The 123,456-nt window shown below is 40.8% G+C and overlaps 2 protein-coding genes across 2 annotated transcripts; both read right to left on the bottom strand.

Moving 5' to 3' along the window:
• Positions 1-13,683: 13,683 nt before the first annotated feature.
• GAD2 (glutamate decarboxylase 2) lies at positions 13,684-52,627 on the bottom strand (the record flags this gene model as incomplete). Its single annotated transcript, XM_082296854.1, has 16 exons — positions 13,684-13,857; positions 14,525-14,614; positions 16,212-16,319; positions 18,035-18,184; positions 19,859-19,937; positions 23,620-23,684; positions 24,797-24,913; positions 26,351-26,405; positions 29,518-29,597; positions 40,899-41,014; positions 44,808-44,920; positions 45,755-45,845; positions 50,680-50,913; positions 51,921-52,073; positions 52,226-52,285; positions 52,552-52,627. The coding sequence occupies 16 exons, from the start codon at positions 52,625-52,627 to the stop codon at positions 13,684-13,686; spliced, it is 1,761 nt and encodes a 586-aa protein (XP_082152980.1).
• A 3,063-nt stretch (positions 52,628-55,690) lies between these two features.
• Positions 55,691-114,093, bottom strand: LOC309580981 (myosin-IIIa-like; the record flags this gene model as incomplete). The annotated part of the gene is made up of 22 exons (XM_082295331.1): positions 55,691-55,796; positions 57,669-57,809; positions 59,566-59,606; positions 62,145-62,254; positions 72,175-72,313; positions 72,979-73,897; positions 78,436-78,487; positions 78,659-78,821; positions 79,444-79,555; positions 81,668-81,873; positions 89,851-89,939; positions 91,154-91,307; positions 98,078-98,225; positions 100,061-100,271; positions 101,260-101,386; positions 106,175-106,289; positions 108,257-108,459; positions 109,211-109,294; positions 109,377-109,481; positions 110,226-110,342; positions 112,681-112,780; positions 114,089-114,093. 22 exons carry the CDS (start codon positions 114,091-114,093, stop codon positions 55,691-55,693), a joined length of 3,447 nt encoding a protein of 1,148 aa, XP_082151457.1.
• Positions 114,094-123,456: the final 9,363 nt, after the last annotated feature.

The raw sequence follows: 123,456 nt of genomic DNA on the forward strand, positions 1-123,456 counted from the left end.
CAGGCTTAGTTTTTGTTAGAGTGGGATTGAGAGATAAAAAGGTCAGAAATCTCTCTTTGTTGTGTCCGCCAAAATTAACCCTCCTCCTGCACTTCAGCCGCTCCTTAGCAGCCAATTAATGCCTGAAATGTGAAAGCTTGACTTCATGCCCTGCTGTAATCTCTCTGACTCACTCTTCCCCAAACCAGTCCACGTACCTTTGCTTTGAGCTTTTCTTTTTTAAGCTTAATTATGTAAAATACCTTCTACAGAAAAGAAGATGTTTCTGGACAGAAAGTTAACTGCAAAGTACAACTAAGGTGTCTTTTATTAACAGCTTAGTAGGTTTAATTCCACATTGCTATTCATCTCTGTTGTGTGCGTCATTGATAAAAACATTATCTTTATAGACATATGGTGGTAAAATGTGGATGAAAACAAAGTATGATATAAGTATAAACATGAAAGAAAAAAAAGAAAATGAGGTAGTGAGAAGAGATATTCATGCCTTAAAAACATAAGAAAACAAGATGAGAGGAACAGTTTTATTTAATGAATTTTTATATAGTCATTATTAAAATGCTTAGATGAAAACATGACAGGAAAAAAATTGGGAATCACTGTAATCATATATAAAATAGTGTTTCATTGTACCAGCAGCTTTCTCCAGATAGCTAGCAATGAAGGGTGAAGTATATCCCAACTGCTACCAATGTATTATTAGTCTGCTTACAAATTTAACAATTTAATCACACAGTCCTGCATCAGCTTGTCTCTTTTAAAAATAATGACATCATAGATGAGAAAGAAACAAATAATTTCATGTTGCTAAATGATTCACCAGGGCAAAAACTCTAAGGTCTCCTGAACCCAGCAGAAATACAGAGAAATTACAAGAAATGTTAACAAAGAAATTCATCTTCTTAATGATGTCACATTTAGTGGCTCTCTTGCATGGGTACCAGTGTGTTAGGTAAATCCTTCAGGTCTTCTAGGCCAATGGAGCTCTGCATTATTTACATCTGGTGCTTACATCAGCTTTCTGTCCCTTCTCCTGTCAAATTCAGACTTCTATTAAGCATTCAAAGCTGGCACTCACTGAAGGCCTTCTTCTTGTGAGAAGAACCAGATCACAATTGTGTGATGTAGAAAACAACTACCTAGTCTGGAAACATCATCCTTTTCATGGAGAAAACCCCATGAAGCTTGGAAGGGCCAGCACGATACCTCTCATTTCCCTCTGCACACAAGTGCTGCAAACACATGGCAATTGCTACCATTTGTCTCAGTGCACAGTTCAAAAATGCTTTACAGTCTGTAGTTGTGAGGGGAGGACTCTTTTCTTCCATGGTAAAGACTGATCTCAGCATAATGTGATATTGCAGCATTTTGTATACAATATGAGCTTTTCTTCCTTCTACTCCTTCAGCCAAATTCTTAAAAAGAGTCAGTGGAAGATACCTGCAGAAAATTAGGTATTTCCCCCCCCCCACCCTTTTCCCAATTTAGAAGAAACAAATTACAGTAAGTTAAAAACACATGAACAAGTGGCAGTACCTGTGGGAGTGCCTGCTGCCCTCTCTCCTGTCTCCTGCCATCGTTGTGTCTGCACTGTGCATTTCAGTTCTTACCTCTGATCTCTTCTACTCACTGATAACGTTTTGAAATTAACCAGCAGCATTTGGTCATCTTTCTCTCACTTCTTTTCAGCCACAAAAAGCTGTGTCTGGTCCCCAGGATCTAAGTGGAGGGAATGCTGCATGGTCACAAGGTACTTCACTGTTTCACCAAATCCTCTGTGTGATGCAGGACAGCTGCCAGGCTGCCTCCACTTCTGCAAATACACCTCCAAGGAAATCACACAGCATGAGAAACAAATTTGTGATTTGATGAGACTGAAATGAGGGAATTTACACTGAGGAAAAGCCACATCCATTGCAGAGTACTCCAGACTCAACTTTAATCACTGTACAGTGGCTGATGGGTGGTCAGGTTTAAGCTGCTTCTTTTCCCCACACCAAATTGTCACAGGCAAAATGGTACAAAAAGACAGAGGTGACTCACTTTGCTGTATTCAGTGCACAAAAATGGTCCCATCAGGAGGCAGTGCAAGATCACCTCAATCTCCAGCTGCCTCGTGGCTGGCTGTGAAGGACTCTTTCCCAGGTGCTTGGCAAGTGTCTGGAGCAAAGGACATGAAGTGCAGTATGGAGGGAGAAAAGGGCCGAGTGGGCTCCAAATATAACTTGAATCAAACCAGCTTTGATTGATCTTCTAGCTATGCTGGACAGAATTGTGGTTGCAATCTCAACGTGTCTGGGATGTGTAATTTCTGCATTTCTGAGATGAAGATGGGGCATTAATTCTGGAATGAGTTTTTGTTGATAACCTTACCTGTGTAAAAAAAATAGTAAGTTTAATAGACTAAATAGTCCCCAGAGAAAGCACATTAGTTTAAACATAATTTGCTGGATCAAAAATTAAATTGTGGAGGGACACATATATAGTTTTTGTTTCCTCAATACAAGTTCATTCAAGTCAATTTGAATAGATTTTAAAAAAATTGTTCTCTTATCACTGAACTGAAAATCCATTATTCCTCATCTAAGTCTCTTAATTCTTTTTTTTTTCCCCCTCTTCATTTTTAAATGAAGTAGACAGGTTTTCTTATTTGGACTGTCAGAGCACAGTAGTTGTTACCCAGTTTATGGTGCCTCTTTTAATATATGATAGTCATGTCTACAAATTGAAATTTACCTCCAAAAATGTGTGCAGGCCAGGAACCCTTTCTTTAGTCCTGTAGTCATTTGTAATGGTTTGGCAGCACCTTACCTGTCTAGAAAGCAGACAAACACCCATCACTGGGCACCACCTGTCACAGGGCATGAGGACCTGGCAGGATGTTGCAAGGATGGGCAGTGGCTGTTTTCTCCCACTCCAGCTGACCTCAAAAGCAACTCCCTGTTTGGGCAACCCCTTGGCTGGGAGGTGTAGAGTGAACATGTGAACACTGCCCTGGGAAAGGTCCCTGAGAAATGGCTGTGACTGAAGAGATGCTTTCCAGCAGCAGTGACAATCCAGGTTTCTATCTGGCATTTGCCTGTCAGGCCCTGCTTAGGCTCTGGGCTCAGCTTATTTGTTAGGTGTCCCAAATGGCATTGAAACAGATGGACATTAGTTCAGGCAGCCAAGACATACTGTAAATCTTGTCACTCATAAACTCTGTCCAAGTCCCTTTGCAGTCAGTAGAAATTTTTCCATAGACTTGGGCAGGGCTGGATGACACTCGGCTTGTGTGAGTGGAGAGAGGTGAGATTTACAGCCACCTTCCTTCAACACGTATCTGTCAGTAGCTTGGGCTACAGGGGCATTTTATCACCTGTTCACAACTGGCCTGGGTTAATTTTCAAGGTGAGTCAGGGTGAGAGAGCATCCAAGATCACCCAGCTGGAAATATAAATTGGAGTCATCACCAGCAGGATCTGGCTTCTGTATTTCATCCAGGACTAGACCAGGACTGTGCTTTGATGTGCAGCATCAGTGCCTGTTCCTCTTCTCCAGACTCAAGGGAAATTGTTACCTCTGTCCTGCTACCTTGGTCCTACACCCATCCTTACCTTCTCCCTCCCAGTGCCCTGAAGCCAAAGCAGAAGACTGTCAACACCATACCCTGTTTTATCGACTTAAAATCTTGTAATACCTATGTAAACAAATTATTAATGTGGTCAGAATACATAGGCAAGACAAACTGACAAATCTGAAACAAATGCAGAAGACTGAGTTTGTTTCCCTACTCCGGGTTTTGAGGAGCCAAGATGAGCACCCAGGCTACTCCTCCACCAGAACTGCTGGGAGCAAATCCAAACTCACCTCCTTCTCTCTCTCTTCCTCTTATTACTTTGTTACATTCAAATTTCAGTCACAATCTGGATTACTGGTTCTGATCTGTTTCATGGTACTGAGATTTGAGACTTTTTAGGAAATTTCTGCTGTGTTTTGCAACAGTTAATGATTTAACCAACAGTTAATGATACAACCAACCCTATGGTTAAGGCAGAGCAGCAGCAGTCTGGGGAGCTGGCAGGTCAGCAGATCCCTGCCATTGCCAAAGGAGGGCAATAAATACAGTTCCTTACATCTGTTATAACACTGATTGCCTGAGATCTCTATAGATTTCTTGCTACAGTGGCTTTTCTAAAAATTAACTTCATGCTGATCCACAGCACTGACAGTCTTGAAAACTGTCACTGAAAGGCATTGCAGGTAGATCAACCCAGGGCACAGAAAGGCACAGAAAAATGCAGCAGGAGGGTGCCAAGGAGAGTCCCTGGTCCATGCCTTTGCTCAAAGCGGGATCATCTGTTTCTTGCTTTGTCTACCCTGTTCTGAAGACCTCCAACATCCCATGGTTTCCCAAGGTAGTCTGTTTAGACTTTATTACCTTCAACACTGAAAGCTGTTTCTAATAATGATTTGCATCTTTTCTGATGGAATCTGAAAAATATTTATTTTCTGAACCTTCATGACCACAGAGAAAAAAAAATATTCTCTAGCAATCTTCTAGATATTAGAGGAATTTCATCATAATTTTTGACATGGTTTTCAGGCAGACAGTTCAACTTCTACTATTTCCTTGAAGATTACATGGTTTTAGATTGCTAATAATTATTGCTCTCTTCTTAGTATCTTCCTGGAAGTGTGATGCCTAAAACTGAATATTATGTCCTCGTTGAGGCTGTACCAGTCCTCACTGTTGACTAGGCCTGAGGGATGACTCAGTCTGTGGTGCAAGTCATTTTCCCACTCATATATTCCAGACTGACTACATACTTCTTCTCTCTGATAAAACATTGTTCAGCAATAACCGAGACCCTTTTTTGAAAGGTTGTTACATAAAGCACCTCCAATCTATGACTGTGATTACTGGCAAGGTTTTGGTAGCGGAGGGGCTATAGGGGTGGCTTCTGTGAGAAGCTGCCAGAAGCTTCCCCATGTCCCACTGTAACAATGCCATCTGGCTCCAAGATAAACTCACCACTACCCAAGTCTGAGACCATCAGTGATGGTGGTAGAACTTCTGGGATAAGATATTTAAGAAGGGGAAAAACAGTGGCGGAGAGAGGAGTGAGAATATGTGAGAGCAACAACTCTGCGGACACCAAGGTCAGTGCAGAAGGGAGGGCAGGAGGTGATGCAGGAGCCAGAGCAGAGGTTCCCCTGCCCCGTGGTGAGACCATGGTGAGGCAGCTGTGGCCCTGCAGCCCATGGAGGTCCATGGGGGAGCAGATATTCCCCTGCAGCCTGTGGTGGACCCCATGCTGGAGGAGGTAGATGCACCTGAAAGAGGCTGTGACCCTGTGGGAAGCCAATGCTGGGTCAGGCTCCTGCCAGAACCTGTTGACTTCTGGAGAGAAGCCCACAATGGAGCAAGTTTGCTGGCAGGATTTATGACCCTGTGGGACACTCACCCTGAAGCAGGCTGTTCCTGAAGGACTGCACCCCATGGTAGGGACCCGCACTGGAGCAGTTCATGAAGAACTGTAGCGTGTGGGAAGGACTCAAATTGGAGAAGCTGGTGGAGGACTGTTTCCTGTGGGTGCAACCCCACACTAGAGCAGGGGAAGAGTGTGAGGAATTCTCCCCCTATGAGGAAGGAATGGCAGAGACAACATGTGATAAACTGACCGAAGTTCCACAACTCACTGTGCTACTGCAGGGACAAGGTAGAGCAAATCTGAAATGAAGTTAAACCCAGGAAGAAGGGAGGGAAGGGAGAAAGGTATTTTAAGATTTAGTTTCTATTTTATCGTTATCCTACACTGATTTGGCTGGTAATAATTAGGTAACTTTTTCAAGATGAGTCTGTTTTGCCAGTGATGGTAACTGGTGAGTGATCTCTCCCCATCCTTATGTCAACCCATGAGCCTTCTGTCAAGTTTTCTCTCCCCTGCCCAGCTGAGGAGGGGAGTGCTAGAGAGGCTTTGGTGGGCACCCAGTGTACAGCGAGGGTCAACTCCCCACAGTCCTGCTTGAAGTGACACCCTTCACTTGCGTTTACTGAAACTCAACATATTTTTTCATACTATTTTTCCAGGTTGACAAGATTGCTCTGAATTCAGCTGTTGCCTTTCCCCTGTTCTTCCCAGACTTCTGCACCTCCTTGCATCACACGATCAAGTCACTTGATAGACATAGTCTGTATTTCACAGTCTGAGTGATTAGTGAGGAGCTGGACAAAATCAGGTCTGGGACAGACTTATGCAGAGCTGTTCTCTGTGCCACCTACAGAAAACTCTCTGGATACATTTATCAACCAGTTTTGTGCCAACCCCACCACAGCTTCACTCAGATTACATGTCCACAGAAGGGATTAAGAGCATTTCTTGCCTCTATATGCACCAACGAGCACTTTATTGGAGTGCTGGTGTGGGTTCAGGTCTCATTTGATGAAATTAGATTTGGACCTGAGATGTCATGATGTTGTATTTGAAAGTCCCAACCACCAAAACACTGAATGAGAGAGGAGACCTTCTCTGTGAGCCTTTCTTGGTCTTCAGACTATTTTGTCTGCTGTTCCTCTTCTTGTAGCAGTCCTTCATGAGAGCCAACTTTAAGTTAGTTCATGTTCAGTGACTACGTAGTAATACGTAGCAGAGGATAATGGACAACACAGTCAGCTGCTGTGTCTTGGGGCCATGGTTTAGTGGTGGACTTGGCAGTGTTAAGTTAATGCTTGGACTAAATCATCTTAAAGGTCTTTTCCAATCAAAATGATTCTATGATTCCACGAGTACCAAGAGGGCTCTGTTACAGCCTGCAGAATGATGTCTTTGTGCATGACACCAGGGTATTTTTTTGTGTACCCGAGAGAGCAGTAGTAATTTTTAAAATTGCAACGTCCTCTGTCATGCAGAAGCCAAACTTGGTGCAGCATTGATGCTGTCTGCTTGGATTAGACCCCCTGGTGACCTATCCTGCCAAATGTGTCCAGTTTTCCATAGAAGTGGTTTAGTTGGTTCCCTCTAAATACAAGCCTGGGAGCAAGTGAGGCTGCCTGCAATGTGAGGAAAGAGGAGGCTTTCTGTGCAGGAGGTATGAAGACTAGTGATCAATAACAGCAATTTATTTAAGAGTTAAAAACTGCCATAAAATTGCTTCCAAGCTCTGTAATAAGTCAGTAATTTCAGCTGTGTTACAATTGAGGCATCTACAATCAGCTCCAATCACTGGAAGGCCTTTTGAGTTTGATTATTTTTATCTCTTCGTTCCTAATGACTGTAGCTAAACTAGCAGAAGAAAAGGAGAAAGTGATTGCAAATTGTCATTGGTAGAACACAAAGTCTTTCACCGTAGCAAATAAAGGGCAGGCTGTTTCAGAACCAACAGCAAAGTGGTTGAGATGATCCATGCATACCTCTTGGGTGCCAGTGTCATGTCAACAATACATGATTTGCTTGTAGATTTTTCTGCAACACCAGCTCATAAAAACATGAATTAAGAGAAATGGCGAGGGGAGAAATGAATCAACACAAACTGAACCATGATATGCACAAACAAGGCCCAAGGTGTGTGCCTGAACTGACAATTTTGACCACTACCCTCAATTGTACACATTTTGTACTTCACTTCAATGTGATTATTTCTTTCAACTACTGACATTTATTGAAGTTTTAGCAAATGTGAGATGTAAATGGACAGATGTCTGTTTGGTTAAGCAAGGAAAGCCCTTCTGTAGTAGTCAGCATTGAAACTGATTTGTATTGAAGTTAAAAGGACAGAGTCAGATATGGAGGCACTTGCACTATATCATAACCCTGCCATTTGTCTTTTGCTGTTGGATATGAATTCCTGAGGCAGTTTAATTGGTCTGTAGTCTTAAAGCAGGAAATAATTTTACTTTTATCCAAAGTTATTACAGAAAATAACACAACGATAAGCATGTCATCTAAAAATTTCTATTAAAGCATCTATTCAGAATTGTCATGAATCCCACTGAATAGTAGGATCTTACTTAAGGCGCTCTGCATTTAATTAATATCCTGCTCATCAGTATCAGTATTAATACAGTTTAATTCTCAGTCTCCCAAATTTAATACAGATAGACTTATCTGGAGCAGCAGCCCAAACTGTTGGTGCAAGAGTCAATAACCATAGGATAAGGGATGGGGATTCATAACACATCTCTATGTGTTCTGCTCCCAGAAGGGATGTAGGTGCCTGCTGCAGGAGGAAGGCGCACCATCCCACCTGCCCCACGAATAATCTCTGCAGGCACTGTGCAGAGCTGTTGTCCTTGTTTCTCTGAGCTTTCTGCAGCCAGGAGGGTTTATCATGCTGGTTAAACGTGCTGGTGGAAGTCATGCATCTGGGAACTTGTGAAAGGAAACAATGTACGTCCCAAAGTCAAGTTCATTCAAAGAGGAATCCAGAGAATTGCCTAAAAGCTTCATGTTTTATTTTCACAATTTCTCTTGGTCAGAAGGTAATATTGGTGAAAGAGAAAAATTATCATGTGAGACAAAGTCCTGAGAAAAGCTCTGTGCCCCAAGTCTTTTCCATGCTTTCCAATATGGAGCTGACAATGTTACAAGTTTTACTGCTACTAGGTTTGGGCTTCCACTGGCTGACAGTGCAATACAAACAGCAGTGGCTCATCTGCGTGGGGAAATTAGCTGGAACTGTTTGGCAGGGACTGCTGTGCAGTCACTTCCCGTGGTGGGCATTGCAAAGGAGCACCTGGGGAGCTCTGCTGGGCAGTCCTGATGTGTGCAGTCCCCGACCACACTGCCCCATCCCCCTTTATACACTGTCTTTAAAGAGCTGCAGGCTGCAGCTGACTGTTTTAACACAAGCCATTTCATTTCTCAGAGCAACAAAAACATGTTCACATCAAGTCCCAAACATCTGTTCTTCCAGAACCACTTTCATTACCGGAACAGAGGATGGGTAGGAAAACAGAAGTCCATCATGCAGGGAGTGTAGAAGTGGGAGAAAATGGAAATTTACTGACACAGGGCTATATAAAATAATAAAATTTTCCAGGGTAATGGGAAAAACTAAGTATACCTACTCTTATACTCTCTGTCCTGCTCGTTAGTTTAATGTTTGTATCTTTCTGTTGCTATATAATTAAAATCTTACATGGTTTTAATATGCAGTGCAGATCAGATGTCACTAACACACCAGACCCTGTTACTTGTAATGAAAAATCTAGTGTTTCAGAAACACTTCCTTTCTATGGAAGCTGAGGACTCCTTTACAAATTCCACATACTGCAGAGCAGTGCACTGAACTTGCCCTTCCTGATTATTGGTCACAGACCTACAGAAAATTATCCCTAGGGGATTACAGGTCACAGGCTAAAATGAGTACTCTAGAGGACTGGGGTTAAGCAATCTGGGCTAACATCATAGATATCTGAATGCCTTTGGAATTCTCAGCATCAGCCATCAGCTGGAGTGAGAACATGCACAGGGACAGCTGTTTCAGAGTAGTGGGAGAACGGGAGGTTTCCATCCTTGCTTGAATTGCAACTTTTCTGTTCCTGGAGAAAACAGCCTTCACTCTGTTCATGAAATGGGACTTTATAGAACAGGGTTTTTTTCATCTTCATTTGCAATGCAAGAATTTCAGCAGCAAGGCTTTTATTCTATTACAGAAAAGAGGTAGATATTCTTTTTCTTCTAATCTCAGACCCAATTTCTTTCTCCAAAGTACAGTGTAAAATCTATACACCTGCATCCTACACTGCTGTAATGAATAGTGCCATGACCTGCAGCTGTTCTGTCTTTTCAGTGAAGAGCAAAGTCAGGTCTGTAATTCTTCCAGCTGCAGCACTTGGCTTTCCCTTGATGGCTGAATTACTCCCTTTAGTTAGGTTGGCCAGGTAGAAACTTGATGGTTCAGACACTGTAGGACACAGACATTAGCACATTAAAGACAGAGTTTCGTGGCTTTGCATGGGGCTCTCTTTCTATCTAGAATGAGTTTCTTCTTGGCAGTTAGCCTGGCTAAGTCAGATAAAAGATACACATTTTCTTGAGATCTGTCTTGCTTTGTTCCTTCCTTAGCCATGCTGAAACATGAGTTCAGTACAACTAACTTGATATTTAAACCTGCCTTCCTTGGAGATGTAGGCCGTTGGGTAGGCGAGGGGTTCTCTCTGGGTCTTGCCTGGAGGCCATTTGCAGAACAAGCAGCATCCGCAAAGAGCCAAAATCATCAAGACCCAATGACCACATCAGCCATGTCCTCAGGTGGTCCATTTGGTGTTATCAGACCAACGACCCCACTGGGCTGAGAAATTCTTCAGCCTCTCATCTACCCCTCAGCCACTCTTGTGGCTGACAAATACAGTACTGGGGCTGGGGATTTGCAAAAGCTGCACAAGAGCCCACCTACATGTTTTTTTTTTCAGCAGTTATTAACTACTGGGTATTGAGGCAAGTCAATCACTTTTACAAGCCCAAGCTTCATGCACTCCTGTGTAAGGGTAGTGCTCAAAAAGGCTAAACCAGTGCTCCCTCTCCCAGTGCCAAATGGAGAGCTTCACTGGGGTAAGGACAGTAGCTTATCACCACAAATTCTCCCTCTCTGTATTCCCTTACAGATCTCCTAGCTGGGCTCTGTGCAGGTATTCAGCATAGGTGTTAACCTTAAATTCTGCTAGAGACTTAAATAAATGATACAAAAAAATCCCATTTTGGGCACGAGATCTCTGACTGCTGTGGCTTTAACAGCATGGTTTTGTTTTTCTGCTGCTGGTATTACACTGGGCAGCACTTCAGAGGCTGGAAGAGAAATAGAGCAGATTGGTGGCAGATTTTGAAGGGAGGTGGCCTTGGGCCAGGAGAGACATAAAGATTAAAATCTTAAGTTTTTGTATTGGTTGTTTTGTCTTTTTCATTTCATAGCCATTTTAAATTGTTGCCATTGTATAGTCTGTGCTGTCCTGGCAAGTGCCCTGACTGCTTTTACTACTGTGCTGAAGGCTGATTTGAGTCTATGGTAAATCTGGGGATAAGTACTTGTGAAATAAAAAGACAAAACAGAGCATCGAAAAATTGATGCTGTCTGAGGAGGAAAAAACAACTAAATCCATCTTGTAAAGGAATACCAGATGGCAGATTTGCCCTTGTATGCTGGTGCTGAGTACTGCCTCCAAAAAAGGTCTGGAGTACTGTCTCAGAAAAGGTCTAGTGGTGGAGTTTGTATTTTTATGTTACAGTAGTGAACAGAATGCATCTTGCAATGAAAAAATCCAGCAGGAGACATAAAAAGTTCCAATTAAACATTCTCTTTATTGGGGCCTTGCTCCAAAATGGCACAAGTGATAAACGCTTAGAGTGCTCATCAGTGCTGCTAATGAAAAGACCCAGAGTCGCATTTTACACTTTTATTTGGATTTAGATCAACACCACAGATAAGATACTTTGGTCAAACACAAGAACAGATTGCTATGCCGCTCCTTCCTGGCTGCAGTAAGTACAGTAATGTGTAAAAAAAAAAAAGAGCTGGTTCTCCTGGAACACTAAATGTAGATCTTGGATTGGCACATACATCTAATAAATACGCTGTTTGCACTTAGCAGTTTAAAACGTAATTGCACATGCAAGATGTAACCAGGCTACTGATCACCTTCATCATTGTCCCTGTCCTATTTTTACTTTATAAGTTCTTTGCTTGCCTTTTTCCCAGCAAGAAAATAGAGTATAATTTGCTGCTCTACTCAGTATTGCAGTGATTAGTGCTGATTTTGACACGTTTAGCAGAGGTCACATTGAGGCCTTCCTGATAGAACTGGTATCTCCTCTACAGCTTGGCTTGCAACACTATGCAGATAGCAATGGAAGTCCACTGAAGTGAAGTGAGGTGAGAGGCCTGCCCAGAAGCTGACGAGGAGAGGTTAACACCAAGCAAAGATACAGTAGAGGGACAGGCGTGAATGCAGTTCTTACACTATCAAGAGTCAATACTACCACCACACAAATAATGACATATCAATAATATATTGTACAAGCTTATACAGCAACACATGTTGATTTGCAACATTGTACAGTTTAAATCTAAAGTGCACAGCCTCAATCTGAGGTGACAAAACAGTACTATCAATATAATAAAGGCAACACAATTACAGACACTATTTATTTCCTCTTAGGTCATATCCTCATATTACATTGAATCAATACTCCATTTATCTATTTTAGATGAAATTAAAACCACATTGCACTTCTTTTTTTGTCTTCAAGTATTTTAGAGACAGCAAAACAATATTGCTTTACAAACACAAGTTGGCCATTTAGGCAATGTTAAAACCAAAACTTTAGTAGGGTTATAAGTAGACAGGTCTAAGCTGCAGAACTCTTACCAACACTTCCAGATGTTGCTAGGAGAAAGGATAAATTTCAGTTTCCATGCCAGAGACACCTCTAAAGCTAAGGAATGAAGCATCAAATAATTTCTGCAAGAGCTGTGCCCATGGTTGTGAGACTTTGTAGGGGCTGTTCTTTGGCAGATGTAGCCATATCTCAACTTTGTTGTAGACAAAGATGGAGTCCAGCACTGTGAGAATCCTTTGACAAAACAGTTTGTTAGATCCCATCCCTGCCACTCAGATTACAGCCACATTTAATTTAGGCCTTGTCTTGCAGACTTGTACATCTGTAAGAAGTCTTTACCTTCTTAATGTAACTGCAAGGTTTTCAATAGAGTTTGGGACTGCTCACAGCAGAAATAGTTTTGAGATAAGAATTTACTCAGACATGTGGCGTTTTTTTTTTTTTAATAGGTTTTTTAAACACGGAACACAGAAACCATCCAAATACAACCTTATTTCAGTCTTGGTTAGCACTGTATATTGATTGTGCGTCTGCTTAGAACACGTGGGAAACATAATTAGGAATAATAGCATCCTATTGTTGTACTGTAATTGATCTCATTAAGTGGTTGTAAGAGCTGCAGTCCTCTTGAGGTTTTCCAGTAACCAACCCTGGAGATGTACAATCCATATGACATGGAGAAAGAATGTATTATGTGGGCTTGTCTTTTAAAATAAGCAGTAATAAATATTTGAGGCACCTCCATCAAAAAGAAAAAGAATTCCAGTTAATTTTCAGCTTCTGTCCTTGCAGTTTTATAACCCATATAAAATAAAAATATATAGTTTACAAAATAGGATTTTTTATATATATATATATATATTTCCTTTTGTAAAACTATACTTATTTAAATACATTTGAAATGTTGCTATAGGTAAATTAGAAATTCTGTTCTAATACTACGAAAAAGGCAAAATCCTTTCACTTTTAAACATACAGCATGTATATTCTGCATCTCACCACCCCCTCCCACTTCCCCCAACTTGATTTTGTCATAATTTTGGGCAACTTTGGCATCATTCAGTCTGATTGCTTTTAATTTGAAGTAATTACTGCGTTAAAATTTGGGGTAAAATTTTAAGTATCTTCTGGTCTTCCTTATGTGTTTCAATGAAGCTTTTTGTGCAGCTATTTATTAAGGAGGCATTCTAAAACTCAGGAAAGGACTTTAAAGGAGCCATGTTTCTTGATTTTAAACTGTACTCTACTCCAACGCCACAATATAGAAATAGATTTACTTTGGAACAAACTACAAATACATTCGCACAGTTTGTGACAACTTAATTGTCTACTTAGAGGTCCAGGAACAGATTTTCACACCCAGTTATTATAAATCTTGTCCCAGGCGTTCTATTTCATCAATCAGGAAATCAATGTCTTGGTGAGTGGCCGCAGGGTTTGAGATGACCATCCGGAAGAAGTTCACTTTGTCTCCCAGGGGCTGATAGCTCACCATGGTCGTGCCATACTCCATCATCCTGGCTTTTATCACTGGTGCCACCTGCAGAGTAACAAAAAGCAGGGGATGATGATGATCATGATGACTATTATTACTGTCATTATTATCATCATTATTTTCATTATTATCATCATCCTCATTAGTATTAAAATAGGGTATACTTTCTTTTTTTATAGAAGACAGAGAGCTACAAGCAGCTGAAATGAAATTACATCCAATATTAATAAAAACATCAAGCCCCCACTAAGGAGTAAATGTCACATTGAAAAGGCATTCAATTTATCCCATTTCTTTGTCCTGCTCTTAAAATGACTGGGGAAATTTCCCTCTGCTACTTCCTCAATATTGCTGACAGGGACACAGTAGCTGTTTTTTGTATGTTCAAAACATGGCTACAATTGTTTTCATATGCCAGGGTGCTGTAGTATTGTTGAGCTTTTGCTGCCCTTGCTGGGTTTAGTGACTGCAGTTCACAGTAGCTTCAGTACATGAACATGTACATGAATACATGCTCTGGAGCTCAGGCAAAGCCAGGGAATGCCACACCTGGACACCAGTGCAAGGCAGCACCAGACTGACCTGCAGTAAAATAACCATAGAGGTTGCCAGAATCTCACCTTGCCCTATGCCCTGGGAGATTGTTTTGGGGATTGCCTGCCTGCAAGGGTTTCACTGCCTACTGCAGGATACCCTGGAGGACACTGCTCACCTTCATCAGGCGGCTCGTTCGCTCTTCGCTGTTCTCCATTCCACGCAAGCTGGGAGGTATGTACCAGAAGCAGACATTGGTGTGCTGAGGCTAAGCACAGGATAATAATAGTTTACGTTGTAAGAAATGCTCATAATATCTCAATTGCAATTAAGTTCATGCCTTCCCTCCCTCTCATACATCATCTTGTGACAGCAGTCAATGGTTTCATTGTTGTGGTCCACTGAGAGTCATCGTCATTATTAATGCAGAAAAGATAATTTTGAGCAATTTATTCCCAGGGCGTCAAATGCAGAAACACATCATCCAGCTGGGTAAATATATTTATGCCTTTCTGAAAGGCATCTAGATTTTTCAGCTCTTGTCCCCTCCAGGGGCTGAAGGGATCATGTGGCTAAGGCAAGGGTCTATTACAGATAATTTTGAGGTGAGGATTGTGTCATTTACTTTTATTACATGACAGAATAATATAGAATCTGATTCTGTAAACAGGAGCCACAGGTGGTGCATAAGACAGTCTAAGATTTTCTTACATTTAATGAAATTTATTACTTCTCAATTTGATTCAGCTAGCTGCTGTATTAATATGCATGCACCACAGCATCTTAGCTTGTTTGACATCTATGGGAGCACTAAGCAGAAAGGCATAAAGTACGAACTAGTTGACATTTTGTACGTTTTTCCCATCTCCCAACAGTTGCCTGCCTTGGTATGTTCCTCTTTGCTGGATGCTAAATGCATGTTACAGCAACTCCTCCTGCTGCCAGTTCCTTCACTCATCATCAGACCCAGTGAACCAAAGTCAGTGATGATGTGAGAGGTGGGGGAAATAAATTCCACAGTGGTATGTTGATATGAGCCTGTAATCTCTGAAGAAACATAGTGATGTTCATCCTTGCTCTCTTTTACAGAACACCAGCTAACTTTGTAACAGAGGTTTCTACCAGGCCCGTCCCCAACCCTGACAGCTGGAGAGGTTGCCCACAAAGCGATGGCCGAGCACAGCAGAGGTACAGCCAGCCAGCCCAGGCTGCACTGCCTTGCCCTGGGTACTGTGCTCCAGCTGAGCTCCTGGCATCCAGGGCTCCCATCTCAGCCAGACTCCCTCCACATAACGTGCCTAGCAATATTTGCACCCCAGACAGTGGTGCAACCTCTGTCCCACGAGCCAGCTGGGCTTCCAAGCACAACCAGCCCCTGCCCTGCTGACTCCACCCCATCACAGCAGGGACCTCAGTGGAGACAGTCCCTCCAGGTCATCCCAGTTCCCCTGCGACTGCCCACCTAAGAATGCTGATAGAACCGCTCTGCACATCTGTCCTTTCAGAACTGTGTGGGGCACTGTACCACTCACTCCTAACAGACCCTGCCTTATGAAACTGCAACTTGTTTTTATTATGTAAGAGCTGGTTCTAATTGTGCCTCTGTGGGTTGTGTTAGGCTGAGATACCAGTGTTTTGTTTCAGCAGGGTTAAACTGAGCAGACTGAACACTTATGCACAGCTGTCTCATCTCCCTTGTTCCCTGCATTCTATGAGGAAGAGAGGAACTGGCACAAAACCAGGTTTTGTTAAAAGGGTCCCTGCTTTCTGTCTCATGATGTTTGATTTGACCTGTTGGTAGCATCACAAGAGGTAATGAAGAAAACACAGTTGACCGACTGAGAAAAAGAAGTTGCACTACATACCTTTCCATCAAACACCATTTCATATCCTTCTCTGTTCTTTATTTTATTGTATAGGTATTCAGCAAGTTCCAAGCACTTATCAATTTGTGCTTCAAATCCTGTGGTTCCCTTTACGGAGAGATGAAGAAAAGAAGTTTTGTAAATATCTGTTCTATGAATTAAAAGGGCAAAATGACCATTCAATACTTGCCAACACATCAGCACAAGTCACTGCTCAGAAGTCTCTGTGAGATCAGCTAAAGATCTGATTCTGTGTGATGAAGGGCACTTTGATAAGCAGAGCTCATTTATCTCCAGCTCTTGACACTGACACTCCTATAGCCAACTCTGCAAAATAAGCATCAGGTACTTGCTTGGTTCTCAGGAATATTTTGCTGAGAACCTGAATGGCACCTCTGTGACAAAGGTAGATTTTGCAGAGAGGCAGGGGATGTTTTTGGATAGCTTGGACTGGCACAGAGGGGGGTTTCAGGAGGTGTTGAGTTCCAGACATGGGGAGTCTCCTGCTATTTTCAGAATAGGGGATTTTAATCTTCCAGGAATGATAGCTGGGACCTCTCCAAGAACAATTTTTTTTTTATTTTTAGTCAAGCACAGAATGGGTAGATTCACTTTTAGAGCCCAGTCTGATGCCTGTGAAAATGCACACTTTGTTTAGATACTACCCTGCCTCTGTAGTGTTCTTCTCTCTTCTTTTCTAACAGATACCATATAAACTCAGAAGCTGTGTTTTTAAGAGCTGCAGAAAAGCCTGCTTTTTCTTCTCTGGCAGAAGTCATAATCCTCTGTGTGACATCATAATTGTTCCTGCAATCACCAACTGTGATGCCTCAAACAAAGGATTCATCTTCAAGAGGGTGGAAGGGGAATAAACAGCTGCAATAGATAAACTCTTTAAGGAACACACATCATATTTTGTAATGTTAATATTACAAGCAGAGTGTGAGAAGAGAAAAAACAGTACAAGGCATATTGAAAAAACAGGCTTTAGGAGAAATGTCTCTGAGTAACAGATGCATGTCCCTGCTAAATCTGCTCTGGCAGTGCAGAACTGACTTAAAAGCCCATGTCATTATCCCTCTGGGTATAGACATTTCAAAACAGAGTAGAGGTAGCCCCAGGAGAAAGGCTTGGAGTAAAAGAGACGTGGCTAAAATTGCCTGCTACTCTGCAGACCCCAGCTATTGCATCCTCCTTTACAGACTCCCCCACCTCCTCAGAGGTTTAATGAAGCATGAGAATCTTTAAGGCTTTCTGGAAATGAAAACAGTGATGTCATCTCCTCTGAACCAACCTTAGGCAACCTGACATAATAGACTGGATAAATACGTGCAAGAACTTATTTAGCAATATAGAGAAAGTAATCTTTAGAGCTGGTGTTTACAGATTTCCCAGTGAAGAGTTTTTGATGAGTTTTGCTCTACTCCTCCGAAAGATTACTTCGTATCTACTGCATGCAATGAAACTGGGTATTCCAGTCTTGATTTGCCATGTGTAATTTCTGAATATAATTAAAACATCTTTTTATTTCCAGAAATCTTTGTAACAACATTCCTAGGTATATGATTTATGCCTGCAGTTACACAAGGCAAATGCTATGCAAAGCCATACAGTTCAAGTTTCAAAATCATGTGTGCTGCTTTGAAGCTCCATTTTTAAAAGTATAAAACCCTCAGAAAATAATAATGTTCTTTCTTTCCTGTTATATATGTGAAAATCAGGTCAGATATTTTTTAAATTTATGATTACAGAACCCCCTCTGCCGGAAGTGTATCTGGTGTGCATTATTTTAATACAAAGAAGTGTGCAGCAGGCTGTCCTACCTTTGCCCTCCACATCAGCCATAGCTTGAAGACATCAACGTGCCGTCCACACTGCAAAGCCTTGTCTCCCGTGTCGTAAGACAGGTCATAGTGCTTGTCTTGTTGAAAGAGGTAGGAAGCATGCATTTGATTGCAACTCTGCATCAGTCCCTTATGGACACAAAGACACAAACACAGTGATGTTGGCACAGATTTGACTACTGCTTTGAAGGTTGCTTTGGGTGAAAAACTACAAAACCCCAAATTCAGTTGAATATGTCCAAGTGCAAAAGGAAGATCAAAAAAAGAGACAAAATTAGACTTAGTTGCTCAATGGACTAATCCCTTTCAGTGCCCAAGATGCCTTGGTACCTGATCCAGCAATGTGTAAGCCACTCCCAGATCCAAATCATTTCTCATAAAAAGCTGGACATGGTGCTTCTTAGCATTCTTATGCTTAACTTCATTTTTGGATCTTGCCTTTTATTCTTTGTTCTGCTTCCTTTTCCTCCTTTTCTTTGAAGGTATCTTTTCTGAGTCAGACCAAGACAATTGGTGACTAATCTAAAGAATATCACAGCACTTTTCAATTGCTTTGGTCTCTAAAATTCTGATTTTTATTGTTTTCTTTCTTTGTAGGAACAGTTCTTTTCTGCAAAGCCCTCAGCTGCAGATTGGATGCTTAAGTGGTATAGAAAGCTTTGAAGAGACAGAAGAGCATATGGCCTTTAAACAGCCAGCTAGAGCTATTTCTGGGCTGCAACATACCATTCTAAGAGGCAGCTTTTTGGGAGGGACAGAAGCCAACAAGGTGAGGAAACCTGGCTCAAGAAAGCATGAGGTTTCCTTTTTAAAGTAAAATGCAGAGAGCCACATTCTGGCTCTAGTTAAGATCTCAACCAAGGTTATGGTATACCTTAGGGCTGTTGCCTAAAATGGCAATTTCCAATCCAAGAAGAATCATAACATGGCTGTTTATCATCAAGTCTAATCTTTATGTGTAACTCAAAACTGAGATAGCAAAATGAGAGGGGGAAAAAATTGACTTTCTCTTAATCTGAGCCATCTGTTCTCACTAGAAGTCAAGGATGGTACTGACTTCAGCCAGGCAGGATTTGTCTTGGGGAACTGACCCAGAGGGCAAATAAAAGCCAGTTTCTCTCTTCCTAAGTGCAATCACTTTGTATACAATCTGTTGTACAGCTGTTAGCAAAACAGCAACCAGCTTTTTGATAGCTGGTCTAAGTGGTGGCTGTACGGCAGCTGTCCCAGTAACTGATGGTTATATGAAAATTACAGGCTTGGAGGGTAACTCAAATTCTAGCGCTAAATGAAACATCTACTTTTTATTCCAAGTGCACTTAGTGCTCCATTTTTACTTCCATGTGCCCCCAAGTGGATATATAGTTCAAAGCTGGGCAGGAATATCATAAAAGTCTAGAAAGTGTAATGATGCCTTGATTCTGAACCAAATGTTGTGCTGTGTGTAAACCATGACATTCACCCCAAGAGGACCAGAGTTTGCCTGCAGTTACATCTTATGCTACACAGCAATTAGTGGGGTTACACAGTTATGCAACCACAACTTAACCATGGACATTTTGAATGGGAAGTCACAAAACTCTGTAGAGATATTGCCACTGATTGCCTCATTTCTGCTAGACCCCTGCTTTAATTCCTCTTGCAATCACGGCCTAAGCATGCAAATAGAGGTTTTTTCTCAGTTCCTGTTATAATCATCACATTAGCAAATATTAGCTATGACACAGTGATGAAGAAAATATCCAGGATTTTCAGAAGCAAAATGCCAGAAAGGAGCAGAGAAGCACGTATATTGTGACATACCTCTTCTCTTACTAGCAGGGCTGAACACTGCAGTGGGACGCCCATCATCTTGTGAGGGTTCCAGGTCACTGAGTTAGCCCTGGGACAGAAAACCACATGAAACTCAGACATTGTACTATGTGATGAAACCCCAGAGGCATTTAGAAATAGTTAGAATAATACTGAACATGTAGCAATACTCACTTTTTTCTTTTTCTGAGCAAGCAAAGCTGAAAATAATCATGGCTGATATTAGGAAAGCAATGCCTTCACAGGGGACTAATCCACTCCAGTTGGCTTTTGGATGACAATCCTGGCAATTTACCACAGGGTAATTGTTCTATCCACTAAATCTAATCAGTGTTAAACTTTCTGGGGAGTCATGTATACTTTACAAATACAGGGCAAACTTCCTAAAAACACCCACTTGACTGATGAACATCCTAAAATTGCACAGTCAATTAAAGACGCAGATAGGAAGCTGGCAACCTAGCAGGTCTCCCTCCCTCTGATTCCAGTTTCAGCAAGATTTTTGTAATTTGCTCACACAGGCATTTTTAAAAATTCCTTGAAATACTTCTGGGTATCACTAAGTCTCTGAGTAACCTGGAAAACCTGGCCCCAAGTAATTTTCCTTTTTGCTCTGATGGTGGCAAAATTTTGTAATTTTTGCTTGGCTACAGCAAGTCACACAGCTACCATAATATGCATGGAACTGACCCATCTTGCCAGAAAAGAGTCTGATCCTGCCTCCTTTCGGTACACATGTGTTGGAAAAACTGCTGTCAGTTTAGGTTTGGGGAACAAATAGAGAACTGACACAACACGGTCTAGAGAAGAGGCAGTTGGGACTGTGGTGAGGGCTGAATGGAAGATTGTCCAGTTGTTTATTTTAATTTTGTGTTATGCTTGACTGGTTGTTTTCTAATTAATATTGTTACATAAGATGAATTAGCCGATAAATGTATATATTTGCATCCTATTGGGCAAGCTGTCAAGGATGCATAGTGCTTGTGATTTCATCTAGTGCAGCAATTTGTATTTTTGGCATAAATCAGTCAACTGAGGCATGTGGAAACTTAAAGGACCCAGGACATACTTGCAGGTAACACTGATGTGAACAGAGGTGAGCATGTTAGAATCTAGCAGTGTTTTCCTTTGCAGGACTTGGAGACAGTGCTACAGGTTTATGCACCTCCTGCCAAATTGCTTCTACTCCTTTAAGGCAAGCAAATTCAAAATTCACATGGACATCGGGACTGTGCAAGTGCCTGATGCAAAATCTGTAGGGAACAGGCAACATCTGGCCACTTGGCTTGGCTTTTTGAGTATTTGGCAGCTTTTAATCAGCTCAGTCATCTGATTACAACACCAAAGCTAACGATTCCAAACATCCACTCAGGTCTATGAATTTCCCTTGATATGATACTTTTTAATTTCATTTGTGCCTATGCAAAATCAGACAGAAATTCTTTAAGAGACCTCTAAGTAACAATAATGGTATGCATTTTCTCAAGAAAAAGGATTACTTACTGACAACAGCCAGATGTGAATTATGGTCACTTATTTACCTAATTACATACCAATTGCACACAGAAAAATAATTAATTATGTAAAATAAAAATCAAACATTTTTCATTTGTTATCAGTTATTTTGGGCTTCTGTCTTCAGTATGTGTTTGAAGAAATTGCTGACCAAGACAAACAGCGAAGTAAAAAAATCTACAGGAATCCACAGATGTTTTCCAAAAGCATCTCATGTTTGCCCAAATAACAGAGCACCAAGAACCTATGTGATTTTTTGGCTGTGGGTCAAGGATAGGAAAAAAAGGAGTATTTTTCCTTTAGAGATTTCAAATGGATGACAGGAGAGATTCATGACTGGAAGAATTTGGTCCTGAGCCATCACTAAATACAGACTGATGCAATCACTGACCAGCCACAGCCCCCAGAAGGATGCCCAGACTCTCTATGGGAGCACTCACTCACTGCACACATGCTTTTCTCACCTGTAGCTGTCAACCCCTGCCTGAGCCTCTGGATGGGGGACACCAAACTGGAACTCCTGATGTTGGCCAGACCTATCTGCTCCATACTGGGGGCTTGTGCTTCCTTCAGGGTGCCTTCGAGCACCTTGATATCTGCCATGGAGGACTGGAGGGCATGGTAAGGACAGTCCTGCAACTTGTCCTGCCTGTGACAGGAGTATTTCTGCTGAACTGTTACCAGAAGGATGTGAGTACTCAGAACACAGTGTGCTGCAGTAAATGTTCCCTTTCCTAACAGCTTCAGTTCTCTTCTACTCAGACCTGTGATGACTCCATTATCTACCATGAAACAGAAAGGTCCATAAAAGGCCTGCTCTAAAGGTTCCCACACTTAAGATCTGGACAAACTGAAATGAGTTGCTGTGTGCAGTAAGCAAAGGAACAGCATTCAAAATAACAAATTTCCTTAATTCACTGCCAAATATATTGAGATCGTGCTTATCAAAGCACTCAATAAAATTCAGTGGAGTTCTGGATCTAAAGCATACTATGTGGAAAATGCTCCAAAGTAAATTTAACCTGAACTTATTCCAGCACAATTTGGGCAGCAATTTGGGAGGCAAACACTTTGTTTCATACTCTGCCATCACAGGCAACAAGGCAGATTCTGCTAACTTGCTGGATATTTGGATATATGTCCCTTTAATGTATGGTATGTAAGTCTGGAGTGCTGTAGGCAGTCTTAACTAAATCAAATTTATAAAATCGTTGGCTGCTTTCCAAATTTTGCATGAGAGATGCATGAGAAAAGAGCTGAATCATCAAGGTATCTTCCTAAACTCCAGGATCAGGATGAGGAAGTTGTTTGTAATTTTAATCGGCAAGGAACAGAAATTTGATTTAGTGACAAAGAAGGAGGAAGGGAGTAATGATTTACTCTCAAACATCATGAACTTCAGGAAATACAGAAATGAGAGTGACTCCAACTAGCCAAGTGTACCGCCTCTAGAAAGTGGACTAAATAGGTGACTGGGTAGAATTCAAAACAGGGAAAGCACCTATGAACTTTCTCAAAATACTTTCTGAGCTTCCCTCATTCATGGCTCACAGAAACCCTGAACAGTCTTTGTCTTCCCTTGAATGTAGATAAATCTTAACATCCTATGGAAAGGATTTCCACGGCTTAATGAAATGATTCTGAGTAACCAGCTGTTTTTAACTTTAAGCTCAGTCCTTCCAGCCTGGACTAGCATCACTTACGTTCATCTGCATTATTGGCAATATTTATGAGCTCAGGACTACAATCATGTATATATCCAGGCACAGATTTACTGAGAAGACATCAATAACACAGTCTGGAGAGGGCTATTCTCTCTGGAAGTGACAGAGCAGGACATGTCCTAACTGCAGGTCCATCCATGTTTTATACTTAAAACCTCGGCGTACAAGACCTACAAGATTCACTTCTTAGAGAAATGAAATTGCTAATTCATGTTGGATGCTGAAACAAAGAACACTGCAGAAACTACTCTGGACCTCTGAATGTATGGTGGAAGAACAGAGAAACAAGCACGGAATGTCTGCTGTTTATACTCCAAGACGAATTGCCACAATACTGTAGCACAAAGGCAATCAGCAATACTGCTGCAACTGGAAGGACAGTTTATGTGATTTCTCCCTACTGTATCTTGGAGATAACATTGATCCTTAATTTTTACAGGCATTGCTATGGTAATCATAAGTATGTTAAAATGCATTTAATGAATGTCTTTTATTGATACTAATAAATCATACCTTTCGATGCCATTTAACTTCCATTTGTGTTTCCTTGACATCAGGAGCCCACCACCCCATGCTCCCTGGAAGGCAAGACACATTTTCTTAATGAGAGCTCTGCTTTCCTCTATGATGACATCTATGCATTCCCATCAGTTTGGGACCCTTTTTATCTTGCTTATGTGGCACATTCCAAAATGACCAGGCAGATGGAGCCTGAGGCATGAGCTGTGCTAACAATTTTCTTCCAGTATCTTGGAAGCAGCGGTTAATAGCCCCTAATCCAGGTGCCCACCCTTACCATCTGCAAACCCCTCACTTGCCCCTCTGACACCAGCACATCAGGCTGCCCATGCTGTAATTAACTACTTGCAGAGCTGCTCCTGGGTCAGCTGCCTTTTCTCTTGTAGTGACTAAGTTATAATAACAAACCAGGTGGAGATCTCAGCTGCTCTGGGAGATTTACATCATATTTTGGACCCATTACTGCTTGCCCTCTACTCATTTGCTTTCCTCACAGAGATCTGGTACAAGCAGGCATTTCATGTGACTGAGAAGTATTTAAGGTAAATACAAATTGTTCCTTTGAATTATACTGATTTTGGCTGACACAGTAATGCAACATCAAGACTCCAAAATCTATGGGAAGTCAATTACCAAGCGTTTTTGGAGAAAGGACTTGCAAAAATGACATAGAAGATTTTTGAGGGCTGAAAGATGATCCTTCAGAAAGATTTCTTGGCAAGAGTCTGGATAAAGTTAAGTAGCCAATCTGATAAATTTCCCTAGCACTTGCATTAACCTGATCAGCAATTTGCAATACTTTATTCCAGACAAATGTAGCCTTTTCCTTATGTATTTATTTTGCAGCTGCTGCGGAAGCTGAGCCAGTACTCAGTACGCTTCTTATGTATTTCTTTACTAATGGCATTTTAAGATAAAGCTGAAAGCCAAAAGCACTCAAACTAGGTCATCTTAAATGCCCCAGTTGCTACAAGTACAACTACAGTCACAGCTCCCAAAATATCCCTCTGACCTGAGCCTTTCAGAGGAGTGGGAAGTCAGTACTTGGATGTTAAGACTTAATTTCAGGAACTAAATACAATGGGTTTTGTACAAGATTATACCCTTCAAAATGAATAAATTAATGCTAATACACCTTGTAATCCAGCCCTCCATGTGTGATCGAACTTACATCCACGTGCATCCAGATTTTGTATTTCTTGCAGATGTCTGCAATAGCTATGAGAGGATCAAATGCCCCATACACTGTTGTCCCAGCTGTGGCACTCACCAGAAAAGGAACAAATCCCTGCAAGAAAGCAGAGAGATGTTATACCTGTTCAGAGTACTGCAGCCCCCTCATCCTGCAGGAGCCTCAGCTCCCCTTGTGCTGCCCCCACAGTGACCCCACAAGCGTCTCCCAGGGGACATCCCTGCTATTTTACACTGGTTTTCTCAAAGTTTAGATGCCAGGGATATTATAGTTTCTACCTTAAGGTGGCAGCAAACTTCCAAACCAGCATTCTCCATTTATTAGGATGCATGAGACAGGTAAAGGCTCAACAGAACAATTCTCCTTCACACCACCTGCCTGAAACAAAAAAGTCTGCACTGCAGGATGTCACATAAACAAACCTCAACCAGGCACCATGGTGAGACAAGCATTTCTTCTGGACCATGCCCTGAGCTGCATTGCAATTACCCCAGTGAGTGTCTGGACATGCGGTGCCTGCCCCAGTTCTGTCAGTGGGAACACCTTGTCTGAGGGTGTCTCCTGGGGCAGTGGTCAGGGAAGGTGTGGGGCTTGCCTCCAGCCCCATCCCTCATGCAGAGCAGGGAGACAGCTCTTTGAAGGTAAAACCAGCAGCCTCCACAGAGAATCTCTTGGATTCCCTCTGCTAAATGCTGTGCCTCACAGTAGAGCGCTCACCAGCCATCACTTCTGCACTATGAGGTCTGGGGTCTGCGAGAATTTATACCAGCCTTTCATTTAAATTTCATTTGTAGTTACATTGATTTCATAAGGAGTACTTAGAGGTCAAGAGTAGCTACTTTTTTTTGCAGAACTGGGGGTTCAAACCATCAAAAAAGTCCAAACTTCCTTCTGCAACAGTCAGTAGATTTGAGTGGCACTCTAATGTCATTTTGCCTCATTTTTTATCCTGTATTGCTTTTCTTGGAAAAAAATGTGCTTTTAATGAAGATTTGTGCTATTAATCAGCTTTGACTGCTGTGTGTCTAGTGACTATAAATGTTGAAAAGTGCAGGGCTGAGTTCACTGTATACTTTAAACTGATGTTTTAATTCTAGCTTCTATTAGTGAACACATACAAAAGTGTGTGCATTTTTAGAGATATGTGGATTTTAGTTTACCTTCCACTGATTTGGTGAGTCTGTGAGAAGTATTTTCAATCCATTAGAATATAACAAATTCCCCAAAATGATTACACTGGTTTTGACAATATTCAGCTGAGAAACTGCATCATAGGCTGATAATATAAAAGAGGAGGATGTTATGCAGAAAAACATATAAAAAGAAAGCCAAATAGCTCATGGATATTATAAAGTAGCTCTAAACCTATTTTCTCAGCAACTCTTGCCTCAGTAATTGGCAGGCTACATTTCTGAGAAATAAATCAAACTTAATGGGCAAGGCTGTGTTGTTTTACCAAGGAAAGCAAACGACTGGCTTTACAATTCTTTGTGTTTTTTTCTTCTTTGGAAGCAGAAAAGCTGGTAAACTTACTTTTTGTTTGGCTTCAACAATTCTTCTTTCAAGGTCTGATGGGATCATTTTCCCTCTGGAGCAAGAGAGAGTGATATCAGTAACTTGATCTTGAAATCAACTTTTGCTGTTACTTCTTCATTTAATAGGAAACCCAGAAGGTGCAAAGTGACTTTTTTGCCCAAGAGTTATGCTGCATTGAAGAGCACAGAAAGACTTTGTCCATTAGTCTGAGTTGACTAATTATTTAGTCAACATATTTGCAACAATATGGTGATGGTAACTGAGAGAAAGTATCTCATGGACACCCCATTAAAGACTGATGCTGCGCCGTGGAGCCTCTTGGTCCTGTTTGTAGTTACAGTCCTGGGAATAAGCTTCAGGTTCCCAGGGAGAGGCTCAGTCCAGCCTCCCAGGAAGTTTGCTGGTTGCCAAACGCCATGGTCCTCTCTCAGCAGGCACAGAAAATGCCAGCCGAGCTGCATGGCCTTGAGCAGTGCAACTCAGCTGTGCTGTCAGCAGCTGTCTCTGCGTTCCCTTCCCAGGGATGAACTCGTTTCAAAGTGACTTTTCCATGGTTTAGTGAGTAACATGTTTGCATTTGCTTGAAGCAGGGTGTGAGAAGCTGCCGGTCTAGACTCGCTATATTCACTGTCAGGCTCTCAGACTGTATTTGCAACACTGCTGGTATGAACCACCTACTTCAGATTCAGACTCAGTTGTGTAAGGCTTGAAGGCTAATTTAGAAATCCTGTAAATTAACTAGGTGCAAGATAAAACAGTGCTGATACTGAATATCGAGACTAAGGTTTTCTTTGCTTTAGACACAAGCAAGTCTATAAAAGAAGAGGCAGTATGAATACCATCAATACAAACATGGTAGATTCCCATATTAGAGAACTAAAGTCTTCACTGCCTTTGAATATTGTACATTTAGACTGATATAAATTTTTAAAGACTTTTTCCGATTTTTTCTTTCACTAGGCCCTCACCTCCTGCTGCTATAAAAAAAGAACAACCTTTATTAAAGCTCAAAATGAAGTTACATGGAACCTAAAACACCCATTAGTTTTAGTTTCATTTTGCATAAAAACACTTGAACTGTTTTCATGGCATTTGGATGCATGTCCTTCCTTTTAATGATTAATTTATTGTAATAAGATGCTGCTGGCTTTTTAAGTTTTCATCCTTACATAGCTTACAATAAGATGGTAATAATTTCAGTAGAAATGGGTTTGTACTGCTGACTTTTTTGGCAAAATCTCTCCCACATATTCAAAACACTGAAATACTGAAAGAATAACTAAAAATAAAAAGCTCTACAAATCTAAAAATTGGCCCTGATTTTTCTTGCAGAAGTGCAAGGAATGTCTAAAGAGTATTCAGCTCCTTGTGAGTTCCTCCCAGAGGAACATGTACATGTTCAGAGAAAAGCAGTAGTAGTCTTATCCTCAAAAAGTGTTCCTGGGATTGTTAGACGAATAAAGAAAATAAAACCATGTCAAAGGAGGGCAATGGGTTCCTCCTCATCTAAACATAATTTTGATGTTGGTCTTTAATAGTTTCTGATTTAGTGAGCTGATGCATAGAAACATGCACAGAACTGGGCAGATGCTTTCACTGCCCAAATTCTATTACCAAAGAAAGTGATTATCCAGCCCCTGGTCACATCAAGTAGATGCAGGGATTTATGGCCAGGAGAGTCAGTACCCAAGCAGTGTCAAGGTTTACCAGCTAAACCAGGCAAACTTGGCAGGTGTGGGTCAGAATGGGTAAGAGCCACTAGGAAGTATGCTTGGTCATACTGAAAATGTCAAAAAGGTATCCAGGTGCTCCTTCACCCTTCCACAGGCCCACATCTTCACAGAGGGTCTTCTCAACCACACCAGCCTCCATCCTGTGCAAACAATTTGCTCTGTCCCTGTGGTGTCTGTGAGACACACAGCAATCCTGCTGTTTACTTCAGCGTGGGCAGGCTAACCATGGTCTTCACAGAAAATCATCACGCTGAATTCACACAAGAAGAAAAGGAAGACATGACTTTATTGATCCACATCCATCCTTAGTGAATAGAAACAACTGGGGATTTATTTTGATGTGTATTGGTTGTTTTGACGTCATTAAATCCCCTTCAAGGTGTGTTCAGTCTTTTGTTAATAAAGAGACAATAAGACCATAAGTCAATATGAGGCGCTGTGATTAGAACTGTAAATTGCTTACTTGATTCTTGTTTTTTAATGTGGGAGCAGGGCATTTTGATGAAAGACCTTCCATTTCTGCTAGAGACATAATTAATTCAACACCTTGTAACAATGAGGGACTCAAATAGCATTTTCTATTGAAAAGACTCTCAGAATCCATAAGAACTGTTCTATTATTTTTTGTCCCACAGAAGGTGTTTTCCCTAAAATTGAAAATTTTTATCAGAACATGTTGATTTTGTTAATATATTTTGCTTTCTCAAAATGGGTTTTCATAGAGAATCAGAACCTTTTTATTTGGCTGGGTTAAGCAAGAAGTTATCTACCACCCCTTTTTGGAGCCTGTGTGACCTGCAGATTAGCGGCCTCCTTTGCTGTTGGTTTCCAGGGACCATCATCCTCCTCAGCCTATGCTTCCCACAATGCTGCCAAAATCCTTCTCTTTACATCCTATCACAAACATGTCTGTATCAAGGGCACAGAGGGAAATGTAATCCAGCTGAGAGAGATGGGGGGCACGAAGTAACAGAATTACATTAGCAAATGCTCCTAAATATTTTATTCCTATGGAAGGCCCACTTCAGCTCATTTTAATGGATCAAAATATGAGAGTCTGATTTGACCAAAACAAGCTTCCTCCTGGTTTCTTAGCAGAAAATGTAAAGAATGATGTTAGTTTGATATCCTGTTTGATATCAAATGAAAGAAATGAAAGAAAAAAAAAAGAAAGAAAAAAGAATATCAGAAACCTCTGAGGAAAGGAACTTTTAAGATTTTTTATGAACTCCAAAAATGGACCCATAAAGAAGCTACTAACAGAGACAGTTCCTCAAGTGAGATAAATTAGTGTAGAGCTGCTGAAGATGGCAGTGTTATGACAAATTATACCAACTGCTGACCAGATCCTACATGTTGTCTCTGAGCTGAGCACCTGGTGATCCTCTCTTACGCACCACAAAAAGAGCTGTATTTGACATCTTTACTTACCTTTCATCACATCTAATCAAAATCACACTATCTGTACCAATACCCAAGGCTGCAGCTCCTTTCTTCACAGAAAAGTGACTCTGAAAAAATACATTTATTATTATTTATTGGTTTTATTATTTCTTATCTAATTTAATATAAAACACTACCCTCTTGCAAGCCTTTCAGCAAGAAGTCCCACAAGGCAGTAATTTCATTCAGAGCCCTTTTGGAAACTGATCACTGTAATTTGAGGCTTCAAAGCCAGTCACCACCATGAACTGGAGAAACAGCAATCACTCTAATCTGGGTTTACTCCTGGAATATTACATACGCAATTGTGGTCAATGCTGGACCCTGATGCATACCTGCAGCTTCTATTGCTTGTACATATTCAGCTATGAGCTTGAGTTACTGAAACAAAACAGTCTTCCCTAGAGAAGTCATTTAGTTTGTGATGTCCAGAGTCATGTGCTACAATGTATCTTCTGCCCAAATAATATACTGAGAGAAATTAAGATAGGAAGCCTAATTGTGATCTCATGCCAGTGAAAGCCAGTAATAACTCCTACTAATAAACAGAGATACTGAAATTTAAGATCAGAATAGAGCTATTATTATTATTATTATAGTAAGATTATTAGTTAATCTGTATGTACAAAATAAAATGTGGAAGTTACATACTGGAGTGCAAGTCGGCCTAATTTTCTCTCGCTCATAGGACTTAGCTCCCGAGTCAGTATTGATTTACAATTCTAAATTAAATCCCAGTGATTATGATAATGCAAAAGTTTTATATCAAATTATAGCCCCAAGAATCTGATTCTGTATTAACTCAAACCGAGCTGTTAACAATATTGTCCAAAGTAATTTTAACTACAGATTATTAAACATTAAAAAAATGGAAATTCTTTAGGTATACTACAGTACCATTAGCTTAGGATGTAACACTATAAAAAAGATCCAGAAGATAAAAATCTAGCAAGCCTTTTTAAGTGTCCAGAGTATTAAAGAAGAAAGGAAGACCTAGTTTGCAGAAGATCACAAAACAGAAAAGTAATCACTATTGCTTTGCCAAGGGGGTACTTGCAAGCAGCAGAGAGCTATAAGGAAAGAGACTGGCACAGCAGTGCCACAGAGTTACACACATGGGCTTCCCTTAAAGGCCATGAGGGCACAGATTCACCACATAAGAAAAGCCTCTATACATAATGAACACTTTGAAAATTACAGGCCAACTTAATGAAAGAGGAAGAAGAGTAGAAGAACTGCAACATGTATGTCCAACTTAAGAAGCAAAAAACCTCTGTATTTTAAAAATTGCTCAGGGAGGAGTTTTCATTGAGTCTTGACTGCTATGGTTAAGATTGCTATGGTTAAGAATTTCTAGTACAAATTCCTTTTTTAATGCACCTGTGTCTCACCATTTTGGCTGAAATTCTTGAAGTTTTCATGATGTCTGCTGACTTTTTCAATAGCCAGACATTTTGAAGAATTTTAGATTGCTCTTGAGTCATGTTTCACTGATGATATATGGACAATTTGAAAATACTTGCTCAAGTAAATATTTTTCATACTACATTTATTTTTTAAATGCACTAGGTTAGTACAGCTTTTCCCTGTGGGATATGGCTGTAGGGTACCAACAACGTGTATTGAGCAGCCACTGAACAAGTTGCCTAGATGTAAAATCAGTTTTTGAAGTCCTAGTACAGCAAACCACCCCAGTCCCAGAACTAAGCACACTCTGAAATGTAAGCATACACACAGTGGACTGACTCTCGCATAAACTGATGATAAATGAAATGCATATTCATCACTTAGATGAGCTACAGGGGATTTGTGCCTGTGTTTTAAGTGTTCTGCTGCCCTAGACTGGGTTCCTTGCAGCTAGCCTAACCAAGATGACACCATAAAGTAGGCTTCCTCTGTGTTCTGGGGGAAACAGGCATCTCCAAGCAAGGATTCATCCAGTGTAAAGGGTGCTGGTTTGGAGTGGGTGCTGAATGACCTCAGGAGAAGAACTTTCTACCCCTTCTCTCTGAACAAAGTCCTGTGATAGCTGCTGTGAGAATGGGAAGGGTACCACATCTGCAGCCACCAGCACTCCGGACACTGCAGGTGTTTAACACCCTGACGCTGTCCAGCCTATTAAAGCCACTGGTCACTGGTATGTTCATCTCAGAGTGGGAGTTTGCTCTGTTGTTTTTCTAGCTGGGAGTCACAAGGTGCTAGGAAGTACTTAGACTCTGAACATCACAGCTCAGCCATCACACTGACATTTTTCATGGCATGTTATTTACTTCACAAAACTGAATTTTTGACCACACGCACTTCCATGAGTTTCATCAGCTTCACTAAATTCAGTGGACTTTTCCCCAGCACAAATGCACTGTAGATGAATGCTTCGATCATGACCAATCCACAAACCTCTAAACATGGAAGATACAAAAGTCTGTTCCCAGCCCTGTGGGCCTCCCTGAGCCCTATGGGGCAGCAGTGCAACTTCGTGAGAGTGGGGAGAAAAAGAGGCCATGAAATGGCTATTGGCAGGAGGAGGTTTATAAAAAATTCTCAAGTTTAGAAAGTATCTTGGAACTTCGCAAAAATTCAAAACAGAGCAAAAATATTGCTAGCATGACAGTTCACTGATATGCTATATGACGATAGAATTGAATTCATATACTTTAAAAAATGTAACCTGTTTTTTGTTAATGTATTACACAAACTGATGTACACATACTGGGCAGTGTAAATATATAAATGCAGGTAGAGATTTAGGAATGAAGAGTCACAGATATATTTCACTGGGGTTTGAGTCAATGACATTACATTACAGTAGTTTTGCTCCCTACTCCACACTAGTTAAAAAAGATTTATTATTGCAATTTGTTTTTCTACTAGAAAACAGAACTATTCAAAGTGCCTTAAAGAGAAAAGACAGATTTAAATGATCTACTGTGAGGAAGAAAATTAAGCCCATGTGCTTAAAGGCATCTACTGGAATATGGCCAAGCTCAGCTGCCTTGCTAAGAAGTCTCATGGCACTGCTAAAAGAGCACTGGGGGAAAAAAAATCAATGTAGTGCTGATAGCTCAGTTGCCTGAAGGCTTTTTACAGACTGAAGGGAATTCAGTGGTCAGGAACCAAAACTGGTTTAGGGATAAACTGGGAAGAAATACAGAAGTCTGTGCACAGAAGGGCAAATGCAATTACAATTTCTAAACAAACTCTGAATATGAAATGGCTCAATCTGTGTATACAGTCACAGATATATGACTGCTGTTATGTTTTCATGTTTCAGGGCAACACCACAGGAATTAATCCAAGTGCTCAAGAGGCTCTGAAAGACCCAGGATGAAAGCAAAATAGAAAAAATACAGTTGTAGGAGCAAAGAAAACTTTCACAATGATAAATATTAAACTTTGGTTTAATATTCCCGTGATGGTGCTGAAAATTTGGTTGCCTGTGTAATACAATGGTAAACACAGAAAACTATAAAGGTCAAACAGATGAAAAGGTTTGCAGAAATAAACCTGATCAGACAGAACTATTTACAGATGATTTAACTGGGCTAACAAGGAAGGACATTAAATGTGACCTCTTTGCAAATACCAGGGCTACAGAATTTTCAGCCACACCAAGAAGACAGCTTAAACACCATCTTTCACAACACAGCTGTTTAAGAGTTACGTGGATCTGAAGTCTTATGCTGGGAGAACCAGGGAACAAAGGGAGGACAGGCACAGACTGCCTGATGCCAGTCCTGAAGGAAAAGCCAGACTTGAAGACGCTGGAAGGTCTGGAGTTTCACCACTGTCCTGGGCTTGCCAGAGAGAGGAGGATGCATAGGTGGGAATGGGCTGTCACTTCAGCTGCCTGGCTTCCTCCCTCCCTCTCTTCATGCACTGCAAAGGGTGCATGGAAGACTGCAAATACACCCAATTTTCCTATGGAAAGAAACGTGGTAAAACTTAGCGGTGAAGGAGAAGTTACGGATATTAGTGACTGAGAGCATATTAATGGCCAGAAAAAAAACCAACCTGGTGATTCTGAGCCAGGGGAATTTTCCCTTTATCTGTAATTTCAAATGCTGTTAGGTATAGGTTTGTTCCCCAGACAGCCATTTTTACATGGTTAGCTTTGTAAGGTAGAGACAGCGTAAATGCACTACAAGTGCAATAATGAATAGGCCCTCTGAAAAATGGAAGAATTAGAATAATTAAAAATGTTATGATCTGAAAAGCACGGCATTGTTATCTAAAGTGCTTCAATATACAGATGCTTCTATTTTTATAGCTTGCCTAATTACTTGCTCATCATCTGGCATGGTTGAAGCTGTCAGGAAAAACCATCCTAATGCCATGAGCCCCATAGGGCATGGCTGTTTTTTCAGATTGCTGTTTCTGCTAGCTTACATAAATCCAGAGTGACACGAGCTTTGTGGAGGTGGCTTATCAGTAACCAGTTCCCAAATGCTGAGCAAGCTAAGCTGTCCTGCAGTTGAGTTGAACCTCCCCCGAGGTCTGTCACTGGCAGCCTGGTGCCCAACAGATCTGGACCCCAGCCTCACCCCATCATCTATTCACCAGCAAAGAAGGTGAACACACTTTCCTCTTCACCTCTCCCGGGCTTTAAGCATTGTGGAATCCCTGGATGTGTAGGTTGGGCTATTTCTCTCTTAATAATCTAAAAATGTGTGGCTGGTCCAGGCTTGCTGTTTGGGCTCCCTCAAAAGCGGGGAAGAAAAGGTGCCTCCAGAAGGCACTACATCTCTAAGGCTTTGGCACCTGTTCTAAACTTAAGATGAGTTGTCTTCTGCCGATCTTCCTCTATTTATTGGCTGTAAAAAGTGTATAGACTCAGATTAAATGTTTACACTTAAGGTGATTAACGTTAAGCAACATGAATTCTATCTTTATCATCTAATTTCAAGCTACAGCTTCTCCTTCAATTACCTACAAGAAGAGCATAGTGTGTCCTATCCAAATTTTAAATTCACTGTAATGAGAACTATATTTGCTGTGGTTTCATTTACCTACTGCTATTCAGTTTTTAGAATTATTTGTTTGTAGCAGGAGAGAAATGAGGATATTAATGTTTCTGAACATACTAGTATATACATCTTTGGCATTTTTGAAACACACAACTTCATGCTGTTTTTCTAATCGGCAAGACTCATTCATTTTTTTTTCCAGTGCAGATAGTTTTGCAGTGTTTTATGTGGTAAGAAATGTTGCACTGAGTTCTGGAGGATACTGTGGCAGTGTAAAAGCAACAAGATATTGACCAGATGAAGGGTTAGACCCAAATGACGCACTTCTCCTTAAAGACAGACTGCCCTAGAGCACTACTTTGTGGAAAATGGTTTTACTTTGATTTGAACGGTGCTACTTGACTTAAGTTGTTCCCCAAATAAGACCAAATTTTCACTGTTTCTCCCTGGCTTCAAATACCAAAAAAAATATTTTCTAGTTATTATGCAATAAGTAATGCAAAGAAAAAAATATGTGAATCCATCAGTTTCATTTTAAGTTTCCTTAGGTGGAAACAAATCTAATTCCTACTTACTCTGTATGCTCAGAGTGTAACTTACAGCTTTGTAATCTATGCTACCAAATAGAAAACAGGACTTCCAGGCTCCTCAAATCTTTCTCTGGAAGCAGCACCACACACAACACCCATTGGACTGCTTCTTGCAGGGGGCAGTTCTGCAAAGTGTCTCTTAAATTGCAGGGACAGAGGGCAACTCTATGTATCATGGAAATGGTAGACTTGGTTCTACACAGAAACCAATCCAAAACTTTCCATAGCCTGTGTGAAATGGCCTAGCAAGCTACAGACATGGAACTCACTTTTAAATTTCCTTCTGCATCAACACTAAGAAGCTTCATGGTAGGTTTCTGAAACTGTTCAGATAAAAACTTCCCAAAGCCACTCTACTCCCACAGATACTGGAATAGTTTGACACATCCCCTGCAACTAATGGGACTTATCCACATGGGGAAAGCAGCATGCAAGAAGCTGAAGAGGTGATTTATTGCTAACTGCCTCCTCTGATCTAGCTTCTGTGTGGATGCTGAGAGCACTATTGCTGGGAGGGTGCTTCCCTACCTCCCCAGACAAGACATCTCTCCCTGTGCTCACCCAGAGGATGAGGTCCCTCCAAGTGTGTGTGTTCAGCTGTCTACAAAGCTGATACCTGGAGAGCAGGTGCCAGCTGGTACATGCCAGAGCTGCACTCCTAGTGAAGTCTCCAGCAGCAGCTACTTCAACACAAGAGCAGTGCAGATGGGGGGATGACAAGGGCAAGGAGAGCCTCTTCTATGTCCTCTGTGGTTTCTAACTGGGTGAAGAGGTCCCTTATTGTCCGATCGGACTCAATCACCTGCCAGTTCTTACTCTGCATTTCCTTTTCCAAATCTATGATAAGGAATAGCGTTGCTACTCCCTTGCTGAGCACCTGACAAAATGTTCCTTCTTAGGGGGCTTCTAGATGAGTGGGAAAGTAAGAAAGCTGTTGTGGACTACGTGAGAACAGTCTTGCTGGGTTGGAGAACAGAAAAGATGAAAACATTTCTAGATCTTTCCAATTTTAATTCTTTTTTCATTCTCTGAACTGTGGATTGAGCCCACACAGTCCCTAATTAATCATCAAGTCCACAGAAATTCTGCAAGTCTCTTTAAGCTATTTTCCTACTATCACTTAAAAGGCCAAAAAGCTGTTTTGTAACTTGAACCCTCTCTACAGCTAAACTTCTCCTCTGCACACTTTTTCTCCTCAGGGCAGCATGACTCTGCCCTTTTGCCTGCTAGGTGTAATCCCTGCTCCATACTATTCCCAGCTGCTACTGGATGCTCTTTAAGACAGTGCTGGTTGGGCAGGTCAAAATCACAACAGGGAATGGGTTAAAATTTAACAGGTCTTGCCTCACAGATAAATGGAACAACTAAAATATTCTGAGAAGGCAGCTATCCCTTTCAGCAGCTTTATCCATGCTGAAAAAGGGATGGACTCCTCTGAACAATTACAGCAGCCTAAAGCTGATATACTGGAACACAGGAGGAGGCCTTCACTTCAGATTTTTCATTGTGTTTGAAATGATAGACTGAAATAGGTTTTTACAACTGGCATCCATCACTATTTCCCCTCTGAATCAAGGTCTCTTGCATCATCTTGCATCACGTGCAGTCCAGAACAGCTGCCATGAAGGACATCACTGCTCCTGCACCAGTGCAAATGAAAGAAGACTGATGATATCCTGATGAACACAGAGGACTGAATTAAATCCTGAGTCCAAGTGCATCTCAGTGAAATTAAACCTGTGGAAGACTGACCCAAGTAGTTGCAGGGTACTTCACCATCACTGGTGAAACAGAATCAAACAGAAGCAGAGTGTGCTAAGTTGTGGCTTGGAGAAGATTTGCTGGCTGGGAACATGCACAGTTGGAACAGTCACATAACCCATTTTAGGCACCAAATGTAGGTTGCATATGTAAGGAGGCTCTTTATGGTCAGTGCACAGAAATAGGTGAATCCCTCCCAAAGGTGATTAAGAACATTTAAATTAAGGAATATTTAGGTTCCTAATTCGGATGCTCTGAGTTTCTGTCCAGAGGTGCTTCTCTTCACTGGTTGTGCAGAGAGCGAGGATCCTAATTTTGGAACATGATGCACTTCTAAATTAGGGAGTTAATTACTTAAAAGCTGTGAATTACTCCTCCCTTCCCTTCTCCCCCACTGGCAGCTGAACCTATCATGGCATCAGACTGAGTCCAGATTCTGACTACAGCAATAGTGGTGGCAACTGTGACACAACTTCATTCATTCATAGAGAAGGAAGCTCTAGACTGGTAGTAATGAAAATAGTCTCATTTGGGATGCTGAAATTCTTGGCTGAGAATTGCTGATATTGAAATCTCTGCATCTGACTGAAAATTTCAAAATCAAAATCTCTGAGTTTCTAAATATATACAGTTACTTTAAACTTTGTTTACTATCACACCATGTGTGCAGAACATGGGGAAATGATACTATGGATCTGCTGCTCCAGCTGGACCCCTACAAATTTATGGGGCCTGATCCCTACAAATCTATTGGGCCTGAATTCTTAAAGAGCTGGCTGAAGTCATCACAAAGCCTCTCGCACTGATTTTTGAGTGGTCTTGGGAATCCAGAGAGGTTGCAGCTGACTGGAAGCTGAGGAATGTCATCCCAGTTTCCAAGAAGGAGGACTGTGGAAACTACAGGTCTATTAGTTTCACTTCAGTACCTAGTAAATTCACAGAAAAGATTATTTTGGGAAGTACTGAAACACAACACCTGGAGGACAATGCAGTCATTGGTCACAGCCAGCATGGCTTCATGAGGAGAAAAGCCCTGCTTGTCAAACCTGATTTCCTTCTACAGGGTAGAAGGGTAACCCACCGAGCTGATCTAGGAAAGCCTAGGCTGTAACCTTTTTGGACTTCAGCAAAGTTTTTGATACGGCCTCTCACAGTGTCCTTCTGAACAAAGCATCTGGCTCACAGCTGGATAACCCTGTTACATGATGGGTGAGCAACTGATCAGGGGTCAGGCACTAAGAGTTACACTGAATGGGGTGACAGGGCTCCATCCTCTGCCCTGCACTCTTCAACAACTTCATTAATGACTTGGACCCAGGACTGGAAGGGATACTAGGTAAGTTTGCTGATGACACTAAACTGGGGAGTGCTATTGACTCCCTCGAGGGCAGAGAGGTCCTGCAGAGAGACCACAACCATTCAGAGAGCTGGGAAATCACCAACCATATAAAGATTGACAGGGACAAGCTCAGTATTCTGCACCTGGGATGGGGCAACCCTGGTTGTGTGTATAGACTGGGGACTGTAGGGAAGTGCCATGTAAAGGGACCTGGGGGTCCTGGTCCATGGCAGGTTGAACATGAGCCAGCAGTGCCCTGGCAGGCAGGAGGGCCAAGCGTGTCCTGGGGGGCATCAGGCACAGCATCACCAGCCGGGCAAGGGAGGGGATTGTCCCACTCTGCTCTGGGGTGCCCTCTCCTTGGATTTTATGTGCAGTTCTGGGTGCCAAAATACAAAAAAGACATTGAGCTGTTAGAGAGTGTCCAAAGAAGGCCCCCAAGGATGGTGAACGGTCTGGAGGGGAAGCTGTATGAGGAGTGGCCGAGGCCTCTTGGTTTGTCTGGAGAAGAGGAGACTGAGGCGAGACCTCACTGTAACCTTCAACAACCTCCTAAGGGGAGGCAGAGGGGCAGGTACCAAACTCTTCACTCTTGTGATCAGTGACAGGACACGAGGGAGAGCACGAAGCTGAGTGAAGGGAGGCTTAAGTTGGATATCTGGAAAAGGTTCTTCACCCAGAAAGTGGCTGAGCACTGCAACAGGCTCTCCAGGAAAATGGTCACAGCACCAAGCCTGACAGAGTTCAAGAAACTTTTGGACAATGCTCTCAGGCACATGGTGTGATTCTTGGGGTGTCCTGCCCAGGGTCAGGAGCTGGACTTGATGATCCTGATGGGTCCCTTCCAACTCAGAGTGTTCTATGATTCTAAGATTCTACTGTCTGCTTGTTCCATGGCCACTATCTTACAAGAGTATCCAATTGTGCAGAGAGAAACCTCAGTCAGGCTGAGGAGTCTAAAAGTAGGTACATCATCAGCATGATGTGATAATGAAACAAATGACATTTGCATATCTTAAGTGTCTGTTCAGGTCCTGCATGACACTTCCTATCTTAAAGAGGATTGTACTTCTAAGCCTCCGTAATTCCTGTAACAGCTTCTGCTGTTTTGAGGGTTAAACCATGATCCCATATCTTTTGGGTAACTAAGGGTTAAAGGATCCTGTCTTCACACACAGTGTAGTTTCTTAACTTCTCTACAAGATGGGAACATACTTTATAAAAACCTTGATTGAGGAAGGAACAAAACTACAATTTCAGGATGCTTTTAAAAGGTAATGGATTTCAGATGCTGTCCTATGAATTCTCTAGTATATATGATTTTTGAATGTTTAATTTGCTAAGGGAACTTCTTCTTCCCTGGCATGAAAACACAATTATTAAAGCTCATTTCATTATTTCAAGACTGATAGCACAATTTGGGTCATTGTTTAACACTCCATCACTATGAAAACTATGAAATTCTCTAATGATTAATAGGATTTGTTACTTTAAATAATCATGCTGAAACTTATTTGCCCGACTTAGGCTTGCCACTTCCATATGAATAATGTATCCCTAGCTGTGAATCCAGCTTTGGAAAGTTGCTACTCATCCATAGACTGTCCTCTTTAACTGCTATGGGGACAAATATTCTGCAACGTGGAGCCCACAGCTGTGTATCTCATCTCATCCCTTCCTGCTCCTATGAAAAGCATCCTCAGAGAGATTTCCTCCTGCACTTTTCTGATGAATTTTTAGGGTATTTTGTTCTTCATACTTGTATAGAATGGAAACACATTCTATGGTAAGTCTAAAAAGGCACCAGGAAGACATTGTTACCTAACATGGATAGTATCCTGCTGAGCTTCGGCCATGAATGAGTCCTTTCTGGCTGAGCCCACACAGCTGGAGAAAAATCTAGAAGTGGACAATGAAGCCTGAAAACAGCTCACAGCCCCTTCCGGGGATAACCCTTCCTCTTTCCTTTCCTCCTGCGCCCACATTCTCCACTTCAAGCTACAAGGAGTTTTAAATGGTCATAAAGCCAAAAACAACCCCTGTAACAGAGACTTCTGTATGGTACAAAGAGCAAAGAACTCTCTCATGAGGACTACTCCTGTTTCTCTTGTGCCCACCTCCCCTCGCCTCTGGCACTGCCAGGTCCTGGTGGTGTCTGTGATGAATCCCCATGTGCTGAAGCTTTTGCTAACAGGCAGAAACTCACAGTGAAGCCCAGCTGCCCAACAAATATTGCAGCTGCTCTGCTGTACACACACACAGCACTGCCATACCACTGTCTTCATGTATGTTATCACCTTCTCATTAAATAACAGCAGAATTGGTTTCAGATGGAAAGATTTTGACTCAAAAGGATTTTCTGCTGCCCCAGAGTGACCCAAACAGATGACATTCCTCGCAGAAAGTGCTGAAGCCCAATGATGAGCTGTCCTCGTTTGATGTGGTTCTTACCACTCACATCAACGCTTATAAGGACACAAGCGAGAGCAAAGAAATGGCAGTGGTTTGTAGAGACTGCTCCCCCTGGATTTCAGCCACAGAGAAGTGCAGAGGTCATCCATCTATATGTCAAAAAGCCAGACTCTTCCCATGCTTTTATTCCCAGTGAAGGAATAACAGAAATGAAGACAGTTGACAAACTGCTGTTCAGCTATTTTCTTCATCATAAATTCATACAAGCAGATGTAACAGATAGGAAAAAACAGAAACACATACATGTTCTGATGTGAAGGCAACCAGTCTGGGAATAGCTGCCATTCCTTTTTCTTTAACTTCTGGGAACATCTTGAAACGTGCAATCAACATAGCATACATGTTAGATATGGCACCACCTGGAGTCCACAGTAATATACTGTTACTTTTTCTATTCATTGTAATATCATTTCAGAACAAACAAGTCTTGCTATAGTTCTTCTAACTGTAATGCAAATGTCTCTGCCTCGTGGCAGAAACACAGATTCTTCTTCCTGATGCTCCTCACAGCTGGGCTGTGTAACAACAGGATCTACCACACACAAATAGCAACTTACGCAAAAAGTACCACTGCAGAAAATGACTGGGGCTTCCTTTCACCCTCACTCTAGCTACCATCCTTCCTTCAGCCCCCAGTCTTAGCTTTCCATACACCATCAACACATAATCTCCACTCTATTCCACCTCCTAAGCAGATGTCCCCACAAGGCAACTTCCTAAGGGATTTCCAAGTGCCACCTAATTTGTGCTCTCCTCTCCTAAATCAAGGTGGTGTTTCATTCCCCAGCTTTGAGCAAACCCACCCACTGAGACCCAACAGCCACTATCTTCTGGATAACTGGAGTGGGAGGAGGGAAGAGAAAGGGAAAAGGGTCATTCTAACAAATACTTTTCATTTCAATTGTCCTCTAATGGGAACAAGGGGAAAAGGTTAAATGTCCCTAACACTTGCCTTAAAACCACTGGCATACCTTGACTTAAAATAGCCATTTCAAGATGGATATTTTACCCAATTCAAGATGGGTATCAGATTGACAGCTCTGCAGTGGTCTGTTTTTCCTTTCTGAGATTTTTACAAACAGTCTCTGTGTCTACAGTGGAACAATGTTTGGCTTTACATTACTGCTGCATGAGCACTTTGGGAATATAATGCAGTACCTGAGGCAGAGGCTGAGAACTTCTACGTTTTTATGCACAAAAACACGCACACGGACAGACGTATACATGAAATCCATCAGGTTTATCCAGTGTGTATATATATATACACACGCAGAGATTGATTACATATTGATGTTTATGCACACATATTTATATAAAACAAAGGTTTTAAATGAACAGGTCAAAATGCTGCTTGCCACTAAGGTAGAGTTCAACTATTGCAACATTCATCCATCTAAAAATGGAGTGAAGAGCACAAGATGTGCACCTCCAGAGGATAGTTCAGCTCATCCTATGGCAGCTGTTTGTGGTAGGTGGGACTTGCCCTGCAGATGCAGCTGCCCCTCTCCCTCAAATATATGGGAGCTGGTGTAACTAGGCCAGGATAGACACCCAATGCTTGGACAGCCAAAGTGAGACAAGATAAAATCTACCTTTTGAGAAGATGAAGGAAGCACTCTTGGGTATCTGTGCTGGCAAATTTAACACTGTTTTGACTTTTTAAAGATTTGTTTTAATCTCACTGGAGATAAATATACTGTTCCACAGCCCACACAGGCTGTGCCCTTCATTTCTAATCAGTATCCTAGCTCTGCTCTTGCAGTGAGGTTGCCCTGCTCTGGGCTTTCCCTGACCTCACTGGCCCTCCTCTGAATCCAAAGGAAAACGCCACAGAAGAATGGTATTGCTGGCATATGGGTCAGTACAGATTGGGCTTTTTCTTCCCCTTTCAACTGTCTTGAGAGATATGAAAGTATTTCTACACCTCTATTCAGAAATGACAAAACAAGAAACGGAGAGATTAAGTGGAAATGCTCAGGTACCTGTCCCTAAAAAGTGCATGCAACATTGCAAAAATGCATGAAATCATGCAACTGCTGCTATTGATGATTTAGGTGACTGAACCAAGTTGAAGTAATTTGGCCTATTTTGTCCAAAGTCATTGGCTCAGCGTCAAAAGAATCAAGACTGAAATGTTAAGTTTCAATACCAGGCTTTCCTATTAGTATTTATTGCTCAGTAATTTAACCTCAAGTTTATTCATAAGCCTGCATTCTGCTATTAATTTTGTAGTTGTGTTCACATCTGCAGTTAATTGCAGGTAACAAAACACACCTACAGAATTTGGAGAAAATAATCAGGCTTTTATGCTTTACATGTATTGATACTGTATATTTCATTCCAGAGAATGCAGAGAGAAAGAACCTTTTCTTTGCAATAGTAAGGTCTTCAGCTAAAGCCATGACAGATCGGATTGAGAAGACACCACAGAAATTCTTTTGATTATTTCCTTAAAAAGCAGAACCTGCATACTGAGTATTGCTGCCTTGAGAGAGTAAATTAGAAAGATGCACTTTGCACAAACCAGAAATTGCAGAGAAAGAAAGAATCAGAGGGGGCGGCCCTGCAAATGCCAGCGCAGGTACATGCCTGCCAGAGAGCCTGTCTCCACGCAGGTTTCAGCTTGATGAAGTGAGCCCTGACACACCAGCAACACCCTGGCCCAGTGCCAGGCAGCGCCTTTTGCAGCCCCAGCAGAGCAAGCAGTTCCTCCTGAGGCATATACTTTTCCTGACTCACACTATCTCTACCTGAGTTTGCCAGACTCTGGCAGATCTGGCGTACACACTGAGCCTTTCACCCAGCCTGCTGCTGTGCCCAGCTCTGCCCTCCAGGGCTGGCTGGGCAGCATTACTATTGCTCTTCTCTCACCCTGCAGGCCCCTGACCAGCCCAGTGGGAAGGTGAGGAACCAAGACCAGCTGTACTGAGTCAGGTCAGGGTTAGTAACCAACCACTGTTCAGTTTCCAGAAGCTTCCACTTTGGTCCTGAGCTCTTGATACACATTTAGACACCTGGTGTGATGGAGGCCAAGGTTTCCAGGGGGATCTCTAAGCCACAGCAAAAGCTGTCAGAGCTTTTGCTCTCAGTACTTTTTGAGTAAGAACTCATCAAAAAGCAGTGTCAGTTCTTCTCATCTATTTCATCTGTGGAAAGGGCCAGAATAAAACTCCCCCACCACTTCCCATATGTGCATTCAGATATGAGAAGCTGAAGATGATCCTTGCCTGACCTTCATGGCTTCAAAGAGCTGAATGTCCTGGGCTGCTATCAGTGAAGCCTTTCCTCTACTCCACAGTGCACTCTTTCTCTCTCCATTAGGTCAACTAACTTCTCTTCCAGAAGGGCTCCTTCTGCAACAGTTAACAGTCTGTTCTCTTTTGACAAGCCATGATATTATACCCAATGTAAATTCTTTCAGTATTTTGCAATTTAGTGAGATAGACAGGCCAAAATTTTTGGGCAATGAAATAACAGAGTAAGAGAAGAAGTGACAAAGAGTATAAACCAAAAGACTAAGTGGAATGATTAAAAAATAAAAAAGTCTTAAGAATGTTTGTCAGTGATTTCTCTACACTAACTTTTTTGCCTTATTGACTTGCCCTGAAGGAACCAAGTTTCTAAGCCTTTAAGCACTCAGATTAACTAGCCACCCAAGTATCCCACTGAGCTAAACAGGTCAGCTTCACATGGAAAGCTAACAGCATGCTCTAATGCTGGCAGGGTCTTACTGACTCCACTAAAACTGCTGGAAGGGATGGTACGTCTTTCCCTGTTTGCTCCAATTTCCCCTGCGGTGATGGAGAGCTTTGTTGTGCTTCTTCCCTCCATTATTAATACAATAGTCTTTCTATTTCATGTAATCCATAAAAAGTGGGGGCAAAGCAAAACTGCAAGGCAAATGTCTCCTCTCATTATGTTTCCTATGTGCCAATACAGCTGCTCATCATGCAGTGCAATTTGCTCAAACAGACCCTCATAATCACATCCCTGAAATTCATAAACATGCAATACTTTATCTCAAAGAGGCCACTGGTGTTTACTAGCAAGCGTCCTCTCAAACATGCATATTTAATTACATTTACTCTTTAGCTACAGGGGATGTCATATACCACAGTCTGAAAAATAGAGAAAACTTGAAATGTCACGTACCAGGTGAAAATATCCCATCGCCACAGCCCCCTGGCCAGCCAACCATCTCTCTCATTTTCCTTAGTGTGACATATTCCAAAAGTACAAACACTGGAGCAATTTCATAGGTGAACCTGAAATGTAGTAATGTCCATATTTAATACTTTCATCTACAACACCAACACATCTTTTTCCAATATTACATTACATTATAGCCACAATATTCTTTATCTTATACTGGGTAGATTTCTGTTTCACAATACTTTCCACAGTCTTCCTTCTGATTTGACATCAAATGTCTAGAAGGAGAAATACAGAGAGCACTTGAGAATATATTTCCACCCACTCCAGTGAAAAAAATCTTGCCCACCTCTCCCAGGTTCAAGGCTTTGCCCTTTATCCAAGAGACCTGGGTAGAGGCAGCCCTTCGCCTAGCACAAACCCATGTGCATGTCCAGAGGCACATGTCAGCAGTCCTACTCATAACAACCAGACAGTGCGTGAAGCTAAGCAAGTACACAAAAATGCTTCCTAATCCCAAAGTGAAAAAACCCCACACTTTAAGTTCTGCGTCTCTTTCTTAGACAGAGCAATGGCTTTGCCTGCTCTGGTACGGACTGTACATAAGCCCTCTACATGAATGCAACTGTTCACTTAGCACGCCTTTCATTTTACATATTTATGCATGCAAAATGCTAAACTGTATATATTTTTTGTGTGCTTTTGGGAGGTAGCAAAATCAATATCTTATCAGTATGATGAAATTTTATAAAAGACAGCCTACAGGACAATGTTGAAAGTCTTTCTGTAAATAACTGTTGTAACAATTTAAAAAGCAGATAATTTTTTCCCCAGCAATTTTAACATACAATTATCCTTTCACTCAGATACAGCAACTAGTATTTTAGAGTATAACAGTGAAACTATATTAAATATCTATATATTAAATTAAAAAATCTTCTACTTACATATTAGTATTTGCTGCTGATGTCAGCCAGTCTGCCGCCAATCCAACCATGTCCAATCCAGTTGAAAGTTGATTAAAATATCTAGGGTGCCCTGCATAAGATGGAAAATGTTATCAAAAGGCTGATGATTCTGAATGAAACTATTCAGTGCTGAACAGTATATTTACCTCCATATTTCTATGGAGAAGGAAGCGCTTTCAAGGTATGAAACAAAGCAAACAGCAGTAAATATATTTCTTGAAAAAGGCAAGATAATTTCTCTTCTTTCTCATTCCAAACTCAGTAAAATCAGAGTAATTACACTCAACGCGGAATAATGAATTCCAACACTCCCTATTATCCTTTCAATATGCCTTGAAAATTAGCACATTGCTGCCTCACAAAAATAGCTGTTTGCTCCCGTTAGTGTGTCACATGTTGTCACGGGCTATGGTTTTGCCTGACTAGGTTTGAAAGGCATGCATGAGACGCCATCTGAAGAGCTTGCCAGGACATATAACATCAGTGATGAATGGCCAATGATTGTAACAGACGAGGCGAAATGAGAAAATGGAGTATTTTGGTGACTGCTTTGCACACGACTCAATGGCTGATGATTGTACAAAGATGGCAGGGAAGGTGGTGGTCCTTGTCATTTCTTCACTGTCAGAGTGCAATTACAAATATCCTGGCTACTTGCAATTGTGATTTTAATCAAATGCTATGAAAACCAGCACTGCTGCCCCAGCAGAATGATGCACAGGACTATATTCAGTGAGCTGATAGTCGATTCACTTGGTTAATCTAATTGGCCCCCATTTTTTTTTTCCTAAAATCCTCCTAGAGATTTTCCTTAAAAACATGCCTAGAGCCATTAAACACAGGAAGAATTAAAATTCCATTTTTACTAGTTACTTCCCACAAGTAAGTGGCATAATTACTGGTACAAATTATGGATGGTCCACAATTACTTAAATGCCATCCAACTCGAAGGCAGCCTCTGCTTGGAAAACACCTGTCCTGACCCTTAGACGATGTTCTGTTATTGCCATCAGAGAAAACAAAAGATAGAGCAAGATGATTGAGGAAATGCAGACCCAGCACTGAGAGAAAACTTATCTTCGGTCTCCTGTGGCCTCTTATCAGGCATAGACACATGGCTGGCAGAGCAGCGTGGGGAATTGCTCCCCAGCTCCCACCCTGCAGCACACAAAGGCAGAGTAATCAGGCTGAGCAGACAGACCAGAGCTGAGGATATGAGGCAGGGGACACACGTGCAAATTCCACCTCCCTCTGCCCTTAGCCTAAGACCAGCCCCATGCTATTGCTATCCAGCCTGATCGCATTTTGCACTGAGCTCCCCCCTCTCAGTGACAGAAACTCCCACCTTGCCCTTGTCTGTGCTGCCAAACGCAGGCAGCCAAAGCCCCTGAGCACCGACGAATGATGCTGAGATCCAGCAGAACAAAATGGATCTTGCTCCCTGCTCTTCACACTCTTGAGTGGGGTTGGTGGACCTGAGACACATGTGCACCCCGTCACCACCACAACAGCCTCAGCGATCCTGTTCCAGAGGCTCTGCCTGCAGAGAACTGCACCTCCCCTGACAGAGGGATTTTGAAAGAGATTTCCACATTTATACTTTAGGTTCCATATCACAGCTGGATCCCAAATTTCACCTGAAAGTAACAGAAAATTAGGAGCTAAAAGCCTTTAGTGGATCTGGGCTACAGGAAGGCTCAAAGAAGTTACAAAAACTCCTGTTTTGGAAATAAATCCACACTGAAAAGCTGGGGAATAGCAGAATTTGTGTCTGCAGCTGCAGTGTCTCAGCGGTTCTCTGTCAGCCACATACCCAGCCCTAGGCGACAGCCCTGTTGTCACTGCTTGTTGTTTCAAGCAAACCTCCCAGCACACCACCTACTTTGGGAGCCGCCGTAGGAACAGGGCCGGGCGCACGCGGGGGTCGGGCAGCCGTACCCTGGAGCGAGTGAGGTGGAGGGAGCAGTGCTGTGTCGAGAGATGTCAGGCCAGAGGGAGCAGGAGCTGCTGCTGCTGGGAGAGCCCCGAGCACCCACACCTGTGACACAGCCCTTCCACGTCGTGCCCTTCCCTTCCCTTCCGCAGCACGGCTGTAACGCAGAAGGGCAGGGAACGTACTGCCCCAACCTGACCCCTGCCCCAGCTGCAGGGGTTTGTCTGTCCATGTGACACTTCAATACGTGAGCGAGCTCTCTTCCGTTGGCTAGATGGCCATAGAAAACTGAGCCTTTGCTTAAAATACAGGCTCCACTGGCCAGGTAAGAAGAGCTTGTGAGAGGTGCTAAAAAATCACTACCCGGGTGCCTCTGCCTGAAATACACATCCTTTGTTGAGGTCGTTCCTGAACAAAGAGGTACTGGAAAAGAGACTGTGACAGGGTGAAGAATGCGGGGAGAGGTGAAAATAGATTATTACTTAATGGTTTGTTTAGCAATACACGGTGTATTCACAGACATCCCAGAGTAAACCAGGAAATGATGGCCAAGAACCAGGGCCAAGGCACAGGGACGCCCGGGGCTTGGCTTTCCCTACTGAGGGCGTGCCTTTGCCCCACACACCCTCTCAAACACACTCCCACCTGCACCGGTTTGAGGCACGGGCATGCCCAGCACGAACACACGGCCTCCGCAGCTGCCACAGGGAAGCGACGAGAAGGGCTGGGCACGGCCAGACACACGGATAAAGGCACGGCTGGCAGCACTGAGCCTGCAGCCTCGCTGCCTGCGCGGCCGGCATCAGGGACTGCCAGGGCACACGGCTGGGCCACAACCGGCTCTTCGGGCCCTTCCTGGAGTTTCTAAGCCATTTTTAAACGTTCCTATTTCAATTCCCCTGTTTAATTTCAGTTGTACAGTGCACAGTAACTGAATTTCACACCCATCTTTTCCTGCATTCGCAGTCACTGCCTTTTACGTTCTCTCAGCAGGAATTCCATCTCTGCTGGTAAGGGAGCAGAATGTGTGGCTTCCCCGGGCACCCCAGCGAACCGTGGCATGCAGGCAACACCTGAGAGCAACCCACACCTGCCCCTCGGCCGAAAAATCAGCCATCTGCCTCGTCGAATCCCTGGACCTGGGGATCCAGCTGTGAGACTAATCTATGCAATACAATTTATTTTTCAATCATCCTCCCGGACCCCTGCAGCCAAACGCCGCCCAGGAGGCGCCGTGTCCGACGGGCTCCTGCGGCAAGAGTGGAAGCAGACGCTGCCGCCAGAAACCTCACCATATTGTCCTTCCTCTGAGGGTCATTCCAGTGTTTTACTCTGAAGCACATGCAGAAGGGCTCCAGGTGTAAACCGCATGTATTTCGTAAACCCCCTCCCAGGCTGGGGCTGTCACCCCGGGGTGCTGAGGAGCAGCAGCAGCCAAGCGAGGCGGGTCTGCACCCTCTGGGTTGAACCCCGCCACGCCACCACATTTCACAAAAGCCCCCAGCACCCGTTTTCAGACTTCATAAACATTATTTTCATTAAAACAAATTTTAAAATGCCAAGATGGGAAAGCCGCCGATATTTACAGAGAGGAAGAGAAATGGTAATATTGTTCTAAAGGGTCTTTTCTGGATGCACAAAATTAAATAGGTCTATTATGTGAAAACAGGTTATATCAAAAAACTATTAATGAAAATCACCTAAGAAACCCTGGTTTTTTATTTCCCACTTTCTACATCATTCTGTGCAAACATGTTTCCTATGCTCTACCCAGACATATCACATAGATCACTGGAGTGATCGACTTTGCTCCTGTGGATATCATTTATCTAACTATTTATTCCAATATTTTGCAGACGTTTTGACAGCACCCGACCCATGCATCAAAACATGCGGATAGTCGGTCATTTCCACCTCTAAACGAGGAGGATTACACAGATCCCTCACAATCTTTACCAGGATCGGTCTGTTTTGTTCTCTTCTCAAAACCTGGGATTTTTTTGTTTTCCACTCAACCTCTAGTCACAAATCAGCCTTTTGTCTCTTTCAGTAATTGCTACACATTTATTTTTAAGCAATTTCTCAGTAATTCGAATTCCCTCCCACTAAGAGCTCCCCGGACTCCCTATTATTTCCCAATGACAGCGGTAATTGCGGCTCCGCTTTCTGCCTGCTCCGCCGCAGATTATTTAAGGCGGCCCCGGTGCGGAGTCGGGCGCTGCCCCACGCCTGGGCGAGCCCCATGCTGCCTCCCCCCACGAAGCCCGCAGCGGGGCACGACTAACGGGGAATCCCAGGCAGGCAGGAGTCAACCCACCCCTGCTTCCCCCAGTGAAAAACAACAAATGCCTGTTAAACCAAATCGGACTTCAGTTTTATTGCTTGAGTCTAAACTTGAAACAAAATCCTCAATATTCCTATGTACGGCTCTGCTAAATTCTCCAATTTTTATTTTATGTCCTGCAAGCGAAGTGAGAGACACTGCAAATGGCCGCTCAGAGCTCGCATTTACAGGCCGTTTACTGCGATTTTGGCTGTTAAATGAGCTGGTCCCTGCTGTCCCCCGTGCAGCGACTCCCGGCTACCCCGAGCTCCGCGCCCGCCGCAACCCTGCTCTGCAGGGAGCAAGAGGCCATGGCCAGGGCATCACACGTGAAATGCATGAAAAGGAACCGCAGAAAGTGGTGAAGGTGGTGCAAAGTCTGCTCAGTGGCACACCCGGCACATCCGACGCACAGAAGCATTAATTTTAAATCGGAAAGAGTGTGCGAGGCTGCACTGACAGCTACAGATATGGAGCTGCTGGAGTGGTTTATCATTTTGGAAAACGATTTCTGTCTCTGCTAGAAATTGCTAGGACCTGACAAAATACAGTTGCTGCTTCAATCTTTAACGTTTCAAGCTAAATTGAAATGACACCTTTAATCAATGGATGAGACCATACAGGGTAGAAAATGAGCATCGCTATTACCTGTTTTAATTGCATACTTCAGAGTTGTTCTGCAGTTCAATAAAATTTCTTCCAAGGTCTGTGGCTGGTCTGCCAGTTCCCAGTTATATTCCTGGAGCAGCTCATTTGGATAATGGAAATCAATAACTTTGGTTGATCTATCAAAACTTTTCACCACATACTGAAGTAAAATGTCCACAACATCTTGTAGGAAAGACATAGTAGTTATTTCTCCATTGCATGTCGGCAGAAGATCTGGGAATGGAGAAATTTAAAAGTCAACTTCTTTTTATGACCACATGCATAGATTTAAAACAAAGGCTTCTCCCATTTATGTTTAGGAAATCTTTATACAGTGTTCAATAAAAAGAGGTTTTGTTTTCATTTAACAAGCAAATTGGCAAGGTTTTATTTCAAGGAATGTCCTGAGAGATAACACGATTTTATATCCTATCTAAATTGGACAATTCTGTCCACAGTGTATTTCAGACCAATTTTTAAGACAATGAGAGCAGGGAAACTAGAAAAAAAGGGAAAACGAATCTTAGGAGAAATAAACACTGAGCAACAAATGCTACAAGCAGCACCCTAAAAACTGTCATTTGCCTTGCAATGAAATACCTTCGTGGTGACTCTCCTATGCAAGTGACTTGTTGATAATTTAATGTCCTTTTTTGAGGCAATGCTGCAGGAGCTCTCAGTGTGCACAAAGCTTTTGTTTAAGCACGATGGCTCAGTCAAAGCCAGACTGTAGTGGAAGACCCTAATCTGGGGTCCCGGGATGCCGAGCAAACGGGAGAGTTCCTGGCCAGCGCATGTCGGCAGGGAGCTGGGATTTACTCACTAGTGGAGACGCTACCTCCAAGGTCAGAAAAGTACAAAAATATCTCGAATTAAAGCAAATGAGTAAGAGAGCGCTCGATCTCCCTCCTCCCCTCCAACCTGAATTACATCGCAGGGTCTTCAAAGAGAAGGTCGCTGCTGTCAGTGCTCCTTAGAAAGAGAAAGATGCAGGCTCCAGCACGTGGGATTTTACCGCTTTCGGTTTTTCTTTTCGGGAATTTTAGTTGTTTGAGTGATTTTTCGCGGGTTTGAGCAATGCCCGGAGGGGGCCGGGGCTGAGGGCGTAGAGCTCCGCCGCGCACCGCTGGGTCCCCACGCCTCCGCGCAACGCGGGCAGAGGCGATTTCCCCACCGAACCGCTGGGTTTTTTTTTTTCTTGTTAGTTTTAGAGAAGCAGCGTGCCCCGGGAGCGCCGTTACCTGTTGAGTGCAGAAAGGCGTAATTCACGTCCGCTTTTTGACAACCGCAGGGTTTTTTGTCGCAGGTACAGGTCGGCTTCGGCTCCGCTACCCCCGGGGCTGCTGCCCTGGCGCCAGTTTCCACGGGCTTCTCGGCATCTCCGTAGAGCAGGGCTTGACAGCGACACGGACACACGGCCTCATTACCGGGCCATCGACCCTCGTCCCCCGCACCCCGCCCCCCCGGCCCGAGTCAGGTCCCGGGGCGCTCCGCGGGCGCGCAGCCGCGCCACCGCCGCGGGCTACCGGGGCCTCCCTGCCCTTACCGCAGAGTTTGTTTCCGATCCCTCCCGTGAACTTCTGGGCAACCTGACACCAAGCTCTGGCTGTAAGAGAAAATCGAGCGGAGGGTCCGTGGGGACGGGCGTGGGCTGGGGGTGTCTGGTCCGACCCCCGGCGCCGCTCCCCAGGAACCCCCCGCCCCGCAGAGCCCCGCCGCGCTGGCCCGGGCTCGAGCCGCCGTCGATCCCCGCCGCTCGCACCGCTTTGTCCCGCCGGTCGAGCAGCCACAAAGGGGGCTCCGGTGACCGGGCAGCGCCGTCACGGCGGCTCCGTCGGGCCGGTCCCGCCCGGCCGCTCGGCGTCCCCCTACCTGTGCCGGGGGTCTCGGCGGCCGCGGAGCCCTCCTCGGCTCCGAAGGGCCAGAAGCCGGAGCCGGGGCTTGCCATGGCGAAGGCGAACCGGCGGGGCTTGCGAGGAGCGGCGAGCTGCAGCCCAGGCGGCCTGAGCGAGTGTGCGTGAGTGTGAGTGTGCGGGTGTGTAAGTGCGCGCGGCTGCGCCAGGCGGCGGCAGGCGAAGGGGCGGGAGCGCCCCGGGCACGCGTGGGTGGGAGCGTCTCCTGTGGGTGCCCCTGGGGCGCGCTCCGCCGAGATGCCGCGGCCGCGCCCCGCAGGCGCTGCTGCCCGGGACGGGGCGGGCGGCCCCACGGGAAGAGGTGCCCGCTGAGGCGGCCAGCAGCGACGGCGTCGGCTGTTCTAAAAGGTGTCCGCACCCTGCATCGGAGGACCGAGGGGCGGCGGAGGGAGGGCGATAGCACTCGCGGCAGACCCGAGCTATAGGGGTTGCTTGCGCTGGGGCTGCAGCTGCCTTGAGGGGCGAAGGCGAGCGAGGTGGCCTGTGCCGTCTTCACCCCACCGACGGTCCGTGCGGCCGCAGCCCCGCGGGGCGGGAGGAGAGGGCCGAGCCTCCCGGTGCTGCCGAGAGCTGAGCGGAGTGGAATGGTAGTTTTCCAGGTCTTGGCGTGGGCGGCCGCGGTGGTCCAGCCTGGTACACTGACGAGAAGGTTGGGACTACGGGGAAGTGTCCTTCAGTCCTTTAAGATGCAAAGCGAGGGAAAATCCCCCCACCCCACCTCCCACTTTTGCACCAGGGCACCTCCGCACGTACGAGCAGGGCACTCCTGGGCGGCGGCGCCGACGCCGGGACAGCCCGTGGTGCCGGCGGCGAGCAGCGAGGCAGTCCCGAGGTGAGGAAGAGACAGAACCCCCGAGCCTCCGCCGTCTCATCGGCCCGGCCCGGCCCAGCCCACAATCACGGGCGGGCGCCCCGTCGGGCCGGGCCGTCGCGCAGAAGGCGCTGGTGGAAGGGCCCGCCGGGGGCTGGGCTCCCGCTGTCCCTCCTGCTCCCGTGCAGGCAGGGGGATCCTGGCTCCCACGGACGTGCGGGAGGAGCCTTGCGCGACGCCGCGGCTGCCCCCGCGTGTCCTCGGAGCTCCGGGGCACTCCCGGGGGCTTCCCGCAACATTCCGAGTTGGGGACCATGGTGGAGCCACCATCCTCGCTCCAGCCCCGAAGAGGCATAGGGCCCGGAGGCCAGACGGGAAAAGCACGGAAACAACTGTTCCCTTCACGACGTCGTTTCTGAAGGCAACCAAACCTCCCTTTTCCACCCAGCCGGGTGTCCGCGGGAGCACGGAGCCTTTCCCTGTCGCGGCTGCCTCTCCTCTGGCACCGGAGAGATTTCCAGCCCTGGCCTTGGAGGGAGGCAGGCGGGACCATACCAGGCCAGGATGTGGCTCTGCCGAGAGCGCTGGTCACGCAGGGCCCCCAGGCTCCTCGCAGCCAGGCCCTGCGGCTCCCGCGCTGTGTTCAGCCGGGGGCATCTCTGCTTTCTGCGGGCATCTGCATGGTTACCAGGAGTGTCCCGCCATGAGACATCACAGAAATGTCTCAATGCTTTAAAACACTGCCGTGGTGGGAAAGAAAAAGAAAACCAGTCTAGGCATCTCTTCTCGTGAAATTAGTCTGTTCTAGTTGCCGCATCACATTGGTTTGCACGTAGACAGTAACTCCAGCTTTCCACGGCCAGAGGCTGCTGTGAGCCCTTCCCTGCCTTGCTCACTCATGCCCCAGCTCATGTCGGTTCTGGGTGTAATTCAGACACAACCAACCGTATCACTGCTTTGTGCATTTTTATTTACTTTACCGTTTTAATAATACATGACAAAGCGACTTTAAAACGGATTTCAAATTTTTAACAATTTATAGCAAATTTTACGTTGCAGCACATTTTAATCTGGTGCACAGCTTTGTAACTAGTTACAGATCAGGAAGCAATGGTTATCTGTCTCTGGGGAAAAGGCCAAATGTGTGTGGGGAACAGACAAAACCCAGCCCCTGTGGCTGACTGCTGCCGCCAATTGTCACATTTAGGAGAGCTGAGGAATGGAGTAGGATCAGGCCTTTATGCTGGCATCGTGAAATTTGCCTTCTCTTGCTTTGCAGCTGGGAACATGCAATTATGAACCTGAAAAGAAGCGCTGCAATTATCTGTGTGGTTTCTCTGAAATAAGGTCTTTTGAAAAAGGAATCGGGGATATTTGAACACCGTGGCTATTGCTTTTATTTTCATTTAATTTCTAGTGGAACTGATTAAGAATGATCATTACATTTTGGCAGCTATCAACCAGAGAGTGTATTTCTATTCCTTTCTTGGTACCCCAGAGATTAAGATTCCTAAAAGTCTAATGCAAATGAGAACAAAGCAAACATGATTTAAAAGTTCATCACTTAGTCACAAAGCTCAGAGACAGAGGAGAGGGCTGGATGTACTTCCCATAAATGGACATCTCCAACATAAAGATTATACACACAATATTGACCTTTAAAACTGGCTACTAGGTTTACAGTAAAGTCAATAATGAAATAAACTGCCATAGTATGCTATCCAATTAATTGTATATGTTCATTTTAATTAGAGGGACACTTGCCACAAACAGGTTATCCCAAAATTTAGTCAGTGTAAACTAAAAGCAGAAATTCCCCCATGATGCTCTTGTAATTTTTTTCCCTGTAAAACAATTTATTAGAAACAATAACTAAGGTTTTCTGAAGGTGCATATGGGTATTTGAAAGCTTAACTAGGGAACTATAAAGTAAATTATTATTTTGATTGGATGAGACTGATGAAATGAAAAAAAAGAAATAAGCACTGAGGAAAGGAAACTAGATTTAAGCTGTTTAATGTCTAATAATTTTAGGATGTAGCAGTGGTACACAAAAGAAAGCTGATTTTTGTATTAGGGAAGGATATGATATGTGACTGACAGTGTCCCTTTGCAATGGTGTTGGGCTGTAAACCACAGTAATTCGTATTCACATGAACACACACGTAAACTTGAAACACTGAAGATTAAAAAAAAAAAAAAGGAAACACATGGTATAAAATGATTAAAAAAAAATATGCTAATAAAAGCCAAATGGCAGCAGGAACAGCAGCAGCAGCTAGAATGGCTAGATAAGGCGCCGGCGCTGTGAGGTCTTCCGCAGCAGTCGTCTGTAGTCATAGGGATTATCTTCGGCTTTACTCTCTTCCAGGGGTCTTTCTGCAACCCTCGACCTAGGGATTAAGCACAGAAGTGTTTTAGAAATTAAAGTCAAAACATTTACCTTGGCAAACATTCCTAATCGACTGCTTAACCTCCACCCTTGTGGGGGGAAAATAAAAGGAGAAAGAAAAAAAATCAGCTAACTTTGCTAGGCCTCTTCCTGTGCTGCACAAAACAGGCACCTCGGAACAAACACATTATGTGCTAGAAGCAGATGAACACAGAAGAACAACATGTTCTTCTATGAAGGAGACATAATAAAAGGACATAAAAACATTGAGAGGATGGGGATGCTTTGCAGTAGCATTTGCCTGATGGTTACTGCACCAGATTTTCAGTTGGCATAAATTTGTTTGCTCTGTATTTAACCTGCCTGTGGAGCTCCCTGTAAGTGTCCATCTCATTTTATTTTATTTTCAGATGGCAAGATGCATTTTGGATGTCACCTCTGACAGGCTGGAATGGTGATGTGGCATCAGCTGTTAACATGAAGCAAGATTAAAAATAAAAGACAGTTATTTAAAAAGTAAATTACTCTGAAATAATTACAAAAATCTGTAGTGTTCTATACTAAAGGTGCTCCCACCACTGGTCCTACACCAATGTTGAAGGTAAACTGCCAAATAAAGAATACTCAGTGCTTCACTTCTGTAATTGAAATGGCTGTATAGTCTTTATATCCTTGTGACCCTATTCAAGAGATACTGAAGTGCAGAAATGTTTACTAATTGCATCCATCTGCCCTCTGAGGTAAATGTTAATTTAAAAGTTACACGTATTTTGCTTCACTATGGCTACTTAGGCTGCAATCAGAGCAGCATACAGTAAAGGGTGAGAAATTCCTTTTAGTAAACTCAGTAGCAAGGCTTTCATTCATCTACACCAGATTCAGGGTGACAGATTTGGTGTAACTAAACACCTTAGAAATGCAACATTTTCTAATGGTTGTAAACTGTATGGTAATTCCCTGATATTATTACTTTTAATTACACATCTTCACAACGCTTTCCTGAAACTAATTTAGATCCTATGTGAAAAAAAGCCAGAAATGAAATACTTAACGGGCACAAAACATTCTACATTCTAAATGTTCTACATTCATTTTCTCTGTTACTACAGATACATTTTCAAATTCAGCCGTCATCCCAGGCTTAATGTTTCCCTTAAGACTTTGACCTAGATAGTTTTCCAAGCTTTTCTTATATTTAGGAACATGTAAGAAGATACAATTATATTAAGATATTATAGATATGTGTTTGCATGTGCTGTGTGTGTGGGTGCATTGGCAAGAGTGGGAATATGAATTTGCTTAGCCTGGCAGCAGTCACCCTCTATGAAGTCTACGTGGGAAGAGAGGAAGTCGAGTGAACCATCCCTTTAGGGTTTTTCTCCTTACTGTCCACCTTGGTGAGGTGCACTCAGGCTACAGACACCTGTCCTGCTACAGGACAGCAGGAGAAGGAGGCAGTCCAGCTGGAGTCTTACCTGCAGAAAACATGCAGAAAGTCTGGCACACATCCACCCTATTTAAAACCTAACTAATCAGAAATACAGTTTTTAGATTCTGCTTCAGTTTAATTTTATTTTAGATCAGAGATGCAGAATGTCTGTCCATCTGGCCCTTGGGAAACCAAAAACTAGCAGGTAGGCTAAACACCAATCACACTGGCATTTATCCCTCCTGCATGGGGAATGTTTCAGATATTCCCATTTTAAGACGGGAAATTTTCAGCTATATGTTTTACAAGTTGATTTGGTAAAATTCCATGGATAAATAATGTGCAATTTGAAAGTGCATTTCTTTTCTTTTTATTAGTCTTTTGAATATCTCAACAAGGATATACAGTATTTATTTTTTCCTATTATTATTTTGTATGAATTACCTCTCAGTAGCTCTTAAAATGGAAGTCCTGCGCTCAATTGGGTGTCTCTTCCTTCTTGTGGTAGTACTGCTGTCCTTGGAGGTGGAGTCAGTGGAGGAAATTTCTTGGTAGTAGATATCTAAATCTAGCACTTTACTCAGACTGTCAATAAATAAGAACACTAAGTTAAATGGTTAACTTGTCAATATTATTTTCAACATACAAACCCAAGGCAACCAAATACCATTATTAGTTCTGTTTATGTGGTGAGGATCTAAGGAAAAACATATGTAGGCACCAAAAAATCAGTCTCTGAAGTGTGACTACTGTATAATGTAGATATTGAGAATTTTGAAATGCTAAATATTTTTATATATTCATAAAGGAGACACAGATGACTGAAATTGTTTGGGTTTGCCACTAGACTCAGCAGAGAGGCATTTTTATGGTGTAATTAATCTGGCCTATTTTAGATACCTCTTTGAGCAAGAAACGAATAATTTTCCTAAAGATGACTATTTTTTCCTCTGAGTATAAGAAGAGAGTCTAAAGCAACTGGTTCTGATACGGGTGTCAGTAATGCAGATATCTCTTATTTTGTTAGGTGAATGCTATCCTGAGTATTATACATACAGAAAAAATCAATCCCAACATTTAGTTTAGAATGGCTAAGGAAAGAAATAATATCCTAAAAAGAAACTGAACAGAGAAGTTCAGAATTCAATCTTCACATTGTTAGAAACCAGAAGTAATTAATAGATTTCACTTGCTATGTTCCACTAATATGGAGTCATCACATGAAAGAAGATGCAGTCAGGGAACTGGTTAACTAGATTTAAGATAAGTGAAACCTAACTGAGGCCAATGAGAGAAAACACTAGATTTTAGTGTAGACACTAGATTTTTTGTGTTACAGGCTTTTCTTCCCCTAGACTAGAGCAATAAGGTGTGAAATTTTTTTAGGATCCAAATGACAAGAGAAAAAAAGCTGAAAGAGACCAAACATGGGGGACATCGACATAAGGTCAGTCCTTTAAGCTGCAGAATAATCAAGTGCAATTTAAACTGTGGTTGAATGAAGCTCAATTCTGTGAGCACATTTTATATAGATGTAATGCCATGCAACATCCTTTAAGATACAAATTTTAGCTATGGAGTTTGTATTCTGCAGCCCTAGCCAAGGATAGTGCAGAGAGTCCATTCATCTGTCATCTATGAGCAGGCTGCCATTGCACACATGGTACCACAGCAGTGCCACTGAGGGGGCAGCAAAAAAGCCTCAGTATAGAAACACAAATAAAATAAAGCTTTGATGTATGTCAGGAGCTGTGAACCAGGTCTACAGCACACGTAAGGATCTAAGATACAGAAAGGCAGAATCCATCTATTGCTTCCTTTTTCTCTGCAGAGATCCATCAAAATAGGTTACTTACACTGTGAAGAAACCACTTCTGGTTCAAATTCCAAGGGCTACTCTTCTTTAGCTGTTATTATTAGTCTTTGTTTTAATTTTTTATTATCTATTTCCAAACACTCATATATTTTTAGAAGAAAATTTTGACAATCTTTGTATTTTTGCTAACAAAAAAGAACTGGTTGCCCATTTGCTTTGACTAGAATTTTAAGCACCTTCAATTATTTTCTGTGTCAGAAATATCTTTGATATGGACCTTATCTTAACTTATTATAATGCTTGTGTTACCATGGTAAACGGCCATGTTTTAGGAGAACTGAATGACTGAATTCTATAATGGATTTTAGTCAATGAAAATTGCATATTTTAACTTTGTATACATGTCTCCTTGTGAATCACCAAATTACCATTATTTTTTCAATGCTTTATTCTCCTGGTTGAAGTACAGCTAAAAACTATTCTAGAGTACTGGAATGACAATAGTGAGATAATGAAGAAAATTACCTTTCTTTTCTTGGTTTCCGTTTTTCATCTTGTATTGATTTCTAAGAAAATACAAAGTAATTAAAAATACGAAAAGGAAAGCTTATGCAAACATACAATTCATCAGTGTTAGGTAGGAGAATGGTATATATTTTTCATTAGAAGAAATTCTAGAGAATGAGCAAGTGTGCCAGAAAAATCTCTTTTAAGAACCTTTGAGACGGAGAATGAGATCAGCATTGCTGCTCCCAAATTTGTTGCCATACTGGAAAAAAAAACAAAAACCCAAAGTAATGATGATCAGAACAGAAAAAGAAGATCTAAAACTTTCAAACAGCTATAGCTGTTTTAATGAAGTTGACAACACTATCTCACTGAGGCAAATTTACTGTGATGCCATGAGAATTGCCATGAGATTTTCCATGAATGGAAGCAATGCAGTGGAAGGAGGCATAATCCTATTCTCATTAATGCCAATGTAGGATTCACACAGGTTTAGTAGAATAAAATGGACAAAGGCCCCATTTAAAAACAGTATACTAGGTGGCAAAAGAACATTTAGGATACAAGATTTCTAAAAATGTACAGGAGAGAATATTCATAGGGAATGTGAATAATTTCTTATCTCTAATAGAGTTCTATCCCTACAGCCAAAACAATGCTATGCTGCAGCATAACACTTCAAAGGCATTATTTTTAAGTACTGATGGTCTTAATTGTGTTTCTTGCAAATGAGTGAAAACTTATTAGAATTTGTCACTGTAAAATCACCAAGAATGAGAAATCCTGATGGACTTCAGTATGCAGGCAAATGAACATGACACAAAATTCCAAAATGATAGGCTGATTTAAAGAAATATACCCCAAAATAAAATTCTACTGCTTCATATGAACAATGGGCTATTGTCAGGCTTCGTTTATACCTGTATACCCTTCAGGTCATTTGATATGCAAGGAGACAAGTGAGAATGTAAGGTGTCTAATTAATGTCTGTAGCATAATGTGAGAGAAATACCTGATTTTGCAGAAGATAGAGAAAATTTTTTTAAAATGCACTGATATTGTGTTTCTTCACTTTCATATGATCTGGGCTTGATAATAATCTGTGAATGCCTGAAGGTCACAGAGATTTTTAATAAGGTAGAAAATCCGTAATAGCTGGGAAAGCTGACTGCCCTCTAAAGCTGACTGCCATCTAAAGTTAGAGCTTCATGACTTACCCAAGGTCTAAGAATTTAAGAACTAGTAAGTTTCCTTTCTAAGCTCCAGTATAGATATTTACATTGAACCTTACCCTGACCAGTGAATTCCATGTCAGGAAGACAGGCTTCTCTTTTTCACACCTTCTTGAAAATAAAACTAACTGAAGGTAATATTGATTAATATCTTGAAAATCTGCTGCTGAAAAATTGATTAAAAATTTCCTGGCATTACTGCAGTTTTTGTTTGCACTGATGTCATGGCTGTTTTCTGATACGGAGCTGGCCATTGTAACAAATTAGCTCTCAGAAAATACCACGTTCCTGACTATAGTCTTAGCTTTCTAAACAGGCATTTACTTCAGAATTACCCTTCTCCTCAGAAATTTCCTAATACAAATTCTGTATCATGCCTTTCATTTCAGTCCTTTACCTCACCAATCCTGCTTTCACAAAACAAATTTTATTCTTACATGCAAATTTATTTCTAAGAATATAATTTCTTTTCAGAATATCACAGTTCCAAAGCTGTGTTATTTCAAAGTCCCAGAATAAAACATAGCTGTATTTGTCTTTTTTTGGTATGCCAGACACAACTGTCCCTACAGGCCCTGGTGACACCTTCTGTTGAAAGGAGAAGCAATTGCTATGGTTAGTTTATTAGCTGGGTTCTCACTGGCTGTTAAAATAGGTCACTAAGATACAGGCACCTCAAGCAAATCAGTTTAATTGCTTTTTTTGTTGGGAGTGCTTTCTGAGCTGCTTTTACATTTTCACTCTTTCTGCTTACTTTCTTGCCTTTTTTTCCTATATTTAAGGGCACTGAAGTCAAGAGGGGAAAGCAGCACTCGGTATCTGAACTTGGACCAAAGGATATATATAGAGACACTCAAATCCATTAGTCTCCTGAGCAGTTGGTATTTGCCAATGCTTCATAATCACAATCTGACACATTTGTAAAGGAAGTTACAGTGTGCATACTAATACAGCTTATTTTAGTATTTGCTCTCTCTGCAAGATCAAGCACTAATTTAGAGGCTCAAAATAGCTCCAAACAAACCTGTGACTCTCCTGGTTCTCTCCTGTGACTTACAAAGAAACTATGGAGACAGGGCACTTGATTTGGGTATTGAAAATGCAAATGCTGCTTATGCATAATATGAAAATACGTATGTTTAGGTACAAAAGTAAATACTGGTCTGACATAGCTGCCCAGTCTGGGTAATTCTGTACTCCAATTTCAAGTCTCGTTTGAAATGTGACATTTGTGGCATGCCTCCTTTCAGCAGGACACAGGTTTTATGTTGCATTAGAAAAGAATAATGGGAATTGGGCAATTAGAAAGATAGTCTGGTGGGAATTATCTAACAGTTTTAGCCCACAAAAGCTTCCTAAACTCACATGTATTAGAGTGTAGTAGGTGGAGTCTTCTGGATTATTTAATGTCTTGGGCTTCCGTGGCCTTCTGGGGGGCCTCTGCATTGGGCGAGAGTCTTCTACTTTGGCCACAACTGTAAAAAAGCAGAAGATAGCAACACTTATTTCTTCACAGAATGGGAAGCTTTTGGAAAAACAGCAGAGAATTTCACCAAAGAGAGAAAAAATTCCACATAGCCACTTTAACTGCTTGCAATAACTCAAGAAAGCAACTGGTCTGGACATTTTCATCAGCAGAGAATGGGTTTATTCTTCTGAGTCCTGACTGTCCACAGGGACAAATGCCACATAATGAATGCTAGGCTGGAACAGCCCAAAGGTCTGCCTGGCACAGGCCTCTCCTGAAAAGGGCTGATGCTTCACATTCAGAAAAGGGCTCTGAAGGATAATGGCTATTGTGAGGCCACTGCCTCATAACAGGGACCTGTGCAGCAGGGGTGATGTTTTTTCAGACTAAAGTCAATCTTTAAGGTGCTGAATGAGGGAACTAGCATTAGGCCTCTGTTTCAGAGGTTGTCCTCTACACTATCATAGTGAAGATTTTTCTCCAGGTCTCCTGCTGAGGCTTTTCATCTCAAGCCAAATCACGTACCACTGGGCAACACAGCATGACCATGTCCATCGCATCCAATGTAGTCTATGTCAGCATACTTGAATTCTGGTCTCTATTTCTACAAAAGCTTTCTGCCAACATGTGAAAAATGCCTTCACTCTAATAGAAATGAAATCAAGATTTTAACACAAAATGGCAGTCTCCCAGTTCAGAGTTAGACACTGACTTGTAGATTACATTGGCTGGCACACAGAGAAGTAGAAAAATATCTTGGGTATTTGCTTGTTAAAATTCTATATGCAGTTCTGACAGTGCTAGGATACAGGGCTGCTTGGGTTCATATAGGCTGTTTGTCACAGAGACAACACAGAGCGCAGGGTTCCTAATGCCTTGGAAGACCATAGAATTGACTCTGGAGGGACAAGGGACCACAAACGTACAGCCTGGTGAGCCTGGTCTCCTTCCCTTCAGCTTCAGCTATAGGAAAAGTTAATGGGGTGACAGCAATTCCTTTATGATGAAGGAGAAGGGGGTTGCACAGAGCAGAACACCAACGATAGAAATGGGTCATAGGGACACATACAGAGTAGTGAATGAAGTCACAGCACAGTGAACTAAGTGTCTGAGGTATCTTGCATTATCCAGTGAGGTTTGATCTTGCCCTTGTCCCATCACAGATATACTAAGGACAGTCCATGAGAAAAAAACATCTCCCTATTCATAAATTAATATAGTGTGAAGTTGGAATGGGGATCTAGATCCCAGTGAATTACTAAAGTGTGTTTTGCTGATATAATCCACTTTCACACGAAGTGACTTTAACACCATTTTGTTCCCCTATGACCATCAGAAGCCCTTTCACATTATAAGAATAAAAACTCTCCCATGTACAGCAGACATCTTTTTAATTAAGCAGGTAGCATAATCATTTAAAATGAGAAACGATCAGTGATACATCAGTGTTGACTCCTGCAAAATTAGCTGTTTAAGTTTTTTGTTATGTGTGATAAATAAAGGCTTGTAAAGGTCATGGGTATATAGAGGAGCCAGAATGAATAATGTTAATTTAAATTGTAGTTGGATAATGATTACATTTATTGTTTTAGTTCCTTATCTGAAATGCAGACTGCTTCTTCTGTAATAAATAAATAAGTATCTTTTTAACATTTTGCACTTGAGAGAACAATGGTGTTTTTCTAAGCCAGGTTACAGCCATGTTTAATTCATGTTAAAAAATGAATTTTAGATGCAATAAATTCATTTCAGTTACCTGTATTAAATATAAGTGACATTCCTTGATTTCAATAGGCTTGACTGTGCTCTTAATGTGGGCTGTTGCTACCTTGCTGCATTTCAAATGGGCCACCTGGAGTTATCTGACTTTCCATTTGTGAGAGAGAAAAGGCATATCTTCCCTATTTTATTTTTAAACACAACAAGAGTCCAAAGTGGAAACACTACTGTCTTGGGGTGACTTTATGATGTATCCCCTATCGCTGCTCTATGCCCAGAAATTAATTTTGTGCCTTTCTGTGTCTTTAAACTGAGCCTGAGAGGGGGGAGAGGAAAAAACCAAGCAAACTTTTCAAAGCAGTTGTTTAAGGACACAGATATACACAGACTCCTCTGCTTCTGCAGCAGCAAGAGTGGAGGAAGCGCCCTGCTTGCTTTGCAGCCAGCTTTCGGCTCCTTTTCTCCAGAGGGAGACGGAGAGTTGAACTTTGTTTTCCTGGGACTTTGGTTTTTCCCTTCTTCTCTTCTGGACTGTTTCAACATCAGAACACATCGGGAGAATTTTCCACCAAGGCCCCGGAGGTGGGCCCACACCGACCCAGCTCCGAGGAGGAGGAGAGAGATCACACCTACAGAAGGACTCTGGAATTTTCCCAGGTTTCTCTCCACAGTGAGAGGTTTTATTATTTAGCATTATTACCCTTTTCCTTGTGTTTGTTAAATAAATAGTTTTTATCTCTTTCACTTTCCTCCGAGGAAAATTTATTTTTTCCTGAACCATTAGGGGAAGGATGGTTGTAACCTGCCTTGTATCAGAGGATATTTTCCTCCAAATTTGTCCAAACAAGCACAACTACCTTAAAAAAAAATCCTTAAAATTCAGTGCTGTTGAATAGAACACCTAACACCCTGTCTGTAGGATATTTTCAAAAAATTTGTCAAAGATCATGAAAATCTGAAAAAAGAAATGAAGCCGATTTGGGGGCTCTAGGAAAATCCCAATGAAAAGGTTCTCATAATGCCTAAAGATTTTTTACTGTCCCCTAAGAATTCACCACTGTGTATGCTGTTACATTATTTAATTCATCAGTGTCAAACAGATAAAGCATTATTGTATTCTAGATTACAATTATTCCAACTAAAATGACTTGTATACTTGTGTGCTCTGCAAAGAAGACTGCTTTTTACATTCAAAAAATACCATTTTGACAATGATAAAGGTTTCAGTTAAAAAAAAGCGCTTTTCAGCTCAGCTCTTGTGTTGTACATATGTATAAGCTCTGCAAAAGAATTGAGGGGACAGAAATACCATGTTGGGACAGGCAGCCTTCTAAGCTTGGACCTCCACTGTTCCTTTTAAAAATTAAATATAGGGCTGAAAATGCATTTCTGAGTTTTGCCTCCAAATTACACAGTAAGGTTTTGCTTTCTTTGTTTCACCAGAAAGTGAAGCTGTGATTTCCTTTTGCACTTAGATTTGTGTTCACTGCTACCAAAATTCAGCAGATGTGGTAGTTATTTGTATTGGATAATACAAAGTAAAATTTGCTTTTTTATTAGTTTCTGATAAATACGGAAATCATTTACTTAGTAAAATTTAAGGTTGGGGGTGCAAATTAAATACACAAGTCTGGTAAACAGTGAGTTTGATGGGCTTGTTTTCCAGATGGCCTATACCTTTCTGCAGGAAGCAGTGAAGCAGAAGGGAGGAGTGAAATAATTAATTTATTAACAGGGCAATTATGTTGCTTCTGTATTCCAAGACAAAGAAAAGGTTTTTATTGAAGTCCAATCTCTCCATAGTAAAGTATCTTGTAGCTTATTTTTCCTTAAGACTTCAAGTGTCTCTAGCAAGATCTGGCCATGTGCTTTATATGTAAAAGGAAAACTGATGTTTCCCCTCTAACAGTCATTTAAATAGGTATTTTACAACAGTGGTACAAAACCCATTCACACCGTAGCTGTCGAAGCGCTTCAGAAGTGCCAGGTTGGCACTATCATCCCTATCCTCCTAGAAGGGTAAATAAGATGCACAAAGACACATCGAGACTTGCTTAAGGTTACATCACAGCTAATCATTAGCAGAGCTAAGGAGCTGAATGGAGGACTGTGCTGAGACTTTCATCTCTGCCGCCAGCCCACACCTTGCTGTTGTACCTGCCTGAAGAGGTGCTGTCAGTGCTGGGACACACCTTAGGAGCAACACGTAGGAGAAACTGGAAACTTTGATGCAACACAGACATTGCTTTTTAAAGGGTTTACCAGGAGGAAGACAGATTGAATAACAGGTTGGAATAGGGGGATTTTCCTCCTCAGACTTCCCAAGTGTATCCAGTCAGTACTTGGTTAGTCAAAAAAAAAAAAAAAAAAGAGGTTGGTCCAGCGATGATAATAAACATTAAAGTTGTTCTCCATGAGAATAAATGAAATACAGAGTTAAGGGTCAGGAAAGGCATGTGAACAGTGTGGCTGCCAGATAACATTCAAGAAGGTTTAGTAAATCCAAGAAAAATTCTTTATTCCTACCAGTATCTCAGCTAGTTCATTTAGCACTATTACAAAGGCTCCTACTAAGCTGCATACACCCTCAATTCTACAACATATTAATACTTTCATACTCTGGCTTCACTGAAAGCTCCAAATATGCTGAAATGTTTATACAATATTTATGTGTGTCCTGGACACCACCACAAACTACAGGAACTGAGGAGAGCTGCATGTGCTTGAAACGTTCAAGGATGAGCAAGAAATGTTCGAATAAAGATGAATCAGTATCAACAGCCCTTTAGGTTGAACTGTGTCTGCACATTCTGACATACAATGATAAGCTTGCAAGACAGCAGTCTCGAGGAATCAACATTCGTGGAGGCTAATGTAAACTAACTATGATTTACAACAGATTTTGTACTGAAGACTGGAGAAATAGTGTGGTTACAGCTGTGATAAACATCTAAGGGACAAAAGGTCTCTATTTATTAAGCCACCTGAAGAAACAGACAAAGCCATCTTCAGGTCCTTTAAGTGAAATGTTACATGTTTGATTTAGAGCTGTTCCACATCTTATGGAGACAGAAGTATAAAGCTGGGCTCAGAATTAAGCAGGAAGGAAAACAAGAGGAAAAGCAATAATTGTATAGGTTTTGTAGAGGCAGTTGAAAATAATCAGAAGAAATGGAAATATAGCAACTGGAATTCCAGGACTTGATAATAAGAAGCGAATGGGTACTACTGCTTACAACATTTATGTGCGTACCTTTTTACTGTTCTAATTGTACACAGCATGAGGATGTAACCACTCAAGTTTGGAATTTGCACAGAGAAAAGCACTGCTCTTCAACATTCTGATTAGTAACTTTTAAGTATTTTTAATTCATGGGATGTTTAACACAGCCAGATTTGGAAATTACTGCTGATGGCTACAAATTCTTAGCAATCTGGAAAAAAATAGAGGGATTACTCTGGCACAGACCTACAAGTTGAAACTGCAAGAGACTGAGAACTTTCCGATTGTGTACAGCAGAGTAAGTCCCATGGCCCCACTGAGGGAAGCAGTTTCAGTCTCTGGATGACACTAATACAGAATCACAGAATCATAAACATTGGAAAAGACCTCTAAGATCATCAAGTCTAGCCTTGACCACCTTGCCAGTTAGACCATGGCATGAAGTGCCATGTCCAGCTGTTTCCTGAACACCCCCAAGGATGGTGACTCCACCACTTCCCTGAGAAGTCCATTCCAATGCTTAACAACCCTTTTGGTGAATAAATTCCTCCTGATATCCAGCCTGAACCTCCCCTGGTGCAGCTTGAGGCCATGTCCTCTCATCCTGTCACTGGTTGCCTGGGAGAAGAGGCTGACCCCCACCTGGCTGCACCCTCCTTTCAGGCAGTTATAGAGAGTGATAAGGTCACCCCTGAGCCTCCTCTTCTCCAGACTAAACATCCCCAGGTGCCTCAGCTGCTCCTCATTGGACTTGTGCTCCAGACCCTTCACCTTCAGAGCTTTGTTGCCCTTCCCTGGACTCACTCCAGCACCTCTCATTTCTCAAGTCTGGTCACTTGAGAAATGACTGCTTTTTAAGAGAGGATATTTAAGGAAAATGGCTGTACTTCACTTCCATGACCTCCCATATCTTATGCTCTGCCATGAATCTGAGCAACTCCCAACGCAGATCTTCCACATCCTGACTGTATGGTGCCCAAAGGGCCACTCTTGCAGCCAAAAACCACCAGCCAGCAGTGCTTGATTACCCTGTTTTTCTCCAGTCCCACGCCTCAGTGCTCCCTGGCTGACCACTCACTTGCAAAGAAGAAAGTCTGTCTGGTGCATACTGCTCTGCTCACCCAGTGCTATACAGGCTCCCTTTTCCTTGCAAAGCCTTCCCATTAAATTCCCGTAAATAGTGCTTTGACAGCCTACAGCAGGAGGAATCCTGGATGAAAACCCTGCTTGTCTCATTGCCTCATTTAGCTGAAAAGGTCCTCAGCTGCACCAGGGTTCCTCATACTACGTAAATTTCATTCTAAATATAGAAAATTCTCTTACTGAGATTTTGTACTTCAACTGTCATTTAATAAGTAGAAGGATAAGCACTATGATTCATCTGGAAAAAAAAGAAAAAATATTTGCTCCCATAATGGTCAAATTCCCCTTACTTCAGGCTTTGATCTCAAAAAACTTGACAGCAGCCATTTGTGCATCTGTTCTGACACCACAGCAACCCAAGTCTCATTAGCAGTCAAAGGTGCAGTTCTGGGGTGAAGCCATTACATTTGGGTGAAAGCATGTAAGCAAGCAAATGTAACCTACTTAGAGATTCTAGGCACAGGGAATTTTGTTTATTTCCCGAACCTTGTGCAGCTTGCTTTATGCATTTTATAAATATGAAGAAACTCATTTAAGAACAACTTAACCTTGTGGATTTAAGATTAATTTAACCTTTTGCTCAGATGTTCTTTGAACTGCAAGCTTTGCATTTTTGTTAAAAACAAACAAACAAAAATATGAACATTTGTCACAGTATGCCATCAGCTGTCCCTTAGTTCCTCCCCTTCTGTGGGTAGCAATGCAGTAAAATATTTCATCAGAGGAAGTGGTAAGTTCTCTTATTGCACAATGGCCACCTAGTCATAGACAAAGGCAGCCAAGCTCTCCTATCTAGCTATAAAATACAATTCACATGCTACAGCCGTAAAACAACATATAAAACTAGTGAAGCTGATGAAAAGGTGTAAATAAATGTAAATGACCAAAGTAATTACAAATAGGTAAATACCACATTGTGGGATATGCCCAGCCACTGCCCTGGTGGGATGTCTGCTGAGATAAGAGATTTCACAATCGCCCAGCAGGACTCCCTGGAAAGGACTTTTGAGTCATGGTGAGGAAAAGTAGACCCACAATCCTTTGGGAGACCCTATGCAGATCTTTCTGTAACCCACTGGTCTATCCCAGACCCTCTGTAATCCATTGGTCCCCTTGCTGATCCCCTGTATCCCTATAAAAGACCAGTTCGCCTCTGTAGAGGGGAGAGCTCGACACCCACAATAAAGCTCCCTTCGTGCGGAACCAGCCATATGGGTCTTCTCGTCTCTCTCTCCGGTCTGGTTTGGCCTAGAGGCAACCCTGCAGAGCTGAGCTGAAATCACGAGCTGATAATCACTAAAGAGCTGATAGCTTCTGCAAGGGCTCCTCTGCCAGCAGCTGAGAGGAAGACACCAGGCCTCAGGCAGGCGATTCCTTTCGGGACCATCTCCCCGGACCGGTCATCTCTTCCTGGGTCGCAGCCACGGACCCCACCACCAGCGCTAACACCACATGATTAAAAGAACACCTAAAGCTCAACAATCCCTGCCTTCATAAGAGTAGGACAGGAAAAGCAGCCATAGAGGGAAAGCTGCAGCAAAAGCACATCCTTCTGTAAATGTGTGTGTATAAATTGTACTGTAACACATAAAGTAGGCAGGAAGACAGGAAGGTTCCTCCCTGTTAATAAGGCAGTGGTTCACCATGTCAACCTGCTTCCCTTAAGCATGACCGTCTGCAGTACCTTACCTCAAATATTTGGGGGTCTTGTAGTTATTTTACTATATTGCATACAGGAAGAAGTACAATGTCCAGAATGTTGGTAACTCTTGTGTTTTAGAGAGTACAACTTAAATGAACTGAACACAGGCATATTGTTACTTAAATATTCTCTACACCTAGTTAGATCATGCTTGCTGTAATAGACATCTACTTAAGACAATGCAGCCTTGTGATAAAGCCGGTTTCCAACTGGCTTAAAGGCAAACTGTGGAATTACTGCAGTATATTGCCTTCACTATTTGGTACATTGGTCATAGCCAGAAAAGTAAGAGTTTTCCTGTCATGTGAATTACATTCAAGTGCCGAAAAAGAACGTTCACATTTCACACCAAGAAAGGTTTTTCAGTGGACAGGTTAGCATACTTCACCACTGGAAAGCTTCTGCACTGTGACACTGCAGGGTTTTACAGCACCGTGACATTTTCAGAGATAAAGGGAAGTGAAGTGGCTGACTGGTCACCCCTTTAGGCAGGGTTGGATGCACGGGTGACAAACCCTGGCAAGCTTTTGTCTCCTGTAAAGCTACTTAAATTAATAGCAGTGTGAAGGGTAGACTTCACTGTATTTTGCACATAGCAAGAACATACTGGTTCATTTTCACCTGGTTCACTCGTGCAAGTGATGAGATCTTTAACTGATAAAACAGGGATTTGTATATTCCTTTTCCCTCTATCTACCTCTTTTCTCTAGCTTCTGTTGGAAAATGTGTTAGAACCAAGAGTTATTTTCCAAAGCATTCATTTTTAATTTCTCAGGTTTATCTTGTCAAAAAATCTGCAGTATTTAATAGAGAACTCAGTACAAAACCATTAATGACAATCACAAACCTTGCTCTGTCTTTACTGAAAGATCATGGCACTTAGTTTTCCACTTCCCATTTCTTTTCTCTTGCAGACTTTGGTCTTGGAAACAGGCTGATCACAGATCACCTACCAGCAGCAAGTTTACACTTAGAGGTGTAAACACCAAGCCCTCATTTTTAGCATCTTGCCCATTTGAGAGGACTCCAAAGCAGGATTGAAGTCCTTTTAAGATCTTTTCAATGTAGTCGTAGGAACAGAAAGAAATTTCATCATGCGTGACAACTGAATCCACAATGCTATAATGAAAATAGCACAACTAGCTCTGGGCAGTGAGAGACAGTCCTAGATCTTATCCCAGCTCATCCCCAGAGGCAGTGCAGTGGGCTCGCACGAGCTCTGCCACACAAACGGAGACACAGCCTGCTACATCTGCCCTCATCTTCCTCCGCGTCCACAGCCCAGGACATGAGCTGAGGAAATTCCCTGTTAGATCTATTCCAACAGAAGAGGCTTGAGCAGCTCAATCAGTTCTTTGTGGTCCTTTTGGTGGGGCACGGGCCTTAAGGATCTGCATGTTCAAAATCCCATGTCCTCTTTATTCTCCCAGTACTCTTTGCCACTGCCACCCAAGCTGCTCCAAGCATGCTTGAATTTTGGGAACCTTCACTGCCCATGTTAACTGGAATATAAATAACTCTGGAGAGTATTTCTAGAGATCATGCCCTCTTAAAGTGTGTGAGTTAAATGGATGCCAAGTATTAATAAAACTTTGCTTGCAGTTTTAAGGACATACCCACCAACATGGGCAGAAGTTACAGGTTTTGAATAACCTAAGTTGCATCTGTGGATAGCTAAAAATTCACTCAGCATATATGTGATAAACTTTAGTAAATTGTTTGACATATTACGTAAAAAACAGTTTTGTTTTTAAAGCACAGTCCCATATCCTACCAATAGCACAGTTGAGTGACACGAGTTAAAAAGAGCCAATATGGAATTTTTACTAAATAAAAGTATTCCTAGACATTCTGTGTCTAGGTCTCACAAAGATTCATTCAGCAATCCTAAGCAGCACTGAAACAAAACACCAACAAAAATGGTAACTACATAAATCCCAACCAGGCTTGGATATTTCTTTGGAAACTGTGTTCCAGCCATGTACTGGGGCTTAGTACAAAAATATACAGCTTGAGTAATATGAGCAGCTGGAGTTAACTCATCTACCAGTTCCCTGGCCTTTAAAACATGACCAGGAGTAGCTTCTTGCCTGTCCTGTTTACAAATGAAAATTCTGCTAACAGTTAGGTTAAACATTACCTGACTGACAAACATGAGAAGAAAGCCGGCCATTAGCTTGCTTATCTTTGGACATCATCACGGGTCTCAGCTGATGGGACAATATCATTTCATTCAGTTTTTGCTGCAATGCTAAGTAATCTTCAGATAATTTTGATATCTGAAAAAGACATTTTTACGTTATTATAGAAATACGGATACATGTTCCAAGGTAATCAAAGGTAAAATAGTGAACTAGAGAATTAATTTAAAAGGTATTTCTCCACCTACTGCAGTGTACACCCCTACCGCATTTACCTCCTCATCTCTTGAAAAAAATGAAGACAGGAAAAAAAAAGAGCCACAGGAAACTCCACACTGCAGTCCAGTCCTACAGCTACTTCTTATTGGTTCACACGTGTGAGCAGATGGTGCCTTGCTGATGCAAGATTGCTTCTATACCTGTAGGCATACTCCTCTGCACATGTGCAAGTCTCTGACATTGGCACAGCAACCTTAGCTTCATTTACAGGGACATTTCATGAGTTTACTGAATTAGGGACCTTGACGGGTAAACAAACATTTCAACAAAGGCAAAGCTTCTGCATTTAACGTAAATCAGATTAATACTATTTTTGCCAGTATTCTTTGTCTTTTCCTCCTTTCTGAAAATGCTATTTTCTCTTGCAAACCAAAATAGGCATTTTTATGGAAAACACATTACAAAATCTCCATCTTAGTTTAGAGAGCAAAACCTTGGTGCCATTGAAGTCAGTTAAATAATTTTGCCATTCCGTCACTGCTCAGAGTTTTATGCTCAACATACATTGCTTACAAGCCTCTTACCTGTCGTGAAAAGGCTGCCAAATCACAAGCCTCTTGCTCTGGGTCTCCCTTCACCGTCTTAGAGTCTTCGACCTCTGTACTGATGCTTTCCCTACCTTTCGTTGATTGGGGATTGTTAGTTTGAACGTGTATTGCTTCTGTTGGCTCCTTTACTGTTTTCTCTTGACTTTTGCAAGGTAGTTTTCCTTCTTTTCTGAGTTGTCCCCTCCTTCTGTAACCCCGGTAATTGCTCTGAATTACCACTGCTGCCTTCTCTTTGTCTTCTGAACCTTGTTTTTCTGCCTCAGCTTGCTTCCATGAGCCTCTTCTTAGTGACTCTTTTCTTGTGATTCCTTTACCTCCTGTAGGCATCCCTGCTTCACGCTTTAGGTGGTTTCTTTCCACATCCCTGTCAGCCCTGGGATGGACCACAGTAGATTCTTGATTTTGCCAGTCTGCACTGAGTATGTCTTGATTATCTTGCTCTTGCTGGGGTCTAGATTCAGCTGAGATTTTGACAGAAGATTTTCTGGGTAACTCTTCCAAAGAGTCCTGTTCTTCACCTTCACTAATCTCTTCTACTGCCAGGTTCTGCTTCACAGAAGGTGCCTCTCCTTCAGCAGATATTTGCTGTGGCTCCTCTACATTCCCTGTGACACTATACCCAGAGCACTTACTGTCAGTGACAGCATCAGCTTCATCTTGAGTCTCCTTGCCTACCACTTCTTCCACTGTATCACTTTGAGCTGGCTGCAGCTGTGCTTCAAGGAATTCCACAGCAGATAATTCGTCTTCTGTAACGGCACCTGCTGCTTCTTCTGTTCTAGGGAGGGCACTCTTCACTTCAGTTGGACTTTCCTCAGGATCTTGAGGTTCTTCAACATTTTCCTTCTTGCTAATGGATGCTGCATTTTCAATTTCTTGCTTTCTAAGTGATTCCCTGAATGGAACAGAGTTTTGGGCAAAAATTACAGCAGAAGAAGATGCAGAAGAGAGACAATTTTACAACTACCTTTGGTGGTCTTTGTGTACTAACTGGCAATTTGATACATTGCAACATGCGAAAGATTTAGTGCCTATAGCTTGAATGAAAGGTAGCAATTTCTGTTGTTATTATTATTATTATTGTCTCTTAAAGTGAAAAAGGATGATATTATTATCATCAACATCATCATCTCTTAAGTGAAAAGGGATATCCCTGTTAAACTTCATGGAAAATTGCCAGGAAGACAATGTAGGCTGTATGAGGGCTGATAAAACAGTAAAGAATTAATTTAAATTTTAACAAAAACATAAGGCATAAACCTTTTAGCATCTCAAGAATGTATAAATACACACAATCCTAAAGGTATTCTGTGTTTCCTCTGTCATCACCTTTGCTTATCTTGAACAGTGACTTAAGATGAGAATAGTTCCTTGCAGGTATCTGTCTCACTCTTGTCTGAACACTTTTTATTATGAGCTAATTCCAAGAAGAGACTCATCTATGGATTACATTAACACTACAGGTAGGTACAGTATTGTTGATCTTTCTCCTAAATATGCCTTTTTTCCTTGGGCTTGAAAAGATGAGAAAATTTGCTACTGCCATTAAAAACCTCCACATAAATATACATTACTTCTGCATACATATCTAGGATAATCCTAATTTGCTTCACTCTTAGTTTATAATGTTGTTATTCAGTACTGTAATTACTGGAAAGGGACACATTTGAGTGAGACAAGAGAAAATAACACTACCTCCTGCTTTTGAAGACCTTCCTCTCCTTATATCCCCTGTAGTGAGACTGAATTGTTATTGCTGCTTTGTTTCTTGTTTCAGTTAGTTCTTTTCTCTTCTTCCTGAGTAAGTATCCTCTGGCAACTGATACAAATTGTAATGCAAAACAACCTTAGGCAACGAGCAATGGGTGTCACACACATTTCAGACAGTCAAATGCTAACAGAATTAAACAAAAGCTAATATAGAAATACAAACCAAGGTGCCTATTATGATTATCTGTAATTATTCCCATGAAACTTTTTGAGATTTTGGAAAGCTGTATCCATTCTACATGAGGATACAAACAAGCTCTTTCTTCATATTTTATTGGACTAAAGAAAATACAGGAAGATACAGAATAAAACAGAAGCACAGAGCCATAGAAGTGCCTTTAGAACACAGTACTCTGAGCTCTTTGAACCTGCTTTGCCTGATTCAGGCAATTGATTTGACTCTGTCTTTCATTTCCCTGGGAAATGCCTTCTTATCAGCATATAGATATTACCAGGCTGTCAACTGACACAGGCTTGGAATTAGCTGAACATTCAATAGATCAGAGAGAAACTAAAATTTTATAGCTCAGCAGTTACAGAAGACTTAGCTCATGCTCCTTCTGCAAAGACTCATTATTCAAAATAAAAACATTCAGCATGAAAGATGTGCCAAGCTCCACAGTAACCAGGTGCACTGTGGCAGGGAAACTCCCTACTTGTGCTTCGTGGGAGGCACAAGTTAAAGTTTCTGGTCTGAACCAGAAATAAGGACTCAAACATGGGCCTTCCCTGAGCCATGTAGATGGGGCCTTGATGCCATTGCCGGCACATTGGTATCTGGTGCCACCTGAAGTGCTCCAGGATAACAAGGCATCTACGTGGAGCTGGCGGAAAGAACAGGACAGATGGGACTTTGTGGAGAGGAAAAGTTGGGTATATCACGTGAAAGAAAGCTGGAGGCCAGACAAGATAACCAGGGCACCTTGAATGACACTAGATACCAGTATGAGGGCAAATGAGCTGAGCATTTGCTGATTTTGAATAAAATTAATCAAACCCTAGGCTCTACAGACTATTTAGCAGTTTAGACACCTAGATCACATTTAGACATCTACACTGAAGTGTCTTAATCAGAAACTAAATTGTGTTCAGAATGTTGTTTCAAAAAATTTTGAACTTGCAAATAATTTCTTAATGGGAACTGTCACAGTCTCCACAGTGCTGTGATTTGGACAAATCTGAAATTCCAGGGATTCAGCACAAATCCGCTAATCCCTGGCAAAATAAAAAGAACATAGTGCTTTGTCAAAATATTTCTGTTGAACTCTAATTCCAAATGCAATAGCAAGAGTGTGGGGATAGTGGATTCAGGTGATTTAAACACCCTGTGGACATGGTAGATATGGGACTCTTTCTTCAACTCTGCTGAGAGTATTTTGCATCACAGAGAAAAGGTCAAGCTCACTTGAAGGGAGCATAAGCAGTCTGTTCCAACACATTCATATAACTTAGTGCTCAGTTTTATGTGCTTTAGCATTCCCCACTCATAACTTAGGCCAGGTTGGGCTCCACTAGGTGCTTTCATTCAGTGTAAGAAGCACCATATAAAATGGGCATAAATTACACCTTGATAACTGGATATAGGATAAAGAAACACAAATACTTTTTGGAAGTAGTACAATTAGATTTTATATTGCAGTCTGACAGGGTCTTAGAAAAGTGGAAATTGTAAACCACTTGGAACACTTCTGGAGTTTCTTGGATTTCTGAGCCAATTCTCTTCCCATTTTCATATAAAAGCAAGTCAACAGGAGTTATTTTGAAACAAATCAAATTATGTTGTCAATGGACATGCCAATATAAGCTGCATCTGGTCTTTTTAGACTATTTTGGTTCACCTTTGAGGTTTTCTGAGAAGTTTGTTATGAGATAGTAGCTGTCTAAGCTTTTTTTTTTTAAACTGGAAGAGCAGTTCTGTATTGCTTTATAAATAAATGTGGGGGGGAAAATGGAGAGAGCTAAGTAAAAATGGACTTTATTTTAGTTTTGGCTACTTTTGCACTGAGAAAGTTGAAATGAAACTGCAGACATGACAGAGAAGGTGGACAAAAAGAAACATTCAGGACATCAACAGAGTGAAGTGGTAAATTTATACTTTTGCATTTGCTAAATATCCTAATATAATTGAAAATGTTCAGATGCGTAATAATTTTTGGCACATCACTGGATTTTATGCTGGTTTTAGATTGTTTTCTACACTAATTAAGTTCCACCAACTGCAGTGAAGTGATCTTCAGTACACACTGGCCCAGTGCAAGTAACAGATGCATCTGACAATGATTAAAAGCAACACTGGTGGTGGTACATACTCATGAAGGCGTATCTGAGGTCGTTTAAATCTAGATAGCCTGGCTACTGGCAACACTAGCTTATATTTGGGTTGCCACCTTTGTAATTACTAAAAATGCTGTGCAGATTTGTGCCAGCTGTTTTTATAGAATTATAAAATCACTGAATGGTTTGGGTTGGAAGGGATCCTAAAGATCATCTAGGTCCAACCCCCCCTGCCATGGGCAGAAGTTGCTTATAGTCCCATCCAACCTGGCCTTCGATCCCGTGTCTCTCCAGCTGTTCTGCTCCTGATTTCAGAGCTGCCTAGACTACGTCTAGCTTGGGGATGTCTCTGCAGGGACAGGGGAGAGACCAAAGTACAGGGAGAAAAAAGGGATGTCGCATAGCAACACCTGGGCCCAGGGTCATTATGGCTGCATAAGAGAAACAAAGTGATGGCAAAAAAGAAAAGAGACATGAATGAAATTACAGCTTGCAGTCTTCACAAATATAACCATTACTGATACATAACAAACCCTATTCCTGATCGAGCGGCACACATGCACACACGACACACAGGCAGTGTTGTGTGGGTTCCAACAATACCCATAGCTGGGTAGCTGTAGTACTTCAAGATCTCAGACTAGGAGTGACAAGGTTTGCTATGGCATTTGAGCATCCCACTGCACAGCAGTGGAAAGTGCCCTAAACCACTCTGAGGTACAGTGAGCCCATATATATACAACCACTGTATATAGACACATAATAGACAAATTATACCTCAGAACATGCAAATGAGCATAGTCAATCAGTGTAGCCAGAATCTGAGCCAATATATTGTGAATGGATAGCACATTAAAAGCCAAGAAAGAAAACAATTCTTACTTGCTTGAAATTTGGTAATATATTCTTCCACTTTTTTATTATGTTTTGCATTTTTGTATTCTTTACGAGCAACAAACCCCCTGTAAGCTGAAAAGAGATGTTAAAAATTAGGTAATCCACTAGGTCCAAAAAAGAAAAAAAAAATATGGAATTACAGACCTCTATTAAAATATTCATAAATATTTTGCAGGCTTTATCTTTCAAAAAACATGGCAAACAAGCACCAGTAGTAAATCTACATAAAAACTGCATATTCTGGTGAGTAAAGTTATTATGAATTAAATGAATACAAAACACAAGATAATCAGAATGTAAAATAAGATGATGTTTGAAAGTATTAAAAAAATCAGTTGATGCCTCCATCAACAGGGTAATTTGCCTTATTATCTAGGACAGTTAATATATTTTATTTTCATTATTACATTATACAACCTTGTAAGTGCATGCCAGAATATTATTAACAAGAGTATCATCTGTGCAATCACACCCTTCCATTCTTAAAATTGCCTTTTAAATGTAACATTGATAAGTTTGATTTCAGTAAAGAGATTGTCATAACCTGGTTAGAAGAAATTTTTCTTTGTGAGAAAAGATATGACCAAGTATAAGATATTTTGTCAAATGTAACATCAGGAAAAGAGCAAAATCCACATCCAGCATGCACATTAATCTATCAACTGTACACATGCACTAGCTTTAAGCAAAATGTTAAATATTTTAAAGCTATTACCTGACTGTATTTTAATAGCACTTTGTTCCCTTTGTTCCTTTATCTTTTTGTATCTTCTGGAACCCAGCCACCCTCTGACATAAGCTTGAATCAAAATAATCATGTCAACTGTCTCCTTCCGCATTAAATTGAGCTGCTCCACATGATAGTACTTGAGGAATACCTTAAAAAGAGAAACTGGCATAGTTACTCCCCCAGGCCCTTTATTTACTCAATCCACGTAATATCAACAAGAGTTACAAGATGATTTCAAATGATGAACAGACCCTTCAGCTGTAGTACCTAAAGGATCATTCTTAGAGATAGCATTTTCATTGTTTGGGATATTAGTTTACCTTACTCTTCTCTTCAGTATCTTTAGTCAGTCCCTGCTTAGTAATGTTTTTATGGAAAGACCTTTTAAAGTTCCAGTGCAGACCTTCAGTCTGTAACTATAAATCTGTTTTCAAAACTACAAGGCTGACAGTTTACCTCACAAATCTAATGTACTTTACATAAACGTGATCCAAATCTGGAACCTTCGATTTCTCCACTTTCCAATTTTAAACCTAAACCATTGTTTATTTACTAAGTTGCTTTTATCAAGCATAAAACTCACATAAGTCCTGAAAAATGAGTCCAGCATAAGGGTTGCCAACACATTCCTGGCGTATATTAAGGAGTTTGCTTTTTAAAAAAAGTAGAGACGAAGAGCTACTCCAACCAAATGGGTGAGAAAACAAATTGTTCAATATGTTAACAATGGTATACTGCAATGATGAAGATACAGCATATTAAAAAATTACTTTCGTTTTTCCAAGAACCCAGTTGTCAAGGTGGGCTTTTTCCAAGATGGCAGCACAGGTTTCCGGGCTGACTGGAGGATCATCATTTGTTTTGTAACAGATGAGGTAATACCTAAAGACAAATGCATGATTCTTTATTTGATTAATGGAGGATAATACATGCAAATACATTCAAACCATTCTTTTAAATAATAAAAACAGTTGCATGAAAGAAAACATAGCACTGAAAAAACCAAAACAGCATGAAAGGAAGTGCAGTCATTTATACACAGTACTGAGAAACTCAATCAAAAGTGGATGAGTGACATATTGCACACCCTGGCAGGTTTTTTAATTCCGTATCAACACCAGAAGGTTTTTAAAAAGAGTCTCCTTCAACCCAAGTAGAGTAGTGCACTGTTCCCTTCCTGCTCTCTACATTCTGTGAAACTGATTTCAGCAGCAATATAAAAATGAAATAAAATAAAAATATTTTAAAAGCTTTTCTGCCTAAATTATATTATTTTATACTTAGAAATGTAATGAAAATTTCCTATCTTATGTCATGTGCTAGACCATCTACCTTTGAGATACTTAATACGATCTGAGATGCATCCCAGCTCTTGTTCCCTCTTTGGAATCAGCTTTGCAGATCCTTTTGAACATCTAAGTACCATTGTGACATATCATCTGTAAGCGTTTTATCTGGCAAACTCATTACTCAGAATTAGTTCTGACTAGGAAAAGAGATCACAATGCTCACTCATAAAAATTACCTGTAATACACCAGCTCAGCTGCTGGATAGAAAAGTTCTTGTTTGTTCCAGGACTTTTCAAAATGCTCTATAACTAAATGAACCATATCTATCTTGGGTTTTTTAATTTAAGAAAATTACATTAATTATGTGTACTTCCTGACAGTACATTCTGCTTTTTTTCTTGTTATTCAGCCTTTAAACACAAAGCCTGGGTTTACCAGCTTTAAATGATGGTAACAGTTTACTCATGGAATAATAAAAAAAGAGACAATGTTGATTTCTCCATTATCACCTACAGTTCCTTTTTTTTTTTTTCCTTTTGCAAAACACAGTGAATTGGCTTATTTTTATTATAACAAAATAATGTTGCCATTATCTCAGGTCTACCTGTAACTCTCAACTATTAAAAAACCCCAACCTCAAAATAAGACAGATATTTAATAAAAATCCCTTTTTATTTGAGGGCCATGTCCTTAGTGCCAGAGATCTGCACAGCCTCACTGCAATCAGGGGCATGATCTCTCGAGAGCTACCCTATTATGTTCACTGCTTTTATCTCTTTTACCTGAACATTTAAGTTTGAGGTTTTTTTATAAAAAGCTGTCACCAAAAGCTACAGCACATCTTGTGGTGATAACTATCTTTTCCCATGCTGCACTCTTCCAAAACAGCAACAGTCCTAGGATTATTTTTTCCAGAAACAGTGCTATAAAACCATCCCTCTGCTGTTTCCCTCTCATGTCATCCACCTGCAGCACTCTGCTGCTAGCTCTCTGTTTCTAGTGCACTATTACTTTTAAGTACTTCTGTCTGAATAGATGGTGCTTGCTTCTCCCCAGTTTTGATCTCCATTCCACACATCTCTGTTCTGATTGAGGCAAATACTCAGGGTCTTTATTTGTAAGAGAGAAGTACAGATTTTTGGCATGGAGGAGGAAGGTAGGTAAAGGAACTGTAAAACCACACTGAGTTCATTACTGTGCTTCTTAATAAGTGACTAACACTTAGGAATAACATTTTAAACAACACTATGCACTCAATGAACTTTTCAGCCCTAGACTATGAATCCCAAATTATCATCTACCCTGCACAAGCAGATGCTGCACAGTGCTGAAGGTTGGGAGTTAGAAAAACTGTGGTGTTCCTTGGATGCTGTGGTTCCAAATTCTTGACTTTAATTTGAAGTATTACATTTCTAAAACTCAAGTCTAAAGAAACTTTCAGAGTATAAGCAAGTAAATTTTTACCCAAATGCTCAGGGAGCCTGAAAAATCATCCTGAGATGCATCATCTTTCCATATCCATTGAAAACTGGTCACTAATCTTGTGCCTGAACTACTCAATGCTAATCCAGTCTATAACCTTCTTTGTCACAGGAAACACATTTGTATTTTTCTTCAAAGACCATGCCAAAAACACTGCTGGTGCTTAACAAGCACTGGACAGCAGTCATAGGAGAGAAAAGAGCTTCTTCACATTGATGTTACCGTTTTATGAAGTTAGCGAAGAGTATACGGTGTGAATAACCCTGTCTTCGAATCCTTGCTGTCTCCAGAATTCCCGTGTAACGCAGCTGAACCAACACTTTCTCTTTGTCAAACTTGTTTGCCTGCCGGTCGTTGTTTGGCTTGATGCATCTGACAAAATGAGGCTGGCCAACAACCATTTTGGATAACAAATCCATCAGAGAATACTGCAAAAAAGTAACAAGAGATCTGTCACCAGGATACTTATGAAACTTGTATATAGGTCCATGTGTAGTTGAAATTTTATTTCATATGATCAGAATCATGTCCAAAACCATTTACATTTCATTAAGCTGGTACTTTAAGAGTAGATGAAGTAAATGACCCAAAACCAATTCTAGCTTTTATGAGATCTCTAAGCTACTAGTGTGTACTATTGAGAGAAACACTGATTCCAAATAAATGTACCAAATTTCATCCAGGACATTCTCACAGGTTTCCATCATGTCCAACATAGGACAGAATACTTACACTCATTACATTTATTTGCTTATCTTGGAGCTTTTTTAGGTAATTTCAGCCCATTTCTTTTTATTGTTGTTCACCCAGAGAGTAAATCATCCATCTACGGATGGGAAGGGGAAGAGCAGCAAGCCAGTAAATATTTCAATTCCTTCATTAGACTGGGGGAAACTAAGGCTACCCCAGAAGAAGGGCTGGTTGAACTGCTCTGATCTTGGCATGTCCTGTTGAGTGTATAGACTGATGGTGATACTATAACTGCCCTGCCAAGAGGGGAGAGTCTCCTCTCTTTTCAGGAGAGCAAAACTAGAAGTACACAAGATCACAATTCCAAAATTGCATTTTTCCCACCTCACAGGGTACCAGGCTAGTGGAGGGGATGCAGATTGTAGCTCCCCATGCCAGCTGAGGGGAATCTGACTGTAAACAACCTTGACCGGTGTTTTGAAAAATTGCCTCATGGGAGGTTCTTACTAAAATACAAATGAAGAGGCTCATTCCTCAAGATTCAACCTGACTCAACAGAAAGAAGCAGCCAGGAGATAATGCAACTCAGCAGTAGGTTGGTTACATGAAACCAGTGTAGGACGTCAAGAGCCATATGTCTCCTATTAAAATGTGCAATTCCATTCTGGGCAGAAGCTGCACCATGCAACAAAGTGCTTAATTAGCTCCATCACTAGTGTGCCAACTGAGCACAAATAGGACACGCTAACGGATTATCTTTTTTTCCATGCAGTCTGAGGTGGCATATGCTTTTCTCAGTTACCCATAGATTTCTGTGTATGAGTAAATCAGTGGGGCTGAAGCTGAATTTTCATTTAAGAGAATTAGCTATCACGATCTAAGCAAGGATTTCCACTACAGAAAATAGTATCAGAAAAGTGTAAACATAATTAACTCATTTGCAGCCTCTGATGCTAGAAGTGCTGATAATGCACTGAATCATAGACATTAATTTGAATGAGAGTCACTATTTTTTTCCATCTAGAATATTCGACCAGTATGTAGTTTTGGACCACCATGATACCTAAACTGAAATTATCCTTCACAGCCCACAAAGGTCTGCAATTGTATCTACAAAAGAGAGATCTGGCTCCTTATTGTTCTGACATAGATGTAAATGAACTCTTATGGGTCATAAAATCATAGAATATACTGAGATGGAAGGAACCCATCAGGATCATCAAGTCCAACTCCTGGCCCTGGGCAGGACACCCCAAGTATCACACCATGTGCCCGAGAGTATTGTCCAAATGCTTCTGGAACTCTGTCAGATTTGGTGCTGTGGCCACTTCCCTGGGGAGCCTGTTCCAGTGCCCAACCACCCTCTGGGGGAAGAACTTTTTCCATATATCCAACTTAAGCCTCCCTTCACTCAGCTTCATGTCTTTTCCTCATGTTCTGTTACTGGTCACGAGAGTGAAGAGATCAGTACCTGCCCTCTGCTTCCCCTCGTGAAGTGGTTTAAGGTTACAATGAGGTCTCCCCTCAGTCTCTTCTTCTCCAGACTGAAGAGACCAAGTGACCTCAACCTCTCCCCATACAGCTTCTGCTCCTTCACCATCCTCATGGTCCTCCTTTGGACGCTCTCTAATAGTTTAATATTTTTCTTATACTGTGTCACCCAGAACTGCCCCCAGCACTCGAGGAGAGGCTGCCCCAGTGCAAAGCGGAGCAGGACAATCCCTCCCTTGCCCGGCTGGTGATGCTGTGCCTGATGCCCCCCAGGACACGCTTGGCCCTCCTGGCTGCCAGGGCACTGCTGGCTCATGTTCAACCTGCCATGGACCAGGACCCCCAGGTCCCTTTCCATGGCACTGCTCTCCAGCCTCTCATTCCCCAGTCTGTGCACACAACCAGGGTTGCCCCACCATGGGTGCAGAATGCAGCACTTGTCCTTGTCAAAATTCATATGGTTGGTGACTGCCCAGACCTCTGAATTGTCAAGGTCTCTCTGCAGGGCCTCTGTCCTCAAGGGAGTCAACAGCTCCTCCCAATTTAGTGTCATCAGCAAACTTACTTGGTATTCCTTTGAGTTGGGTGTCCAATCCATCATGAACATCCCCTCAGCCACTATGTGGTTTGCTGGGAGAGATGACTAAACAAGAGCTGGAAATTCAGACCAGAACCAACTCTGTGCACCACTTCAGAGGAAAGGATGCTCTTCCCTGCTATTTTCTATTTTAGGACCAGCAGCACAGCCAGTGCTTGGGAAGGTCCAGAGCACTGCTGAAGGAGCCACAAACATAAACTCTGGGCAGTCTCTTTGCAGTGACCATCAAGAACTTTCTCTGGAGCTTCTGCTTCCAATTAACTTTTCCCTCTTTCTTAAACTCTTAAAGAAATGCTGTGTATACCACAAATGTCCAATCTCCCTTTATCTTCCTTGGTGGAAAAACAAGCAAGTGAAAGATTAATATTGATCGTCATACATCATCATGACAGCAATGTGGCTGTGTAATCAAGTACAGTTAAACATGAAACATCACAATCTCCTCAAGATATTTGAACTGCACAGACTGCTGCACCATATATGCAGTTCACAAATTCCAAATGGATCACTAATGACTCTAACTCAACAGGTGCATTTCAAAAAGTAAAACAATAAACATTTATTGTACTCTAGAAATATTTATTAGAAGATCTGATATCTTACTCTAAAATAAGAAGCGACTGTCTGTGTTTTCATGCTGGTTGTCTCTCTTGGATGATGTCCAGTATCTCCTGCTTCATTCTATAAAGATGAAGAAAAAAAACTACACTTTTGATCTCTAGTTACCCTGTAGTGCCCTTTCCAATGCCCCAAGAAAGCACCCCTCAGAGAAGATAAATAATTTAATAAGTATTCTAAACAGCACAAATTACACCATGATCACTAGCACAAATCAATTACACTAATACTTTGCTACACAAACATTCACACACACAAAAGGCACAAGTTGATAACAGAGAATCTAATAACTGCCACAAATAACCGGACGATGTCTGAGGTCCTGTCTATTATTTCATCATCACTCCTAATTTGCTAGTTCTCTAAGGAATGTAGCTATACTCCACACCAATATTTAAATTTCTCTTTTTGCTACAACACAGCTAGGAAATTGTATTTTTTTTTCCCCCTGAAGTTGTTATAGAACTATAGCCAGAAAGAAGGGAAATGTTAGTTTTTTACCTCACGGAAGGAATATGAATTGCACAACACAAAGATATCCAGCTAAACAGAAAAGAAAATAGGAGAGGGAGAAAAACCAAGGAAGGGGTTACTTGCTTACTTTCAACACCAAAACAACTACTGCCTTTCTAGTTTAAATTAGGCTTCAATGCAGAATCACAAAATCAGTTTTCTTACCTTTGTATGACTGATTGATTTTTGGGAGGTCCACATTTGGTAACTGATTGTAGTTTTGCTTTTGGTGTGTGCCAGGTTACCTATGGGAAGATGAAAGAAAGCAACCTACCAAAGTGCTTACATCTCATCTAAACTAAAAACGATGCTGAAACACCTTATTCATGCCCCAGTGCAACCATATGATTATAAAGGTGATTGACTTTTTTCAGAGCATGTCCTTGTTTCCCCTTTAACCCTTGGGATGGAATGAGCTCTGAAGAAGTTGCATGAACACGGAACAGGATGATTTTTTCTCCTTCAGCTCATATGTCATCTACTAGATAAAAAAATAAACTGACTGCTGTAGAAGGTAAGAAAGATACATCTTAGAGCATCCATGTGGTTTTACCCTAAGAATGTTATTGTACTATTCTAGTTCTAGTGCTACATATTAGTTTAAAAAAAAAGGGCTAGCACCCTTGTCTGGCCCTGAGGAAAAGTGACATGGCATGACTAAAGATTATACACCTAAACTCTAGACTCCACTACTCTTTCAACCCCCTGGTAAAAATAAGGTTGTCTCTTTCCACAGAGCTTTCTGGAAACCATCACTGGCCTGTCCTTTCTCTGAAGTGTGGCTGGGTACTCCTGGGAGGCTACTAGCTGACTGGTAGCTACTAGGGACAAAAACTGTCCCAGGGAGGCATTCTAGCCATTAATCAGAATGAGCAGTCCTGTGGGAGTGTGTCAGCTACTGTTCACTGGCTCTTGGTTTACTAGCACAGACAAAGTCTTAAGGCTCTAACTTTGGAATTCTAAATCAAGCAATACCTTCATTATGATGACTTTGAAGGACTAGGCGTGTTGGCACGCTTTACACAGACACTGGTCTTTTCAAGGAATAATGAAAACTCTGCTGAGCTTTCCATCATGTCTCTCTGTCTTGATAAACCCTAACCATTGCTGCATGCTGCCACTGCTTCAGCTAATAAGATAATGCCTCTGGGATCTCCCTCTCCACTGGGAGAGTCTGTATCTCTGTGCGCAGCTACTATCAGGAAGAGGTGGGCAAGAGCTGGAATAACAGCTGCAAATATGTGTCATGGTAACGCATCAGGTATCGTGTGATGATATCAAGGGCTAAACCTCCCTGGGGTTCAGCTGAATATCGCAGGTGGGAAGAAAAAAGAGAGCATTACTCACAGCTAACTTTAGCTATCTGAAAGTGAGGCGTCTAGAGGATCCCTGCTGTACTCAGTGGAGAGACACACCTCCAGAGGAGGTTTTCCCATCCCAAGAGAAACACCTGAGACAGGCAAGATGGGTTGGACTTTGGGTAAACCTCTACAATTACTCTGATTCTAGATTAATAACATAGATCAGATACCTAACTTTTAGCTGGCTGTGGCTGGATGGTTTGGGTCAGTTTTGAAAGGCTACATGCAGCATTTCACAATATTTAACAAGAAGACTAAAACAGCCTTCAGAGTTATCTTGCAAAACATTAAGACTTGGGATCAGTTTTTGGAACCATTTGGACGCTTACTTTGACTCTTTGGAAATTATAGTTTAGTATATTAGCAGATATCAACGAGTCAAAAAGTTCAGGCAAGGACATTGAGCTCTGTGCTTTCCCAGGAACACTCACTTAAAATTTCAAGACCGAATTTTGCATTCTATTAGCAATGCTCCCTTTGTAAAGAACCGAAGTCTTGCCAAAGCCTCAGCTTACTGAGCTAACTCAGTAAGTTATGATAACATTTTCATTTCCATCAGGCTCTTCCAATTTAGCTTTTCTGTTCTTCTAGAAATACGTCTCCTGTGTAGTTACACAAGAAAGTACTGTATGGCATCAATGCCATCACACAGGGAGTACTACAACACAATAACAAACTGGTTGCAAGGAGACTTACCCATCATCCTGAAGTGGAAGGTAGGACATTTTGCAAGGACATAGTTCAAATAAGGTGCAATTTAGGAGTAACTTCCATGGAGCCAGTTTTATTCCTTCACCTCAACTTCTGAATTCCTTGAGGAAGAGCTTACTACTAGGACCCCATCATTTACCTTTTGTAAAGGACTCTTAAGACTGAGGAAATAGAGGAGTGTCTTCTCACTCTTTGCAGCAGATGTTAGGAGCCCCAACCTTTGTTCTCTACCACTTAGAGATAAATTGCACTCAGGCAATTTATATATGCCCTGTCCAAAACAGGCCAGTGACTTACCTGACCCTTCCTGTTCAGTCCTCAACTCAAGAGATGAACTACACTCCCTGTCTTGATCCCCTACCCTGAAGAGAGGGGCCTGAAAGAAGTCTCTACCACTTCCTTGGCACTTGACCAAACCCGGCAGCTTGAGATGGCTGGGGCTCCATTCAGTATAGATTCTATGGTTGGAAAGTTAAGCCACAAAATGTATAATGTCATCAATTAATGCTCATATGAAACCTAGCAGTGGTCATCATGATGGCTAAAGAAAGCTAAGAAGATCACCACAACAGCAATACCTGTTTTTGTGAGAGGATGGGTTACCAGCTGTCGCGTCAGGTTGTTTTCAGATGATCGCAGTAGCAGCACAATATCAGCTGGCAGAGTATCTCTATTTTTGGCTAGGAATCCACTTGCATTATATAGAACCTGTTTAAAAATTACATTTATATGTCTTCTTGGGTTTTGAAAAGTAATTGTAAATTCAGGCTTTCTGGAATAGGGCTTTTGATGTATCAAGATACACAAATAGTTTTTCAGCCATCAGGCTCACTCTTGCTTACAGTCTTTCTTTTGATCACTGGAAGTTCTAACTTTTCAATACTGAGATATGATGAAGATCACTGAAAGCAAATCCATCATTCCAAAGTAGCTTGAGGCATTCATTTTTCTAATGCAGATATGTTAATAGCGGTTTTAATTTGTGTGGATTTATCACTAGGACAAGTGTATTGTGGTCCTTGTTTACACCAGTACATATGTAAATGCACAATTACAATGCACTTGATTTCAACCACATCTCATAGGATTATCCACATGACTGTACAATCTTTCTGTGTTATTCATATTGTGCTGTACTGGACCCAGGACTTAACACTCTTCCTAGAGATCTCTGTATTAATTGTAGAGGAAGTTTGTAGAATCACAAACTACACATTGGCAACTGAAATCTCTCTAAGAATGGTGTACGTAACTCAAAATGTAACTTCAGGGTTCTATCTCAGTGGTAATCTAAGGGATTCAAAAGAAAACTTGACCTGTCAAGAAGGGTAGAAGATACTGGGATGCTTAATTTAGAAAAATCCATCACAAAGTAACTCTGCAGCAGTCTTAAATGATGAAAAAGACTTGTAAAGGAAGAGGAAATAATTTTTTTTTCCAGTTCCACAGTAAACTGGACTAGGGGTAATTAATTTACATGACAGCAATGGAGGCATAAGTTAGACAGCAGAAGAAACTTCCTAATGAAAGAGCTTGTTGAACACTGATGGGGCACTGGTGTAATCCCCATATTCAGTGGCTGGTAACAGGAATCGTACAGGGAGACCTGGCTTTCCACGCCTTGCAGTGAGTTATGCTAGGCTGGTGAAATGCAACTCAGCTGGAGATGAGGTTCAGAGGAGTTACAAGAGGCTCTTTGTTGCTGGCTGTCTTACTTAAGGGGTAAGTTATCTTCCATCAGCTGATGGGCAGTATTTGTCTCCAGCACTGCAAAGACCCAACATGGTTTCCTATGAGAGACATCAGTGCTCACTCTTGTACTCTTTAAAAGAGCTCAGAAGGAGGTGGGAGGTCCTGCTTTCCCAAGGCAAGGTTCAGGTGGCCAGTGTCGTCTTGCTGCAGTGTAAGAGCAGCTCCTCCTGTGTTTGCATGGCACGTGCAGCAAGTCACTTTGTACAGGAAGGCAGGATGCTGCTCATTGAATGAAGCAGGAAGCAGGGGCTGCACTCTCTGTCTGGATGATGACAAAGTAAAGAACTAAGTAAGGCCGATGGGGTGTAGGAGGTAGTAGAAAGAATGGAGCTGGGTCCTGGTTAGAAACAGTGGGAACAAGCATGGTGTAGGACTTTGAGGAACTAAGGGGAAGAGCACTGAGTTGCATTACACACCAGTTATGTTTTGGGTCTTCTATAATACAGTCAGTTCATTTACCTGGTGACATTTAAGAAAAATATACTACTGCTATTGATTTTTTTTTTTTTTAATGAGGGATAATAGCTTCTTAATTTAGTTCTGATGTGTAAGACCTTGCCAACATACCCATGTCTGGACTGAATAGATAATTGCTGAGAACCAACCCAGGTGACCTCTTCTACTTCCTTCCAACCCTACCATTCCCCAACTAACATCATCAGGTGTCTTACCTTTCCTGCATAATGATAAATTCCAAAGGTTAGATCTACTCTTTTGGGTCTCCAAAAGTATTTTGACTTCAAATTATCTTCAAATTTTTCTGAAAGGAAACACACAGCTTATTTTACCAGAGTTACTGTACAATCATTCTCTTCTGAAGCTGTATCCCTCCAAGGATATTGCCTGACTTCTCAGCCAATGCAGAGGCACAGAACAGACACTGAGGCTTTCAAGGACAGAGAAACCATAATGGTCTTGTAACAAAAGACTCTGGATAAAGAATATGGGAGCTCTTGGACAAGTTACTTACTTTGTATCAATTTTTTTAATGTGTGACCTCAGAAAATCATAAAATCATAATCAGTAAGGTGGGAAAAGAAGTATAAGATCATTGAGTCCAACCTTTAAGCCAGCACCACTGTGTTCACCACTAAGCCAGGTGACACATCCACATGAGTTTTGAACACTTCCAGGGCTTGCCTTTCCAAGATTTAGATCTAAATATATGAAACAATGTAGTAATCTTTCCTAAGGATTCCTTGAGGAATTGTGAGAAAACATTTACTGATTGATTGAGGGCTTCAGTACTGTAGAGTTCTAACCTCATAAAAAGTATGAGGCTAGAAAAACAACAGACTCATAGAATTGATTTAGCATAGGCATTGTTACAGGATGTTATTAAGTTTTGTAATTGGGTGTTGGTAAAAACTCTAATCTGACACTTTGCACATTCAAAAATGAGTTAAACAAGGATTTATCTGCACAGAAATACCACTGACATAACTAAGTCACCGGTAACTGCAACTACTCAATAGCACTGAAATAGCCAGGATCTGAACTACAATGAATTTAGGTTTTTTAATTTTAATTTGTGAATAGAAAACTCAGGAAGCATAATTTGCTGAAAGGCACTGAAGCATGTATGCAGTCATTACTCTTAAAAAGTATTAAGCTTTTTGCTCAGATACTGCTCATCAAAAATCTCAGAGCTGAACATGACTCAACTTTGCAGTGTTCTTGGTCTATGAACCTAGAGTTTTAACTCAGTTTGATCTTTACTTTTCAAGCTCTGCAGCAAAAAATTCCTGAAGGCCAGAGAACTTGAAACCTGGATCAGCAGTTTAGGTTCATTTGTACTCCTGATGTTTCTCTATGAACTTCAAGCATTCCTGCATGCATGTCTCCCTCAAACACACTGTGATACTGAAATGGGGAGTCACTAAAAATAACTAGCATGTAGTCCAAGCTGTATATGCCAAACAAAAATCTAACAGAAGACAAGTTGCAAAACTGTGAAATGAACCATATACTTACCTACAAGTGTCTGATCTGTTGCTTGTGGGAATCGACTTTCCTCATCCAGCAGAGACAATAAACCCATTGGTTTCTGCAGGAACATATCTAGGAGGGGCCTGTTGTCCTCGTATTCTATAACTCTTGCATCAACACCTTCGTAAAGGTATTCATTCTGCAGCAAGAAACAGAAGGCATGCTCTGTGCATACAGAACCACTTCAGAAAATAAGTCTCAAACTGTCAATTGTAGCAAATTAAAACGACACTGAGAAAGTATGCCTCAGGGCTAAAGACATTAAGGTTTTGCAGAAACAAGTGTCAGATGGGATTTTGGTTTTGAATATGTAAATTCAATACTCCTATGGCATATTTGGTAAAGTAAGATACTTTACAGGAATAGCAAGAACTAAAGAAACAGTCAAAGAAGATAAAGTATAGTGTTTGCAAATAGAGATCTCAGGGCCTATTTATTTCCTTGGTCTGAAAGGTAGAAGATTTCTTAACCATTTAGAGCTATATTTACATTCCCAATTCATTGCTCAGATCTAAGTGATGGCTAAGATTTACAAAAGTGACTATAGGTTACAGTGGCTTTGTTTGATCCCTCCTCAAACATCTGGAAAAATTCTTATGTGGAGAAGAAAGATGCACATACTTTCTAAAAATTAAAGAATTGTGTACATACTTCCTAGGAATTAAATAAATTGCCTCAGAATTGCCTCTAACACATTTCACTCATTTTAAAGAACTGGGGAAAGGTATTCCCCAAGATCTAAAAACAACAGAAAAGCTGGTGGGGTGGACTTTTTGGGTTTGCTTTTTTTGTTTGGTTTGGTCTGGCTGGTTTTCTCCTGAAGACTGCAAATATCTCTGGATTCCTCCCAGACTAAGAAAAAGCAAATAACAAATGTGTCCACACAGTGTGTTGCGATGGTTTTATCTTGAATATAATTTAGATTATAGCTGGAGAACACAAGAATGACCTTCCTTAATCCTTTAGCAAGGCAGAGGACAGCTGTAGATTGACCAAGGGAAAGTTGCTCTAGGGACTTCCACCCCCCATTATTTTTGCTTGCATTAGGTAAAGCAGTAGCAGTTATCTACCACACAGTGATCCTGTTTGTGCCAGGGCTGTCTTCAGTCCTGTGCAGGCTGTACTGTGAAACACAGAGTTAAGCCTTTTGATCTACTTTAAAAATCATCCCTCGACCAAAGGATGGGACTTTATAAGTGTTGTATTCATGTATGGTGTTAACATCACAATTTTGCTATCCTGAATTCATTGTGGGAAGAGTGTCACAAAAATGAATGATGGCTAATATTAATGAGTTCAAAGACCTCTAACCTTGGAAGACCTCTCCTTTTGTGTCATTCACTTGCATCTGAGTGAGTGAAGAAGGCAATACATTGAGCATTTAAAAAAGAAGTTCACTTTCATATACAACAGAATAGCACCTGTTTCATTCCTCTTAATCTCAGAGAAACAGCAAAAGGCATAAAATCAATAAAACTGGTCTAAAAATACAGGCATAAATAAAGATCTACTGATCTATTTGAAAGAGGACACGAAATATATACCTAAACCCTTCCGGAATCCAGATTGATCTAATTTCCCAGGACACTCTTCACTCTTAAGGATAGGTTATAATTCAGTTTATATGCCATACAAGGGTGTAATCAGTAAGAATCTCTCCTACAGCCCCGTAAGGGCTCCTCATTTGAGAAGCTTAACATTAACCTCATTCATGCCTCCCCTGAAGCAGTGGACAGGAGGAGTTTTGCTTTTTATTTTAATCAATGACCTGAGTAGCAGGACAAGACAGGAGAGTAATAAATGTATTGCTGATATAGGCAAGAAGTTAATTATATACCTGTAGGAGGTGGTAGCAGAAAGGGTATGAATCTGTGTTATCTCCCAAAGATAACATGGGAGCGGCGGCACCTAAACTGAGGGCTACAGCTGCACTGACACACAGACGTGCATGGAACCAGCTGTTACTTCCTAGAATTATCTAGAGTACCCTTATCAAGGGGGCAAAGGGAAGAGATTCCTCAGGATGAATCTATCAGTGGAAAGTGTTTCTGTGACACTTGGGCATCCTCAAACAAGCTCTCACAACCCACCTATCTAGTGATAAACTTTTCCTAACTTCAAATGCTTGTGAGAGAGGCTGGTTTAGAGAGCTGATAAAGTGTTCTCCTCAAAAAAGAAAGGAACTCTTAGTAGCTGTACTACTATACTGTAACAGCAACATTTGCTCCCCTCCCTGCCCAGCCAGCATGCAGGGCCTGACCTCCAAGCCTGCAGTGTATGTGACCTTTTTTGTGTCTTTTGTGTCTCGACAGTTGAATGAGTGTCAGCACTGACAGTTCGGGTAATGCTGCCATCTGCCCAGCAGGATATGAAGGAGTTCACTCCATCACTTCCCATGGGCTCCTGAAGGACAGCTGATAACCAAGCCAGGCACTAGTGTGACAGATGACTCACAAATGATACTGTACTACATTTACTTATGCAATGCTGGTTTCAACCACATCATTAGGATACAAGCAGCAAATATAAAAGCTTTAACGATGGACATCATAAAACTGTAATGAAATAGGTCTTATTTGAATTAATAAGATGAATCAGCTACAGGATTTTGTAATCCCCCGTGATGTTTTGTGACAAGAAAGCTCCGCAAACTAGCTACTTCTTGAAATTCTAAAGCATAATCCATTAGAAAGTATTCCTGTGGATGGCATGTCAAAAGGAATAATTGAGTTACACTATTAATTGGGCTCCCATCTCATCTTACTATTGCATGGTATAATTTCTATGATCAAAACTAGGTAACATTAGCTTGCACCACCTGTTTCAGTGGTAACAAAAGAATTATTAAATGCATTAGGAAATGGTCTTCGCGTTTAATAAAGTAATGCCATTTTGCTGAGAACATGTTACGATGACACTTTGGTTCAAATGCAGACACCAGAGACTTATCCAGAACCAACCTTTTCCAGCTGAAACTAGAAGATTAAATTGTCATGAGAATGTAAAATAAACATTGCATACATTTAATGCAAAAAGTATCATCCTTTCAAATGACAGCAAACTTGCTACTTTCCAAAATGCTTTAGCTATCTGCCATTACACCTTTTACTTTTTATGGGGGAATGACAAATAAGAAAGGAAGGGGAAGGCTGTCTTGCTGGACAATGTCACCTGCAGATCTTGGAACTAACAGAAATTAACTTACATCAGTACCTAATATGTAAGGGAAACAACCTGAAGGACAGCACTGAAGGTCCAAAAGTTCTGCTTTGCTTTATATTAACCAAAAAAACCCCTTGTGCCAGCAAGACTAAAAGCAGTGACTAAGTTGAGAGGCCAGATTCTCTCCCCAGTCAGTAGAGATAGGGACATATCTATTTGTCTCCATTGGCTACTGGGAATCTGCACTGTCTTAAACTATATACCCACTTCAGTCTTTCTGTTAAATTAGGGAAAGGAGATTGCCTTAAAGCCTAAAAGCCTTTATTATTAAATGCACAAATTAAGTCAACAATAAAGAATAAATTCCCTTAATTCTGACTTGAGTTCTCCACGTTGGCACACAGACACTCCACTCTAGCTGACACCCTGAGCCTCAGGTTGTGATAGTATCACTGTTCCTTCCTTTGACCCTATCACTACTGAGGCCTTATTTGTGTAGGCCACACTTCCAAGGAAAGCAAAACTGTGAACACTTTTCAGATTCAGATAGAGAAAAGAGACCACTGACAATGCTGAAACCATGTCAGCTCAGGCTAATGGAAAGTCAACACAAAGGTCTTGGTGACTGCTGGCACCAGCCTTCTTGTAAACATAACTTCTGTCTTTTAGAGTTAGACACAAACCCCTGCATATAAAGTCATTTGTAAAGTCAGGCAGATACATCAGCAAAGGGCAGAGATCATCCTAATGTTTGTTTTTTGCATCAGTGATACTTTTTATTTTAATTTACAATTAAAGTATATTACAGGTGTCAACACAGGAGAGTTCTTACGGTGAACAGAAAAGATTCTGACGCCCCCTGCTTGCTCAAAGGCTGTTTTTGTGATGTACAACTGGACAACCATGTAATAAATAAGTGAAAAGTGATGTCTTATAATGACTATCAATCATACCACAAATCATTCTGTGCCATTGGGTTATAATGCAGAATAACACATTTCTCATTTCCCGTCTCTGAAAGGGGGAGATTTACACCCACACGTACATGAACTACATAGCTCATTCTGCACCGCTGTAGTAATATCTTTGGAGACTGCTACAAGATAATATAACAAAGTTTGATATAATCTGATGTAGTGGTTTAATGTAAATTAAGGTAGACGGTTGGTATTACAGGCTGGATGTGGACACTTGTAATAGAAATATTAGGACTGGTATAAATGAAATATGAATGGGAATTTGCGATTAAGCACCAGAAGAAAGAGTCTTAAAAGAATAGCCATGTGATAGCCTGTGATTTGAATGAAGAACATTTGTTCGTAACAATAAAACTGGGGGAAGAGTTGCTTACATCAAGAACAGAAGGCCTTCACTTACATAAAAACACAGTGCAGAGAGTTAGTGAGGGGAACACCCTCTAAATCCGACAGTGGAGCAAGACTGTGAGGTCGTAGCACATCATACACAATTTTCCTATGAGCCCACCAAGGAAATGGACTGCAGGCATAAAGATATATATATTCCAAACAAGGAAAGCCAGATAATGACCTTGCCTAAAGAGTATGGACACTGAAGTAAATAAGGGTTTGAGGCAAAGAATGATTGCTAAAGGCTGTAAAAGATATGTCCAAAAACTATTTCAGCAAGAAGAACCTAACAGACATGATGAAGACTTGCCAGCTGGTGTCCATTATTCTATATGTCACTCACAAATTATGTTGGCCAGGCCACTTGAACACACACACACACACAGACACAGACACACAGACACAGACACACAGACACACACACACTGTGGTGCATTCTATGTGTGAGTCAATGAAGTCTAGGAGAGAATGAATGGAAATGGGTACAACTGACAGAGATTCTGTAAATAAAGATCACCTTCCCCTTCCATAGGGTCTGTAGCTGTTGTACTAATTTCCTACAGGGAGAAACGGACAAACTATATATTGTCAAAATAAGAAGTTAATTTTTCCCCTCATCTGCTCAGTAGCAGAATAACCACCCTGCAGAATAACACTGCAGCAAGGCACATGCAAGAGGGCAAACTGTTCCTACTACACAGTGACACCACAAACCTCTGCATTAATACAGGTCTGGCCAAAAAGTTCTGTACTGGGATACCTAGAAACAAGTAAAAGCAGATTACACTGAACTTGACTCCAATCAAAAAAGAGAAGGAACATTAAGACAGTATTAGGGTGTACAGGAATAGGGCTAGGAAAGCCAAGGCAGGTCCATCAGCAGCAAAAGGCAGCTAGGGAGAATGTAGTCCTGCTGCTGAACAAGTTTGTGGATGACATGGAAAAGGCTGAGATATTCAATGCCTTCTTTGCATAGATCTTGACTGATAACCCCAGGTCCCTGAGACCAAGGGGAAAAAGTCTGGAGCAAGGAAGACTTAAACTTAGCATAGGAGGATCAAGTTAGGGAACATTTAAGCAAAGTGGACATATGCAAGTCCATGGGACCTGGACAGTGCCTGGGTTTGACAGGAATAAACATTGCTGCTGCAGTCTGTGCTATTTCCATCTTCCAATTGTTAGAAACAGCAATAGCCAAGTGCCCTTCTTTAGTGAACCTGTGTACTTTGGAAAGAAGATGCCTAAGTAATTACAGCAGATCAAGTTAAATTTTCTCTGACTTTTAGATGATATTAAAACCAAGGAAATACTTGTGTCAATAATCTTGCACATAAATCTAGAAAAACAGCTACAAGATACAAGACTGCAAGACAACATTTCCTGAAATAATTGGAAAGCGGATAAAACATTGATCCATTAAAAAAAATTGCCATATTACACATAGATACATACACCTCTAGACTGACACATGCATGTACATGCATGTACACACCTGCATACATGGACACATTCCAAACTCATATCTGTCTCATCCTTAAAACAAACAGTGATTAACACTGACAAAATACTGTTTCTACTAACAATTAAAATTAGCATTCAGGAGAATTTTCATCCATGTATCATAAACACCAATAATTTCAGTAAAACAGCAGAAGTATAATTTCACCTACAGTTTGAATTCTGACTGTTCTGCCATACAGAATTCTGAAATATTTCAGTTTTCAGCAAGATCAATTTTTTTTCCCTGAACATGCTATTTCTTCAAATAACAATATTGAACAATGATTTAAAGGTGGTTAGTTTAAGTCTCCTGGAATTATTTACAAAGTTGAGATTATATTCTTTGAGGTTTTTCCCTCTCCTCTTCAATTTAATAAATTTTTATATTTACAATGCTATTCCTTTTCTCTGCTTTACAATAAATTATTTATTTAGCTGAGATGATCTAGTTTCTCAATAAGAACAAAATAATTATGAGATTTGCAGTTTTTAAAAATGGAATTTCAGTGTTCATTAAGCTTATTAGTAAACTATTATGAACACTGCACTTTCAAAGTTTTGTTACCACTAATTTACATTTTAACTAGAGAATCATACATTACAACACTCATTATTCCCCAAGAAAACAATATTGCATTTGCATCAATCAGATTATCACAGTGCTGCTTAGCTACTGTAAATTTCAAATTTAATGCATTTTATGTTGGCATTTTACTTGCAAATAGCAAACACTGCTTCACAGAATACATACTTAAAAACCATTTGTTATAATCTGCTATTTACAACCTATTACGGAGAAGGAACAACACAGTTTCCTGAGACAAGAAACATTACATATGTTCAGTAATACTAAAGCTTTATCAAAATAATCAACACATACCTGTTCCCAGGCAAAGACATGTTGATTGAAGTAGAACTGAATTTGTTCATTGGCAATGTTGATACACAGTTGTTCAAAAGAATTTTTTTTGAAATTCTCAAAGCCAAAGATGTCAAGAATTCCAATGTTCAAGCCATCATCATTTTCACTGCAAAGATGAAATATACTTTCCATTTTTGTATCTATTTTACATTAATTACCTTCATTACTATTTCACAAAAGGAAATCATGGGCCAAATACGAACACCAGTGACACAGGGTAAGTTTGGCTGAACCAGATATCTCCTAAAATGACAATAATTGTTTGTTTGAAATACAATAAATGCAGATCAATTCAAAGATTACTGAATATGCAGAACAGATGCACTGAATCACACAACAACCAAGTCAATTGATAAGTGAATAGAGGATTTATAATTTTATTTTTACACTAATATTTGTTAGTAATTATTCTAAAAAGCCGACTACAGTGCAGAAAGAACACACATTTCTTTTTGTTTCTCTTGCAATAACACAGGCTTTACTCACCAACATCGTGAAATTAAAGACTGTTGTCATTAAGTATTATTTCTTCATATTAGTTACTCATAACAATTAAAATTGCTTAGTTTAACATTAAAGTAAAAAGAATGACTAGCTAGACATTTTATGCAGCTAAATAACTACTTTATGAACTAGGATGTGGTATGCATTGAAATTACCAATTAAATTCCAGAGAAGCACTGGAAAAACTTTGGCTTGATATTTTAGGTAGGACTTACTGAAGATATGTGATCACTTCTGCAACTGGAAAAAAGCTCTAATATTTATTTGCTGAAGCAAAAAATTAAGAGGATATAATTTTATAATAAACTGAGGCTGACATTAGTGTCTTTCTAGGCAAGTAAAATATAAATGACATTCTTTCTATAAAACCTCTTTGGGCGGCTATCTGTAACTATTTTTTAAATAAAGATTTAGGAAATCAGAAATTAAGAATCAGCCTCAAGACACTTATGAATAGTACTTAAACCTCTTTGTGAAGTCCGTCTCAAAAAAGGAAGCATTTCATTGTGGAGGGATCTGAAATCGGTGACTATTTCATCTGTATCAAAATTACATTTTTGATGAATAGACTGCTAAAATTAACTCTCCCATTCATTTTTCAGAGCTAATTACACAAAAATAGTAAATGCAAATTATTTTACTACCACAAGATCAAGCAAAAGTTGTTTGGGTTTTTTTTTACAGTGAACATTTCAGGTTGGATTTTCTCCCTCCTCACCAGCATAGTAAGTAAATATTCAGTTTGAGAAGGGCTCTGTAACAGACAAGTGAGGGCACACAGGCTAGAAGTGCTGCCCCATCTATCACGGATTTTATCCTATCACTTACTGATTAAAATTCTGTTTGTTGTCGCTCTGCTGTAACCAAATATTGAAAGTTTAGATGAATTTTAGGACTGCAACCTTGGCTCTCCTCTGATGTTTATGAAGAAAAAAATCCAAGAAATACAGATTTGAAAACCAAAGCTATTTATTATTGATACGGTGTTTAAAATGTCACCTTTTAAGTGTTAAGTGGACAATACCTTCAGTAAATGTGTTTGAAAACTATTCCCACACATACATGAAACCATGCTCATAACAACAGTGACAAAAGAAACAGCATCAGTGTAAATAAGAGCAGAATTTGACCTATGCAATCAACATGATGAATATCAAAAGTTTACTCTGAAAAAAATACAAAATAAAAAGTAGCTAATATGTAATTTAGAAAGGGTTAAATGAGTAAAGATCAACAGGAAAACACCAGATGCTTTTGCCAACCATACCTACTGTATTTTCGTTATATATTATGAATAGGACAAAACATTTTTGACATGGTGGTACCATAAACAAAAAGGTAGCAGAGAAAAAGAACTTAACTACACTAAAGGCTCTAGTGTAGACAATATTATTCCCAGAAAAAAATCTCTCTTTATTCTGCAAAATCTTCTTTTACCTTAAATGTTTGTCAGGTTTGAGTAGAGTGTTGATGCGATTGACTATCCAGCTGAAGAGGCGCCCATACAGTGCTTTGGCCATGGCATCTCTGACATCAGTGGCTTTTTCCACAGTGTTGGGACGAATAATTGTTTCTCCTCGAGTCACGACACAGTGAGAGGTGAGGGCCTCTTGCAGTTCATCTGCCTGAATACACAGCAGGGATGCGCCTAGGAAGGAATGGCACAGGCGTACCTCAGAGACAGATTTTGGAAGGTAAAACAGGCATTTTTGCAATCAAAGGTGCAAGTGCAATGTATCATGAATAAGGGCCGAATCAAAGTCTTGAACTAGGACTAATGAGGAATTTTCACACCAAACAAGTGTTGTTATCTAATTTAGTCACCAACCTTCCTATCTTCCACAGCAGTCAATGAGTAAGTGATTCAAAGCAGAGGCTTTAGGTTCTAAATTCCTTTATCAAGGAGGCTTTTTCTCCAGTCAATGGAGAAATGCTAGGGAATCTAGGTGACTATGTAAGAAGCATCCAAGTTGTGAGGTGTGAATAACCCTCTCAGTTATAACCCACTCATAGAACCCACTGCTGTTCTCCTTTTGCTCCAAAAAAAGGGGTGCTTCTTTCCCAGTTCCACAATATTTTTCTGTGGCAAGAAAACATGTAAGAAGATAGCATGAAGACTTCATTATCTCCTCAGGTGTAATTACTGAGAAAGTGTAGAAAATTTTTTGAGAATCTTTGCCCCTTGGCCTCCTCCACCTCCCAGCAGCTTATAATGTAAGGCATCCCTTCCAAAGAACTAGTGAGCTGTATTTCAACAGGCACATGTGGGGAACAAGTAATGAGCAGCTGAGAAAGAAACTGGGAAAAAACTATTCAATGCATTAATGAGGTTCTCCATCAAATGTTGAAATAGCCTTGGAAAAATTCCAAAAATGTTTTCAGGCATCTGCAGTATTAGTCACGTTTCCTGTATGCCAGAGAACTGGTTAGTCAAATAAGATGCATAACACGGAAATTGTTTTCTTTTTTGCATTTGAATTCAGGTGGGCTTAGAATTCATCTACCTCCAATTTTTAATTATTCTTGCAAAATTTCCACGTGAATACAGTTTTCATTGATACCTCTCTTACAATAAAATAAATTTGCTATGAAAACACTGAAGAAAAACAATGTTAAATTAAGGAAAAAACACTTACAATTTTCAAGGGCTATTGGATTGGAAATGTTGCTCTTGTCAATCATATGTTCAGATACTACTGCAGAAAATTCAATGTTACCCACATTTAAAATGGCAGCCAGGACACTGTACACACTTCCAAGTTCCTGAAAAGTATATTAAAAAAATGCAATACTTAATAGCCAGGTAATTTGCCTCTGTGGTTTGTGCAATGGGCATGTGCGTGTGTGTTGTTTCCTGTCGCCTGCCACATGCCCACTACTTTTAGGAATGCAGTTGTCAGAAATTATTCCTATTCTGTACTTAGCAAAGTCTTTCAAGAGTAACACACTCAAAGAGGGCAAGACAAACCATATACTAACCTCTCTTCCATACTTGTTGACAGGACAGAATTGACACGAAGTAGGGAAAGCAAAAACAGTGGTGTGAATATCCTCTTACACAGAAAGAATTCAGAGGTTATTTATATCTACCCTTCACTGTGTCTACAGGTGCAAACATGTCTAAAACTTTAATACGCAGATCAACAAAAATATAAAAAAATCTGCATCTATGTTTCTTGCATCATGGAAACAAAGGTACTTCAAATAATAGGTTGTGGTGGTTTAGCAAAACTTGGTTTGTAGGGGCAGACAAGAAAAAAAGAGGAAAAACAACTGCTCAAAACTTCTGTGACTGGCACAGAGCCAATAGCTGATGGGCAGTTTGCCAGACCATGTGGACAAGCTGGAAACGCCTCTGTGATGACATATTTAAAAAAGAAGGGATGACGCAAAGCTCCTTTTTCTCCTGTTCCCCTTGGCGAAGGGGAGGGACCCCTGGGCGCTCTTGGCGCAGCAGCCAGGGCCAGGCCGCCCAGAGGAGCCACTCCAGAGCCACGAGCAGCCACGAGCAGCCACCTGGCTGGAAAATCATCCAGCTGAGGCTGGGACAGTGCGGCTGAGATTCTTCTGAAGCTGCCGTGGCCCAGGCGGTGCTGGCTGGCCCCCTGAGGCTGGTGGGGCTCGCACCAAACCAGGCAAAAACACCACACAGCCAGCAGCGAGAGACAGGGAGAGTCTTTCCCCAATGCAGAGCCCTGGCAAGATCAACTTCTCAGCTGCAACCTAAAGACACCAACTTTCTTCTAAGTCAGAGAAAAAGGAAAAGTGAGGTCACGTGAGGAAGGCCAACATGGCAGCACCAAGGTCGGTGGGGGAAGGGAGAGGGCGGAGGTGCTCCCAGCACTGGAGCTGAGATTCTCCTGCAAGCTGTGGTGAGGGTTATAATACACCTCTTAATAAAACCCTTTCTCTATAGCTCATGGAGTGCGTAGGGAGGTGCAGAGATCCATGCACAGCCCGTGAAGAGGAGTGCTCATGCTAGAGCGCACAAACGCTGAGAGGCTTTTAAAGATTGAAGAAGAGAGCCTTTGCTGGCAGGCTGGAACAGCTCATCCTTAAAAGACTAAACCCCATGAACTATTATGACCCACGCTGGCAGTTGTGGGAAGACTCCATGACCCGTGGGAAAGATTTCCACATGGCAGCAGATTCGGGCGGGCTGTTGCTTGTGAAGTTTGAAATCGCATTAGATAAGTTTGCAGAGAACTATCTCCCGCGGGAAGGATCCCACGGCACAGCAGAAGAAACTCTTTTCCTTAAACATAAAGAAAGACTCTTAAGAAATAAAATACTGACCAAACCCCCATGTTTGTTTCCTTGCACGGTTAGTGGAAAGAGGGAAGATTGGGGAAGAAAGGTGTTCTGAAAGTTTGCTTTGGTTTCTCATTACTCTTTTTACTTTTAATTCTGTTAGTAATAAATCTTATTCATACTGTTTAATTTTGGACCTGTTTTGCCTTGAAGTTTTTCTTTTTCCTCAATAATCCTTATTTCACCTCATGAAAATGAAGTTTTAAGTTCCCCTCTGCTGCTCAGCTACAGCAGAAGCAAATAAGTGAGTAGTTTTTTCATGGTGCTTGGCACTTAACCAGCATCAAACCACCACATAGGTCTATATCATCTCCCACCAATGTCATCAGAAAAAGTTTCACTGGGAGAAGAGTGAGGCCTCACATCTCTGATCTGGCAAAGCACTTTACCCTTCAAAATGTCAGTTAGGAACTCACCAAAGCATTTTAATATGGACTTTGCTTAAACAAATTTAGATTTCAAATTATTTAGGAGGTTCTGCGATGGTTTAGTTGATAAGGTGGTGTTAGGTCATAGGTTGGACCTGATAATCTCGAAGGTCTTTTCCAACCTCATTAATTCTGTGATTCTGTGAACAAGGACTCTGTCTTGAAAAGAGCTGTTACTACTCTGGACAGTGAAGTGATAGATATAGTAAATTACTTTTAAGTACCTATACATGAGAAAATAATTTGGAATTAGTAAAATAATGCTTTCATTGCAGGTTTGACTTAGATTTTACCTCCAAATTTTCATCTGAATGGTGAGTATTTATTGTTATACCTGATGATCTGATTATTTTTTATTCAGAAAATGCTAGGTGTACCTGTAAAGCAGACTAGGAGTCTGTGACACTGCATATTTTGAGGCATACAGTACTAGTGTGTTTTATAAACAGCAGGTTGAAAACCTTTGAAGTAGTTTTATAAGAAGCAGTTTCGCAAATCTGATTGTTATTTTATCATGATGAACTTTTTATAATTGCAAAGCATTTTATCTGTATTATTCAATAGTTTGCTGGTACCATGTCAGGCATCATTTACTCAGATAAAATCTCTAATTGCTCTAGAATACTTGAGCTTGTTTTCAACACTTTCAGAAGTTAATCTAGCAGTTAATAAACACTGATTCCAGTGACAGCAAGACAAACTGGATAAACTCACTCTAAAAAATTGTGCTGAGGATAATTGGCACACAGTTTACTTAGGATTAAGCAATTGTTTTCATTTTAAGCTTAGGGACACAGTAAAAATGCAAAGAAATGGATAGCTTAACTTCTGCCATCATGCTGTACAATATGTATAGCTGCTGACATTTTTCTGCCCTTTTCCAGTGTGTTTGAAATCTGGCTTGATCTGCCTCATACAGCATAATTATTGTTCCCCTCAGGCAGTCCTTTCTTATTAATTTTGCCATGCAGCCTGAAATAAACCAGTGTGATTTTAAGACAGGGAGTACTGACAGTAGTTCCTTTTGAAACCTGTCAGTCAGTTAAAAGCAAATTTCAGAGAAATAAAGCTTTGTTTAGGTCTCAGTTTTAACTGGAGTGGATATTTTTTTCTGTCCATGGCTTTCAGCTAATAAAACATTTAACATGCTTATATAGAAGTTCCTCTGTGCACTGGGATGAATGTCAAAGCTTAAGGCTGCCTTACTAAAAAGTGATCTTAGGAATGGAATTCAATGTCCTTTTCTCGCTGAAAAAAATTGTCTTCACACATGTATCTGATATCAGAAACTCCATGGGGGAAGAAGGCTGTTCCTTCACTCTTGCAAGCACAGCCTCAGACAGGCTAATTCACCCAGAGGAGGATGTAAGGCAGGCTAACATGGCTGGGGCTCAAAAGTAGCCACAAGCAGATTGCCCACGGCGCTCAGCCTGCTTCTGAAATTGCAGGGTTCTACAGGTAGGTAATTCTTCGCAGATTCAGCTCACGGTGGCTTGCTGAGTTAATCAAGTAAAGATCCATGCTAGAACTGCACAATGCAGCCAGTGACCTAGTTCTAACTGCATCTTCAATATGTATGGAAGGCCTCTTCTGGATGACCAGGATTATTGTGTCAACCCGTTCAAGTGAACAAAAGAACTGGAAACAAAAACAGACTTGCTGCTTTTCATGCTTTAAATTAGGACTTATCAAGGTCTCTAGTGCTGTGACAAAACTGCTGTCAGTGCTGAACCATGAATGTCCTTTCATGCTGCTTCTGGAAAGGTGAAAGCACAAGTGAGAGGATGCGATAGTACAAGTGTGATATTACTAAATGCAGTTGTGAATAACATGTAGAGAAGAAAGAGACTGTGAATGCCACTGCTACTACGACTTAATGAAAAGTGACTGGAGGAACAAAATAGGTGAATAAATCTGTTCTGCTAGCTATTTCAAATATTTACATTGAGGGAAGTCAGAAATAGTCAACTGAAGTGAGCAATTTTCTGTGAAAAGCTCCTTACCACATACAGTAATGGAGATGAGTTTTGTCACAGAAATTAAAACATTCATCCATTCTGCAGCACTAGTGCTCTATTTCACAGATACTATATGGATCATACCTCTACTATTTACATTGTTTATAAATAAAGTCAGAGATAAATGACACCTCTGTAAGGTAAAACTAGGCACAGGATGGGATTTCTTTCCTTTATAAATCCAGAATCCTTTTTTATTTTAATTCTACCAAAGACAGACTGAGGAGAGGGGTTTAATGGCCATCTGAGCAATGATATGAAATCATAAAGAAAGAACGGGTCCAGTTAAGGTTTAGTGATGAGATTCATCTCCAAAGGGATTTAAGAACTTCATTCAACTTTATCCCTGGAGTTGTGAAAATGTATTGAGTTCATCAATACTCAGTTCAACTCAATGAATTTTTAGAACTCTCACCATGGACTTCCTCTTAAAACTGAGATGAGGCTCATATTCACAGGCCTAGAATTATTGGCTAATAAACAGTTACAACATCATATTCTATGCATTAAATTTGATAAAATCTTCCCCTCCCCCCAATCACTCAGCTGTGCTGTGTTCACTCATTTTGAAGTCTTGTTGACTAATATCATTTTACTGGCTTATCCATGCCTTGAAACCTTAAAAATTTAAATAATACTATATAACAGTAAGTTGACCATGCAAGATCCCAAAACATAAGCACAATGCTGCTAAAGAAAGAAAATAACAAAGGAGATTTGAATGCTTTATGTAAGTTTTTCTTGATTAAGGTAGCTGGTAAAGTTCACAAAGGAAAAGGGTTATCAGCACTCACCTCCAGCGTAAAACCTATGACTTTGAAGCACTGTTCTATTAATTCAAACTGAGACTTATAAAAGCTATTGTTCATGAAATCTTGCACTATTCTGAAATGATCATTTTGCAGATATCTGAAAGAGTTGATGGATACAGAGTTAGAATGTAAACGAGGCTGACAATTCAACACCACATTTCTTAGTAATAAATTTATGCAAAAATAAACTACATTACCTGGGAGGTCTACAATCTGGCAATTTATAATGTGCCAGTTTTTTCTTTTCTGCGAGACCAGCATAAATATAATAAAAAATATGGAAATTTTTCTCTCCTCTGAAACAACAGAAACAACAAACTGATTTAGTAATATAACCATGCTACGTTTCTTGATGACACGCATACTATTACTAAATGTTATTTTAATAACATTTAATAACACTCACACAAACTGACAGAGGACTCTGAAAGAAGCTTCACTACAGAACTTCCTGTGAGCACCTTTTCATGCCATTGTATGTTTGTCCTCACACTGCCAGGGTGGCTGCTTGGTGCTAAAGCAGCTCAGTGCTTCTCTGCCTTTGATGCAGTTGGTAGATGCTGTGTGAGATCTTGCACATTGCTCACCCACCCACATTGAATGGGCTGCTTAACTCCAGTTATTTTAAAAAATCTTCTGACTGTGAGAGAGGTATACACTCCTGGTTTGCTGAATGCAGTATATCTACTGTGTCCTTTAGCCCTGAACCAAGAAGCAAACATTCAGCAAAAGGACCTTATCACTTGGCATGCTTTGCCTTGAAGCTAGATGCCCAAAACTAGGACAGGTTTATTACACATTTAAGGCTCCTGTGCTCCTTATGAGAAAGAACTGGATCCCTAGGTGAAAATTTACAACCATGACTGAGCCCTGAGATGCCCAAGTCAGTCACTACTGACTAGGAAAAAGGAATTGTGTTCAAACCCCTGCTTTGTGCATGAGCATCACTAGATCATAGAACCATAGAATGGCTTGGGTTGGGAGGGACTTTAAGGATCATCATTCATGGGCAGGGACACCTTCCACTAGACCAGGTTGCTGAGAGACACATCCAGCCTGGCTTGAACACTTCCAGGGATGGGGCATCCACAGTTCCCTGGGCAACTTGTTCCAGTGCCTCACCATCCTCATACTAAAGAATTTCTTTCTAATATCTAATCTAAACCTATTCTCTCTCAGTTTAAAGCCATTGTCCCTTGTCCTGTACTACATGTTCTTGCAAAAAGTCTCTCTCCATCTTTTTTGCAGGCTCTCTTTGGGTGGAAGGTAGCAATTAGGTCACCCTGAAGCTTTCTCTTCTCCAGACTGAACAATCCCAATTTTCTAAGCTGTTCCCCATAGGAGAGGTGCTCCATCCCTCTAATAATCTTGGTGGCCTTCTCTGGAATTTCTCCAACAGGTAGAATATATTTCCTGTAGTGAGGACCCCAGAGCTGGATGCAGAACCCCAGGTGGAGTCTCACCAGAGCCAGGTAGAGGGGCAGATTTCCCCCCTAGACCAGCTGTCCACCCTGATTTGGATGCAGCCCAGGACATGTTTGGCTTTCTGGGCTGGGAGTGCACATAGCTGGGTCATGACCAGCTTCTCATCCACCAGCATCCCCAAGTCTTTCTTGGCAGAGATCTTTGACCCATAACCCTCTATAAACTATTCCTACTATATGTTCCAAAATGGAAAACAAGCAAACAAACAAAGAAATAAGCTACAGTACCAGAGGAAATTCAGAGGAAGTAAATCCAATTTATACACTTAACACAATACTCCAAAATCCCACAAAGAAATGTATAACTGAACTATTAGAAAGTTTTTAATTCTTTGCACATTCTTATTTTATATATCACATGGGTATTTTTGTAAGATTTGTTTAAATAACCCAGGAGGCAATGAAAATCATCTGGAGTAGTTTTCAGCTAGCTTACAGATTTATGAGCTATTCATTATATTTTTTAAGAAAAAAATCCAGGTACCATATTCATCTTTGTGTTTTGAACCAAGGTGATTTCCTGCGTCATAGGCCTACTCTGTAACCCCCAAATTAGGTCAAACACAATTTTCATACTTACACTGCCTGGTGGACAACTCTGGATTTTTCAAGGAGGTACTCTGAAATCTGAGCTCCTACTACAGTGCCACCACAAGTGAATTTCATTTCCAAATATTTTCCAAATCTGCTTGAGTTATCATTGATGATAGTGCCAGCATTCCCAAACGCTTCTACAAGGTTGTTCACCTGGAGAATCTTCTCCTGCAGAGTCCTGTTATTAGCCTGCATGAAAAAGATATTGCTTCAAATTATCAGTAATTATTCAATTATTGTGAAGTGTGACATAATCAGGGCAGCCATTCCCATGGTAATTATATGGAGAGAAAGGCATATATATACATATACATACATATATATATACATAAAATGAAATCTGTCAGAATATAGCAATCTTCAGAACTAAGGCTGTCTGGAAGAGATAACACACATAATGATAACAACACTATCAATGAATTTCTGTGGTTTCTGTGGTTCTGTGGCTCTGAGATGGCCTATCTGCTTTTAGGATCCTTGTTAGCATCTGGTTACTCTCCACTGCACCCTAACAATCCATTAGTTTACTTTCATCTCATCTGGGACATGCAAAAAATGGCATTTTATTTAGATGGTTATGGTGGCCTCTTCTGAGACTGACTATGTCCCACTGACAGCAATCTGGTTGTGGAAGGATGAGAAGCTAGAAGAGGATTTTATTTAGTACTGTTTGGGTGACTTGAAGACATTCAGTTAAACAGGGAACTGACTAAGTCACAGCCCTCACTGCAGTGGGTACTTTTCCTTGTGGAAATCCCAGCATATTTTCAACTGACCCTAGTTCAGAAGGGAGGAAGGAGCAGATAGATGAGCATCATGTTCCAATGTTCTTTGGAAAATATGCAACAATCTCACCCCACAACCAATGCCCTGTCCATAGGTTCAGCCCTTTAGGCCCAAGCTAGCAAAGCCTTACAGAGACATCCCCTCTGCCACTTACCTTGCCCAGGACAGTGAGCTGCTGAACCAGCAGATGGGCACTTTGTGTCTTGCCAGCTCCACTTTCTCCAGAAATAACAATACACTGCAGAGAACAGAAAAAGACTCTGAGCTCCTCACACATCCCTCAGCCTGGCAGAGGATGTAATTAGACACCTCATCTATACCTGATCAGAGTTGTATGTCACCATGGACTGATAGCCTATGTCAGCAACAGCAAAAATGTGAGGAGGGTTGGCAGTCCGTTTGGCTCCAATGTACAGTTTGGAATGCTAAGTGTAAGAAAAACAAAAACATTACCACTGTCCTTTAAAAACTTTTCTAAATTGAAGTTTGGTTTTAGTTTTAGATTAGTGTACAGCATGCTGAGGTTTCCAGCACTGATGTTTTCTGAGGGAGCTGTTACTGTACTCACTATACCATGAATCTGTATGTACTTAGTACTATAAGAATGGCTTAAAAAAATTAAGTGCAATTTTCTATAATTTTTGCCCTGATTACACTATGAAACTCAATTTATTAGGAGAAAATTTACTGTTTTCAGACATCATAGTTCCAACTTACCATTTAAATTTACTTGGGCTTCACTTCTTTTTAACATCCCTGCATGATATTGATGTTAAAACATAAGATCTTTTCTGTAGCTGCAGTATCTGATAATTAATAAGCCCAAACTATTGTATGATCAGACTTTAATATCTTTCCCCTTTTGTATAACAGGGAGACAGATTCACAGAAATTATTTTACAGGGTTGCTTTGTGCACAATCTACACTATAGACATAAAACCACCAGAAATGAATCCTATTTGAGTTTCTCATTTCTGTGCTGAAATTCAGCACGTATTAGGAATGTGTGTCAATGTACACTTGAAAGAACATATCTACTGGTAACTCTCTTTTTCAGAGTAAGCTAAAATAAATCTCAAGAATGGTCTTACTTTATACTTAACATGAATATTTATATTTTAGTGGAAATTGGTGCTAGTTTAAAATAACCAAACCTAAATTTTCACACCTGTGAAGAATAAATATCTATGTTCCGAAATGGATTGACAGCGATGAGAATGTCCCCAACATATGTGTAGATCTGATCCTTGGCATAACCCTTCTGCAGCTGTTCCGTTACTGTATTCTGATGGAAAATGAACAGCAACAATGAATCACATGGGGGAAAAGAGAATATTAGGAAAATGTATAAAATATTTATATAGTTTCAGTGAGGGAGGATAAGGAGGGAAGGTATTTATAGTCAGGAATACAATCGATCATGATCAAAAGAAAGTCATATTTTCAAACACACTGGCATTTCTAATTTTTTGTGTCCAAACTCACTTTGAACAATATATATTTACAGATCCCCAAGCAGCTGTAGAAGAAGGAGTTAATAAGTACTGCTTTCATTCATTTAATCAGAGGTTTCCATGAGACAGTCTTGTCTACGTTTCTAATACTAAAGTTTCATGTAACTTATCAAGTAAGAGCCATATGATTGAGTCCATAACTGCTATTACAGCTGCTTTAACATTACTCTCAGTTATGATACAACACAGATGTTCAACTGTTTGGTTCCCCTTAATGTAAACAATAAGGCATCTTTCTGTATTGCCAGCCAGTCTCTGCTGTGATTGTTCTTTGCTGCTGCAGAGCCAGTTCTCCCTCAACGAAGGAAAAAGAAGGGCCCATTAGTGGCATTCAAATTTCTTGATGTAATTTCCCTCCGCTTCTTCTGCATACACAGCTGGGTATATAAAGTGCCTGGTTAGGTTTCCAATCAAAACAGGCCACAGAGCTGAATGAAGAAATTCAAACCAGCCTTGAGACTAATCTCAGGTACACGTGAAAATATATAGGCCCCATACCCAGTGGAACAGAACAACTGGCAGCAGAGGACTACAGAAGGAATTGCTTTCCTTCCCCATCCATCTATTCACAGTGTTGTACACTGTGTCCTGGTTAATACACTTAAAAGCTGAATTCTCAACAGCTGTAGAGGTTATATTTCCTTCATGAGAAAACATAAGGAGAGAATCTTGGTTTTCCATTGCCTTGATAAACTTTTTGGTTTTGAATGCTCTCTTTTTTTTTGGCCAAACCAGATTCATGTTACAGAATTAGTTTAGGAGAACTTCTACCCTTTTTGAAATTATTTCTTGCATCAATAGAAGGTCTCTTGTCTTGCTCTGATGATGGGGATATCTAAACTGGAAGAAAAATTTGAGTGGGAGAAAGCTGTTATTCATATGTGAGAGAGGTTTTAAACTGGATTTGATTTAGTAACACCACACAGTCAAATGATGCATTTAGACAGAGGCTTCCTGAGGACTTCCATGAGAATGCTCCACCTCTGAGGAGATGGGATATATTCCAGCTTGCCTGTTTCTTTGTGCAGTAAAATCTCTTTAGCTTGGATTGTTTACATGTATCATGGTAAAAGATAAAAAAATATGTATCATGGTGAAAGACAAAAAAACCCCAAACAGTCTTACTTTTCCCAATACTAAAAAAAATGCTTAAACCTGAACTTTGTGCAGTAGATGAAGTTTGGATTAGCTCAATTAGAATTAACTAAACATTGAGCTACTATAACTAAGCTCTTGGGAGGTGGAAAATGTTCCACGAGCTGTCAGCATTATATAGTTTACCAGCTCAAGTGCCACAATGAGTATTCTGGACTGACAAAGATACACAATACCGTAGAAGTTTTACAGATAAGAGAATGTGAATTATAGTCTATGCACAGCCCAGTAGATGAAGAATGACAGGTTTTTTACAACCACTGATGGCCTCTAAGACCTACAGATAATGTGTTGTGGCCTGATTCTTCTTTCTGGTTTTGAAGCTTAAAGCACAGACACAGCAGACTTCTTCCCTCCCTTATGCCATGCTCCTCTACTCCTAGAGGACTCATTTTTGAACTTTGACAAACCAGTGATATTTTTATCAGTAATTTTGCCAAAAGTTCACCAGCAGGTATTGACAGGTCAGAGTCTCAGTGGACATAAACTGACCCTCATGCATGTCCACACCAAAATAAGTAAGCGAGAACCCAGTCTGGGAGAGTATGGTAAGATAGTTTAAGACAACTCTCAGTGTTTAAGCAACAGGGACCGAAGGTCTTGGATGGACCTAGACCAATTTCAGGTTAAGACACTGTTGTAAACTGGATACTTAGCTGCAATAAAATCCAGTGATATAAACTCTGTTTAGTCAATGGTGTTACAATACTGTTTGGTCCACAGCTGTAACTCCAGAGATTGTTTTAGCTTTGAGTTGAAACCTTTCTGACACAGTAAATCTTATCAAAAGTATTTGGCATAAAGTGGTGAAATGTCATTGTACACTTACACAATTGATGTTGTGTAAATTCATACAAATTCAACTACGGTTGAATTTGAAAATCAACAGCATACCATTGTAATTTAATATGTGATTACTCCTCTTCAGCAAAATATGAAAAAAGAGATTCTTACCTCATCCAGTACCTCCAAGGTTGCTAAATCATCTACCTCTTCTTGGCTTGAAACTAGTGACTTACTGTAGTTCCCTTTCTTTGTATGAATACGTTCAAATCTAAAAGAGAAAGAGATACAATCTCCTGACGTAAGGAAACACAGAACAGATCTTACATCTGCAATCATCTTGAAGGCCAAAACATTCCAACTTTCCATTGTTCTGAATTTAAACACACACAAATGTTTGAATAGCAGGACAGGAGTCAACTTCTTGGTACAGCACACCTGTACTTGACAATTCAAAAGCTATGATTTGAACCCAGAACCACTACAATGAAGAACTTTGTCACTCTATAGATCCCTGCTTAGATCACACCCCCACATCAGCTGCAAGACTGGAGCTTGCTAATACAAGTAAAATAAGAGAACATCTTTATAAAGCATGTAATAGTGAAACTCTGGCACCAACATGCAAAAAGATCCTGACAAAAATGATGGATAGGACAAACCTGGGGTGTATGATGAAATAGTGCAGCAAAGATGATGCAGACAAAGCATTCAGGATGAAAACATTTCTAGCTTATTAATGACAGTGCTCTGAACTCTGGCTGAGATGTAGCAAAGTGCTACAGGACCACTGGGCTAAGTGAAATACATCTTGACCAAATTTTCTTGGACTCACCAGGAAAAAAAGTCATACAAGAGAATGAAACAAAATTTCAAATATTTTTCTTATCAGGGTTAAACTTCAAGTTTAACTTTAAATTTGTCTTAAAGTTAGATTTCTTTTCTCCATCAATCAAACAAAAAATTAGCTTTATGCAGTCTTATTTTAATTAGCAAGAAAGTTCCTAGAGACTTGAATTATTCTTTATCCAAGAGTAAAGGCATTGCTAAATAGAGCAAAAGCAGCAGACAATGCAAGATTTTCAATTCATATCAGTTATACTTGCTTTTACGAGATGAGGGAAAATGAGGAAAAGGGAAACTGCGTAAGTAATAGCAGAGTTCACAAACTAAATCAAGCTCAGATGCGTAATAAGGCATAAGCACAGAAAACCTATCAAGCAAATCTGATCTCCTGATACAACCTCACCTCCCTTGATGCCACTGGTAGGAAGGCACCTCTCAAACACAAGGAACATATACCTAAGTAAACTGAGACAGCAGGGAAACTGTTGTGTGAAGCACTCACTCCTTACCTTGATCCCAGACAAGACCAGGGAAATTCTTTATTTAATTTTGATATTTGGATACATGGCATGGCTAAAAGCAGACAGGTGTTTTCTACACAGGCAAGAATTTTGATATACAGTGAACAGATGACAGGAGAAAGAGTGTAGTCACACCAAGATGGAAAGTTAGAGTGAGTGAACATCACACTGATGGGGAAGGCTAAGAGACTTCTGAACACCCACCAATTTACGGCATAGTTTAATGGGCTGTACCTGTTAATGGGAATCACCTAGTTCATGAGTGCTACTTCAGGTCATTCTGGCTGTGCCCTGATGAGGAATATAGGTGCAGAAACTCAAGCAGGGAAGGACTTGGTGCAATTAATAACTGCCAGGACTGAAAAGGGACTGGAAGAAATGGGCAAATTACGTCCTCCCAAACTGTAAGTGCAATCACAATGTGGATGACGGAAATCCAGACAGGAAGGCTCTTCATCTATCACTTCTTTCAATTTCTCTTGTCTCTAACAATCATTCCCTGAGGATGACAGAATGGCCTGTTCTCACCCTGGTGCCAGAAATGGTGCAGTTTCTTCTTCCTTTACACAGGTGCCAGCTACCACTGGAGTCTTTTAATTGTCCACAATGCAAAGGCAGGAGCTCCACACTCATAGCTGGCTAATTCTGCAACTTTAATATCGAGATACAAAGAATTCCTTGCAAGAGCTACCATAGTTTCACAGTTTCTGTCCCAAAATAACAGCACAGAATCCAGTGAGGAGGCTAAGTGACCCAGAAGCACAATGAACCATAGGACTGACAGGATCTACAAGATCCCAGGTTTGACCTATTCTTCCCTTTCCTTTGGAATCCAGTTGTACCACGAGAGCTCTCCTGATAGTACTGTCCTTGCAATAAGAGTATGAGACAATTTTTGGTACCATGTACCCCCAGGTTGTATTAAAAAGGACGTGGTAATATTAAGATTTAAATTAACTCCTCAGCCTTGCATAATCTGCTGCTGTTTGATTTGCATTTACCAGCTAAAGGACATTACTGAATCCAAAGTCAGAGGTGCAGGCAATATGCTACCCTCTCAATAGAAATCTATCCCCTCTATAATTCACACTCCTATTTATTTATACCTATTTTTAACAGCTACATTTGAAAAAATTTAAATTTGGACAGCTGAAATGATTTCTCCTTTGCACCTGTATGAAGGTCATTTTGTGTCCAGAGGATGCATCTAATATCAGTGTGACTTTGAGAGAGACCTATCAATATGTACACAAGGGAAAGATGTGGGAATTGCAGGACTATGTCAAGCTCTGCTGTTCTACTTTTTCCATTGCTGAAGAAAGATCCAAAACAAAGCATCTCTCAAGCTTTGCTTTCCATTGCTGGTGGAATTGTTACACATCGAACACATATTTTTTTAATATGTTAAATCCTTAAATGTTACTGCGTATCAGTGAGAGAGTGATATTTCCCAGGATTAGTTTCAACTACCATTTTTCATTTAATGTAGGAAGCTAACAACTGCCTTGCAGGAAGGAAGGAAGGAGAATGCTCCAGTTATGGACACTTTTCTTTTTCTATTTTTTTTTTCTTTTAAGGAAACAAATCTCTGTATATGCCAGGCAAGTTTAATTACATAAAATCGATCCTCCTGTAATCCTCTTCAGCTGACATTATGAGAACACTAGTGCTTGTTGGACCAGATTATACTCTCCATTCTCCAGAGTATGTAAGAGTGGCAGATTTGCAGAACACAATATTTTTCCACTCTGCTGTCAAAGGGCACAGACCCCTCAAGGGCAGTTATACTGCTTTGCTCCAACCACTTAAAAAAACCCCACATCAGTGCTGTTGACATCAGCGCTGAAGTTTCATTAAGATCATGCACATAGACATTGTGAACTGAAATAACACATATCTCTGTTCTGCTCAAAAATGTGTTGGAGGCATTGGATTTTACAAGCATGCCCGACAAGCAATTCAGGCAGCTAAAGGCCAGAAACATCAATGCAGTATGGACAAGAAAATGAGCCAAGGCTTCATTGTTTCTGTGCATTCTCTTTCACACCAACAACCCCCTCCCTCGCTTATCTTTCAAGATTCAGTTAAATCAAAATGAGGCAACCGCAGCTTTTCTTCTTCGAATTGTCAGAATGTATTTAAAAGATTTCTGATAGTTCCAAAAATACCATGAAAAGGAAAGTGTGACTCATGATGCCCTGCTGAACTCCCTGCCTAAACCGGTTGGAGAATCATCTACAGACTAAGAAGTGACAGGAATAGGGCTGGCCTTAGTTTGTGTGTAAATAAGAAACTAAAAATAATGAAATTTTTGTAAGGTGAAGGTGGAAACAGCTGTACACCTCCCAGCAGTTAAAACCACCAGTAAAATGACAAAGAAGCAACACAGAAAAACCTCTACAGGATCTGTCATTGCTGGTGATTCTATTTCTCTGGAGGCTGCACAAAGCAGTATTAATTCACACTTAAAATCAAAATCTTGTCTTCAAAGATATATCTTGTGAAATCTGCTTAAATAAAACTACAGTCTGATATCTATAAAAAATCTGTACCTGACTTTAGAAAGTGTAAGACTCCAGTGATAAGCCTCCAGCTGCATCTGCACAATGCTTTGCAGACAAACCTGTGTTCCCCCCTGTATTTAAAACATTCACAGCACTGAGACTTCAGGCTGCAGTCTCAGGGAGCTGTGCTGCAGCTTATGCAATGTTGCTGAGAGCACACTGTTGCCCTGCAGAGCTGTGGGGCTTTTGATTCAGAGGTGGTCTGTGCCCAGCTCTGCACAATTTGCTTGACAAAGCTTGTGCTGCTTTACCATGACCTGTAAAAAAATCAGATTTTTAATCCTTCAACAAAAGCCTCAAGTAACAGCTGTATCCCTGACAAATTTCAGGGGGAAATATGTGTTCTCAACTGAGCAAATAGGAGACCTCTAAAAGGACTCTTTGGGATTAGCTCATCATGAGTCAGGCCCATGCACTATGGTCACAGCTGTACTGAGATGATAAAGGAGAAGCTCCAAGGGTAAGCAATGCCTGCTGACTAGTCCCACCTTCAGAAGAAATGAGTTGCTGAGCAAGTGGACTGGCACAACAGTAAAGTACCACTTGCCAAGAAATTTTCCTGAGGAGTTCTGGATGCAGGAGGAACATCTTCCTCCTGTTTTCCTCGAAAGGTAAACTGTTCTTCATTCAGGCATTGCTGTTGTCTATCGTGTTATATAGAAGAACATTATTCACCTATAGAGATGTGTATTAGCAAGAAGCCTATGGGACTGGAGTTGTGCTTATTCTAAGGCCTTTGTTCCCAGAACTCCCTACTGCTTCTACAGCCTGAGAGAAGTTTGCAGAACAGCCATCCTACACAGGAGTGTCCTCAATGCAGAAGCACACGCTTCTTGGTATAACAAAGCCCACACTGAGTTCCAGGAGAGGAAGAACTGGCCTGAAGGGCTCAAAGATTGAACTGGAACTCTAAAACCTTCCATTTAAGTGACTACTACAATCTAGATGTCATCTGGAGGCCTTGGCCAAGACAGCACTGGACTCTGTGTGTACTACCTTGTTCCGTTCCTCATACTGTCTTTGTCAAGCCAGCATGATGATCTCCCACCCTCTGCTACAGCCTGCCCTGCAGAGCTGAGCTTGAACGATTGCTGTCAGCTGCTTTCCACTGGCAGGAGGAGTCAGAGAGACTGGGACAGTGTATACCCAGAAAATGAGTGACACAAGTCTGTGCAATCAGGGAAAGTCACGAAAGGAAACTTTCTGGTACTCCCTGCTTTAACTATGGGTAAATAAATTGACAACCACCTTTGTGCATGTTGTACGTGAACTGTGAAATTATCTCCCTGATATTTCCATACAGTTAAATAGAGCAACTGTTTAGTATTCTGTTACTGCCTTCAGTGCTAACCCTATATGACCAATACAGGAGTACAAACTCTGAAAAAAATAATTCAGCTCACCCAAAACTTTTGCATCATTTTGCAGTAGAATAGGTCTCTTTCCCATAATTACTCAGGGAATATATAAAGATGACTCTTAATCTGGGGACCAGAGTCATTTGCTGAAATCTAGGTGCACTGAATATCCCTCATATGTACAGCTCATTCTGGAATGACTCAGAATTCCCAGGAAATACACAATGTACTAATCATTGCATATTTCTGCAGAGATTATTGTAAAAGCAGTCAAGAAGAAGACAGCCAAACAACTCAAGATAAAAGTCTTACAAGCCTGACTGTCAGGTGTAGATGCGACAGTTCTGAAGGTTGTTTCAAAGACAGCTATTTCTGTTGCAGAGTAAAATTCTTTACAATACAGGGATTTTTTCCCTCTTTTGGCCCAGCAAGAAGTGTATTTTTAGAACTGTTTTGGGGTATATGCTGCAATGCTCATTTTTAATAACTATTTTCATCACTAATTATAAATTTTAACAGCTCTACTGCTATACTGAAGGCCTTTGTCAAGCTCAAAGCCCCTGTCCTGAAAGTGACTCTCCTCACAAAAAAACCAGCAAAATTAATTGCATTTAGTATGCAACTTTGCCTGCTTCATCACCTCTCTAATGTGAATTTATCCCATATAGCATATCTCACGTAGCATATTTGATATATAGATCATATATCATTCCCAGCAACAGATTTTAAAGATGTTTCAGTCAGGATGCTATGGGAAAATGTTAATGTATCAAGGGATATTTTCTCCTGCTATTCTCATTGTCATTTCAGCCTGAGTTCTGAGCTAGAAAAGGTTAAGTTGCAAATAGATATTATTAGCATAAAAAAATGATGATTTTGGAGAAAAATGTACTGCATTTGCTCAAAGTAAAAAAGTGGAATTTTTAATGAAGCTCACTGCTAGTATTCATGCTTTATTTGAGTCTTCAGCACAAGATATTCCAGTGCTAGAACACTGCTCAAAGGCTACTTAAAAACAAGTATTATCTTCTATCATTTTCATTAAGTCTGGAGCCAGGCTGTGACACATTGCTATTTAAAGTTTTATCAGTGTTAATTGAAATTTCTCTGGTTAGTCAGGTGGTTGGTGGGCTCTCTTCCTCTTGTTTCCAGCTCTTGAAAGGATGCAGTACAATGCAGAACCTAAACCTTGGTTCGCATTCACTAGAGTAACAACACTGGGAAAGTTCTGAGGGCCCTAATGACTCGGTGACTCCACAGTGTTGGAAAAAACCTCAGGAACATGAGTGCCAATGGGAGTGACTTCAAGGTGGCTCCACTCTGTGCCTAGAGATTACACATCCTTCCTGAGCACACACGGTGCACAAACATTGGATCTGAGAGTAAGGCCTTCTGCAAAAAAACTCTGGGAATGTGACATAATGTAACGAGCTTTTCTTTTTGAACTGCATCAGCTGCACATTCAGCAAACAACAAGGTAAGATCACAAGCACATCAACAGACTATCGCTGCAGAAGGCATTCAGAACCAAATTACACCTCAGCACAATGAGCTAAGAAGGTGACTTGATTTTGAGTGAAAACAGAAATATTGAACACAATAAAACCTAGTGGCTGGTCCTCAGCTATTAATTTCCAAGTATTTTTCTTTTTTCTTTTGAAATACAAAACTGCAATTAGTAAAGTCAAATTTGACGAGGAGAGTAAACACATACAGAGAAAATAACTGGATTCCTAACTTTCAGCTTTAAGTCAACATTACCAAATTTACTGACTTTATATTCCAATGCCAATTTTTACAACACAGCACAGGTAGCAGGATTTCTTCCCTCAGTGGAAGGAAGAGATCTTTAATCCCTTTAATTACCTGCTTCCCACTGTCACTCCCATTGTCAAGAAGGAGAGTTATGCCTTCAAATTGGGGACTGAGAGAGTGTGAGCTCGAGATCAGGAAGTTTTACAAGGAAAGTTGCCAGCAACTGGTGGAAGTTCAGAAATGTCACAGTAGGATGGACCCTAACACATCAGTGTAAAAACAGTCTCAGAATAGCATAAGCAAGAAAAGCAGCTCTTCCAGGGGACTTGTCACTATACCACCTATGTCTTGACTCTAAATCAGATTTACATGGTACTTCTGTACAGACAGTGCTTTTAACACCATTTGCTCTGTGCAGATTAAAGGTCAGAAGATACATATGATTAGTATTAAAAGACTGAAAAAACCATGACTATTGAATTCAAAGATCTTTGTATAATCTCTTATCATTCACAGCAGAAAAAAATACAAATGCTGTTCCATAGTCAGTCTTACAGCGTATTTCACAAAATTACACAATCACAGAATCATTTAGGTTGGGAATACTACTTGGTAGTATTTTAAACTGCTAAACTGAAACATGGGCTATGCTTTAACCATGCAATTTAAATTACACTCTGAATTAAATAAGTACATTTTTTGCACAGTTTCAGATTAGAAATTATTATTATTATTATTATTTTGAAAAACAGTATTCTGTTTTCCTTTGAGAAATTCTACATAAAAGTTACACTTGATCAACCATAAAAGCATAGGTAACTTCATCACATAGTAATACATTCCCTTAAATTCTTGTTCTCATGAAGAGTCACCAGCTTATAAAACACAGTCTAAACAGGACAGAGAAAATACCAGTAGATTATCTGGTTCCTGTGCCACTTGACTGCTCTGTGCACGTGCAAATTGGGCCACTTTCCCTATGTTTGTATTGTACAGGAAAAAAAAGTTCATGTATTTTGCTTTATGCAGCATTTACATGAAAAAAAAAAAAAAAGGATTTTGAGAAAAAAGTAAAGACTATGAAAACAAAAATGAGTTCTCTAAAATGGGTAAAAAAGGTCACAATATCTAATTGACTTAGAAGCTGGATTCTTTTTTCAAAATTATTTAGGCTTTAAAAGGACTAATATCACAAGTGTTAACAGGATTTCAATTCATATAACTCAGTGGTTTGGACTTATTTTGCCACATATAATTTCCCTGTGTTTTTTAAAAAATGCTGTTTGAAGTCTGGATTATGTTGCTGGTTTAGTGCTCAGCACTGACATCCAACAAGCTTATTTGAATTCAAGAATCTTTCTGGATTAAGCAAATGTCAAGTCTGCAATATATAGAGCATATAAATCCAGTCTGAAGCTTAAATTTAAGCCAAATGCATAGTTTTATACTGAGGTGTCAGAAAAGAGAAAGCACTGCTCCTCCCACATCCACTTAAAGTCAAAGAAAACTTCAATATCATAATTATTTAGAAATATATTTTTACTATTATCTTCAAAGCATAGAGTAAATAGAAAACTCTCCAGAACTAGAAATGACGACTGCTGTATATATTGTTACTATGAATGTGTGAAAGGAAATGTGGCAGATTTTAATAAGCTTTTTCCACACAGATGATAATGCCAAAATGTCTTTTAAATTTCATATTCCCTTTAAAAAAACAAAGAAAAATCATCATGCTTTACCTTGGGGCAGAAGCAGTAACACCAGTACTATGTCAATGCTAATCTACTCATTTCACAGCTGATACATGAGTGTACTGTGTGGAGTTTTTTCAATTGTAAAATTGAGCTGAGACCTTTTCAAGTATTTTAAATAAAAGCCATCAGGTGTTAAGTGATTTGTTCAGAATTGATATCATTTAAATACTAGTGGAAGAAAGAAAATATTCAAGAAGACATAATATTTGAAGTTTGCAAAACACATTCTGCTACCATTATCACTTCTTTTAGTCAGAAAGATCCAATTCCTGCAGGAACCTCACTAGTGATTTTTAGCATACTTGCTCAAACTAAACATTAGCTGACCATGCAAGTGTAAGAAAATGACAAACATTAATTTCACCTAACCGTAGCTTTCTAGAAGCTGGGGTCTAAGACTATATCTTGAGTCACAGAAGAAAGGGGAGGCACTTCTAAAGATTGTTTCATTGCACATGTGAATCATGATGCATCTCTCCTTCCATTGGCTGTACAGGGGACCCCAAAAATTAGGCTATTTTTTTGCCAGCTAAAATTACAAGGGTTGAATCTGAGTGCTAGTCATTCTGAAACAGTGGAAATATCAAAACTGACCCAGCTCATCTACTTTTTAGCTACTTTTACCTTGCCTTTTCAGTGACTCCCATTTGTTGATGAACATCAATAAATTCCATGAGTTGCCTTTGTAGCACGTTTTCTTTTCCTTCAATTTGCTTAATAAAATCATGCTGCAAAAGAGTAGATACTGTTGGACGCTTCTCATAATCTTTAGTCAAGCACCTGTGCTGGCAGAAAAAAACATATGATCACTGAGGGTTTGCAGTTAAGTTTTGAAATGCTTGTCTGGAGTTAATTCATGCCTCCATAATAAATACATCCTTTTTAATCAAAAGAGTTCTGCACCGAAAACTAATACGACTTCACAGAATTCACGAGTCCAAGAAGTTAAATTAATGCATTTTAAAACTAAATATTCTTTAAATTAAGAAATGTCAAGGTGTTGAAATATTTTATCATGTTTTAAATACGGAGCCTCACTTGGAAATCAAACTGGATTTACAAACAAGCCTTTTAAGGAAGAGTATTAGTTGCAACACATTTCCACAAAAGATATTTTACACATGACATTTGCACATCTTCCATATTCAAGCAGAGTGGTCTCAGTTGTTACTCACTTGTTAATGAAATCGTTGAATTCAGGTGACCACAGTTCAGGCTGCTGTAGCGTTGGAGGAGGATTCCTGCAAAGGTCAGTGTGATGATAAGTTAATAAGCTACTCACTTGACAAAAACAGTGTGTGAAGGCAGGCTGAGTAATGAGTTTTAGAAGGCCACTGAAAAAAGATATTGATTTCCACTGGTAAAAGGAGCAAGGGTAGATGATGCAATGCCTCATTGGTTTTCCTACTTTACATAACTAATAAGGAGAAATAGCATCAAGATGATCTACCAAGTGTAGCTAAGAATCACTGTAATTTTTTCAATCAAATCAATAAAAGGAAATTAAACTAACAACCCATTAATCACTATTCACTTGTAATGGCAAGTTCCTTCGTTCAAGCCTGAAACAATATACTTTCTTAAGAGAATTTTTAAAAAGAAATTCTATGTTAAGTTTTCTCAGAAGGACTGAATTAATCAAATTGCTGAACAAAGTGTCCAAAGGAACTGGTTCTTTATTAATTATTCCTCATTCATCAGAAGATAAGTCAGAAGTGAAAGTCTAAATACAGATCTATTATAAAAAAATATATGGCTTTCTTTTCTATTGTTAGAGCTGTTTATTCTAGGTGTTAATTCAGTTGAAATGGTCTTGACAGTCTTCTTCCATTCAGAGGTGACATTTTCACTGAGTACAGTTGTGAAGACAAAGGAATGACCGACCGATAGATGAGGTGACTTGCTGTCTCTTTTCAATCAACCATAACTTCTTTTCTTAAGTGTGGCTTAATGTTTGCTCTATCATTCTCAGGTTTTACCTAATGGAATAAAAGGGTATTCACCTTATATTTGCTCCAGGGCAGAGAGGTGCCCAGCACTTGTAAGAGTATAAACCAGAAGTCTTTTTGAAGTCCTACCTCCAGTGACTGACCACAATAGTTTGCAACTGCTTTTCCCATAGCAAGCAAGGGTTAGAAGAGCATTC

Source organism: Coloeus monedula, assembly GCF_965178545.1.
Source record: "Coloeus monedula genome assembly, chromosome: 1".
Lineage (NCBI taxonomy): Eukaryota > Metazoa > Chordata > Aves > Passeriformes > Corvidae > Coloeus > Coloeus monedula.